At 37.0% G+C, this 140,453-nt stretch overlaps 2 protein-coding genes and 1 pseudogene across 2 annotated transcripts in view; all 3 read right to left on the bottom strand.

Annotated features, from left to right (window-relative positions):
* Positions 1-28,813: 28,813 nt before the first annotated feature.
* SLC30A9 (solute carrier family 30 member 9) lies at positions 28,814-131,739 on the bottom strand. Its single transcript, XM_003940971.3, has 18 exons — positions 131,525-131,739; positions 116,984-117,148; positions 100,167-100,226; positions 97,854-97,953; positions 95,626-95,718; positions 95,183-95,265; positions 83,301-83,359; positions 79,578-79,645; positions 68,326-68,428; positions 54,350-54,405; positions 52,069-52,204; positions 49,725-49,764; positions 48,450-48,521; positions 47,880-47,987; positions 44,708-44,873; positions 39,379-39,508; positions 36,976-37,089; positions 28,814-30,140 (listed from the first exon to the last, which is right to left on the bottom strand). Exons 1-18 carry the CDS (start codon positions 131,634-131,636, stop codon positions 30,096-30,098), a joined length of 1,710 nt encoding a protein of 569 aa, XP_003941020.1. The 5' UTR covers positions 131,637-131,739; the 3' UTR covers positions 28,814-30,095.
* On the bottom strand, positions 87,253-95,176 carry LOC141583986 (sodium/potassium-transporting ATPase subunit beta-1-like; annotated as a pseudogene).
* A 3,533-nt stretch (positions 131,740-135,272) lies between the features above and the next one.
* The window catches only part of DCAF4L1 (DDB1 and CUL4 associated factor 4 like 1), a 7,573-nt gene continuing 2,392 nt past the window's right edge, over positions 135,273-140,453 (bottom strand). The window contains exon 1 of the mRNA XM_074396066.1: positions 135,273-140,453. This exon is cut by the window's right edge and continues 2,392 nt beyond it. Within this exon, the coding sequence (XP_074252167.1) occupies positions 140,083-140,453 (371 nt within the window). The 3' untranslated portion in view covers positions 135,273-140,082.

The raw sequence follows: 140,453 nt of genomic DNA, 5'->3' as shown, positions 1-140,453 counted from the left end.
CCTTCCTGGGCTCAAATGATCCTCCCACCTCAGCCTCCTGAGTAGCTGGGACACAGGTACACACCACCACACTCAGCTAATTTTTGTATTTTTTGCAGAGACAGGGTTTTGCCATGTTGTCTGAGCTGGTTTTGAACTTCTGAGTTCAAGCAATCCTCCCACAGTGTCTTGGGATTACAGGTGTGAGCCACCATACCCAGCCTAGTCAGTAGTTTTGGATGGAAAAGCAATACTTTAGTCCAAATAATTTTTGTTAGAATTGGAACCATCAGTTAAAATTAAATAAGTTATTCTGAAGCATTAAAAGAGGTTTATTAAGTAATACAAGCTGTTGGATATTTTGTAGCAAAGCACACACAGAGTAAACCACCAATGTAGAAGCGTTAGAAACAGGCTGGGCGCAGTGGCTCACACCTGTAATTCCAGCACTTTGGGAGGCTGAGGTGGGCAGATAACTTGAGGCCAGGAGTTTGAGACCAGTCTGGGCAACATGGCGAGACTCTGTCTCCACTAAAAATATTAATACAAAAATTAGCCAGGCATGGTGGTGCATGCCTGTAGTCTCAGCAACTTGGGAGGCTGAGACCACTTGAGCCTGAGCAGTGGAGGTTGCAGTGAGCCACAATGGGGCCACTGAACTCCACCGTGGGGGACAGAGTGAGACCCTGTCTCACACACACAAGGAAAATGATTAGAAACAAGTTCATTTAGGCTGCAGAAAGCAAAATCGGTATGCAAAAATCGATTGTACCTTTATATATTAGCAATACGCAATCATATTAATTACATTACAGGCTCCTGCCTGTAATCTCAACACTTTGGGAGGCTGAGGTTAGGAGATTGAAACCATCCTGGCCAACATGGTGAAACCCTATCTCTACTAAAAATACAAAAATTAGCTGGGTGTGGTGGCTCGTGCCTATAGTCCCAGCTACTCAGGAGGCTGAGGCAGGAGAATCGCTTGAACCAGGGAGTCAGAGGTTGCAGTGAGCTGAGATCACACCATTGCATTCCAGCGTGGTGACAGAGGAGGACTCGTCTCAAAAAAACAAAGAAAATAATTACATTTATAATCACATCAGAAAGAATAAAATAGGAATAAATTTCACAAAATAAGCGCCAAACTTGTATATTGAAAACTACAAAATATCATTGGAAGAAATTTTAAACCTAAATAATGGAAAGACATCCCACGATAATGGAGTGGAAGACAATATTGTTAAGATAGCAGTATTTCCCAAATTGATCTACAGATTCAATGCAATCTTTATCAAAACAGCTGACTTCTTTGCGGAACTTGGCAAGATGATCCTAAAATTTATATGGAAATTCAAGGAACCCAGATAGTCAACAGAAATAAACCCTTACAATTATGATCAGTTGATTTTTATCAAGGGTGCCAGGACAATTCAATGGAGAAAGAATAGTCTTTTCAACAAATGGTGCTGAGACAAGATATGTCCTAAAGAATGAAGTTGGATTCCTACCTCAACCTCAAAAAGTAACTCAAAATGAGTAGTTGTAAATGCTTCTAAGAGCTAAAATTATAAAACTCTTAAAACACAGGAGTAAGTCTTCATCTTGGATCAGGCAAGGTTTCTTTAATGTGACACGAACCACTTCAGTGACCAAAAAAAATAGATAAATTGGATTTTAACAGAAACTTTTGTGCTTCAAAGAACACCATGAAAAATGAAAAAGACAACCCACAGAATGGGAGAAAACACTTACAGATCATATACCTGATAAGAGACCAATGCCAGAATATATAGAACTTATGACTCAACAGTAAGGACAAAAAGCCCCATAAGAAATGGGGAAAGGAGGCTGGGCGCCGTGGCTCACACCTGTAATCCCAGCTACTCAGGAGGCTGAGATGGGAGAATTGCTTGAACTCAGGAGGTGAAGGATGCAGTGAGCCAAGGTCGCACCACTGCACTCCAGCCTGGGCAACAGAGCAAGACTCCATCTCAAAAACAAAAAAAAAAAGAAAAGAGCAAAGGATCTGAGTATGTATGCTCCCAGAAAGATATGCAAATGGCCAACAAGCACAAGACAAGATGCTCAACATTATTAAACATTAGAGATATGTAAATCAAATTGCAATGAGATGCCACTTCACTAGGATGGCTAAAATGAAAAAGACAGTAATAAATGTTGAGGATGTGGAGAGAGTGAAACCCTCAGACATTGCTGGTAGGAATGTAAAGTGGTGCAGTCACTTTGGAGAATACAGTTACCACTGCAGTTCCTTAACAAGTTAATCATAGAGTTAATAGGGGACTCAGCAATTCTTCTCATGGGTACATACTCAAAAGAATTAAAAATATGCCTACATAAATGCTTATAGGAACATTATTTATAATAGTCAAAAAGTGGAAATAACCCAAATGTCCATCAATTGAATGAATAAACAAAATACATATCGAAGCAATGGAATATTATTCAGCCATTAAAAAGGAGTGAGGTGGGCCAGGCGCAGTGGCTCACTCCTGTAATCCCAGCATTTTGGGAGGCCAAGGCAGGCGGATCACAAGGTCAAGACATTGAGACCATCCTGGTCAACATGGTGAAACCCCGTCTCTACTAAAAATACAAAAAATTAGCTGGGCATGGTGGTGCATGCCTGTAATCCCAGCTACTCAGGAGGCTGAGGCAGGAGAATTGCCTGAACCCAGGAGGCGGAGGTTGCGGTGAGCCGAGATCGCGCCATTGCACTCCAGCCTGGGTAATGAGCGAAACTCTGTCTCAAAAAAAAAAAAAAAAGAAAAGAAAAAGGAGTGAGGTATTAATACATGCTACAACATGAATGAACCTTGAAAATGTATGGTAAGTAAAAGAAGCCAGACACAAAAAGCCATGCATTGTATGATTCCATTTATATGAAAAGTCCAGAATAGTCAAAATACTACATAGGCAATTTTAGAGAGTGCTGCTCAGTGCACGGTTTACATAAATGAAGGAATCAAATATAGTATGATGTAATCACTTCTAAATTTATTGTGCATTCATACAATGTGTTTATCAAGAGCTTCATGTGCCTCGCATTGTTATCAGGCACTATGACCTAAGAACAAAAGTAATACATCCAACAGCTTGGCAACTATTTGAAGAAAAATGACAAAAAGCTGTTAATTATGAGAAAATCCCAAGCTTCACTGGACAACTTGTTCCCTCATATAAAGCTGTATTCAGAAAGCTGAATCAGGTCGGGTGTGGTGACTCACACCTTATAATCCCAGTGAGGTTGAGATGGGAGGATTGCTTGAGCCCAAGAGTTTGAATTAGCTTGGACAACACAGTGAGATGCCATCTCTAAAAAAAGCTTTTTTTTAAAGCTGAATCAGACATAAAACAAGAGAGAAGTACGTGCCAGTCAATCTGTGTTTCTTATCAGACAAAGACAGTTAAATGTGGGAATCTCTTGGTTCTGATTTAGTCCTAATGCTTAGAGATAAAGTCTCAGTGTCTGTATTGGTCCTGATGTTTAAGAAACATGCCTGCATTTTATCTGTAAATTAAAAAACAAGTAATAAAATTGATATTTTAAGAAACGAAATATGTTTACAGTTTTAAATTTTAAAAGTGGGGTAGAATAAAATACATCTAAATAGAATATCTTAGTGCTTGTACTTATCAGTTGTATGTTTTTTCACAAATTGGGTTAAACCATGGCTTTGAAATACAGCTTTAGGATAAACATTCATTGTCATTTCATAAACATTTTATAGACCAAATTGATCCCAAATTTTTTTTACCTTGTTTAGTATTAAAAATAAAAATTTCGGCCAGACACAGTGGCTCACACCTGTAATCTCAACACTTTGGGAGGCCGAGATGGGCAGATCATAAGGTCAGGAGTTCGAGACCAGCTTGGCCAGCATGGTGAAACCCTATCTATACTAAAAATACAAAAGAAACTTAGCCAGGTATGGTGGTGTGTGCCTGTAATCCCAGCTACTCAGGAGGCTGAGGCAGAAGAATTTATTGAACCCAGGAGGCGGAGGCTGCAATGAGCTGAGATTGCACCACTGCACTTCAGCAAGGCTCCGTCTCAAAAAAATTTTTTTCTTGAGGCGTAAGAATCCTTAAAAACATTCTCGTTTAAGAATGTTTAAGAACATAATAAAAATGAAATATAGACTGGGCACGGTGGCTCACGCCTGTACTCTCAGCACTTTGTGAGGCTGAGGTGGACAGATCAGTTGAGGCCAGGAGTTCAAAACCAGCCTTGTCAAACCAGAGATAGTGAAACCCCTGTCTCTACAAAAATAAAAATAAAAAAATAACTAGACATGGGGGCACACACCTGTAGACGCATTTATTCTGGAGGCTGAGTGGGAGGATCACATGAGCCCGGGAGGATCACATGAGCCCGGGAGGATCACATGAGCCGAAGAGTTTAAGGTTGCAGTAGAGCATGATCACAGCACTGCACTTCAGCCTGAGCAGTAGAGAGACTCTGCCTCAAAAAAAAAAAAAAAAAAAGAGAAAAGAAATACAGTCATGCATCACATGGTGACATTTTATTCAATGACAGACTGTACATCTGACAGTGGTCCCATAAGATTCTGAGACTATTTTTACTGTGCTTTTGCTTTTCTCAGATACATAAATATACCACCGTGTTACTGTTACAGTTCCCTGTGTTGTTCAGCACAGTCACCTGCAGTACCACAGGGATGTCTAATCCTGTGACTTCTCTGAGCCACATTGGAAGAAAAATAGTTATCTTGGGTCACACATAAAATACACTAATGATAGCTGATGAGCTAAAAAAAAAAAAAATCTCACAGTGTTTTAAGAAAGTTTACAAATTTGTGTTGGGCTGCGCTCAAAGCCATCTTGGATCGCATGTGGCCCACGGGCCACGGGTTGGACGAGCTTGCTGTACAGGTTCACAGCCTAGGAGCAATACGCTTGCTCTGCTGTAGAGTCTGGGTATGCAGTAGGCGATACCATCTGGGTTTGTGTCAGTGCTCTCTATATTTGTACAACTACGGAATCACCTAATGACACATTACTCAGAACCTATCCTCGTCATTGAGCAATGCATGACTGTATAATAAACAGTAGGCTGTGTGCTTGAATAGAGGAGAAGAACCAGCAAATGTAACTGGAGATACAGGCTTAAAAAAAAAAAACCCAGGTTCACTTCCAGACAAAATGAGGGTTTAAACAGTGACTTTTCACTCTCCACCAGATGCTGGGGGAAACGCAGGGCCTGCCAAGAGATGAGGAAAGGGGTATAAACATGTATTCTAGTCTTTTTTTTTTTTTTTTGTACCAGTGACAATGATTCTTTTTCCTTCCTAGCAACACAGAAGCATTTTCAATTCAGCATAAAAATGTAATAATTGTTTGATTGTGGCTTACGTTGTGTTTTCTGTTAACATTTTGTGCTACATAATTACCCGTTCACTCTCTGGTATATATTTGGATAGACTGTGTGTGTGTGTATGTGTTTTGAGACGGTCTTGCTCTGTTGCCCAGGCTGGAGTGCAGTGGTATGATCGTGGCTCACTGCAGCCTTGAGCTTAAGTGATATTCTCACCTCAGCTTCCCGAATAGCTAGAACTATCAATATGTGCCACCATGTCCGGTTAATTTATTTTTCTTTTAGTAGAAACAAGGTCTCACTATGTTACCCAGGCTGGTTTCAACCTCCTGGCTTCAAGTGATCTTCCTGCCTTGGCCTCCTGAAGTACTGGAATTACAGGTATGAGCCACCACACCAAGTGGATAGACTTTTTTTTTTTTTTCTTTTTTTTTGCAGAAGAATGTCTATGATAGCTTAAAAATAGGTAAAGATTGGGCTTTTCCTAATCATTTTGTATTTCTCTTTAAGGATACATATTGAGGAAAATCTTCATCAATCTATGGGGAACTATAAACATTTGTTTAATGAAGAATTAATAATACTGGTGAAAAGTATAATGGAAGCCATTTCTTTTCAATATCAGTAATTGAGAATTATGGATTGGAGGAATTCAGAGATCTTCTAGTTCAGCACGCAATTACTATCACTTAAGAAAGTATGCCAGATATAGGTGAGGCGGGAAGGAAGGCAGCAAATCACACTGCCATGTGTGTACCTATGCAACAATCTTGCATGTTCTTCACATGTACCCCAAAATCTAAAATGCAATTTAAAAAAGAAAGAAAGTATGGCCCAGAGGCTGGGCGTGGTGGCTCTCACCTGTAATCCCAGCACTTTGGGAGGCCAAGGTGGGTGGATCATGAGGTCAAGAGATGGAGACCATCCTGGCCAAAAGGGTGAAACCCTATCTCTACTAAAAAAAAAAAAAAAATTACGAAAAAAAAATTAGCTGGGCATGGTGGCATGCCTGTAGTCCCAGCTACTTGAGAGGCTGAGGCAGGAGAATCGCTTGAACCCAGGAGGTAGAGGTTGCAGTGAGCCGAGATTGTGCCACTTCCCTCCAGCCTGGGTGAGAGAGTGAGACTGTCTCAAAAAAAAAAAAAAAAATTTTTTTTGAGTAATCTGTTCACATTTATGCAGCTGTTAACTAGCAGTGCCTGAATGAATATCAAAATAATATAGTTCCCCAGAACCATAAGGTGTTTACTGCCTCTACCCAAATTTATTCATGTCTCCCTTTTTTCCTTGGCTGCTAGGAAGCCCAATGTTGTTATACAAGTTGATTGTCAACTGCTGCATTCCTTAGCTTAGTTTTTCTGATACGCTTATTCTCTGCCACTGTCAGCCACCTTTTTCTGTTTTTGTCTCTGCATTTATCTTTTGTTTGTTATAACAGTGCTTTGTTATTATAAGCTGCCTGTTTCCTGTTGGAAATCAGCAAAGTATAAAAAATACATATTAGCATGCTTCCTGGGACATAAATTGTAGTAGTCAAATTCCTAACTTCAGAAATAAGACATCTCCCTCCCCTCCCTTCCACCTACTCCTGTCACACACACACTAACAGAAACATTCCAAATTATTTGTTTCCACTTACCTATCTGGAATCATGCTATCTTTTTCCACCTGAGTTCTGGTGCTTCTTTGTAAGGAAGGTAAGAGTCTCGTGGATAAGGAAAAACTAGGAACTTGCTTCGAGGTGAGGTCATGTGAAGTTCAGGGGACCTGATACTTCCCTCCCTGGAGTCTTAGCTTGGAGCCTTTGAGCAGAGCAAAGTCTGAACAAACATCTGTTGACTCACAGAAGCTGGAAGGGGAAGTAACGTAGGGAGTGAGAAAGCACTGTGGCTTTAAGCTGCTGAGGTTTCAGGGTTAATTTGTTACTGCAGCGTAACTTAATTTCTCTTAAGAAATATTACAAGAATGATTCTAACCTTCTGAGTCAAGACCAAAACTAGGGAACCTTTCTCCAGAAGAACATACACTCAGGATTTTCCAGGAAATTCCAAGGGATTCTTGAATGCCCTGATACTTACCCATGGTCTCATGTTAAGAATTCCTAATCTAGAGTTCTCTGCTTAGATTCCCTTTTTCCCCGACGGTTTAATCTTACAGTTCTTTATTTCTTCTTTATTGACTACATAGAAAGGCATTGTGGCAGAATACACTGTTCTCAACTGTTAAAATGAAATGCCTAAATTATTATTCTAGAAAGAAGGTATCGGAAAGACAAATGGAAGAACCTGTTCAAAAAAATAAAAAGTCCGCTGTTAAAAAAGCACTGTGCAAAAGGGAACATTTCTACACTGCTGGTGGGAATGTAAACTGGAACTACGATGAAAAACTGTAGCGATTCCTCAAAGAACTCAGAGTAGAACGACCATTTGATCCAGGAGTCCCACTGCTGAGTATCTACCCAGAGAAAACTCATTATATGAAAAAGATACTTGCACATGCATGTTTATAGCAGCACAATTCGCAACTGCAAAAACGTGGAACCAACCTAAATGCCCATCAATTGAGTGGATAAAGAAACTTTATCACAGTTTCTTTATCCACTCAATTGGTGGGCATTTAGGTTGGCGCATATATATATATATATATATATATATATATACACACACACACACACACACATATATACACACACATATATATCACAGTTATATATATATATATTATAGATATATTATAGATAGATGCACACACCACAGTGGAATACTACTCAGCCATAAAAAGGAATGAATTAATGGCATTTGCAGCGACCTGGATGAGTTTGGAGACCATTACTCTAAATGAAGTAACTCAGGAATGGAAAACCAAACATTGTATGTTCTCACTCATAAGTGGGAGCTAAGCTATGAGGATGCAAAGGCATAAGAATGACATAGTGGACTTTGGGGAATCGGGGAAATGATGGGAAGGGGGTGAGGGATAAAAGACTACAGTGTATACTGCTCGGGTGATGGGTGCACCAAAATCTCATAAATCACCACTAAAGAACTTACTTATGCAACCAAACACCACCTGTACCCCAATAACCTATGGAAGAGAAAAAAGCATTGTTAACATCCTTCTTGAAATAAAGCAGTTTTATCCCCCCGCAAATGCCCTGAAAACATGCGTATACCTTCTCAAAATTATGCCAAGTCTTAATCTGGTAAATTCTTTAATATTAAAAGCAGTAAACTAATATATTTGTAAGGAAACAGTTTCTGAGGACAGATTTTTCATACTGGAAGCAATCCTTTCCCTTTTGTTACCCAGACAGGCTTGCCCATTTACATTGCAAACAGGCACACCCTGCAGGCTCAGCCGCTGCCACATGCCCTGTGTGTTTCTGCCCTCCGCTCCCTCCCTATTGCTATGATCAGAAAAGCAAATGGAATTGGAGGGCCTTTACCCTGTGCGATGCTCTGTTCAATGAGCAGAGGTCTCTATTGCTTAGGTACTAGATGCCTAACCAGGGAAAGGCTTGGTCAGAATATTTAAATCTGCCCACTTAAATTTGTTCCTAAAAGAAAACTATTTTTACAAACAAGTAACCATGTAACAATCCATTGCTTTTGTAAAGTAGCCTTTAAATCATTGTTTCTTGTCTCTTCCTGCTCATCTAACAATGAATAAAAACAAACTTTAGTTCCATCCCCCTTTTAAGCTATCTGAAGCCAGACACTTATTTTATTGTTTTCTTTCCTTCCTTCCCTTCCCTTCCCTTCTTCCCTCCTCCCCCCTTCCTTCCCTTTCTTTCTTCCCTCCTTCCTTTCCCTTCCTTCCCTTCCTTTCCTTCCTTCCCTTCCTTCCCTCTCCCTTCCCTTTCCCCTTCCCCTTTCCTTCCCTTCTTTCCCATCACTGGGAAAAAGATAAACATGAAGGAAAAGTACTGTGATTGTTTCAGAACAACACTGGATCACCTTTCACACCAGGTACAGTTGGGGTTCAGACCAGCAGTCTCTGGTTGGGAAGAATCAGAAACAGCCCCTATAAGATCAGGCCTTGGTGAGACAGGGAAGCGATCCTCTACCTGGTAGAAGACCTGGCTCAGCTTTTCGCAGAACATCTCAGGTTAAATATAAGAGGATCTGAGTGGGCCTTTTACAGGCTGTAGGTTATGTTGGTTTTAGCTTATCTTGGTAAAAAATATAGACACACCCATTGTAAACAGTACCTAAAGTGAAGGTTTTTTTCCCTGAAGTTCTATGGCTAAAGTCAGTGTTATAACAAAAGTTCACAGTAAATCTTCATTCTTAAAAATCATTATTCTTTTAACAGTTTGGAAAGGAAAGGATAAATAACTTTCAAAATAATTGCAGAGGGCAGACCTTCCAGCTCAAGAGATTACACTAAAATAGCTTATAGAAATAAATCACTTGTGGCCGGGTGCAGTAGCTCATATCTGTAATCCCAGCACTTTGGGAGGCCAAGGTGGGCGGGTCACCTGAGGTCAGGAGTTCAAGACCAGCCTGGCTAACATGGTGAAATCCCGTTTCTACTAAAAATACAAAAAATTGGCCAGGCGTGGTGGCATGTGTCTGTAATTCCAGCTATTTGGAAGGCTGAGGCAGGAGAATCGCTTGAACCAAGAGACGGAGGTTGCAGTGAGCTGAGATTGCGCCATTGCACTCCAGCTTGGGCTACAAGAGCAAAACTCCCATCTCAAAATAAACAAACAAATAAATCACTTATACTAGAAATGAACAAGTGGGATTTGAAATTAATAACAATATCACTTCTATTAGCACCCCCAAAATGAAATACTTGGGTATAAGTCAAACAAAATATGTACAAGATCAATATAAGAAAAACTATAAAACTCTGATGAAAGATGTCAAAGAACTAAATCATTGTTCATGAACAGGAAGACTCAGTATTGTCAAGATGTCAGTTCTTCCAAACTTGATCCATTCCAACTAAAATCCCAGCAAGTTATTTTGTAGAAATTGACAAACTGAGTCTAGTTTACACAGAAAGGCAAAATGCCTAAAGTAGCCAACACAATATTGAAGGAGATAAACAAAGTTGGAGGATGACACTTTCTGACTTTAGTTCTTAGTATAAAGCTACAGTAATCATAACAGTGTAGTATTAGTGAAAGAATAGACAAATCAATAGAACAGAATAGAGAACCCAGAAATAGACTCACCTAAATATAGTCAACTGATCCTTGACAAAGGAGCAAAGGCAATACAATGTAAAAAAATAAAAATATTTTCAACAAATGGCACTAGAACAACCAGGCATGCACATAGAAAAAAATGAATCTGGACACGTCTTATATCTTTCATGAAAATTAGCTCAAAGTAGATCACAGGCCTAAACGCAAAACACAAACCTGTTAGACCCCTAGAAGATAATATGTAAGATAACCTAGATGCACTTGAGTTTGGCAATAACACCAAAGACACGATCATTGAAAGAATTAATAAGCTGGATTTCGTTAAAATCAAAATTGTATGCTCTGTGAAACGCACTGTGAAAAGATAAGCCTTAGACTGGGAGAAAATATTTGCAAAAAACATCTGATAAATAATTGCAAGAGTGTTATCCAAAATATATAAAGAACCCTTAAAATAACTGTTAGAAAACAAACCACTCAATTAGAAAATGGACCAAAGACTTCAACAGACACTTCACCAAAGAAGGTATACAGATGGTAAATAGATACATGAAAAGATGCTTCACATAGTATGTCATCAGGAAAATGCAACATGAAAAGATGCTTCACATAGTATGTCATCAGGAAAATGCAAATTGAAACAACAATTATATATCACTACATACCTATTAGAATGGCCATGGTTGGCAAACACCAAGTGCTGGTGAAGATGTGCATTAGTAAGAACTCTCATTTATTGCTGTTGAGAATGAAAAATGGTACAGCCATTTCGGAAGATAGTTTGGTAGTTTCTTACAAAATTCAACTTACCATATGAGCCAGTGATCCTGCTCCTTGGTATTTATGAATCGAAAACTTACATCCACACAAACATCTACACACAAAAGTTTATAATAGTTTTATTCATAATTGCCCAAACTTGGAAGCAACCAGGATGTCCTTCAGTAGGTAAATGGATAAATAAACTGTGGTACATCCAGAAAATGGAGTACTATTCATCATTAAAACAAATGAGCTATCAAACCATAAAAAGACATGGAGGAAACTTAAATGCATACTACATGTGAAAGAAGTCAATTGGAAATGACTCTATTATTCCAACTGTATGACAGTCTGGAAAAGACAGAACTATGGAGATAGGAAAAGGATCAGTGATTGCCAGGGGGTAGGGGATAGGGAGGTATGAAATAGCAGAGCACAGAGGATTTTTCGAGCACTGAAACTACTCTGTATGAAACTATAATGATGCATAAATGTCATTATACATTTGGCTAAACCTATAAAACGTACAACACCAAGAGTGAACCCAATGTAAACTATGGTCTGGGTGATAATGGTACTTCAGTTCTAACAAATGTGTCCTTCTGGTGGGGGATGTTGATGATGGAGGAGGCTATGTCTGTGGTAGGGGGAAGGGGTACCTGGGTAATCTGTATCTTTCTCTCAATTTTGTTGTGAACCAAAAACTGCTCTTAAAAATGAAGGCAATAAATAGCTAACTCTAGTCCAAGGATGCTAAAATTTAAGGGATCTTTAGATTACTAAACCATATTATTTATTGTCAGCTTCTGGCTTGGTGGCTCTGTGATAGTTTCAAAGTCTTCAGTATGCTGTGTGATTATGTGGATAACAGTGAATAGCCACAAGAACATTCTGGAAATTTAAAAGGAAAATAAGCAACATAATTATGATACCAATTATCTTAAGTGTGTGTATGGGGGCAGAGGAGATTTGTATTTATCTTCAAATCATTCCAATAGGTCATCCTGTTTTTTGTTACCTGTCATAGTATTCTGTTTTATTCATAGCACTTATGACAATGTAATTATATATTTGTATGATTCTTTATATTAAGTATGTATCCCCCACGAGGAGTTGTTGTTGTTGTTGTTGTTGTTGTTGTTGTTGTTGTTGTTGAGACAGAGTCTCTCTCTGTCTTCAGGCTGGAGTGCAATTGCCCCATATTGGCTCACTGTAACCTCCGCCTCCTGGGTTCAGGCAATTCTCCTGCCTCAGCCTCCCGAGTAGTTGGGACTACAGGCACGCGCCACCATGCCCAGCTAATTTTTGTATTTTTAGTAGAGACAGGGTTTCACCATGTTGGCCAGGATGGTCTCGATCTCTTGACTCATGATCTGCCTGCCTCAGCCTCCCAAAATGCTGGGATTACAGGCTTGAGCCACCGTGCCCGATCCTCCCATGAGATTTAAGTGGCACGATATCAGGGGACAAAATTAATTTTTTATTTCCTTGTATCTTTTGCCTGGCACAATACCTAGCATATTGCATGGAGCGCCAAAACATTTTTGACATTTTCATAGTATACTGTGCCTATATATGTGTGTGTGCAAAGATTATGAGCACAAGCAAGAAGTGAAAGTTTGAAGAGATCTGTGAAAAATGACTTAGGCTGCCCCAGCTGTGGAAGGACAGTGCTGTACAGCAGTCTTCCTGGATGCTAACACCATCTCATTCTTCTCCCTCATTTGTAGAGAATCACGCATATCCTGGCCTGTGAAGGAGAGTGAAGAGAGATGGGAAAACACTTAAAAAATAATTCCCATGCAGCTCCAATGTAATTTGAAAAGTGCGAATATATTGTAGTTATATCTACACATAGAAATTTAAATGTCAATCATATGCACAATTGATAAAGACATATGTTTTCTAAATGATTTTACACAAGCAGCTAAAATACACATGGGCACATGCGCACACGTGCGTGCGCGCGCACACACACACACACACACACGCACACGCAGTACATTACCTTGACCTTAAATGAAGTTCATAGACTTAGAAGACATATGGAATATGGAACCTGAATTCAATTTCCAGCCCCAGTACCTCCTGGGTGTGTCATCTTGGGAAAGTTATTTAAAGCCCTGTCAGTCTCAATTGCTTCATGTGTAAAATGATTTCTAGATTAATATAAGAAATCTAACACCTTATTTGCCTTTTGTCTCTTTTTTGTTTCCCTCTTCCTTATTTATTTCCTTGCTTTGGATTAATTCAGTATTTATGATGATTCCCTTTTATCTTTACTATTAGCTATTTTTGTGTGTGCATGTGTGTGTGTGCATGTGTGTGTTTTTGTTTGTTTTGAGTTGGAATTTTGCTCTTGTCACTGAGGCTGGAGTGCAATGGTGCAATCTCAGCTCACTGCAGCCTCCACCTCCCAGGTTCAAGCGATTCTCCTGCCTCAGCCTCCTGAGTAGCTGTGATTACAGGCACCCACCACCACACCTAACTAATTTTTGTGTTTTTAGTAAAGATGGGGTTTCACTGTGTTGGCTAGGCTGGTCTCAAACTCCTGACCTCATGATCTGCCCACCTCAGCCTCCCAAAGTGCTGGGATTACAGGCATGAGCCACCACGCCAGGTAGTGAGTGTGTTTTAGTTAGTGGTTGCTCTATGATTTACAGTATACATCTTCAACTTGTTGCAGTCTACTGTGAAATAAAGTTATACCAATTTGTGAATAGTGTAAGAATCTAGCAAAAATGCACAGCAATTTTCTCGCTCCTGTCCTTCATGCTATTGTAGTCATATCTTTTAAATTTCCATGCTATAGGTTTTTAATTAAATTCCATTGTTGTTAAATAACATGTTTGGTAAGACTTAAAGTATTCTAACTTTATGAGACTTGTTTTTTGGCTGAGCAGATGGTCTTTACTAATAAATATTCCAAGGGCCCCTCAAAAGAATATGTGTTTTGATATTTTTGGATGGAAAGTACTATAATTCTCAAAAAGGTCAAGCTGTTTGATCACATCTTATTGTTCACATCTTCTCTATACTTACTGATTTTTCTATTCTATTGATAATTGTGAAGGAGTGTTGTGTTTATCTTTTTTCTTCTTTCAGTTCTGTCAGTTTTTGCTTCATGTATTTTGAAGCTTTTGTTTTTAAATAGACGATACTTAGGTTTATTATGACCTCTTGGAGAATTAAGCACCCCCTGCTTTTTTTTTTTTTTTAGATGGAGTTTCACTCTAGTTGCCCAGGCTGGAGTGCAGTGGTGCAGTCTTAACTGACTGCAACCTCCACATTCTGGATTCAAGTGATTCTCCTGCCTCAGCCTTTTGAGTAGCTGGGATACAGGAACCTACCACCATGACTGGCTAATTTTTGTATTTTTAGTAGAGACAGGGTTTTACCATGTTGGCCAGGCTGGTCTCGAACCCCTGACCTCAAATGATCCACTTGCCTCAGCCTCCCAAAGTGCTGAGATTACAGGTGTGAGCCACTGTACCTGACACCAGCTGTCTTTTAATTGCTGTTGATCTGGCATAACTTATTCCTTCCTGTTACTCCTAAGTTATGTGCATCTTTTTAATTACAATGAATTTCACAGGCATCATATAATTGGGTCTTGCATTTTTAAATCTAATCTGACAATCTCTGCCTTTTAGTTGGAACTGTTTACACCATCTACATTTAATGTGATTATTGATATAGTTCTGTTTAAATCTACCGTATTGCTATTAACTTTCTGTTAGTTCCATCCCTTCTTAGTTTCCTTTTTCCCTCTTTTTTCTGCCTTGTTTTGGTATACTTTTAATGATTCCATTTTATGTTTTTTGTAGACTTATGAGGTATACCTCTTATTTTTTCTTCCTTTTTTTTTTTTTTTTTTTTTTTTTTTTTTACTTAACTGCTTTACAGATTGAAGTACATATCCTTAACTCATCACAGTCTGCCTTCAAGTAATATCATACCACTACAGGCATAATATAAGGATCTTCTAACAATATACTGTTTCTTCTTTTGCTAGGATTCTGCTAGTACGTTTCTTCTCTGCTAGTGCTATTATCATACATGTTATTTTCATAATTGATATATACCACACGATCTAATGTATCATTATGATTTTTGCATTAAATAGTTAACTATCAATTAAGGTAATTTTTAAAATAAGAAAATATTTCATATTTAATCACACATGTTGGTCTTTTAATTCCTTTGTGTAAATGCAGATTTCCATCTGGCTTCATTTTCCATTTTCCTTCTGCCTGAAGGAAAATGAAGTAGTACATTTTTAAAAGTACTTTTAAAAAGCCAGGCGCGGTGGCTCATGCCTGTAATCCTAGCACTTTGGGAGGCTGAGGTGGGTGGATCACCTGAAGTCAGGAATTCGAGACCAGCCTGACCAATATGGTGAAACCCCATCTTTAAAAAAAAAAAGAAAAAAAGTACTTTAAAATTTCTTGTGTAGAGGTTTGCTGGTGATGAATTCTTCCAGCTTTAGGTGTCTGAAAGTTTATTTCACCTTCATTTTTGTAAGATGTTTTCACCTAGTATAAATTCTAGGCTGAGAATTTTCTTCATTCAACATTTTTTAAAGGTGCCATTCTATTTTCTTCTGGCTTGCAGTGTCCTTGCACTTACTGATATGAAGTGTCCTGTATTTTTTATCTAAGTATTTCTTAAGTATCTCTGTCCTTTTTTACTCTGACTACTTTTAAGATTCTCTCTAACACTGCTTTTCAAGTTTGATTATGATCTACTTTGGTGTGGTTTTATCTGAATTTCTTTTACTGGGGTTCATTGAACTCAGAACTGTGCATTTATATTTTTCATCATATTTGGAAAATTTTTCAGTAACTGCTTCTTCAAATATAATTTCTATCTTCCTTCTTCCTCCTTTTTTTCTGGCATTCGAATTACATGTTGTGGAAGGCAGAATAATGACTCATCAAAGATGTCCATATGTTAATTCCCAGAATTTGTGAGTATGTTAGATTACAGGGCAGAAGGGACCTTATAGGAAGATTATCTTGGATTGTCTGGGAGGGCCCAAAGTAATCACAAGGGTATTAGAAAGAGAAGGTTTGAGTGATGCAATGTGAGGACTAGATCCACTCATGCTGGGTTTGAAGATGGAGGAAGGAGGCCACAAGCCACAGAATGCAGACAGTCTCAAAAAGACAGGGAAATAGGTTCTTTCCTAGAGCCTTCTGCAATAAATGCAGCCCTGTTGACACTAGTGAAACCTAGTTGGACTTCTAACGTACAGAAGTATAAAATAAATTTGTGTTATTTTAAGGGAAGAAGATTGTTGTAATTTTTTACAGTAGCCATAGCAAACTAGTACACACATATATTAGACTGATTGATACTGTCCCATAGATCACATGGACTCTGTTTATTTCTTTTCTATCTATGCTTTATTTTGGTAGTGTATATTGCTCACTGATCTTGTCTTTTGCTGTGCCTAATCTGCTATTAATTCCATCCAGTGTATGAGAGAGAGAATGTTTATATCTTTATTTACATTCTTGAGCAAATTTATATTTATATGACTTTGTTAAGGTCATTGTCTAGTCTATCAGAAAAAAATTTTCTCATCTTTAGTAGTTGTTTCATTGGTGATATAAATTATGTTGTCTCTCCATAAGATTAGCAAGAGCTCTGTTCCTCAAATTTTAACGTGCTTACAAATCACCTGCAAATCTTGTTAAATGTAGATTTTCTGATTCAGTAGGTACAGAGTGGGGTCTGAGATCCTATGTTTCTGACAAACTCATTGAGTGTTAAGAACGAAGATTATTTCCAAATGTGTGGATATCCAGCTTGTTGCCTCAGGAAAAGCTCATCTTTTACAATAGATGCATCTTTAAAGATGTAGGGAGGCTGGGTGCAGTGGCTCACACCTGTAATCCCAGCACTTTAGGAGGCCGGGGTGGGTGGATCACGAAGTCAGGAGTTCAAGACCAGCCTGACCAATGTGGTGAAACTTCATCTCTATTAAAAATACAAAAATTAGCTGGACATGATGGTGTGCACCTGTAGTCCCAGCTACTTAGGAGGCTGAGGCAGGAGAATCGCTTGAACCTGGGCGGTGGAGGTTGCAGTGAGCCAAGATCACACTACTGCACTCCAGCCTGGGCAACAGAGCAAGACTCTGTCTCAAAAAACAAAAACAACAACAAAAAACTGAAACAACTTTTTAAAGAAAGATCACTATGAATTCTCTTGTAAAGGAATACATTCTTACATACTTTATTTTTTGGGTGAATCTGTAATCATATCCAAAGTATGATCATGAAATAACATCAGTAGTATTTTTTTTTTCTTTTTTTTTTTTTTGAGACGGAGTTTCGCCCTTGTTGCCCAGGCTGGAGTGCAATGGTGCGATCTCGGCTCACCGCAACCTCCGCCTCCTGGGTTCAGGCAATTCTCCTGCCTCAGCCTCCTGAGTAGCTGGGATGACAGGCACGTGCCACCATGCCCAACTAATTTTTTGTATTTTTAGTAGAGACGGGGTTTCACCATGTTGACCCGGATGGTCTCGATCTCTCGACCTCATGATCCACCCGCCTCGGCCTCCCAAAGTGCTGGGATTACAGGCTTGAGCCACCGCGCCCGGCACATCAGTAGTATTTTTAACAAACATTAAAGAGGAATTAAGTGTTCCTTTAAAAATAATCTCTTATGAGGCTATCATCTTTTTCTAACAATGTCATCATATTTAAGATATGTCTGAAATACTGCTTGGGAGTTACCTGAAGTATGTGGGACCAATTTTTTAAAAAGGCTTGATGGAATAATGAATATCATTATCTTTTGAGGATAAATTTGATTTTTTTGGAAGCAGTCAAAACTAGTTGGATCGATGAGTAATGAATATGGTAGATTGGTAAGCTGGCTATTATTATTTTGGGTTAAAAATAAGGAATACTAAAAATAACAAAATAAATAAATAAATATAAGGAACACCATAATAAAATTTATTTTGTGTTTGTGACTCATCAGTTCATTTTGGAGGAGAAGCTCTAACCATTCTATGAACATTGTTAAGAAAATGTTCTTCAGAATACACTATAAAGCTACTGTAGTAGCCACAACAGCACAGTACTTGCATAAAAACAAAGTCCGGAAATAAATCCACACATCTACAGCCAACTGATTTTCCACAAAGGTGCCAAGAACACAAGGGAAAGGATAGTCTTTCCAATAAATGGTTGCTAGGAAAATTAGACACCTGCATGCAGAAGGATGAAACTAGACCCCCGTATCTCACCATATACAGTAGTCCCCCTTATTCAGTTTTCCTCTCTGAGGTTTCAGTCACTCATGGTCAACCACAGTCTGAAAATATTACATGGAAAATTTCAGAAATAAGTAATTCATAAGTTTTAAATTGCACACCTTTATTTGTTATTATACTTTAAGTTCTGGGATACATGTGCAGAATGTGCAGGTTTGTTAAATAGGTATACATGTGCCATGGTGGTTTGCTGCACCCATTAACCCATCATCTAGGTTTTAAGCCCTGCATACATTAGGTATTTGTCCTAATGCTATCGCTTCCCTTCTCCCCTATTTACTGCCAGGCCCCGGTATAGGTATATGATGTTCCCCTCCCTGTGTCCATGTGTTCTCATTGTTCAACTGTCACTTAGGTGTGAGAACATATGGTGTTTGGTTTTCTGTTCCTGTGTTTGTTGAGAATGATAGTTTCTAACTTCATCCATGTCCCTGCAAGGACATGAACTCATTCCTTCTTATAGCTGCATGGTATTCCATGGTGTATTTATGCTACATTTTCTTTATCAGTCTATTATTGATGGGCATTTGGGTTGGTTCCAAGTCTTTGCTATTATAAATAGGGCTGCAGTAAACATATGTGTGCATTTGTCTTTATAGTAGAATGATTTAAGATCCTTTGGGGATATACCCAGTAATGGGATTGCTGGGTCAAATGGTATTTCCAGTTCTTGATCCTCAAGGAATTGCCACACTGTCTTCCACAATGGTGGAATTAATTTACTCTCCCAGCAACGGGGTAAAAGCATTCCTATTTCTCTACATCCTCTCCAGCATCTGTTGTTTCCCAACTTTTTAATGATCACCATTCTGACTGGCATGAGGTGGTTTCTCATTGTGGTTTTGATTTAATTGCTCATCCTTCTGAGTAGTGTGATGAAATCTCATGTCACCCATCAGGGACAAGAATCATCCCTTTGTCCAGTGTATCCATACTCCATATGTTACCTGCATATTTGTCTTCAACATCGTTGTGCCTTAATGATCCAGGATCACTGAAGCAGATGATCTTCCATCTGACCTATCTTCAGAAGGTCAGTAGTAGCCTAACACTGCAGCACAATGCCTACGTCATTGACTTCACTTCATCTCATCATGTAGGCCCTTTATTATCTTGAAATGGATTAAAGACTTAGCTGTAAGACCTGAAACTATGAAACCAATAGAAGAAAACATAGGAGAAATGTTTCATGACTTTTAGTCTGGGCAAGGACTTTTTCTGACCTCAAAATACAGGCAACAAAAGCAAACTAAAAAGCTTCTGCACCACCAAGGAAACAATCAACAGAGTGAAGAGACAACCTACAGAATGGGAGAAAACATCTATAAACCATACATGTGACAAGATGTTAACATCTAGAATATATAAGGAACTATTGAGTTCAATAGCAAATATTAATAATAGTTCAATTAAAATTCAGCAAAAGACCTGAATAGACATTTCTCAAAAGAAAACACACGAATAGCCAACAAGTATATGAAAAAATACTCAACATCACTAGTCATCGGGGAACTGCAAGTCAAAATCACATGAGACATCACCTCATCCAGCAAGAATGGCTATTATCAAAACGACAAAAAATTTACAAGTGTTGGTGAGGACGTGGAGAAAAAAGAACCCTAACACACTGTTGGTGGGAATGTAAATTATTATAGCAAGTATGGAGAAGAGTTTGGAGCTCCTCAAAAAAATAGAAATATAACTACCACATGACCCAGCAATCCTACCACTGGCTATTTATCCAAAGGTATTAGAATCAGCATGTGAAAGAGACATCTGCATGCTCATGTTTATTCACCACTATTCACATAGCCAAGGTATGGAATCAACTTAAGTACCCATCATCAGATGAGTAGATAAAGAAAATATGATATATATGCACAATGGAATACTATTTCCCCATAACAAAACAGGAAATGCTGTCATTTGCAACAACGTGGATGAAACTACAGGACATTATGTTAAGCGTAGTAAGCCAGACAGAGAAAGACAAATACCACACGGTGTCATTCATATGTGGAATCTAAAAAAGTTGATCTCATACGAGTAGAGAGTAGAACCATGGTTATCAGAGGCTGGGGGAGGATAGGAGGTAGGAGAGGGGAGGAGCTGGGGGGAAATTAACAGTTGCAAAGTTAGGAGGAATAAGTCCTGGTGTCCTATTGCAAATAGGGTAACTATAGTTAGCAATGTATATTTCAAAATTGCTAGAAGAGGATTTTGAATGTTCTCACCACCAAGAAACAATAAATGTTTGAGGTGATGGCTATGCTAATTACCGATTTGATAATTACAGAATTGTATACATATACTGAAACATCATATAGTACCCATAAATGTATACAATTATGAGTTGATTAGAAATAAAATTTAGGCCAGGTGCGGTGGCTCACACCTGTAATCCCAGCACTTTGGGTGGCTGAGGGCAGATCACGAGGTCAGGAGTTCGAGACCAGCCTGACCAACATGGTGAAACCCTGTCTTTACTAAAAGTACAAAAGTTAGCTGGGTGTGGTGGCAGGCGCCTGTAATGCCAGCTACTCAGGAGGCTGAGGCAGGAGAATCAACTGAACCTGGGAGGTGGAGGTGGCAGTGAGCCGAGATTGTGCCACTGTACTCCAGACTGGGCGAGAGAGTGACTCTTGTCTCAAAAAAAAAAAAAAAAAAAAAAAAAAAAAAAAAAAAAAAAAAAAAAAAATTTAAAAATAGTGAGGCTTATCTTTATTAAGGAAAAATTAATTCCAGAATTATGTGTTTAGGAATGTATATCTTCAAAAATATTATAGCTAAGGTTAGTTGGATTGGTGACAGGTAAAAGAAATTAAGTAAAGAAAACTGAATTCTAATCTGAAAACATTGCCAAGCCTTGATGGGAGGTCCCATCACAACACTAGACTTGTCTTTTGGACACAGCGAGTCCTCACAGGAGTGGAGGTAGCTGAAGATTCCTGGAAGAATCCTGCAGGTTTGGGGGCATAAGGGAGTCCCATGGAACAAATCAGATGGAAACAGCTGCAACATAAATTTTTTCCTTTTAGAGATCCAGCCTTTCTTCACTTTAGAATAAACCGAGAAGCTCTATATCAAATATAACTGCCTGTAAAATTTTAAATTGCTTCAATCTGAGTTTAACAGTCACCTTTCCTTTCATCTCTTACCAAATAATCTTAAAGCTGTATCTGAAATTCAGTAAGAAAAATTACAGTAAGAATGGGTTTTGGAATTTTTTAGATTTATTTAATATTTCTGCAGAGAATGAATAAATCACAATTTACAACTCCAGCATGAAACAATATCTTAAAGTCACACTTATGAGGAAACAAGTTAAATATACTGAACTGCCAGAGACTCTATACCGTTTTGAAATAGGCATGAAACTCATTCATTGTGATTCTTCAGATTCGGCAGAAATGTGGCAAAGAGGAATTTATTTCATACTGAAGGCTAGAGACAATTTGTTTTAATACCAGGGAAAGGGTCCTCAGTAATGGACATGCTTACTCTTACCAGAATAAGATGGCAGTCACCTAATTAGACAGTTATCAGCTGAAAATCAGTAGCCATCTATTTGTACATGTCCTCTACCTATTACCTAGCACATGCTTCACCCTCCTTTTTCTCTGTGCCTGGCCTTAAAAAGGGTGCTTACCCAAGGAGGCTTCCCCACCCCAATTGCTTAGGTAGTTATGAGGTAGTATAGTGCCCAGTGACACAGACACTCAAAAAAGTATTTGTTATATGAATGCAATAATGGAAGTCTGTTTTTAAATTTTTTTTCAGTTTTTCATTTTAACAGGACAATTGTCCTACTCTTCTCTGACAATATGTTGTTTTTATGATGACCCATTGTGAGATTTAAGATCATTTCAGATATCAACAAAAAGTTAAGCAAACGACCATATTGAGTTCCAACAGCATATGCCATATTGCTAAGGTTGGAAATTTAGAGTCTAATGGTATCAGACTCAAGTTTTATACTTCAAGGAAACATGCTCATCTTCAGGCTTTTCTCTTTGGTTCTTACCCCCTCTTGAAAGTAGGTATTAAAATTAAAATTCTAATTCAAAGATTCCCACACCTTAGTTTTATGACACTCCAATGTCTTCAACTGTCCCAGGATTGAAGAATTGCTTGTCATTTGTTGTTGCTGGAGACAGAGTCTCGCTCTGTTGCCCAGGCTGGAGTGCAGTGGCCGATCTCAGCTCACTGCAACCTCCACCTCCAGGGTTCAAGTGATTTTCCTGCCTCAGCTTCCTGAGTAGTTGGGATTAGAGGTACCTGCCACTATGCCTGGCTAATTTTTGTATTTTTAGTAGAGACAGGGTTTCACCATGTTGGCCAGGCTGGTCTCAAAGTCCTGACCACAGGTTATCTACCCACCTCAGCTTCCCAAAGTGCTGGGATTACAGGTGTGAGCCACCACATTCAGCCTGAATTGTTTGTCATTTTAAAGTAACTTTTTATTATAAAAGAAAAATTCACTGTAGAAAATCTGTAAATGACAGAAAAGGAGAGAAGATAAAAATTACCTATGTATGAAATTGTTAATATTTAGCTTATTTGCTTTAAATCCTTTTTCTATGTACACAAAATTGAAATTATTCTGAATATAGTTATGTATTCCGTCTTTTCACTAGAAAATGAATCTTAAGCACTTTTTAAAATTTAAAAATCTAATACCTGTTCATAAAAATGTTTTTTATGTCCCACTCCAATCTCAAACCTTATCAGGAACAATTAGAACTGCAAGATGTCTATTCTTTTTTTTTTTTTTTTTTTTTTTTTCCCCAGACAGGATTTTGTTCTGTTGCCCAGGCTGAATGAAGTACAGTGGTGCCGTCTTGGCTCACTGCAACCTCCACCACCTCCCACCTCAAGCGATCCTCCCACCCCAGCCTCCCAGGTAGCTGGGACTACAGGCACGTGCCACCACACCTGGCTAATTTTTGTATTTTTTTGTCTTAGAGGCTGGGTTTCACCATGTTGGCCAGACTGGTCTTGAACTCCCAGGCTTAAGCCATCCATCCACCTGCCTTGGCCTCTCAAAGTTCTGGGATTGCAGGCCACCACGCCCAGCCCAAGACGTGTATTTTCACATTTTTCTCAAGCATTTTGCCATATTAAATATCCTGCAAAAAATGCCTCCAAAGACTGTATATTGTCCTACCTTATAAATATGCCATAATTGTCATAATTTATTTACAATTATCCTAAATGTTTTCCATTTTTTTTCATAGTGAAGCAACTCTTTTATTAGGCTCTATTCCTAAAAGTGGAATAACAAGATCAAAGCAAAGGGTATGACTATTTTCCAGACTTTTTTTTTTTTCTTTTTTTAAGCCACAGTGTGTTGCTATATTGACCAGGCTGGTAACTTCTGGCTTCAAGCAATCCATCCACCTCTGCCTCCCAAAGTGCTAGAATTATAGGTGTGGGTCACCACACCCAACCATATTTTTCCAGACTCTTAATATCTTCAGCTAAAGCACCCTCCACATAGATGGCCCTAATTCATACTCCCATCAACAGCATATTGGAGTCCCTATCTCACAAACCTGGAGATGTCAAGTAGGCAACTGGACATATGAGTCTGGGATTCAAAGTAGAGAATCAGGGTTTCAATAAATATAAATTTTTTTAATCCATTGGACTGAATCACTCAGGGAATGAATATAGATAAAGAAAAGACAGTCCTGGGATATGCCAATGTTTGGAGGTAACGGAAATGAGGAGAAATCTGCAAAAAGAGACAGAAGGCCAGGCATGGTGGCTCACACCTGTAATCTCGACACTTTGGGAGGCCTAGGTGGACCTTGGATCACTTGAGGCCAGGAGTTCAAGACCAGCCTGGCTAATATGGTGAAACCCTGTCTCTACTAAAAATCCAAAAAGTAGCTGGGTGTGGTGGTACACAGCTGTAGTCCCAGCTACCAGGGAGGCTGAGGTGGGAGAATCGCTTGAACTCAGAAGGTGGAGGTTGCAGTGAGCCAAAATTGTGCCACTGTACTGTCAGCAGCCTGGCAACAACAACCAAAAGAAAAGAAAACAAACAAACAAACAAACAAAAAACACTGAAAATAACTGGCCAGAGAGGTAGGTAGAGAACCAGAAATAATCTGGAAGCCAGATTCATTGTGACAAATGCTGCTGACAGGTCAAGTATGGTAAGAACCTAAGACTGACCATGGTATTTAGCAGTATGAAGTCAAGGACAGGGTTAGTGGAGAGAGTGGCAAAAGCCTTACTGGAATGGACTTCAGAGAAAAGGAAAGAGAGGCAGCAAATACAGACAACTCCTTTGAGTTTTGCTATAAAGGGAAGTAAAGAAATGAGAAAGTAAGTGAAGGACTTGTTTTTAAGGCATTTTGTGTGTGGGAAGGGAGAAGCTGTGGTGTTTTAGTCTGTTTTTCTAAGATGGGAGAAACAGCACGTTTTTAAAAATTTAGGAATTCTGTAAAGATCATATATATTATGAAACTTAGGAAGCGTAAGGAAACCTGGGAAAGCAAACACAAATAAATTATGGGCATTTCCCAGGATACCTCGCATTATGTGGACTCAAATTAGGATCCCAGCGTCTTCTATACTTGAAATCACTGGCCCATGATGGATGAACAATTGGTTGGTTCTGATTGAAGCAGGCCTTATTGATCTCAAGAAGGACAGAAGGCCACAGCCATGAGCAATTCTGTCCTGGTTATTGAATGAGGGAATGATCAGGATGGGACATCCTCCAACTTGACCATCAGGAATGATTATCTGGTTGACAGCACTTTCATTATCTTCCTTCTTCTAAGGTAAATAGAGATTATTTAAAGCATACTTGAGGATGTGCTTAGGTCCTATGCAAACATGTCATTTTATATAGGAGATTTAACATCCTTGCATTTTAGTATCCCAGGGATATCCCCACAGGGTATTCCCACAGATACCAAGGGATAACTCTCTCTCTCTCTCTCTCTCTCTCTCTCTCTCCATATATATATATATATATATATATATATATATGTGTGTGTGTGTGTGTGTGTGTGTGTGTGTGTGTGTGTGTCATTAGGGCCATATATATATGGCCCTAATGACACATACAATTCTCTATGTTGCTGTGCAAATCATAAACTGTAGTGGTTCCACTTTCAATAGGTTTTGAATTTGGGGAGGGAATTATACCTTCTCAAAAATATCAAATTACTTTGGTTTAGTTTCTCATGAAAAAGAAAATTCAGTTGGAATTCCTACAGATTAGTATAGAGTTCAATTTAGATCATGGTGCAGGCTGGCCTTATGTTGAGGGTTTTGATGTTTCCATGTTTTGTATTTTTTCTCTAAATATACTCATGTAGACAGATCTCAAACAAAACAGCCTAATTAAAATGTTTAATAATCTAATTGTCAAAATGTACTGATAATATATATCACTAAGGAATGTAACTTTCCAGATTTTGTTTTACCAAAACTGTTATGTTAGTTAATATGTTAATAAACAGCATATTAATAATAGTTCTTTTAAAACAGAAACATTACAAAATAAGTTATTATAGTTTGGTTTTATAAAATTAATAGTTCTCTTTAAACAGAACCAATTATAAAATAATTAAGAGTTATTATAACTAGGTTTTGTACAACCAAAAAAACCTTAAAAACAGGCACACTGAATGAGTAACATTCTATTCAAAACCATAGGCATAATTTTTAGAGTAAAATATATCAGATTATATAGTTTAGTTCTTAGTACATGAGGTAAAGAAGAGTTTACGTTCAACATTTATTTCTGAAGGGAAAAAAACCCCGAACTAATAAAGGAGTTGCCCTTATTTACATGTGACATTTATTAAGGGAAGAAGTATCTTGAGGGATCAGGACCATCTCAATGTGCTAGTGAAATCAGACAGATGAAATAAAATATAACAAATGAAAATTTCCTTTTTGCATAAAAACAAGTCTAAGGATGCAAGTAAACTTACATGCAAATATAAAGGCTGTCAGACCAATCTTCTACATAAACGCCTTCCAAAGTTCCATTTCAGAGACAGGAATGAAGGATTTAGGGGAGATAATCTTTGAATCAACATTTTACCCTCAATTCTTTGCTTCACTGACGTCCGACAGTTTGGCAAATTGGGGGCCATCACATTTAAAAGAAATGCCACGAAAGCTTGACAAATGCAGTCTATGAAGATAATACAAACTCCAAATGCCTATGCAGTTTTCTGTAGTTCTCAGCATTCTTCCTCAAAAAGTTATCAGATTAAAACTTAGGCACTCTTTAGATGGTATCGTTTTAGAAAAAATCATTATCTAAATTATGAGATACGGTTAACAGTGAAAGCTATATATCAAAAACTCAAGCTTTATGACATTTTGTTATTCTATGACATCGTGTTACTCATTTTGCAGTGTGTGTGTGTAGAGGGATATATGCAGGGATTAACTTTGCTTTTGAAAAATTCTGAATATTCTGCTGACTGATCTTATCTCACAGGTTCTTTCATATATGTTCAGGAACCTACCTCTTTGGAGTTGGATACTATAGGCCCCCAGGATAGTCCACTTAAAAACAGATCTCCACCCCTCATTCTCCCACTACCATGATGAAAACTGTGCCACCTTACATAGTTTGGGGCCTGCTGCTTACAGTGAATTGGAGATCCATTCTCAGGCACAACTAAAAGTAGGTACAGATGCTCTTTGACTTCTATGAGGTTATATACCAATAAAGCCATCGTAAACTCAAAAATTCACAAGTGTAACCACTATAAGTCAGGGACCATCTGTGTACCTCACCTTCGATTAAGTCCTAGATTTTAGTTTAGGGCAGGAAGGAATCAATCATAGATCCTTGACTGTCCCTCCTCTCTGTCCAATATTAATTTTGTAATTATTTACCTGCAGAGAGTATTTTCCTTAAAAATGATTTATATGCTTAAATATCCAAATGCCATATGCCAAAGTGAGATATAAAGTAAGAAACATTAATTTGGATAAAATAACAAGAAACCTCATGAATACTTTAGCACCCTCTCCTCTTGGTACTGTATAGTGAGTTCTCATGAGATCTGGTTGTTTACAAGTGTGTGGCACCTACCCACACCCTCCACCCTGCTCTTCCTCTGGCTATGACTGCTTCCCCTTCATCTTCCGCCATGAATGAAGTTTCCTGAGGCCTCCCTAAAAGCAGAAGCTGCTGTGCTTTCTGTTCAGTCTGCAGAACCATGAGCCAATTAAAGCTCTTTTCTTATTTCTTTATAGGAGTGTGAGAATGGACTAATACAGGTGTGTCCCACCACACCCGACTATTTTTTTTTAAGTAGAGATGAAGTCTCGCTGTGTTGCCCAGGGTGGTCTTGAACTCCTGAGCTTAAGCAGTCCTCCTGCCTCGTCCTCCCAAAGTGCTGGGATTACAGGTGTAAGTTTATCAGTGTAGAACAGAATTAGAAAAGATAGTAATATAAGCCTTCAATTATTATTTAAAAATAGTATGACTGTAACCAAAATCAAATTTAAAAAGAAACATCAAAAATTGGCCTTTTTTTAGGGAATCCTAAAAAACACTACCATTTGGAATACCTGTTGCACATTAAGGGCCATCTTGGGAAAAAAAAAATGAGTTAATTATTCTTGTCTGGCTTTGTGAATTTTTTCAGAGTAATATCACTGGGACGAAACTGAATATAATTTGGTACTTTCCCATATGGCAATAACATGAAGTAAAAAATGGCAGGTGGGAAAGAGGAAGGAAGAAAAAAGTATAGAGTAAATCATAACAAATTGAAAAAAAAGATTCTTTTTTTTGTAAAGAAGGGGCAAGGAATTTGAAACTATAAGAATTGAGTATCAAATTATATATACAATTTTCTATCTTAAAAAATAAAACTGGAATGTTATTTCACTTAAAACGTACAGCATGCAAAATGCTCTGTAATAGTAAAAAAAAAAAAAAAAAAAAAAAGTACACCAATGTAAATTCTCACAATTTTCCGGTAAATGACATTTCTAGATTAGAAATCACCATTACAAACCCTTTAACCAAGGATTTTTGTTTCCAGCATTACAATTTGCAGTAATTCATAAACTTCCATTCCAGTAAGGTTTGTCTTTTTTTAAGACAGTCTCACTCTGTCGCCCAGGCTGGAGTGCAGTGGTGTGATCTCAGCTCACTGCAACTTCTTCCTGGGTTCAAGCAATTCTCTGCCTCAGCTTCCCGAGCAGCTGAGATTACAGGCATCCCATTTCAGCATGTTTTAAGACACAGATCTCACACAGGCAATTGGGTCCACATGTTAACAATCATTTATTCAGCAAAGAGATCACCCAGCCGCCATTCTCATATGAACAATGCTCACTGCTACCTGAACATTTTAAAGTGCGTTATAAGTTGTTTTGATGGAGACAGCTGTAGCTTTTCACCACATTTTCAATTACTGAATTGTTTTTTTCACCTTGATAACTTAGGGTCAGTAGAAAGCTATTTACTTACATGTTATAGTCAATATACTATGCTAAATGCCCATTTGTAACTGCAACAAACTGACAGACACACTATGAACTATATCATACAAAATCATGACCATGAGTTTCAGTGAGAGATTCTGTCTCTCTCTTAAAGCAAGAAATATCCCACAGCTCAGATTTACATAAGTAGTGCCTCCTTTTAAATAAATTAAAAATCAAATGCTGTCCTGCCTGTAAAATTATAAATACTGCTAACCCATTTAACAAAATGTTAAAATGTTTATAAATGCATTATGTTCCAGTAAACAAACATGGAACTCAACCTCATTTTTAAAAAAGTCATCACACTGGCCCATGGAAGTATCTAGAATTTATCTCCTAACATTAGAAAAATTAAAGCAAGTAAGAGGAAAAAAGCAAAGAAGAAAAATGAAATTTTACAAAATGGCAACCACTATGACCTAAAAGAGTATACTGAGATGTCTTCCTTCAATTTAGTAACTAGCATTTCTGGAATGAACATTTGTAGATAACTAGGTAAGGAGAGTGATTCTCTTAGCACTGAGGTCAAAATCACAAGGTATGGAGAAATAATTTACACATTCTATAAGGAAAGACAGACTTTGAAACAGTGACTATTTAAAAATCACATACCAAAATTTAGCCAGAAGATCCAAGACTGGCAGATTTTGATGGAGTGAAATCTTCAGTGGCAACAAATTAAAAATCATGATCCTATGGATGCCGCTTATTTTTACCAATGTGAAGAAAGGAAACATGATTGCAAAGTACAGTATACACTGAACGGGTGAAAAACAGACACTATGAACAATTTAAATAACCAAAATGTTCCCTATGGAAGCATAAAAACATGATTTTCAAATTGATTCAACTTGTAGTGTGTCTCTTAGATGTAAGTAGTTCTAGTTCGGTGGCCTACTGAACTGCTCTTTACATAAAATATTTCCTTCATCTTTAAAAAAAAAAGGCTTCTGCACAGCACTGACTCCTTCAGTGTGGGAGAGGAGGAAACTTTGTAGAGTGGGCTGCCAAACTTGTTTCCAAGGGCCCTGCCCAGGTGATTCATTCCATCAAATTCATAGTATCTCCAAATCTACATGTCGAACTTCAGGATTTCGTTTCTGGAAAGAAAAATCACCACCATGTTATTTGTAGCAAAATAGTATCTTGTTTCTTTTTATTCCTTTTCATCATTAGTGGCAATGAAAACATTTGCAAACTACTTCAGTATAGCATACTAATGAGAGAAACAGTTGCGTAAGAAAAAAACCCCAGATCAATAGGTAAATAGACACACTATATACAGTACAATTAAGTAGTCCCACATTCTTAAGTTTGTTCATGTGTTAATACAAAAATGCACTAAGGATCTAGTACATGCCAAGCATTGCAAAACACTGGAAATATGCAATTTTGTGCAGTGAAAAGAAAATCACTGCAAAACAATAATAATCAGAAAGAGTAAATTGACAACCATTCATTTTGTATACTTTAGCAACAATCCATATATTCTTAGGCTGGGCACTGTGTTAGAAAACAGAGCTATGATTATTAAGTAAGACTCTGTTCCTGACCCTGAGGGACTCAGTTTAGCCAGGGAGACAAGCATAGCCGTAACCATCTACAAGATAAAGTATTAGAGCTAATAATAAAAAGTTAACATTTATTGGGTATTCACTCATCTATCAAGTACTGTGTTATGTGTGCACACATGTGTGTTTTAAAAGCCCCATAATAACCTAATTATTATTTCCATTTTATACATGGGAAAACTGAAATATGAAGAAATTAACCTGTCTGAAGTCACACTGCTAGTAACTGATGGGAGCCAGGACTGATTCCAGGCCTGACTCCAGACCCCAAGCTCCTATTACAGTGTACTAAATAATAACACCGGGAACAAAAATGAGATAGCTATTACTTTTGCTCATGAGATCCAGAAAGACTTCACTGAAGATATAATATCTAAGCTAGGTTTGCATATGGTGAGCCTTCCAGGTAGATAATGAAGATTGTCTAGACAGAAAACACAACATCAGCAAAGTCAGAGAGCCTGCAAAGTGTGCACTGGCACTATGGTATAGCTAGCACAGAAGCTGCAAAAAGGGTAGGGTTGGTAATGAGGCTGGAATGACAGGCAGAAATCAGGTTATTAAAAATCTTACATGCTAGCTTAAGGAACTTCAATTCAATAACAACAAATACTATCTATCATTACATGCCTACTCTGTGCCAGGCACTTAAGTGTATATGACAATGAGCTGGAAACACACAGTATTTGCCTTCAGTGGACTTAAGTTTGGCAGTGAGGTGACATAGGTAAATTAAGTAGGCAATTACAATACTTGACTACTACAGAGCAAAGTGAAAGTTCTGGGTTTCCTTCTCCTATGAGTGCACAAAGGAAGGGCACCTAAATCAACTTGAGGGGAATTACAAATGTATTAAACTGTAATATATTACTACTGTGAGAATGGAGGACAGAAAGTAGTGTATAAAAGAACTAAATCTACACCTATCAAAGGGGAAATAATGTTAAATAAAGAGGAATTGTATAAGACTTTTATGTAGAAACATGGCAGTAAATAAAGACATACTAAAAGTATTAAAAATGGTTATCACTGAGAATATAAATAATGAGGAAGGTGAGGCAACGATCGTTATTTATCTTTTCAGTTCTATTTGACTTTATAAACTTTGTGCATTATTTGATAAAAATTACAAAAATAAATCACAAAGGGAGAAAATTTCTTATAAATGATTCAGTTAGGATTAGTAATTCCTAGCTTAAAAAGAAATGTCCTAGGACCATGGGCATATTATTTGTATTAAAGGTATCCAGTTATAAAAACAAACTCTGACATAATACTAGAGTTTTGCTCCAGCAAGAACACCCTACTGAGTGTACACAGGGGTTTTTCTTATAAATAAACTAGTGTCATTCAAGTGTGCCTGGGGGTACTTTCCTCTTCAATCCTAATGTGAGAATAATCAGGGACCTTTCAACAAGGAGGGCACACTTTTGCTCTCAATCTTTTCCTTATTTAAAACTATTCCTTGTCTCTAGAACTCCTTAAACTCAATATGGAATTTAAAAAATATTCCTCCAAACAGAAATGAAACTAAATTTTATCCTCCTACTCCAATCAACCCTTATCTATCCTAATATGACTTGAAAAATTTACCTGTTCATGGAAAGTCTGACATTCTATCTAAAAAGCACAATGTAAATAAATTACTAATAAAAGCTTTATCTCAAAAAACCCTAAAAAGTTAATTTGCTCTGCTTTTTAAAATCATTTTCAGAGTGACTAATCAAATTTGTAAAAATATATGTGCACAATACAAAGCAGACACGTTTGCTGAATGAATGTGTAAATATGATTAATATCCTTAAAATTTAGTATTTACTACCTAACAAGATATTCATGTGCACAGTAGAAACTGGTATTTATTGAATAAAACTGAAAACCAATAATTGGTATCCAACTTAAAATTTTCATTCACTTATTCAACAAATACTTTAAAATCTACTATATTCCTTGCATTGCTCACTACCAATTAGGCTATTTTACATACCATGAGGATTTTATTCCAATACCTGCAGAGAGTTAAAAACCAAATTACATAATTTATTTTGCAATGCTGTGGACTCATTAAAAACAATACTGTAAGAGAAACTGGAGAAACAAAGGCAAAGTAAAGAACAGAGTATTTAATTCAGACATTATTTACAAGGAATTTTTGAATGCTACAGCAGCCTCCCAATGAATTAATTTCCATTACTTCAGCATAAACATAAAACTTAATAGAGGGATAGGAGAAAGGTTTATCCATACTCTGAAATATAGAGGTAGGAAAAAAATGTTTAACAGGTCAAAGAACTTCAAAATAATAACAAGATATACTGTATAATTTTGTATTAGTTTTGTAGTTCCCATCTTGTAATATGGGAATCTATGAATTAGCCTCTATTATTTTTAATACCTTTATATAGAACTACACAGTTCCAGAATTTTAAGCCAAAAATATCTATTTCAACGCTCATGGCATTACTCAACAGAGATGGCTCTACTAATACCGAATTATATTAATGAGTGTGACCTTCCAAAATAATCCAATAATAATTACAATTTAAACTTGGAAGGCAACCCTGAGATACTAAAAATGAAGGAATATGCCAGTGAAGAAAGTTTAGCTCTCAAAAGAAAATCAGCTTATTTTCACGACTAGGAAAAATAATTACATTCATGCATTCCCTTTTGGTTTGGCACGTCAACTATGAAGGTGTCCTTTGACTTAAGATTAATTATGCTTTATTACCTTAGAAAAAGATGTTTCCACCTGAATGTGTGGATTATACTTAGCTTTCTGGTTTGAAAGACTTACATAATTCAAAAACATAATTAATGATTTAATAGCCTCTAGTTAAAGTACAAAGTTAGCTAAACAAAAACAATGAGGTCTGATTGTGGTAAAAGTAAATACAGGTGAGAATGACCAATTTGTTAATTATTCTTAAATCTGGCTTCTGATTTATAATTTCTATTAAAATGTAAAGCAAATAAAGACTTAGTCCATTATTTTCCTTGCCAGGAAATTAAAACAAATGGAATAAAGAGCTAAATTTATTCAATCTTGTATTACCTTACACAAAAATAACCATCATGTCACATTTTATATAGATTAGTTGTTTGCAAAGGGCAGTCAGTCCAAGGACTGCTGGGGTCCTGAGACCTTTTTAGGGGGACTCTAAGGTCAGAACTATTTTCATAGTAACTGTAAGACATTTTTTTGCCTTTTTTGCTATGCTGACATTACCTGATGGCATAAAAACAATGGTGGGTAAAACCGTTGGCAACTTTGCACAATTCAAGGCAAATGGCCTCAAACCGTACCAGTAGTCTTTGTCTTTACTGTCCCACACCTGACATTAGGGGGAAAAAAGCCAGTTTCCTTTTAAAAAGTCTTTCATGAAATAGCAAATGTATCCATTTTATTAAACCTCAACCCTTGAGTTCACTTTTAATAATACTGTGACAAGGCCAGGCACAGTGGCTCACGCCTGTAATCCCAGCACTTTGGGAGGCCACGGTGGGTGGATCACCTGAGGTCAGAAGTTCGAGACCAGCCTGGCCAACATGGTGAAACCCTATCTCTACTAAAAATACAAAAATTAGCCAGGTGTGGTGGCACATGCCTGTAGTCCCAAGTACTCGGGAGGCTGAGGCAGGAGAATCACTTGAACCTGGGAGGCAGAGGTTGCAGTGAGCCGAGATCACGCTAGTACACTCCAGCCTGGGTGACAGAGTGAGACTCCATCTCAACAAAATAAAACAAAACAAAACAAAACAAAAACTGTGACAAAATGGCATGTAAAAGTACTTCTGTAATTGCCTGAGTTGTGAGATGAATAACTGCTTTTTTATCCAAATACATTTTTATTTGAAAGATTAACAAACTCGGTTTATTCAAATTTGAGTATTTGGCAGCCATCTTCTAAAAAATGAACAAAATGAGTCTTATTTCAAGGAAAACAACAGTATTTGTTGCTAATGATAAAATGCAAGCTTTTAACTGAAAATTTAAGTTAAAAAGCATACCCACCCCTATGAGCCTGAAAGCTTACACATATTTAGAAATATATAAACATCTGAAAGATCTATGTACCTCAGTGAATCAATATTTTCCAAAATACTCATTCATAATGTTATGGAATCATGTATGGGTAAAAGATTCACTCAGTGTATAAAGATAGACCAACATATTTTAATATAACAGTGTATAGTAGAGAATTAATCTTACCCAAAGAGAGGTTTGGCTTTTGTTCTCCATAACTGGGAAGGACATTCTAGGCCCTTGACATGTTCTGCCTAAGAGTACCTTTGTTTATCTGGGGCATTAGCCACTAGACAATCTAACAATGTGATGTATGACGGGGGCCTCTGGCCACACAGTATCTACTTTACCTCTAGAGGGGCTAGAGACAAAAGGTCAGCCACTCAGGCAGTCAACCATGGAGCCTCAATAAAATCTCTGGTCATCAAGTCTCAGATGGGCTTCCTGTTTGGCAACATATCATGCTACTGTCGTATTTCACTACCACCAGGGAGAGTAATATTGTACATTATACAGAAAAGACAATTAAAACTTCATGTTTGGAACTTTCCTGACTCTGCCCTATGTACTTCTTCTGTTGGCTGATTTCAGTCAGTATCCTTTCCCTATAATAAGCCATAACCTGTAATAAACCAAACTGTGATGGGTTTAACATCATTCAGTGAGTTGTAAGAGTCCCAGTGAATTATCAAAACTGAAGGTACTCTAGGGAACCTCCTGAACTCACAGTTGGTATCAGAAGGAAGGGCAGTCTTGTAGACTGTGCCACCTACCTTCACAAGTAGCATACAAAAAGTTCTTTCACTGATTTAGGTTCTACCAGCTGTTATAACATCAAAACAGAATATCAAAATTACCTCAAAAAGCTATAGGAACAGTCCTCCCTTTCCTTCATATTCTTCAACCAACCAATCGAATCACTATAGACTGACGGCAGAAGCAGATACAGGCATCTAACTGTCTTCTACTAAGCCAGGCCTAAGAGACTTTTGCAAAAATGTGAAATAATATACTTTTTACTACTTTTTATCATTTTGGAAATATAACTATTTATATAAAAATGTGGCCAGGTGCAGTGGTGTACTCCTATAATCCCAGCACTTTGGAAGGCCAAGGTGGGCAGATCACTTGAGATCAGGAGTTTGAGACCGGCCTGGCCAACATCATGAAACCCCATCTCTGCTAAAGAGGCATGGTGGTGGGCACCTGTAGTCCCAGCTACTCAGAAGGCTGAGGCAGATGAATTGCTTGAACCTGGGAGGTGGAGGCTGCAGTGAGCTGAGATCGTGCCACTGCACTCCAGCCTGGGCAACAGAGCGAGATTCTACCTTAGTAAAACAAACAAACAAATAAAAAGTTGTTTATATTAAATAGGTATATGTTTTTTTAAAAAAATGACAAATATTTTAAAATTTACCTGTTTTCATACATGGTTTGGTAAGTATCAATAACTATAACTCAAACAAAATCTCTTTGGGGTTCACAATAATTGTTAAAAATGAAAGTCTTAAGACCCAAAATATTTGAGAAATGCTCATCTATAAACTTCAAAAATTATGTCAGATAAAGCTCATGATCTATAATATTAACAAAATCTTTTTTGAAGTACTTCTTTTAATCTAATCAGATATCCAGATTCTCAAAGAAAAACTTGTAAGGTAGAGATAGGAGTTTTTTTCTTCAATATTTTACAAAATGAAAAAATAGTATCAACTGAAGAAAAAGCACAACCTTCAACAAACTATATACATTAAAGTTCATTTAGAAGTTTTAATTCATTGCAAACAGAATTCAAATGGCAATGAATTGCAATTTGAGAACACTGAGACATTTTAAAAGACAACTTGATCAGGAGCAGGTATTATTTCTGTAACATAACCAATAAATTACAATAACCTCCAACTGAATAGAAACAAACAAAAACAGAAAATAATGTCAAATGGACTAAAAGCAAGATACACATTCTATTTTTTTCTAACTTTTGACCAGAGTCTAAAGTTTCCTTTTCATCTTTCTCTAGGAACTTCCGAATTGCTTATTTAATGACAAACAACAACAACAACAAAAAACCTTTTGACTATTTTAGAAACAAAGCAGGCAGTATAGAATAGTGGTTAAAAGTAAAGAATCTGGTTCAAATCACAATTTCCCTATTTCCTTGGGTAAATTATTCAATTCTTTAACCCATTTTCTTGCTTATAAATACCTACACATTATGGAGTTACTGAGTAGGTGAAAGCATGCATGTGATGGATGCACTTAAGTGTCTGCTGTAGAGTAAGTACTCAAAAAAAGAGCTGGCATTATTATTACGTTATTTTTATGAATACATCTTACTTTCAGTTCCTTCTCAAGTCTATCTACTTCAGCTCCTAAAGTATCAATAATATTTTCTCCATGTTTAAGCATAAAGATCTCTAGTTCTTCAGGAGTTTTCACTTGTTGAATTTCCTGTAAAGAAAATGAAAACAGGAAAATAATTTTTTTTTTAAAGCATAGTTGGTACACTTATGACTTCTTTAAAAAAGGAAAAAAAAAAAAACCTTATAAAAAACACCATTAAGTTTAATGAACATTTTTAAAACTTGAAGCCACAGACAATGGATCACCTATTTCCAAAATGATTCAGATCAAGGAAACTGTGTACAATCTACACAGAGGTAGCACTACAAAATTACTGGAGAGATAACATAGTCAATAAATAGTTTTAGAATAACTATTTTCCCATAAGAAAAAAAATTTAATCCCTATCTCAGACCATTAAACAAATAGTTCAAAGTGGATGAAAGATATAAGGGTAAAAAACAAACCAAAAAACTACTAGAAGAGAAGATAATATTTTTATGATAATGGGATATGGAAGGATTTTTCATGCAAAAGAATAAAAAGCATAGGGGAAAAGATTACAAATCTGACATTAAAATTAAAAATCATATTAAATCTTTTGTATAACAACAAAAAGAAAAGGAAATTACAAACTGGAAAAAAAGAATTACATTTATACAAAGAATGTAATTTTATAAATTACATTTATACAAATAATTATATTCTTTGTATAATTTACATAATTATTATATAAATATTTTATACAAATATAATATCCATGATATGAAAAATAAAGAGTTTTTCAAATCTGTAAGAATAATACAAATCATGAAAAATCAGGTAGCAACGTAGAGTAAACTCCACTGGTCAATGAACTTCAATGTTTACTAATCTCAATTCTCCAAGAAATAAAATTAGAACAAGATACTATTTCACACCTGACAAACTGGCAAAAATTTTAAAACTCTATCAATACAATCATGTAAGACTATGAACAAAGAACTTTGATATTTAATGATGGAAGTTAAATTGACACACTTTGGAAAATAATTTGGTAAGATCTAGGCAAGTTGAAGATAAGTACATTCAATGTCCCACCTATTTAAAATCTAGCTATCTATATATACACCACACTAAAAAAACTTTCATATATGTGAACAAGGAAATGTGTGAGAATGCAATCACGGCATTATTTCTAATCTTTTTACACTGGAAGTAATATAAATGTCTATAACTAGACACAAAATAAATTACAGCATATTCATAGGATGAAATACTCTCTAACAATGAAAGTAAATTGACTTGAGATATATAAATTAACATGAAGGAATCTAAAAAATGCATTGTTATGTGAATTGTAGCACTGCATACATATACTTTGATACCATTTATATCAATTTTTAAACATCAAAAATGTTTCATATTATACTAAAAATGCTGAAAAGTATAACAATCTGAATGGAAAAGACAGGTACCAAATTCAGCACAATGTTTAATTCTAGAGATAGAAGAAGAATAAGATCTACAAACAGAAAATAGGGGCTTGAACTGTTACTGTAATTGATTTCTTTAAGACCTTAAGCAAACACACTATAGAGCAAGATGTTAAGAGCTGAATAGCAGCAAGTGGTAACCTCTGTGCTGTTCATTATATTCTCTTTTACAAATTCTCTTAAACTATTCTTAATTAAAAAAGGATTCTGGCCGGGCACGGTGGCTCAAGCCTGTAATCCCAGCACTTTGGGAGGCTGAGGCAGGTGGACCACGAGGTCAAGAGATCGAGACCATCCTGGTCAACATGGTGAAACCCCGTCTCTACTAAAAATACAAAAAAAAAAAAAAAAAAAAAAAAATTAGCTGGGCATGGTGGCGCGTGCCTGTAATCCCAGCTACTCAGGAGGCTGAGGCAGGAGAATTGCCTGAACCCAGGAGGTGGAGGTTGCGGTGAGCCGAGATTGCACCATTGCACTCCAGCCTGGGTAACAAGAGCGAAACTCCATCTCAAAAAAAAAAAAAAAAAATGGATTCTGGAGTCAGCCAGATCTAAATTCATATATGACTTCATCTCTATGGCACTGCAACTTCAGGTAAGCGACTTAACCTTTCTGTGTCTCAATTTCCCTATATGTTAAAATAAAAATGTTATTTCATTATTGAAAGAACAAGATTGTTGAGAGTAAATCAGAGTAAAAAGATTAAATGCACATAGCAAGCACTTAATAGTAAGTTTGTTCTTCTGCCGTCTCCTCTGAACACTTCCATAGTAAATAAAAAGGTCTCCGTCAAATTTTGGAACCTAAGAAGTTGAGAGCTCAAGTGTCTTTACGACCTATAAAAAAAATTTCGTTTTGTGTACCTTATAAGTATTTTTCTAACCCTCAGTTATGTAATAAAATGATAAATAAATAAACTTACTTGTAACATTTGGTCAAAATCTTGTTTTTCCAAATAAGATCTTGTAACAACTCGCCCATCAAAATCTACTTCTGCCTTAAATCTTACTTTACCTAATCCCAGATCTGTGGCTTTAACATCATGAATTGCCCTGCAATCAATAACAATGCATATGGATTTATTTATACATACATACACATATATATACTTAAATAGCACAAAGTCTTCAATTTTTGTTTTTTTTCCCCACTAGTGACAAAAATGGACTAAGATGGTTTCAGAATATTCACCATTAAGTACCACTTATCATTTTCCAAGGTCTGCTGTCCATTTAGCTTTTTTTTTTTTGCATAGTATCATAGAAAGGTGCAAATTTAACAAATGTTATTTTATGGTAATTTGTATACATATGAGTTGTAATGCTTGTGTATTAAAAATTCATTAACTCAGGTGCAGTGTCTCACACCTGTAATCCCAGCACTTTGGGAGGCCGAGGCAAGTGGATCACCTGAGATCAGGAGTTCCAGACCAGCCCAACCATCATGGTGAAACCCTGTCTACTAAAACTACAAAAATTAGCCGGGCATGGTGGCGCATGCCTGTAATTCCAGCTACTTGGGAGACTGAGGCAGGAGAATCACTTGAACCCAGGAGGTGGAGGTTGCAGTGATTATGCCGAGATTATGCCACTGCACTCCAGCCTAGGCAGGATGAGATTGTTTAAAAAAAAAAAAATGCATTAACTCTAAATCACTTTTCTAAAATGTCATTTTATTTCATAAGCCTTTGTCTCCATATATCCACTTACCAATTTCCTACATGCCATGTAAAAATTTGTTTTAATTTATAATAGTAATTTATAAGAGTATACTAACCAAGTATATGTTCACTGGCTTCTTTAAAAGTCTTCATACAATGCTGTGACGATCTCTATTAGAATGAGGTTAATAATAAGTGCCACATGGGATTGATGTGAGGAATAATGAGCTATTATATATATATATATATATAAAAAATGTTTAATATAGTATAAACTATAAGGCAGGCATTTAATGAATGGCTTTCATAAAGTGGGTACAGTGACATCTTTATTTTACAGATGACAAAACCATCCCAGAGGGGCATAAGTGACTTGCTCAAGGTAATTCAACTAGTAAACAGCAGACCAGGACTCCCCAGCCCAGCTCTTCAGATACCCAAGCCCAGTGGTCTTTGCATCATACCTTTTTGCCTCCCACACAGGAAAGCAGATACTCAAGCATAACTACTTTTCATCCCTCCTGCCCTAACCTTCAGGAATCAATCTTGCCTAGGAACTGTTGAGAAATTCTCTTCTTTCTACAGTGATCGCCATAAGATCTTTTCTGTACAGCATATATAACTAAACACTCTGAATTCTGAGGACATAGAGATCTACTAGAAAAACAATCCTAAGTAAGACTCCAAGTGTTCTTAAAACATTAGACTTTAATTTCTGAGTGATCCTGAGGAGGTTACTAAACACTGAGTCCTAATTTTTTAATCCGTATAATGAAGCTATATTTTAATCGACCATCAAGGGTGAAACAATAATTAATGTTTTAATATTTATAAAGTTACATGTGCTCCAGTGAAAACAAAATGTGTTCAGATTGGCAAGAGGTTGTATCATTTATTCTTTTTTTTCCTCTCCTGGTAACTCACAGAACTTATTTATTCATTTTTAAAAAGCACTTCTACTTTAGTCTTCACAGAGTATTAATAAATTTCATTATTTGGCTGATATGTAAGTAGCAACTAATAAATATATTTAGACATGCTTTTTCCTTATGTTCTTACACATAACTAACTACAGACAGATAACTGTTTGGGACAGGCAGCTTCTCATATGGCTCCCAATGATCAATCCCTGCCTGGTATACACAAGCCCTTGTGTGAGTCTCCCTGAATGTGGGCTAGACCTACCAAATAAGACAAAGTGATGAGATGTGATTTCCAAGACCAGGTGACTAATCTACGACTTTTATCTTGTTTACACTCACTCTCTATTGTCTTATCAGCTTGTACTCTTTGATGAAGCAAGTTGCCATGTTGAAGATGCCCATGTGGCAAGGAGCTAAATCTTGCCAACAATCATGTGAATAAGGTTAGAAGCAGCCCCTTCCCCAGGAGAGACTATAATCCCAGTCAACACCTTGATTACAGTCTGTAAGAAACCCTGAAATAGAAGACTCAAATAAGCTGTGCCCTGATTCCTGACTCACAGAAACTGTAAGATGATAATACGTTGTTTAAACCACTAAGTTTTGGGCCAATTTGTCACACAGCAGTAGGTAACTAATACACTGTTTAAAAAATTGCATAAATTTTCTGGATTACTAGCATGTATTTTTTCCAATAATTTAACCCATAGGTTTTCACTCTTCCAAAATATGTCGAATTTGCCAGTCTTTCAGTTTGTAGCCCTTTTTTTAGACATTGCTTATTAAACAATATATGCAGAATTATAAACATATATGTACCAACAACAGAGCATCAAAATATGTGATGCCAAAACTGAGAAGAAATGAAGGGAGAAACAGATAATTCAACAAGAATAACTAGAGACTTCAATACTTTCAATTAATGGATAGAGACCGAGCACAGTGCTCATACCCAGCACTTTGGGAAGCCAAGGTGGGTGGATCACCTGAGGTCAGGAGTTTTAGACCAGCCTGGCCAACAAGGTGAACCCTATCTCTACTAAAAATACAAAAATTAGCTGAGCATGGTGGTGAGTGCCTGTAATCCCAGCTACTCTGGAGGGTGAGGCCAGGCGGCGGAGGTTGCAGTGAGCCAAGATCGCACCACTGCACTCCAGCATGGGCAACAAGAGCAAAACTCCATCTTGAAAAGAAAAAAAAAAAAGGATAGAATAAGTGGACAAGAAGATCATTAGGGAAATTGAAATCTTGAACACTATAAACCAATTAGACATAACAAACATCTACAGAAAACTCTACAAAACAACAGCAGAATACATTTTCTTCCAAGTACTCATGAATATTATCCAAGATGGACTATATGTAAGTCCATAAAACAAACCTCAGTAAATTTAAAAGGACAGAAATAATACATATTCTTAGACCATAATAGAACAAAATAATAAATCAATAATGGAAAGGAATCTTTGAAACTTGCAAATACGTAAAAATTAAGTAACATACTCCCCCAAATAACTGAAAAGAAAAAAAGAAATTAGAAAATACTGGTAGATTAATGAACAAGGCACAATACACCAAAATGTATATAGTGCAATACTTAAAGGAAAATTTGTAACTATGATCGTCTATTTTAAAAAAGAAGAAACATCAAATTAAAAGCTTAACCTTAAGACACTGGAAAAAGAGCAAACTAACCTGAAAGCAAGCAGAAGGAATAAAATAATAAAGATTAAAGCAGAAATTCATGAAAAAGAAAAGAGAAAAAAAAATAGAGAAAGTCAATTAAATCATAAGCTGGTTCTTTAGAAAAATCAAGAAAATGAACAAATCTTTAGCCAAACTGACCAAGAGAAGAGAAGATTCAAATTACAGAAATGAAAAGATGAGACATCAGTACCAACACTAAAGAAATAAAATGGATTACAAAAGAATATTATAAATAGCCGTATACCAACAAATTAGGTAATTTAGAAGTAAAAGACAATTCCTAGAATACAAACTACTTAAACTTTAAGGTCAAGAAGAAACAGACCATCTTGAACAGATCTATAACAAGAGATAGAATTACTAATCAAAAAAATACCCACACAGCAAAGCCCACATCCAGCTAGCTGAATTCTACCATTTAAAGAAGTTAACATCAATTATTCACAAACTCTTCCAAAAAATAGGAGAGAACACTTCCTAACTCATTCTCTGAAGCCAGTATTATCTTTTTTTTTTTTTTGAGACGGAGTTTGGCTCTTGTTCCCCAGGCTGGAGTGCAATGGCGCGATCTCGGCTCACTGCAACCTCCGCCTCCTGGGTTCAGGCAATTCTCCTGCCTCAGCCTCCTGAGTAGCTGGGATTACAGGCATGCACCACCATGCCCAGCTAATTTTTTTGTATTTTTAGTAGAGACGCGGTTTCACCATGTTGACCAGAATGGTCTCGATCTCTTGACCTTGTGATCCACCCGCTTCGGCCTCCCAAAGTGCTGGGATTACAGGCTTGAGCCACCGCGCCCGGCCGCCAGTGCCGGTTAGCTCAGCTGGTGAGCCTGGTGCTTCGCTGCCCAACGTCGCGGTATCGAATCCCGGTGAGCCTGGTGCTTCGCCAGTATTATCTTAATACCAAAACCAGACAAAAACATCACATGGGAAGGCTATTAATTTGGATTATCTCACATTATGTTACTAACTCTAATACTGATTTTAAGAATGCTCAGCTGCCCAGGCTATAGTGCTGTGGGTGGTATTCACAGACATGATCATTGAATACTATAAAGAAGACTTAAGTCTCAAACTCCTGGCTTCAAGTGATCCTCCTGCCTCAGCCTCCTGAGTAGCTGGAACTATAGGTGTGTGCCACTGTGCCCATCTCTCAACTTCTAATCTTGTTCCAATGAGATAGTTACTTTTCAAGATTAAACATATAGTGCATAAAATATAAATCTAGTAATCATTAATATATTTTACTAGTTCAGATATACAGGTCATTTTTAAAAGATTTAATTTAAATATTTCAAGTATAACACAAAATATTTTCTTATTTTAAGGTTTGAAAAAAAATAGGGCAAGTTAGTAGAAATTGGGTTTTTAAAGGTTTATGTTCTTTCACTTCATTAAAAAAACCACAATGCTGCTGGAATTTCACTGAAAAGCACTACTAGAATTCTATATTGCTTCTGCTGATTATCTCCTGTCTCCAGTTCCTTAGTTTTAATAATTTAAAAGAGAAAAATTACAAGAAAAATATTTAAAATAAGCTAAAACAAAGAGTCTATTTTCAAAATAAATATAAATTATATTTAATTTGGTAATCATTTCCCAATGAATAAAAATCTTCATGAATTTATTATGTTCAATTTGTAATTGCAATGCAAACATAAGGCAACTCTACAGGTTCCACATTAAGAAGGCAACTACTTTGCAAACTTCTATTCTCATTATATCATCTGACTGTTCCTTATTCTAAAACTCAGAAGTATACAAAATTTAAAAGGGAACTTATAAGGAGTTTCCTAAGTGTATTTTTTCTTCTAAGATTATAATTCTGAAAAGTAAAATATTAAAAAGTTCTGATGACCAGGAATCCAAAACTATCTCTGGAAGTTTTTACAAACCAAGCATTTCTGTTTTTTAATATGTTTTTGTAAGCCTTAACAGGATTACTGGAATAAGGCTGACCTTACTGATGGGTCATTCTCCAGGAGTTCAGTGAGCCGCTGTACTTGTTCTGGCTGGATGGACCGCCCTAAGAGTGCTTCTGTATTAGTGTAGATGAGGAATGCTGAGACCACGCCTAATAAGGTGCCCACACCCAAAGAACCTAGGCTGTCATACAGTGGATTGCCTAAATAAAGCACATTTAAAAAAATCAGTAAATTAACATTTTCTATTATTTCAGTGAAGTTTACAGAGAGCAAAGAACCAGAACTAGTAAATCAAGGCACTTGAAATTTAGTCCTATTTTATTTAATTATTTCTTTTAATAACTACTAATAATTTTAGTATACTACAAAATGAGGATGCTACAACTTGCTCAATATTACATAAGAATATTATGTGACATAATTGTTTAAGATCTCTGACTTGTAATTTGTCATTATATACATGAAATTTCAGAGCACATTCAGATTAGAGATACTATATACCAAAAAATGACATAATCAAGAGTCCATTTCTTTTAGATACATCAACAGCACTTTTCCTATACCATATAGACAAAAATAACAGTGAAATCAAAAGCTGAAAGAAATCATTTTCTGTGTCTTCTTCCTACTAATGTTCTGTAAGAGAATTAAGCCCTACAGAAAATAATATGGGTGACTCTTCTCGGCCAACCAAGGATGATATACAGCTGGCATCATTTTTAGATACAAAGGAGAGAAGTTAATTCATTACATGTCATAGGTGCCTCAAAGTGGTGGTTCTCAAAGTGTGGTTCCTAGACCAGCAGCATCACTTGAAAACTTGGTAGAAAAGCAAATTCTCAGGCCTCATTTCAGGACTTCTGAATCAAAAACTCTGGATGTGGGTTTTCACATTCTGTGTTTCCCTAAGCCCTTCAGGTGATTCTGATGCTAATGTCTGCCTTAAGTTGTTAGGGCTTCTCTCCCAGAACCAATGAGAAAGGCTGGTTTATTATCGATGAATGTATAGGTAGTATTTATATAACAGACACTAATAAATACATTTAAAATTTTAATAATAAATTTTACACATGGCTTTTATGACTAGAAGTCTTTTTATTCCAAAGATGAAATGTCATCAATATTATATTTAACTCTTTAAATGCTTGATAAAACATTTTGCTAAGCTGTCACACTAAAAAGCACACTTGTTTATCTATACTAAGTGCTAAAAATGATACACTTGTAAAACACTATCCATTAGAAGTTTTGTAATTATAGAGCTCAAAATCAAATACTGCTCTTTAGAAATCCAAATTCAAAGAGTTATTTTTATTTAAATATACACATTTATGTGCTCTTACAGAAATCACAGGAGTATTAGCTGAAAGAAAATACCTTTTTTAAGAAAACTTTTATTTCTTGAATTTAATTTGAATAAATTAGCTAATTAAGTAAAATTTAATTCATTAAAATATATTACATATTTTTGTAAGTTTGATTTGATTGGTTTTTATTATTATGTAAAATAAAATAAATTATTCAAAGTTGACTTCTGCATCGAGTCACACTTTTCTTAAGCCTAAAATTTTGCTAATAATTTATGTTTAAAAACAGTCTAAAACTATATGGTCAATCAGAAAAACAACACTTTTACAAATATTTTGGATCACAATAAACAACAGAGAATGCTGGTTTGGTCTTAAAATGCACACTCAAAATGAGAAAGAAGTGTTCATATTTCAGACTATTTGAAGAAACACTGCAGAACTGTGGAAGCCTGTCAGTTAAAATTATTTTAAATATGTAAGGACAAATAGAGAAGAATGGAAGACGTTCCTTTCCACGAGAATTCCAACTTCATAAATTGAGTCTTTTCATGTTAAATGGGTCTTTTGCTTTAGAAAATAAAATTAAATAGATTTTGTCTTCTCATTTACCTATATTGTAGTGCCCTCAAAACACTTAATTCGCTACCAAAATGAAGACAGAACCAACTTAGAGTTAAAGAAATAGGAAGGTAACAGTAGTTATTATTGGCAATAAGGGTGGAAAAAGACAAATGAACAAGAGTCACAATATACAGTGAGTCCTCACTTATGTTGTCAATAGGTTCTCAGAAACTGTGACGTTACAGGAAATAACATATAACAAAACCAATTTTACCATAAGGTAACTGATATAAACAAGTGTTCAGTTCCTATGGTCTATTTCTGGTCACAAAAACATCACTGAACTTCTAAGACCCAAAATGTGTCTAATACTGAACACTGAAATAAATGTGAGCTACATACACATTTTTTAAAATTTAATAAAAACTATGTAAAATAATTATTTACCCAATTTTTGGTAAATCAGTGAGTATTGGCAGTAATGGTGGTGGTGGGTTAAATCAAGGAATAAATGTTTGCAAAGTGAAAATTATAAGGAACACCTCTTACCACCACATAATTCAAAAATAATCACAAACAAGTGGGCTTGCAGAGTGCTTTCATACATCAGTTACTATCCTGCATCTGTCTGATTATCACCTAATTGAGCCTATCCTAACCAGCCCTAGCCAGGATGCCATCCCATGGCAGGGCACGCTTACACACACACCCCTACACTCACTTAGACTGGGACTATTTAGACACCCCATTTTACTGAACATGCACAGCACTGTGATGTGGGAGGAAGTTGGAGTGCCTGAAGAAAACCCATGCAGATAAAGAAAGAATGAGCAAACTTCACAGAGACAGTAGCCCCGGTTAAGAACTGATTTTTTTTTCTCAACAATGTTATAACAAAATCAAGTTGAAGAAAACAACGTTACTTGAGGGCCTACTGTATATTTGTTTAGAATTTTAGAGTTTATTAAAGCTCTCATATTTTCTTAATAAACCTATTAGGTTACCAAGGCAAATATTATCTACACTTTCAATATATAAATAAAAAGTTCAGAGTGATTGCACGATTTTTTAAGTCACAGTTAGACAGACTTACAGTATTACAGAAATCCTCTACTAATAGCCTTCCTTATTTCTAATTTAGAGACATTTTTAATTCAAATAAACCTGAATATTTTTGCTGACCAAATGTCTTATACAAGTCAATGATCAGTATGGAATTAATATTTAACAATTTACTGGTTTAATATTATTCAATGATATAAGAGAAAACTGGCAAATATTAGAGAATTATCTAAGTAAGACAAATAACTCACCTATAATTTAGGAAATATTTACCTGTTATAGAAGTAAGACCCATGCAAGTGGCTGCTATTATAACTCCCAAGACCGCAGCAGTATCCTCCAATAATACAACATTTGTACTAGGATCACGACTTTCCATTACTTAGTCATTGGGGAAGAGACAAGAAAAGAAAATTTCTAAAATCTTAACTTGATACTATCAGGTAACATTTTAATAAGTATCCATTTAAAAAATCAAGATAAAAATTAAGATTTAAAACGTATATGAGAGATCATGATTTTCAAAACCTTGTTCAATGCAAACATAATTTCTTGGTTTAAATGTCAACAATAACTGATACCTAAGGTCAAATTACTTTCTCAAGTTATACAACTATATAAAGAAATAACTTAGTTCACTTATGTCAAATCCCAATACAAGGTATCCATGTTCAAATTTCTACACTACATTTTAATAAGGGATGAAGGATATGTAAGAGCCACACAGGGACAATATGCAGATACATTTTGCACATATCTATTAGGAACAAAGCAGTAATAGTACTAAGTAATTTTAAGCAAATAAAAGAGGTGAAACAAACACCTGATTTCTAAAGTACATACCATATTTGTAAAATGACATTCCTTTGGCCCGAGCACTCCTACGAAGTTCATTTACAGCAACAAGAAGTGTTGCTAAAAGAAAAGCATTCATATCAGCAAGACAGAAACTTCAAGCCTCCAAACTTTAAAGATGGCATCTCAAAAGATAAACAAATAGGCACAACATTCTAAAACTAGGGTTGGCAATAAGGAAAAGTTCTATGTTAACTAGTGATTATTAATTAATCATTATGCTAAAGTGAACCCCATAATTCTAAACCATAATAACTAAATATAATTGCTAGTAACAACAGCCTTAGTTTATTAAAGTTTCTATTTGGCAGCACCACACTAGCCACAATCACTTTTGAGCCTCCCAGTCTTTTGAGGCAGGTGGTGTTACAACCATTTTATAGACTTTCAAAGATGAGGGGCTCCATACACATATATAATTAAGATCTGTCAATTAAAAATAATATTAATTTTACAAAGAGATGAAGGGAACATTATATACAGAAAGTTAAAATGTTTCAGAAGTAAACATGAGTACAGTAGTGAATCAGGCAGTTTTATACTGATATTAGCAGTTCTCTCATCATTCTTCTATAGCTGTATATTTCAAACACTTTGACATATTTGTATGACAAGAGCCAGGATTCTTTTGATTCACACTATTAAACTCTGGTTTTTAAAAGTTCAGTTTAGTTATGTTTTTTATACTCCACTTCAAACGTTTTGAGTATTACGATACTCAAAAATAAAACATACATTCCCTTTTAAGTAAGTAAAATAATTATTTATCCATTATTTATCCAATTTTTAGTGACTCAGTGAGTAACGGCAAGAGTAGTGGTAGTGGGTTCAATCAAGGAATAATGTTTGCAAAGTGAAAATTGCAAGGAACACCTCTTAACACCACAGAGTTCAAAGATAACGACAAATCTGGTGGGCTTGCTGAGCACTTTCATACTACATCAGTTATTGTCCTGCATCTGTCTGATTATCACCTACTTGAGCCTATCCTAGCAGCTCAGGACACAAGAAGAAATGACCCCTGGCCAGGATGACATCCCATGGCAGGGCATACTTATACACAACCCTACAGCTATCCATTAGAGGAACAACCACAGTACTTTATACCAAGACATTTTGAATCCCTAAAAGTAGAGAAAGCTTAGATGCCTATTCCCACACTTACTTTTCTTTAATCAACAGAACTTAGCAAACTATAATAATGGGCAGGTGAATATATATTACTAAATTAAGAATAAAGACATACTTTTTGACAGTACATACCTCCTTCAGATAATAATGATCCTGCTAAAATACAATAGGCCTAGGAAGGAAATATTAAAATAAAGCATACATTAAGTACTTGCAATCACAATTGTTCATATATAAAGTCTGTAATGTCTAAAACAAAAACATAAAGTCAAATCTAAGCCAGACAATAGGGTTACTAATGGGAAACAACTCAGATGAAGACTAGGAGATATCATCTGACATCAGGGGTTGTGGATACCAGATACAGAAGAGCCACACCCAAACTCAAGTAATTTCTGGATTTTACTTAGATGTATAATATCAAGAAAATCCTGATTCAGAAAGGTAAGTAGTTATAAACAGTAACCATTTTTGTTGTTGTTGTTGTTGTTTTTTTTTTTTTGGTAACACCATATTCCCTGCAATCCCAGGACACTCTTGAATTAAAGATAGCAAGAAAAGCTTTAGTCCTGGGTGAAAAAAAAAAAAAAAAAAAAAAAAAAAGAGTTAACCCAGCAACACAATTTTATTTTAATGAACTATGAACCAAACATCTACAGAATTTTCAGCAATGTTTAGAACCCTAGGCTTTCCTAAAATAGATATTTGAAAACTTTGAACCCAGTCCAACACTACTTTAAACAGGGCCATAGTCTAATGGAAACCCATTTCGTTAATGAAACACCCAAGAGCTTTTGCAAGTTTTAAAACTTAGCCACAACTGAAAATTTAACTAATTACCAAATTTCTCTCTCTCTCTTTTTTTTTTTTTTTTTTTTTTTTTTTTAAGGTGGGGTTTTACCATGTTGGCCAGGCTGGTCTAGAACTCCTGACCTCAGGTGATCCGTCCGCCTTGGCCTCCAAAGGGCTTGGATTACAGGTGTGAGCCACCACGCCCGGCCACTAATTATCTAATCTCTAACTCCAGAGACTGCTTTGCCTCTGTAAAGTGATGCTATACAAATTAGAAGAATGCTAGGACAGTGAAGTACCCATAATGTGGCCAAATCTTTTCAGAATGGAAGAAATACATTTGTTTGTTTTAATTACATGAAATGTATTATGGTAAGATACTAGTCAATCAAAACTATAGGAAACTAGAGAATAACAAATAAGCTTAGTTTAATGGGTTTGTTATTAAGCAGATTTGCATGATATATAACAGGATTATTAAAGAACTAGACAGACTGATTCTGTCTAGTTCCGACTACAACCCAAAATACTGAAGAAAACAGGTACAAATATCCCCACATTCCAAAAAAGGTCTTATACCATCTATTCAGGCCTTGCACAGAAGGTAGCCCAAGCCTGGGGCCTCTACCTACTAGACTACATGCTAACTTCACATCCTCTAGACCATATAAGAAGAGGTTGAGGGCCAAAAGTGAAGATTTCTTTGGTGAAAGCTGTTGAGCTGCTAAGATTGCTCAATAAGCTTGATGTGTGCCACCTGGATACTGGATATCACAGCAAACTGATGCATAACTGAGTGATACATCATATGCAAGTCTACTAACTGATACTGGCTATTATCAGCAGAGTAGATCACTGGGCTTGATTAAAAAAACAAAAACCTGCACTCGCATGGAAAGTGTGTTACAGATGTCTGCTTTAACACACAGGTCCCTAGGAGTCTTTTATAAGGATATCAACTACTCAAAGGGCATTCTTTCCAAATGCAAGACAACTTCAGCACTATCTGGAACCACACCATGAGATGCAGAGCTGAGAGGGTAGGCTACGTGACCAATTTGGGCAGACATAGCCAGAGCAGCCAAGCAGGGTAATCTCCAAGAAGTGCCCATGGGGGAAAAAAAGACAGCTTTAAACATCTACAAAGGCCGGAGGAAACCAATGCAAAATAACAGTGTAGTCAGTAAAGTAGTATGATTTTTTTCCTCTATCCCAAATTTCAACACTGCCTAGGGAATAGGAGAGAGGAGCAGAGCCCTAGAGGGGATCATACGGGTGATCATCCTGCCATCCTCCTGTTCCCCTAGTGCAGGCTTCCTATTACATGGGACTAGATATTTTAATTATTGAAATGAGACTATCCTTGGGACCAAAAGTGAACAGAGGGTTTTCTTATTCCTCAATAGTAACTGGAGAAATTAATGCAACTGCCCAAGATTTTAACCCAGGAGGCAGGGTTTGATAATTGGTACCTCCAGAGATCTTATTCAACATCATTGAATCTTATGGATTTAGAGGTTATGTCCAGTCACATTCTAAAAAATAAACTACAGATACATAATCCTATATTACAGAGTCAAGAAGGTGTATGTCATTCTTTAACACCAGTATGACAAAGGCCTTCTATTGTACACAATCACTACGTCATAAGACTTCAAAACTGGAGAGAAAAAAAGAGGATTACCCATAGAAGGGATTCTATTGGTTGAGGATGAAGCAATCCCATGACTCCATGGTACCAAGATAGTCCTGCACCCATCATGAAAATACCAACACCACTAATTAGCGAAGAAATATAGCGCATATTCGAAAATCCGTACCTGAAAAATAGAAAAGAATATAGTTTGCAAGAAATACAAATGGTTTCCTTTAAAAATATAAGCTTAACAGGGCAGAGAAAAAGAAAAAGACTCAGTATATCAAGATGTCATAATTTTACACTAAGAGGTAAGTGCTAAGCTTGAAAAGCAGTATGTAAAGTGGAAAAAAAACTGTAAGATCTTTGAAAATACATAAAAATAAAGTGAATACCATTTAATTCAGGTATTTTTGAATCTCTTTTCCAAATAGCCTATTTTGATTTAAAGAGCTACTTTACTGCTATGTACCACAAATCCTCATAAAATTAATCTTTTAAAAAATGCATTCAGATGTTTAATGAACAGGATAACATTTAAATTTCCTTGTGATGCAGCTTTTAATTGAATATTTTCATCTTTTTGTGCAGCCAGTCTATGATTTATATTACCTATAATTTGATGCTGGCTACAGAAGTTTACAACACATAATTTATTGCTAGTTCCAAACAGGTTAGCACACAGCAACTTTCATCTATTACTAGAAGATCTTCAGTTTTCTGGGTGTTCTCATGGTGTTAAAATCTCAATTATTTTTCAAGCATGCTTCATCAATATGTACATTATTTTGTATTATTGTAAGAACTGACACAATACTTAGTATTAAAGGTGTTCAAAAATATATTAATAACAAACTAGAGGAGGGAAAAAATCATTCATAAAAACATTTCCTGGAAAATTTCGTTCCAAACTCAAATTCAGTGGCACTCTTCTGAGAAATACAAATTTAAACAAGAATCCTTAATCAAACTGCTCTTGGAATTCTTTTTTGCAAAGATGTAATCCTGCCACAGGAAATTCCCAGCTTAGAGATGTGACAATGTGACAGCTCACTCAGAAAAATTTACTTTCTTCTAAAGTTTCCCCCCAAAGTAATACAGAATATATATTTATTTAAGTTAAAGTAAATTAATATCTAAAATAAATGGCATTACTTATACTTTAGGTGATTTTAAGAAACTATTAATTCTTATTGAAAATTTTAATTATGCAGACCTAAACTGTCCGATATGATGAGCCACTAGCCACATGTGGCAATTTAAATTTAAATAAATTAAAACTAAATATAGTTTAAAATTTAGTTCTTCAGTTGCACTAGCCACATTTCAAGTGCTCAATAGCTACATGTAGTTAGCTACTGCCATACTGGACAGATACAGAATATTTCCACAATTGCAGAAAATTCTGTTGGGCAGCATTAAAGTAGACTATAAAAATACCTTGAAAAGAAATCTTCACAACCTAAAATTTAAAATTTTTACCTTTTCTAAAAAAATTTTTCATATATAAAACTGGCCAAGAAAAAAATTTTTTCTTAAGATGGTAGAACACTGTAATGATGTGTAATTAACACACTAGAGGACTATTCTCTATATTAGCTTACTGACAGTTACAGAACATTCAAGTATATCATTTACAGGAAAATAGTAGTATTGCTTTCAAGTAAAGAAAGGCATTTCTAAAGAACAGAGGTAGATGCCTTTACAGAAATAAAACTGCATTTTTTTGGCCTTAAGATTTATCAAATTCTATTACTGAAGCTAGTCTTAAAATGATGCATGTGGAATTCAAAAATTTTAGATGGTTATGTTAATAGAAGCAATATAAAAAAAATCTCTGCATCAAATAACGGCTATGATTCAAAATAATACATTCTAAAAAGTATACTCATTTTACAAATAAATAATTCCGAAATATTCACAAAATACTATTTTGTTAATCACAAACAGGACTCAAATAAGTGTGTATGTAATAGAAGTTACCAAAATTTTAGATTGGGCAGCCTATGAGTCTAAATCTAGAATATATGTTTCCTTGGACCAAAATAAAACAGACCTCTAAGATCGAAATATGTGCTTTATTATCAAATATGAAGAAAACAAGATCTCCATGCTGTGCTACAAAGCATAAAAATAACTCAATTTTCAAATTATACCTTGAATTTACTTTGACACAGTGGTGAGTTCTGCATTTTAGATACTACAGTGGAAAAAATGACCAAATCTTTAACAAACTGCAGGTATATAAATTGCAGGAGATTTCTGAAATTTTTTATTTCAATGACTTGACACCAAAACAAACAAAAACAAAATAACACAATGTCCTTACGGATGAGAAGGATCTGGTGTTTGAACAGACTTACTGATGCCCAATGCTAGTAAACCCTGTGAAGAAGAAGAAAAAAAGGTAAGTAATCATTAGCAAGATGGAGAGTATAATATGGTAAAGCCAACGTGTAGGGTGCAAGCTGATAAAGAAACATTCAACATATGCATGTCCAATGGCCCAGCAATTCTGGTTTCTAGTACTTACCTTAGAAAAATAAAGATGAACTCAAAGGGGTTCAAAACTCCATTGTTTATAAAGATGAGAAATATGAAAGCAACCTAAAACAAATCCATCAATTGGGAATGACAAAATAAATGATAAACCATAAATTACTTCTATAGTAGGTTAAAAAAAAATAGGGTTAGAGTAGAGCTTTCTATACTGACATAGATAAAGCTCCTAGACATACCATTAAGTGGAAGAAGAGAAAAAAGCAAGTTAGGAACAGTATGTAGAGTACAGAATTTATGCTTTGTTGTTTTTATAAACCACATATAATATAAAGCACAGAAAAGGTTAAAAAGAACACGCATGTAACTATGCTTACATCTCTGAAGAGAGGCAGAATTAAGGTAGTCTGTAATACTTGACTTTTTATAGGAAAAATAACTTGTATAGCTGTTCAAATAAAAGATAATGAAAACTTTAAGCCATATATATATTTATATATATATAGTGTATGAGCACGTTTCTAGTAAAACTGCAAAACCATGCACAAGAATTATGTATCACATTCTTTTCTTTCCTTCCTTTCTTACTCCCTTTCTTCTGTCTCACTTGTTTTCATCATTTCTTTCTTGTTTCGTTCACTTCCACTTACATGGTCTTCATTTCCACTTACGTGGTTTTGTCCTTTGTTAAAGAGTTATCCATTAGAACCTCTCAATAGCAGTATGTTTGTCCCTAGTAAGTCCTTTCCATCCTAATTTGATGTGAATCTAGAAATCCCATCATAAGACTACCTTATTAGAACTATTTGATAAAAATACAAAGCCTCTGAGTGAATTCCGTATGTAATTTTATTTGATTAATCTGAGGTTTTTCCTTTTTTCAGCATCATACCAAATAATCAGCTAAGTAAACTTTCTAGATAATGACTTCTTCATAGATAAGGTTTCCCTATAGGTAACATTTAATAGAAACATTTTTTTTCTAATAAAATAGAGATTAAACAACCTTGAAAATAATTAATACAAATATATTTTTAGGTTTTAATATTGGAAACCCTACCCTAAATACACAGAATCTTATAAGCTTTTACCACTAGATTCCATGGGAAAAGGGAGCAAACCACTTAAATCACAGATGATTTTTCAGTGACTTAAACTAAGAGAATGAGAATTAAAAGGAAGCTCTAACTCTCACACCAACATGGTTTGGCTGTGTCCCCACCTAAATCTCATCTTGAATTCTCACATGTTGTGGGAGGGACCCGGGATGCAACCGAATCATGGGCACAGGCCTTTCCTATGCCGTTCTCATACTAGTGAATAAGTCTCACGAGATCTGATGGTTTTAAGCTCTGCACAAGCTCTCTTCTCTTGTCTACCGCTGTGTAAGACATGCCTTTCACCTTCTACCATGATTGTGAGGCTTCCTCAGCCACGTGAATTTGTAAGTCCATTAAGCCTCTTTTTAAAAAAATAAATAAATAAATTGCCCAGTCTTGGGTATGTCTTTATCAGCAGCGTGAAAATGGACTAATACAGTATACTGGTACCCAGTAGGGTCAGGTGCTGCTCTAGATACCCGAAAGTGTGGAAGCAACTTTGGACCTGGGTAACAGGCAGGGGTTGGAACAGTTTGGATGGCTCAGAAGACAGGAAAATGTAACAAAGTTTGGAATTTCCTAGAGACTTGTTGAATGGCTTTGCCTAAAATGTCGACAGCATTATGGATAATAAGGCCCAGGCTGAGGAGTCTCAGATGGAAATGAGGAACTTTGTTGGAAATTGTAGCAAAGGTGACTCCTATCATCATGTTTTAAGCAAAGAGACTGGTAGCATTTTGCCCCTGAGGAACTTTGAACTTGAGAGAGATGATTTAGAGTATCTGGCAGAAATTTATCAGCAGCAAAAGATTCAAGAGATGATTTGGGTGCTGTTAAAGGCATTCAGTTTTTCTCTTTTCTTGAGAGAGAGTTTCACTTTATTGTGGAGCATGTGGTGCAATCTCAGCTCATTGCAACCTCTGCCTCCCCAGTTCAAGTGATTCTCCTGCCTCAGCATCCCGAGCAGCTGGGACTACAGGCATGTGTCATCATGCCCAGCTAATTTTTGTATTTTTAGTAAACAAGAGTTTCACCATGTTGTCCAGAATGGGTTCAATCTCTTGACCTTGTGATTCGCCCACCTCGGTCTCCCAAAGTGCTGGGATTATAGGTGTGAGCCACTGTGCCTGGCCCAGACATTCAGTTTTAAAAGGGAAACAGAGCATAAAAATTTCAAAAATGTGCAGGCTTACAATGTGATAGAAAAGAAAATTCCATTTTCTGAGGAGAAATTCAAGCCAGCTACAGAAATCTGCGTAACTAACAAGAAGCTGAATGTTAATCACCAAGAAAACGGGGAAAACGTCACTAGGGCATGACAGAGACATTTGTGGCAGCTCCTCGCATCACAGGCCCGAGTTTAAGAAGAAAAAATGGTTTCCGGAGCCAGGCCCAGGGTCCCTCCGCTGTGTGCAGTCTAGGAACTTGGTGCCCTGTGTCCCAGCCACTCCAGCTGTGACTAAAAGGGGCCAAGGTACAGCTCCGGCTATCGCTTCAGAAGGTGGAAGCCTTGGCAGCTTCCATGTGGTGTTGGTCCCATGGGTGCACAAAAGTCAAGAACTGAGGTTTGGGAATCTCTGCCTAGATTTCAGAGGATGTATGGGACACACCTGGATGCCCAGGCAGAAGTTTGCTGCAGGGGCTGGGCTCTCATAGGGAACCTCTACTAGGGCAATGTGTAAAGGGAAATGCGGAGTTGGAGGCCCCAAACAGAATCCCTACTGGGCCATTGCCTAGTGGAGTTGTGAGAAGAGGGCCACTGCTGTCCAGACTCCAGAATGATAGATGCACTAAATCTTGCACTGTGCACCTGGAAAGCCGCAGACACTCAACGCCTGCCCCTGAAAGCAGCCAGGAGTGGGGCTATACCCTGCAAAACTATAGAGGTGAAGCTGCCCAAGACTGTGGGAACCCACCTCCTGTATCAGCATGATCTGGAGGTGAGACATGGAGTCAAAGGAGATCATTTTGGAGCTTTAAGATTTGACTGCCCTGCTGGATTTCAGACTTGCATGGGGTCTGTAGCCCCTTTGTTTTGGTCAATGTCTCCCCTTTGGAATGACTGTATTTACCCAATGCCTGTACCCCATTGCATCTAGGAAGTAACTAACCTGCTTTTGATTTTACAGGCTCATAGGCAAAAGGGACTTGCCTTGTCTTGGATGAGACTTTGGACTGTGGACTTTTGAGTTAATGCTGAAATGAGTTAAGACTTTGGGGGATTGTTGGGAAGGCATGACTGGTTTTGAAATGTGAGGACATAAGATTTGGGAGGGGCTCAGGGCAGATGATATGGTTTGGCTGTATCCCACTCAAATCTCATCTTGAATTCCCACATATTGTGGGAAAGACCCAGTGGGAGGTAACTGAATCATGGGGGTAGGTCTTTCTTGTGCTGTTCTCGTGATAGTGAATAAATCTCATGACATCTAATGGTTTTAAAAAGGGAAGTTTCCCTGTACAAGCTCTCTTCTCATCTGCTGCCATGTGAGACGTACCTGTCACCTTCTGCCATGATTGTGAGGCTTCCCTAACCATGTGGAACTGTAAGTCCATTAAAACTCTTTCTTTTGTATATTGCCCAGTCTTGGGTATGTCTTTATCAGCAGCATGAAAACAGACTAATACATACCTGTATATTAAAAGTGACAGTCATTTTTAACTCACATCATGTGTATATATGTATACATAGATACGTATTTGTATTATTTTTAAAATACTCAATAAATATTCAATTATTTTAAAAATCCTTAATATTCAGGTTGGCTGTGCAATAAAGTGTGAGACATGGTCAACTATTTTATAAACTGAATATGGACTATATTTATTAGTTCTAACAAAAATCAGACCATCCAACCTGTTCTCCCTCAGAAATGATAGAATCACAGGTCTGTTTGATATGTATCCTTCTAGATCCTTTTCTACACATTTGCAACATAAATCTTTATCACTTAAGGATATATAACCTACAGAGCATTTGTTTGGTTTGCAGCATAATGAACATTAACATCTAGTGGCTAAGAAGTACTGCAAATGCTCTCTACTCCATGATCACCCTTCACTTTTCTGGTGTCCCTTAAGTATCATACTATCCAGCAGCTGCATAAATGGTACCTTAGAAAATCTTTCTAGTTGTTTTATGTACATATAACCTGTTTATAGAATTCTCATCTTGAATTCCCACATGTGGTGGGAGGGACCCAGTGAGAAGAACAGAGAAAGAACCGTGTCTTCTTCTAAACACTTGCTACATTACAAATTCAGGTGTTCAATAAATTCATGTGAGTTGATATTAAATGACATGAAGTGCATTATTTAACAGGAAAGTTTTCTAAAATGAACTGTAACAAATTGTAAAAACTACATTATCATTAGAGACATCGGTCTAATTTAAAAGTTGAGTCAAGAAGTGAGGAAAAAATATGATGGCATAAAAATATTACAATAAATTAAAACATTTTAAATATTATAGGTCTCAAAAGAAACAACTTTCTGAAATATAATTTCCATCTACTCGGAAAGGTCAGCTGAAATATTTTCCATCAAAGCCTTTTTGAAAACTCTGAGACATACTCTTCATCTAAGAATTTTCAAATCACTTGATATAGTATGGTCTCAAGCTCTCATTTATTTCTTATCCTACTGTTCAATCTTCTACAAAAATTTGCTCTTCCAGTTCCAAAACTAGTACATGCCCATTGTAAAGAAATTCAAGCAGTACAGGGGATATTTCAGGGTGAGATAATCCCAATGTGAATGAGTTGAGTGAAAGAGCTGTATATATGCATACATAGTTGTATATATGTATACATAGATATTTATATTATTTTTTAAATATTCAATAAACATTCAATTATTTTAAAAATCCTTAATATTCAGGTTGGCTGTGCACTGAAGTGTAAGATATGGTCAACTATTTTATAAACTGAATAAATATAAACTATATTTATTAGTCCATATTCAGTTTATAAAACAGTTGACCATATCTCACTAGGAGAGGGAACTATTTAAGAGTCTGGAGTATATTTCAGACTGTCTTTACACATACGTGTCTACAGCTCTTAAAATTTCTTTGTAAACATTTTTGTGCTAGATTTCAAAGAGTTGGTTGTACGTACATAAACATATGACCACAATGTACATAATGTCTTTTTTGCACTTTGTTTTATGAAAATTTTCTAACATGCAGATAGAAATTTTCTAACATGGATAAAGTAACTTTTAAAACCTGACAGAACATTTTTTTTTTTTCTTTGAGACCCAGTCTTACTCTGCTGACCAGGCTGGAATGCAGTGGCACAATCTTGACTTACTGCAACCTCTACCTCCTAGGTCCAAGTGATTCTCCTGCCTCAGCCTACTGAGTAGCTGGGATTACAGGCATGTACCACCACGCCCAGATAATTTTTCTATTTTTAGTAGAGACGGGGTTTCACCATGTTAGTCAAGCTGGTCTTGAACTCCTGACCTCAGGTAATCCATCCACCTTAGCCTCCCAAAGTGCTGGGATTACAGGCATAAGCCACTGTGACCGGCCCTGATAGAACATTTTTAAAAATTCAATTCATCCACCATTAAGTTTTAACAATTATAAATTCGTAACCAAATATGTTTCATTTCATCCATATCTACTACCTCATGAATATTTTGAAGTAAATTCCAAGCATCATACCATTACATCCTTAAATATTTTGGATGATCTCTTGAAAAACTAGGCTTTTCACCTTAAATTTCATATGGAACCAAAAGAGAGGCTGCATAGCCAAGTCAATTCTAAGCAAAAAGAACAAAGCGGGAGGCCTCACACTACCAGACTTCAAACGATACTACAAGGCTACAGTAATCAAAACAGCATGGTACTGGTACCAAAACAGAGATATAGATCAATGGAATAGAACAGAGGCCTCAGAAGCAACACAACACATCTACAACCATCTGATCTTTGACAAACCTGACAAAAACAAGCAATGGGGAAAGGATTCTCTGTTTAATAAATAGCGTTGGGAAAACTGGCTAGCCATGTGAAGAAAGCAGAGACTGGACCCCTTCCTGACACCTTACACTAAAATTAACTCCAGATGGATTAAAGAATTAAACATAGGCCGGGCGCAGTGGCTCAAGCCTGTAATCCCAGCACTTTGGGAGGCCGAAGCGGGTGGATCACGAGGTAGACAGATCGAGACCATCCTGGTCAACATGGTGAAACCCCGTCTCTAATAAAAATACAAAAAATTAGCTGGGCATGGTGGCACATGCTTGTAATCCCAGCACTCAGGAGGCTGAGGCAGGAGAATTGCTTGAACCCAGGAAGCAGAGGTTGCGGTGAGCCGAGATCGCGCCATTGCACTCCATCCTGGGTAACAAGGGTGAAACTCCGTCTCAAAAAAAAAAAAAAAAAAGAATTAAACATAAGACCTGACAACCTAAAAACCCTAGAAGAAAATTTAGGCAAAACCATTCAGAACACAGGTGTAGGCAAAGACTTCATGACCAAAATACCAAAAGCATTGGCAACAAAAGCCAAAATAGACAAATGGGACCTAATCAAACTCCACAGCTTCTGCATAGCAAAAGAGACAGTCATTAGAGTTAATCGGCAACCAACAGAATGGGAAAAAATTTTTGTAGTCTACCCATCGGACAAAAGGCTGATATCCAGAATCTACAAAGAACTAAAAAATTTTACAAGAAAAAAACAAACACGCCCACTCAAAAGTGGGCGAAAGATATGAACAGACACTTTACAAAAGAAGACATACATGAGGCCAACAAACAGGAAAAAATGCTCATCATCACTGGTCATTAGAGAAATGCAAATCAAAACTACATTGAGATACCATCTCACGCCAGTTAGAATGGCCATGATTTAAAAATCTGGAGACAACAGATGCTGGAGAGGTTGGAGAAACAGGAACACTTTTACACTGTTGGTGGGAGTGTAAATTAGTTCAACCATTGTGGAAGACAGTGTGGCGATTCCTCAAGGACCTAGAAATAGAAATTCCATTTGACCCAGCAATCCCATTACTGGGTATATATCCAAAGGATTATCAATCATTCTACTATAAGGACACATGCACATGAATGTTCACTGCAGCACAGTTTACAACAGCAAAGACTTGGAACCAACCCAAATGCCCATCAATGATAGACTGGACAGGGAAAATGTGGCACATATACACCATGGATTATTATGCAGCCATCAAAAACTATGAGTTTGTGTCCTTTGTAGGAACATGGATGAACCTGGAAACCACCATTCTCAGCAAACTGACACAGAACAGAAAATCAAACACCGCATGTTCTCACTCTTAGGTGGGTGTGGAAGAATGAGAACACATGGACACAGGGAGGGGAGCATCACACAATGGGGTCTGTCGGGGGGGAAATAGAGGAGGGATGGCAGGGGGTGGGGAGTTGTGGAGAGATAGTATGGGGGGAAATGCCAGATATAGGTGATGGGAAGGCAGCAAATCACACTTGCCATGTGTGTACCTATGCAACAATCTTGCATGTTCTTCACATGTACCCCAAAACCTAAAATGCAATAAAAAATAAAATAAAAACAAAAAAACAAAACTAGGCTTTTAAGAAAATACAGCCACAAGACTATTATCAGACTTTTAAAAATCAATACTAATTCTTTACTACTATCAAATATCTACTTAGTAATCATATTTCCACATGTGGAGAATTTTTTTGAGGTAAAACTCACATACAATGAAATGTATAACTCCTGAATGTACAGTTTTTGTTTTGAGATGGAGTCTAATTCTGCCACCTACACTGGAGTAACAGTGGTGCCATCTTGACTCACTGCAACCTCTGCCTCCCAGGTTCAAGTGATTCTCCTGTCTCAGCCTCCTGAGTAGTCAGGATTATAGGCATGTGCCACTATGCTCGGCTAATGCTTTTTTATTTTTAGTAGAATGGGGTTTCACCGTATTGGCCAGGCTGGGGTCTTGAACTCCTGTCCTGCAGTGATCCGCCCACTTCAGCCTCCCAAAGTGCTGCAATTACAGGCATGAGCCACTGTACCAGCCCAGAATGTACAGTGCTGGTTGTTAACAGATACACACACTTGTAACATATATTCTTATGAAGATATAGAACCTTTCCATTACACCCCAAAATCTCCCTGTACCTCATTCCTCCCCACATCAGAAGCAACTATTTTTCAATTTTTTTTGAACTATTAAAAATTAAACTAACTGCATACAATAATAACAACAACTTGGGGGTTAAGACCAAGTTTGACCTAAAATACAAACAATTAACATGTAAATTAGGAGACAAAGTTGACAGAGTTTTAAAGTTCTTCTGTTGTTTAGGCAGAGAGTGGAGATATTGATTTTAGATTTTGTTAATAATGAATATTAAAATGCTAAGAATTCAAGTTGGTTGCATAATAGCACTCAGAAAATATAAGTGATTTAAAAATACAACATTTGACCTTACATCCTTACTGAGAAACCCACTAAAAATTGAAAGAATTACAATGAAAAAATTTTTAAATGTTAAGGGTAATCTCTAAATGAATGGAAACAAATTATATGACTTAAATATGGATATAAAAACTTTATGAATTCGGAAGGCAGGAAAAGAGAAAAAATTAAGCAGAGACCTCAAGACAATAGTAATTAACTAAAAAAGTTAGTAATTACAGGAAATTAAATACACCAAACTTACCATTCAAAAGACATATATTTTCAGTTGGGATTAAAAACAACGAAACCCATCTATAAGTTGTTTATAAGAGACACAAAACAAAGACACACAGAGAAGTTGAAAGTATATGAATAGCTAAAAGTGAATTAGGTAAGCAGTTACCAGAAGTCACTGATTCTTGTAGAGCTATATTAATATCAGATAAAATACACTTTTAGGCAAAAAGGATTATAGGGGAAGGAGGTTTGGTCGCTATGTAATAATAAAATGTACAATTCACTGAGAAGATATAATTGCTTTAAGTTTGTATACCTCGAATAACATAGCCTCTAAGTACCTAAGGGAAAATGAGGGCAAATTAAGATGAATTTTATAATGTCATCTCTGAGGATGAAAATAAAAACTGTGAATGTGTTGTGTAACTAACTAGACTATCTATTGTTTTATCTTCCCAGATGTCCTTCTTTTCTGATAAATTTTCCCAGGAATTTATATCAGAAATAAGGTATAACTAATAAATCCTCTAAAATGCGAAAAAAAAAATTAAAGTTCCTTGCTGGAGATACATCTATATTGCCAGTGAGAAAAGTAGTTCATTCTCTTTTATTGCCAGATAATATCCCATTGTATGTGTATACCACAATTTGTTTATCTGCTGTACTACTGATAGACATTTGGGTTGATTCCAATTTTTTCAGCCATTACAAGTAAAGCTGCTATAAACATTCTTTTTTTATTGAGACCAAATCTTGCTCTTGTCACCTAGGCTGGACTGAAGTGGTGGGATCTCGGCTCACTGAAACTTTCACCTCCTGGGTTCAAGTGATTCTCCTGCCTCAGGCTCCGAAGTAGCTGGGACTACAGGTGCGCACCACCACATCCAGCTAATTCTTGTATTTTTAGTAGAGACAGCGTTTCACCATGTTGGCCAGGATGATCTCGATCTCTTGACCTTGTGATCTGCCCACCTCGGCCTCCCAAAGTGCTAGAATTACAGGCATGCACCACTGTGTCCAGCCTAATTTTTGTACTTTTAAAAGAGAGGGGGGTTCGCCATGTTGGCCAGGTTGCTCTTGAACTCCTGACCTCAGGTAATCTGCCCACCTCAGCCTCCTAAAGTGCTAGGATTACAGACGTGAGTCACTGCACCCAGCCAATGTTCTTACAGAGCTTTTGGGACCATTCATTCCCATTTCCCTTGGGTAAATTCTTAGAAGTGGAATTGCTGGGTTACAGGATAAGCATATGTTTATAAGAGACTGCCAAATGTTTTCCAGAGTGGTTGTTCCATTTTATTAATACACTCCACCAGCAATGTCTGGGAGATATGCCTGCTACACATCTTTACCAACATTTGGCTTTCAGAGTTTTTACTTGTAGCTATTATAGTGGATATGCAGAGATGTTTTATGGCATTAATATGCATTTCCTGATAATTAATAGTATTAGCACTTTTTCAGGTGTCCACTGGCTACCATTCATGTACCTTTATTTGTGAAGTACCTGTTCAAATTTTTATCCTTGAGGGGAAAAAACTGGGTTCTCATTTTATTACTGAATCATCTAAGTTTATCCTGGATACCAGACCCTTGTCAGCATGCTTTGTGAATATTGTCTCCTAATCTACGCCTATTTATTTCCTTAAGAATATCTTTCAATGAGCAGTTTTAAATTTTGATGAAGTTTAATTTGGAAATCTTCTTATTTTATGATACTGTTTCTGTGTCCTATTTAAGAAATGTTTGCTTATCGGATCTAAAAGATATTCTCCTAGGTTTTCTTCTAGAATCTTCATAGTTTTACATTTGGGCTATGATACATTTCAAACTTGTATACAATGTGTGAAGTAGGAGTCAAGGTACTTTTTCTCTCCATATGGGTTCAATTTTTCCAACATTATTTGTTTTAAAAAGTTTCACTTCTTCACTCAATTACTTTGATGCCTTTGCCAAAAGTCACGGGCCATGTGAATATTGCTCTGCTGTTAGATCCTCTATTCTGTTCCACTGACTTGTCAATCCTTATGCCAGTACCTCACTATTCTAATTTCTATAGCTTTATAATGTCTTAAAGTTCTCCAAATTTCTTGTTTCAAGATTGCTTTGAATATTCCAGGTTCTTTGCATGTCCATATAAATTTTAGAATTTATTCAGTTTGTCAATTGTATAGAAAAGTCTGTTCATTTTATGATTGGGATTGCATTAAATCTATAAATCAGTTTAGGGAGATTTGACGGATTGATTATCACTATGACATCCAATCTATCAATGTGGTATTATATCTCTCCATTTTTTTAGGTCTTCTCTAATTTCTCTCAACAACATTTTATGGTTTTCAGCGTAAAGGTCTTGTATGTCCTTTGCTAGATTTATCTCTAAGTATTTAATATTTTGTGATACAACTGTATATGAAATTTATTAAAATTTACTTCTCCATTTATCTGCTGATAGTAGAGATGCAATTAATTTCTTCGTATTAACCTTCTATACTTACTTTGTTAAACCAACTTTACACTCCTGAAATCTTAATTATGATGTACATTTTAAAATATATATCATATATATTTTTTTCATATAATTCAATCTGATTATATTTTAAGGAGATTTACATCTGTATTCACGAGGAATAACTGGTCCATAGGGTTTTTTTCCGCTTGTAATGACTTTGTAAAACTTTGGGATCAGGATTATACTGGCCTCATTAGAGCAACAGAAAACATTTCATTCTCGATTTCTGAAGACTGTGTATTCAGTATTGTTTCTTTCCTAAATGCTTGATAGAATACTCTTGATACTGTTCCTTCACTTTTGTCAATCTTTTTTGTCTGTGGCTTTAGTATGAATGTTTTCTATTGTTACATACTCAGGTTCGCTGATGGTTTTCCATGAAGTGTCCAATCAGCTGTTAATGCTATACAATGAAATTTTCACATCAGATATATATTTTTAGCTCTAAAAGTTTCATTTGGTTTATTTTTCATACTTTTGATTTCTCTTCTCACTATACTCAAATTCTCCTTTCAATACATAACTGTACTTGAAATAGCTGTTTAATGTCCTTGTCTGCTAATTCTATCATCTGTTAAGTCTGCTTCTGACTGATTTTTCTGCTGGTTACGAGTCAAATTTTCCTGCTTCTTATACTGGCTATTAGTCTTTTTATTGGATGCTAAACACTGTAAATGTCATACTGAGTGCTTGGATTTTGCTGTCTTTATTAAAGAATGTGAAGCTTTGTTCTGGCAAGTGATTAAATTATTTGAAGATCAGCTTGATCCTTTAGAACTTTTAGGAAGATTTGTTAGGGTGAGTTCTAGAACAGCCTTTATGTTAAGAATAATTTAGCTCTACTCCTAAGGTGAGACTTCTATTGGCCTTGATAATCAATGAGAACTCTCTTATCTCAGCTGGACAGAACTTGAATGCATCCTAGCATTGTATGAGTGCTAGGAATTAGTCAGTTACTGCTCCATGCTGGTTCTCTGCCCAGACTCATGCTCACATCTTACACATGTGTAACTCAACATTCAGCAAACATTCAATTCAAGGAAATCCCTATGTAGACTTCTATAGCTTTTTGTCTTTGTAGCGCCTTCCTCTGTGGAACTCTGGTTGTAGCCACCTCAGACTCCCTGAACACTGATTTCTGTCCTCAACTCAGTGAGACTGTTATTTCCCATCCTGCTCTATTATCCCAAATATGCCTTCAAGAAAAAGCCAGACAAATTATAGAGTTCAAATAATTTGTTTCCTATCTCTCAGGGATCATGGTCTTATGCTGCTATTGTCCAATATGCTGTCTAGTTTTTTAATTGTTTGCGACAAAAGACTAAAATTCAATCCCCATTAGTCTGTCAAGGGTGAAAGCAGAGTTCTAAACATAATATTTTGCAACTTGATTTTTTACTCAATTTATCATGGTTATTATTCCAGGTCAGTACACAGATATCTACCACATTCTTTTAAAAGCCTGAATAGCATAAAGGATGAACACTTAAATATTGTCTTCAATGTTTGAAATAGAAACTGATATTGAAACTAGTAACATCATACGTATCTCCTTGCCATTATTATAAATATTTCTGCATTTCAATTTTCCTCCATAAGATTACAAGAAAATAGAGATTATAAGTCATACATCTCTCTCTACCCCCTCTCCTCCCAACACATGCCACAGCTGAATGGTGAAATTTTACAGAGATGGTATTTATTAAGTAAATATTGAGTATAAAAATTAAGTTAACGGTAAATACTTAGTACTATCGGCACATGCTTGTCTTTATTCCTTACTTTTATGAAGGGTTTTAATCAATTTGATTTGACAGTGAGTGAGACAAGTTCTCAGGCTTAATTTTTAATTATTATTGCTCTCCTTGCTCCTTATCTTCATATTATTTTTAACCTTGTCTTAAATATTTGTATTTTACCTGTATCTTTCATTGTAAGTTCTCCCAAATCTGTTTTTACATAACAGGACTAAAAATAAGTAAATATTGAAAAGGTATCCTCTTAATACGCCACACTCTTTAAAATGTAATATGACACACGATAGAAATTTTTATTATGTTCTTACAAAAGGATTGGGTTTCTAGTTTTCACAATCTGGGTCAAAGGGAGTTTAAAAGATATTTAATTTTATTAATACAAAAATTTTTCTCCATTTGCAAAGCCAAGGAAAGTAATTCAAATTACTAATGTGAAAGCATCTTAACCAGTACATATGATTTTATAACTTTATTCCAAAAGCTTAAATTCATTGACTATTACAGTCATTGAGAACTCATATTCAGAGACCAGATTTCTGCTCAGTGACTGACAATCTTAAACTTCACATTCCATTGTCAGAAATTGTTAAATCATAACAACCTGCTTAAAAACACTGTAATTATATTTCTGTGCATTTCATTGATGAAAAGTAAACTTTTATTTTCTTTCACAAGCCAACTTCTGGAATCAGTTTTAAAATAGATCAACTTCTAGATTAAAGCCTAAAAATTATTACTTTAAAATTAATTTTTAAAAAAGCTTTAGTCCTCACCTGATTACAAGTATCAGATAATGAGTGTATAGCTTCTGAGAACATACTTGCTGAACCAGTGTAAATCCAGGCAAGAAATTTAAAGAAGCAGTTTAATCCATTGCTAGAAGAGAAAGAGAAAACAATTTAGCATAGGACTGGATAAAAACTTAAGCCAAAAGCATATTCAATCACCTAGATATACCTATATACTAGATTCTGTTGAAAGTAAAATTAGGCTGAGCACAGTGGCTCACACCTATAACTCCAAAACTTTGGGAGGCTAAAGTGGAAGGATTGCTTGAGGCCAGAAGTTCAAGGCCAGGCTGGGCAACAAAGTAAGACCCCTTACAAAAAATATTTTAAAAACTTAGTCTGGTGTGGTGGCACATGCCTATAGTCCCAGCTACTTAGGAGGCTGAGGTGTAAAGATCACCTGAGCCAGGAATTCGAGGCTGAAGTGAGCTATGATGGTGCCACTGCACTCCAGCCTAGGCAACAGAGTTAAGATCCTGATTTTACTAAAAAAAAAGTAAAATTAAAAAAATCCCTAGCCTTAAAAAACTTTCTGTTTAGGTAACAAGAGTACAAATTTGAAAAAATATAAATTATGTACTATTAAGAGACATGCTATGTATAAGAAAATTACTTCAGTCTATTTTGAAAACTGACAAGAAAAGAGGGTCTTCTGTATTTTGATAAGTTAAATTAAACAGAAAATTATATGTTTTAGGTAGATAAAAGCAGATCTGCACCTAATACAGTCCAATGGGCCAGTGTCAAAGGCAAGACTTCAGTGGAAGTCTGTTTATTTAAGGAGGCAGATGCCAGAGGTGAGGCTAAATCTAGAATAAGCAGTCTCAAAGTCATACCAGAAGACCCTAAATGCTAAAATAAACACTGTTAACTCTGAGGAAGCTAGCAGCTCAGAAAACAACAGTAATGACTAATACGATTTAGCTTGGATGTTATGCTAGTGACGTAATACCATGTTATGTTACAACTCTGTTATACAAATATTAACACCCCTATTTTATAAATGAGAGAACCGTATATCCCCTTCTAGCTACCCTTGAACCCTCTCCTCCACCTCAGATAACTTATTGAAAACATCACATGTATTCTTGCTGTCACAGTTTTCATCTTATCAATACCACCTACTATTCCTTACTACTAAGTTTCTGGAAACGTTTTAGCATTTCTCTTAACCTCAAAGGAGCATCTGACACTATTTTCTTCTTTTTTTAAACCATTTTTAATTTATTTTTAAATTATACTTTTAAGTTCTGGGGTACATGTACAGAATGCACAGGTTTGTTACACAGGTATACATGTGTCATGTGGCTTGCCACATTCATCAACACATCATCTACATTAGGTATTTCTCCTAATGCTATCCTTCCCCAAGATCCCCACCCCCCCAACAGGCCCCAGTGTGTGATGTTCCCCTCCCTGTGTGTCCATGTTTTCTCACTGTTCAACTCCCACTTATGAGTAAGAACATGCAGTTTGGTTTTCTGTTCCTGTGTTAGTTTGCTGAGAATGATGGTTACCAGCTTCATCCATGTCCCCGCAAAGGATATGAACTCATACTTTTTATAGCTGCATAGTATTCCATGCTGTATATGTGCCACATATTCTTTATCCAGTCTATCACTGATGGGCATTTGAGTTGGTTCCAACTCTTTGCTATTGTGAATAATGCTACAATAAACATAAGTATGTATGTGTCTTTATAGTACAATGATTTATAATCCTTTGCGTATATACCCAGTAATGGGCTTGGGGGGGTCAAATGGTATTTCTGTTTCTAGATCCTTCAGGAATCATCACATTGTATTCCACAACGCCTGAACTAATTTACCCACCAAAAAGTGTAAAGTGTTCCCATTTCTCCACATCCTCTCCAGTGCCTCGTTTCCTGACTTTTTAATGATAAGTCATTCTAACTGGCATGAGATGGTATCTCATTGTGGTCTTGATTTGCATTTCTCTAATGACCAGTACTGATGAGCTTTTATTCACATTTTTTGGCCACATAAAAGTCTTCTTTTGAGAAGTGTCTGTTCAGATCCTTCGCCCAGTTTCTGACAGGGTTGTTTTTTTCTTGTAGATTTAAGTTCCTTGTAGATTCTGGATATTATCCCTTTGTCAGATGCATAGATTACAAAAATTTCTCCCGTTCTACAGGCTGCCAGTTTATTTACTCTGATGATAGTTTCTTTTGCTGTGCAGTAGCTCTTAATTTAATTAGATCCCATTTGTCAATTTTGGCTTTTGTTGCCATAGCTTTTGGTGGTTTAGTCATGAAACACCCATGCCCATGTCCTGAATGACAGGTTTTCTTCTAGGGTTTTTATGGTTTTACATCTTACATTTAAGTCTTTAATCCATCTTGAGTTAATTTTTGTATAAGGTGTAAGGAGAGGGCCCCTTTTCAGTTTTCTGCATATGGGTAGCCAATTTTCCCAACACCATTTATTAAATAGGGAATCCTTTCCCCATTGCTTGTTTTTGTCAGGTTTGTCAAAGATCACATGGTTGTAGATGTGTGGCATTATTTCTGAGGCCTCTGTTCTGTTCCACTGGTCTATATATCTGTTTTGGGACTACTGCCATGCTGTTTTGGTTACTGTACCTTGTAGTATAGTTTGAAGTCAGTTAGTATGATGCCTCTAGCTTTATTCTTTTTGCTTAAGATTGCCTTGGATACAGGGGCTCTTTTTTGGTTCCATATGAAATTTAAAGTAATTTTTTTCTAATTCTGTCAAGAAAGTCAATGATAGCTTGATGGGGATAGCACTGAATCTATAAATTACTTTGGGCAGTATGGCCATTTTCACAATACTGATTCTTCCTGTCCATGAGAATGGAATAGTTTTCCATTTGTTTGTACCCTCTCTTATTTCCTTCAGCAGTGCTTTGTAGTTCTCCTTTAAGAGGTCCTTCACATCCCTTTTAAGTTGTATACCAGGTATTTTACTCTCTTTGTGGCAATTGTGAATAGGAGTTCACTCATGATTTGGCTCTCTGTCTGTTATTGGTATATGGGAATGCTTGTGATTTTTGCACATTGATTTTGTATCCTGAGACTTTGCTGAAGTTGCTTATCACTTTAAGGAGATTTTGTGGATTAGGCAATGGGGTTTTCTAAATACACAATCATGTCATCTGCAAACAGAGATAATTTGACTTCCTGTCTTCCAATTTGAATACCCTTTATTACTTTCTCTTGCTTGATTGCCCTGGCCAGAACTTCCAATAGTATATTGAATAGGACTGGTGAAAGAGGTCATCCTTGTTTTGTGCTAGTTTTCAAAGGGAATACTTCCAGCTTTTGCCCATTCACTATGATATTGGCTATGGGTTTGTCATAAATAGCTCTTATTTATGACATGAGATATGTTCCATCAATATCTAGTTTATTGAGAGTTTTTAGCATGAGTGGGTGTTGAATTTTGTCAAAGGCCTTTTCTGCATCTATTGAGATAATCATGTGGATTTTGCCATTGGTTCTGTTTATGTGATGGACTATGTTTACTGACTTGCATATGTTGAACCAGTCTCGAATCCCAGGGATGAAGCTGACTTGATTGTGGTAGATAAGCTTTTTGATGTGATGCTGGATTCAGTTGCCAGTATTTTGTTGAGGATTTTGCATTGATGTTCGTCAGGGATATTGGCCTGAAATTTTCTTTTCTGTTGTGTCTCTGCCAGGTTTTGGCATCAGGATGATGCTGGCCTCAAAAAATGAGTTAGGGAGGAGTTTCTCTTTTTCTATTGTTTGGAATTGTTTCAGAAGGAATGGTACCAGCTCCTCTTTGTACCTCTGGTAGAATTCGACTGTGAATCCGTCTGGTCCTGGGCTTTTTTTGGTTGGTAGGCTATTAATTCCTGCCTCAATTTCAGAACTTATTTATTGGTCTATTCAGGAATTCAACTTCTTCCTGGTTTAGTCTTGGGAGATTGTATATGTCCAGGAATTTATACTTTTCTTCTAGATTTTCTTTTCTTTCTTTCTTTCTTTTTTTTTTTTTGAGATGGAGTTTCGCTCTTGTTACCCAGGCTGGAGTGCAATGGCGCGATCTCGGCTCATCGCAACCACCGCCTCCTGGGTTCAGGCAATTCTCCTGCCTCAGCCTCCTGAGTAGCTGGGATTACAGGCATGCGCCACCATGCCCAGCTAATTTTCTCTATTTTTAGTAGAGACGGGGTTTCACCTTGTTGACCAGGACAGTCTCGATCTGTTGACCTCGTGATCCACCCACCTTGGCCTCCCAAAATGCTGGGATTACAGGCTTGAGCCACCACGCCCGGCCTTCTTCTAGATTTTCTAGTTGATTTGCATAGAGGTATTTATAGATTCTCTGATGGTAGTCTGTATTTCTGTGGGATCAGTGGTGATATCCCCTTTATCATCTTTTATTGTGTCCATTTGATTCTCTCTCTTTTCTTCTTTATTAGTCTGGTTAGCAGTCTATCTATTTTGTTAATCTTTTTTAAAAAATCCAGCTCCTGGACTCACTGATGTTTTTGAAGGGTTTCTCGTGTCTCTATCTCCTTCAGTTCTGCGGTGATCTTAGTTATTTCCTGTCTCCTGCTAGCTTTTCAATTTGTTTGCTCTTGCTTCTCTAGTTCTTTTAATTGTGATGTTACAGTGTCGATTTTAGATCTTTCCTACTTGCTCCTGTGGGCATTTAGTGCTACAAATTTCTCTCTAAACACTGCTTTAGCTGTGTCCCAGAGATTCTGGTATGTTGTGTCTTTGTTCTCACTGGTTTCAAAGAACTTATTTCTGCCTTAATTTTGTTATTTACCCAGTCGTCATTCAGGAGCAGGTTGTTCAGTTTCCATGTAGTTGTGTAGTTTTGAGTGTGTTTCCTAATCCTGAGTTCTAATTTGATTGTGGAAGAGGGTGAATGCAGTCTGAGAGACTGTTTGTTATGATTTCCATTCTTTTGCATTTGCTGAGGAGTGTTTTACATCCAATTATGTGGTCAATTTTAGAATTAAGTGTGATACGGTGCTGAGAAGAATGTATAGTCTGTTGATTTGGGGTGGAGAGCTCTGTAGATGTCTATTAGGTCCACTTGGTCCAGAACTGAGTTCAAGTCCTGAATATCCTTGTTAACTTTCTGTCTCATTGATCTGTCTAATATTGACAGCAGGGTGTTAAAGTCTCCCATTACTATTGTAGGAGTCTAAATATCTTTGTAGGTCTCTAAGAACTTGCCTTATGAACCTGGGTGCTCCTGTACTGGGTGCATATCTATTTAGAATATTTAGCTCTTCTTGTTGCATTGATCCCTTTACCATTATGTAATGCCCATCTTTGTCTTTTTTGATCTTCGTTGGTTTAAAGTCTGTTTTACCAGAGACTAGGATTGCAACCCCTGCTTTTTTTTTTTTTTAAACTTTCCATTTTCTTGGTAAATATTCCTCCATCCCTTTATTTTGAGTGCATGTGTGTCTTTGCACGTGAGATGGGTCTCCTAAATACAGCACACTGATGCATCTTGACTCTTTATCCATTTTTCCAGTCTATGTCTTTTGATTGAGGCATTTATCCTGTTTACATTTAAGGTTACTATTATTATGTATCAATTTGATGCTGTCATTATTATGCTAGCTGTTATTATACCTGTTAGTTGATGCAGTTTCTTCATAGTGTCAATGGTCTTTACAATTTCGTATGTTTTTCCAGTGGCTGGTACCAGTTTTTCCTTTCCATATTTAGTGATTCCTTCAGGAGCTCTTATAAGGCAGGCCTGGTGGTGACAAAATCTCTCAGCATGTGCTTGTCTTTAAAAGATTTTATTTCTCCTTTGCTTATGAAGCTTAGTTTGGCTGGATATGAAATTTTGGGTTGAAAACTCTTTTCTTTAAGAATGTTGAATATTGGCCCCCACTCTCTTCTGGCTTGCAGGATTTCTGCACAGAGATCCACTGTTAGTCGGATGGGCTTCCCTTTGGGGGTAACTGGACCTTATTCTCTGGCTGCCCTTAATATTTTTTCCTTCACTTCAATCTTGTTGAATCTGATGATTATGTGTCTTGGAGTTGCTCTTATTGAAGAGTATTTTTGTGGTGCTCTGTATTTCCTGAATTTGAACATTAGCCTGTCTTGCTAGGTTGGGGAAGTTCTCCTGGATAATATCTTGAAGTATTTTCTAGCTTGGTTCCATTCTTCCCATCACTTTCAGGTACACCAATCAAATGTAGGTTTGGTCTTTTCACATAGTGCCATATTTCTTGGAGGCTTTGTTCATTCCTTTTCATTCTTTTTTCTCTAACTTGTCTTCATGCTTTATTTCATTAAGTTGATCTTCAATCTCTGATATTCTTTCTTCAGCTTGATCAATTTGGCTATTGATACTTGTGTATGCTTCATGAAGTTCTTATGCTGTGTTTTTCACTCCATTGCAGTGGGTTAGAACATGCTCCTTTAGCTTGGAGGAGTTTGTTATTACTCACCTTCTGAAGCCTACTTCTGTCAATTTGTCAAACTCATTCTCCATCCAGTTTTGTTCCCTTGCTGGTGAGAAGTTGTGATCTTTTAGAGGAGAAGAGCTGTTCTAGATTTTGGAATTTTCAGCCTTTTTGCATTGGTTTTTCCTCATCTTCATGAATTTATCTACTTGGTCTTTCATGTTGGTGAGCTTCGGATGGGGTATTGGTGTGGACATTTTTGCTGTTGATGCTATTCCTTTCTGTTTTTTAGTTTTCCTTCTAACGATCACGTTAGAAGGTATGCTGGAGTTTGCTGGAGGTCCATTCCAGACCCTGTTTGCCTAGGTTTCATCAGCCAAGGCTGCAGAACAGCAAAGATTGCTGCCTGTTCCTTCCTCTGGAAGATTCATCCCTGAGAGGCATATGCCAGACCCAGCCAGACCTCTCTGGTATGAGGTGTCTGTCAACCCCTGCTGGGAGGTGTCTCACCATCAGGAGGCATGGGGGTCAGGGACCCATTTGAGGAGGCAGTCTGTCCCTTAGCAGAGCTCAAGCACTGTGTTGGAAGATCCACTGCTCTCTTCAGAGCCAGTAGGCAGGAACGTTTAAGTTTGCTGAAGCTGTGTCCACAGCTGTCCCCTTCCCCCAGGTGCTCTGTCCTAGGGAGATAAGAGTTTTAGCTACAAGCCCCTGACTGGGACTGTTGCCTTTCTTTCTGTGATGCCTTGCCCAGAGAGGAGGAATCTAGAGAGGCAGTCTGGCTACAACGGCTTTGCCAAGCTGTGGCGGGCTCCACCCAATTCAAACTTCCTGAGGGCTTTGTTTACACTGTGAGAGGGAAACCACCTACTCAAGCCTCAGTAATGACGAATGCCCCTCCCCACACCAAGCTCCAGTGTCCCAGATTGACTTCAGACTGCTGTGCTGGCTGCAAGAATTTCAAGCCAGTGGAGTTTAGCTTGCTGGGCTCCATGTGGATGGGATCCACTGAGCTAGACCACTCGGCTCCCTGGCTTCAGCCCTCTTCCCAGGGGATTGAATGGTTCTGTCTTGCTGCTGTTCCAGGCACCACTGTAGTATGAAGAAAAACTCCTGTACCTAGCTCAGGTGTCTTCCCAAATAGCTGCCCAGTTTTGTGCTTGAAACCCAGGGTTCTGGTGGTGTAGGCACCCGAGAGAATCTCCTGGTCTGTGGGTTTTGAAGACCATGCAAAAAGTGTAGTATTTTGGCAGCAATGCACCATCCCTCATGACTTCCCTTGGCTAGGGGAGGGTGTTCCCAGACCCCTTGCGCTTTCCAGGTGTGGGGACGCCCCACCCTGCTTTGGTTCACCCTCCATTTGCTGCACCCACTGCTTAACCAGTCCCACTGAGATTAGCCAGGTACCTCAGTTGGAAATGCAGAAATTACCCGCCTTCTGTGTTGATCTCGCTGGGAGTTGCAGACTGAAGCTATTCCTAGTTGGCCATCTTGTCAGTCACCCCGCAGCTGGGTATTTATTTTATTATTTAAAGACAGGGTCTTGCTCTTGCCCATGCTGGAGTGCAGTTGTGCAATCACAGCTCACTGTAGCCTTAAACTCCTGGGCTCAAATGATCCTCCTGCCTCGGCTTCCTGAATAGCTAGGTCTACAGGCACACATCACCCACCATGCCCAGCTAATTAAAAAAATTTTTTTTGTAGATACAGGGTCTCACTATGTTGCCCAGGCTGGTCTCAAACTGAGCTGAAGTAATCCTCCTGCCTCAGCCTCCCAAAGCATAGGGATTCCAGGTGTGAGCCTATACCAACCCTGCTATTTTCTTAAAATACTGTCTCCCCTTCACTTTCATGACATTCCTTGATACAGTTGGCTCTGTGTCCCCACCAAAATATCTTGTAGCTCCTATAATTCCCACATGTTGTGGGAGGGACTTGGTGGGAGATGACTGAAGCATGAGGGTGGGTCTTTCCCATGCTGTTCTCGTGATAGTGCATGAGCTCATGACATCTGACAGTTTTTAAAAAAGGGAGTTTCCCTGCACAAGTTCTGTTTGGCTACTGCCATCCATATGACATAACTTGCTCCTCCCTTGCCTTCCATCATGATTGTGAGGCTTTGCCATCCACATGGAACTTTAAGTCCAATTAAACCTCTTTCTTTTGTAAATTGCCCAGTCTCCAGTACATCTTTATCAGCAGCATGAAAACAGAGTAATACACTCCTGATTTTCTTTCTACTTTTCTCCTTACTCCTCCCTCAATCTCCTCTGCAAGACTTCCTCCACTTTTGTCTTTCTTCTTTTTTTTTTTTTTTGAGATAGAGTCTCCCTCTGTCACCAGGCTGGAGTGCAATGGTGTGATCTTGGATCTTGGCTCACCGCAACCTCCGCCTCTCAGATTCAAGCGATTCTCCTGCCTCAGCCTCTGGAGTAGCTGGGATTACAGGTGCCTGCCACCATGCCCAGCTAATTTTTGTATTTTTAGTAGGGACAGAGTTTCACCATGTTGGCCAGGATGGTCTCAATCTCCTGACCTTGTGATCCACCTGCCTCGGCCTCCCAAAGTGCTGGGATTACAGGCATGAGCTACCACAGCCAGCCTTCCTTCAACTTTTTCTTAATGTTAACATTCTTCAAGGAATTTTTCCTGAGGCCTTTTTATTCCTGATACTACATATACATACATTCTCTACGTGATCTTCACTTTTATGGCTTTAATTATCATCAATAAACTAAAAACTATCAACTATAAACCTCTAACTATAAACCTCTAATCCAGATTTCCCTCCTGAGCTTCAGACATATATATATATATTATTTTATTTTATTTTATTTTATTTTATTTTATTTTGAGACAGCGTGTCGCTCTTGTTACCCAGGCTGGAGTGCAATGGCACGATCTCGGCTCACTGCAACCTCCGCCTCCTGGGTTCAAGCAATTCTCCTGCCTCAGCCTCCTGAGTAGCTGGGACTACAGGCACGCACCACCATGCCCAGCTAATTTTTTGTATTTTTAGTAGAGACAGGGTTTCACCACGTTGACCAGGATGGTCTCGATCTCTCGACCTCGTGATCCACCCGCCTCGGCCTCCCAAAGTGCTGGGATTACAGGCTTGAGCCACCACGCCCGGCCTAATTTTTTTTTTTAACTTTTATTTATTTATTTATTTATTTATTTATTTATTTTATATATATATATATTTTTTTTTTGAGACAGAGTCTCACTCCATCACCAGGCACCAGGCTGGGGTGCAGTAGCGTGACCTTGGCTCACTGCAACCTCCTCCCGGGTTCAAGCAATTCTCCTGCCACAGCCTCCCGAGTAGCTGGGACTACAGGCGCGTACCACTGCGCCCAGCTAATTTTTTTTGTATTTTTAGTAGAGACGGGGTTTCACCACGTTGGCCAGTAAGGTCTTGATCTGTTGACCTCATGATCCACCCGCCTCGGCCTCCCAAAGTGCTGGGATTACAGGCGTGAGCCACCGTGCCCGGCCAGACCAATATATATTAATGATAATACTTAAGTGCATATCTTAGAGCAGGTACTATGTTAAGCACTTTTCACACATACATTCTTCCAATGAGAAAAGCTATAATCACTATCCCTGTATTACTGGTGAAAAGAACTAACCCTGTTTAATATCTCCACCTGGGTGCCCTAAACACACCTCCAGCTCAAAAATGAACTCATCATTTTCGCTGCTCCCACCCTGATCCTCCTTCCAGTGGCCCCCTCAAGTGAATGGTGCATTATTTACCCAACTGTACAAGCCAGAAACTTGGTCACTATCCTTGAACATACCTTTTAAGAAACTGAAACTGTCCATGTTTATCTGCACCACCACTATTCTAGTTATGAAATCATCATCCCTTGTCAGTATTAAAAATGCCTTCCTCTAGTTTAGTGTCCCTTCAATCCTTAGAGAATTATGTATTATATCTTTATATTTCCAGATCATATCACACCATCTGATACATATTTTCCATATAAATGTTTAAGAATAAAAAAACTAATGAATTACAGAATGATTTCATACATCCTCAAATAGATTAATTAGAAAAATAGCTAAAAGATGAACAAAACAATAGGAATCAAGAAGATAATGGAAAAAAGGAGGAGACAAGGCTGGGCATGGTGGCTCACACCTGTAATCCTAGCACAATGGAAGGCCAAGGAGGGCAAATTATGAGGTCAGGAGATGGAGACCATCTTGGCCAACATGGTGAAACTCTGTCTCTATAAAAATTAGTTGGGTGTGGTAATGCACATCTGTAATCCCAACTATTCAGGAAGCTGAGGCAGGAGAATCACTTGAACTAGGGAGGTGGAGATTGCAGTGAGCCAAGATTGTACCACTGCACTCCAGCCTGATGACAGAGCAAGACTCTGTCACAAAAAAAAAAAAAAAAAAGGAGGCAAAAATAACAATTATGTTATTCCAAGATAAGTGGGACAAAGATAATAACCATAAAGATATTCTTGAGTAGCAGTAATTCAGGTTGGGTTAGCTACTGTAAAAATACCCTTGGCCAATCTAACTTCTTTAAAAAAGACTTCTATCAACTCCAATAAAAATAAAAAAGGATTTTCAGGTAGCAACTATTCTTAGATCTAACCACATCAAAAATATACAGAGCATGAACATGGGTTACGTGTATGAATTCATGCTCTTTCCCCATCACTTTACTGACAATAACAAAGACTTACTCAATTTCCTCATAAAAGAATATAAACCTCAACCTTTATAGCTACCTATCATATAATAAATTTATATATTCAATGATGTACATATTTTAAAAAATATATTCTATTTCACAAAGCTTATTTTTCAGTACTTACATGCAAATCGCAACCATCACCACTTTTCCTGGTCCCTTAAAAAACACTGATGCCGTTCTGGAGCGTGGCTATAAAAAAAACAAATACTTTTTTTAATGCCTCCAAAATTTTGCAGGGAAGCATTATAACTGGTGGCTTGGACAGATGAGAAAACTTCTCCTCTATTAAAACTTCTGAGCTAGGTTTACTTATTTTTCCTCTAGAAGTTCTTGTTGAGAAAGTAGAAAGATTAAAATTGAAAACATTTCTGGGTCTCTTTCCAGAACCTTGTTTATTTTGTTTCCTTGTAATTCATGTCCTGCCTACTTCCAGAAAGGATCTGAGTTGGCTATATAAAAACTAGTAATAAAGTAGAAAAATGCAGTAAGCTGAAATTCATATGCTCTAAGATTGTATGAAATGAGACACCCCAAATTCTGTATTGACCTGCCTTCAGGGCTAAGAAAAGGAACTACACAGGGACAAACCTTGTCCATATGGTCTTAACTTTTACTTCGATTTGTAAGCTATAAACTCTGACTATCGGTCTAGATTTCTGAATTACACTACTTATTGATAACAAACAATGTATGTTTTATTATAAGAATATATTGTATCCTTTGATTGAATAGAGAAAAAACTCAATGAAATCACTACAGGAACAATAGAAAGCTGCTTAAGGTGATAAATGAAAGATTTCTTTAGAGGAAACATTTGGAAACTTATGGGAGGGGCAAAACAGAGAGGGAAAGGAAATGAGATCTTTAAGATCAGAATAAGAAATAATAAGGAAAATAAGGAAAAAGATTCACTGGGCTCAAACCACTCTAATAAAGAAGGCTATAGAAAAAGGGAAGATGGTCGGGCGCGGTGGCTCGAGCCTGTAATCCCAGCACTTTGGGAGGCTGAGGCGGGTGGATCACGAGGTCAAGAGATTGAGACCATCCCGGTCAACATGGTGAAACCCCGTCTCTACTAAAAATACAAAAACTTAGCTGGGCATGGTGGTGCGTGCCTGTAATCTCCAGCTACTCAGGAGGCTGAGGCAGGAGAATTGCCTAAACCCAAGAGGCGGAGGTTGCGGTGAGCCGAGATTGCGCCATTGCACTCCAGCCTGGGTAACAAGAGCAAAACTCCGTCTAAAAAAAAAAAAAAAAAAAAAAAGAAAGAAAGAAAAAGGGAAGATGTGTTGGTAGTAACTTGAAATAATGATAAGGCCCAAGGAACTCTAACAAGACAATATAAATCTGGAAAAACAAGAGATCACAGGGAGCCAGGATCCACAACCTGCTTGGGAAGCATCCTGTAAAAGCTACTCAAAAATTCCATAATTAGGCCAGGCGCTGTGGCTCATGCCTGTAATCCTAGCACTTTGAGAGGCCAAGATGGATGGATTGCTTGAGCTCAGGAGTTTGAGACCAGCATGGACAATATGGTAAAACCCCATCTCTACTAAAACACAAAAAAATCAGCCAGGTGTGGTGGCTGGTGCCTGTAATCCCAGCTAGTCAGGAGGCTGAGGCACAAGAATTTCTTGAATCTGGGAGGTAGAGGTTGTAGCGAGCCGAGATTGTGGGCAACAGAGCAAGACTGCATCTCTAAATAAATAAATACAATAAAATAAAAAATTAACAAAATTCCATAATCAGAGAACTGCCCCTTTTTAAAGACAAGGACAGCAAAACGTGAGAAATTAATGAAACTGGGTATCTACTATTGATTTTTTCTGTTTTTGTACGTCTTCGAAAACATTCACAAAAAGCAAAGTTGTTTAACATGAGGACAATTACAGAAAATCTGGATACATTTCAAAGAGGACCACCAGGAAAAGGAGCAAAAATTGTTCAAAGCATTATCGGTGCATTTCAAGGTGATACTATTGCACAGCTGAATATATTAAGTAGAGATAAAGGTACTTCCAATTCTCTGAAGTACTATACCAAGAAACTCACGAATCAGAAATATAAAGGAAGACATAGGGAAATTATCATATAAGAAATTAAATATCAGAAGGGCAGACCCAGAACATTGTGATTTCATTCTTCTCAGGAGGCAGGTCTCACCAGTCAAAGTTATCCCACAACAAAGCATATCAAATAAGATTTGAATAAAATTATCATCACTGCCAAGGTCTAAACTTTGCAAAAGGAGTGCAATGTCTCAAATGCCATCAGAGAAAAGAAAATGTGCATAGGTAACCTTTTATCCAAAAATGATTTAATATATCTCACTATTGCAGTTCTCATGAGATAAGAATATAATGGAAAAACAAGAGTCTGAGTCAGAAAAAAAAAGGCATTTAACTTTTGCAAACAGGATGTAGCCCTTTGTTTTAGAGAAGAAAAGCAACCATCTTCAGTAGGAGAACAAAGCATTCCTAAAGGGAATAGGGGTACAGTAGAGGGAAATGAAATACTAGTTTTTTACTAATGCTCCCTGGGCAAAAGGTTGTAATAGAAAAAAAAAAAAAAAATCTATTCAAAATGGAACATTTAAAAGCTGATCAGTATTAATCTTCCAAAGGCCTCAAGTAACAGATTTCATAAGTCAACAGCTACTATTAGAAAATCTGGTGAGAATGATTCTCCAGGTGAAACAGATGTGAAGGTTAGGAGTGAATCTTCTCAGGAGGCAGGTCTCACCAGCCAAAGTTATCCCACAACAAAGCATATCAAATAAGATTTGAATAAAATTATCATCACTGCCAATGTCTAAACTTTGCAAAACGGGTGCAATGTCTCAAATGCCATCAGAGAAAAGAAAATGTGCTTAGGTAGCCTTTTATCCAAAAATGACATTAACTTCTTGATAGGAGATCCCTCCCAGCCAAGTTTAAATGGAAGCCAAACTGGATATAGACTGCTTGGCATCTTAAAGGTGCTGGGGACTTTGGTAAGTCATTTCAGTGGGTGGTGGGGATGAAAGCCTAATTGGATGTGGTTCAGTAGAAAATAAGAGGTAGGACAGTAAAGGCAAACTTTTTATATGTGTCTCAATATTAACTTCCTTCTAGTAGTAAGGAAAGCAGAGTATTTTGGCATATGTGTAAATTTGGTGATGAAAAGGTGAGGTACTTTTATGAAATGACACCTGTTTTTTCAATAAAGTATCAAGCAGGGTCAACAGCTGAAGAGTAAAGAGTGAGACCATAGGAAGTTTGGGAAGAAAAAAAAAGATACACAATCGCTATTTCACAAAGTGAGACGGTGAACATACTCTGGAAGTTTAGTAAGACTGTCAAATAATACTGAGTATCCATTGATTTTGAATAGTCAAATAATGAAGAAACAATCAAACTGGCTGTGTAATTTTCTTCTCCAAAGGCTAAGCTTCTTGGATACAAGCACAGAGTTGGCAATCTGAATGTTGAGCCAGAGTTAGGAGCAGAAAGAGAGATGTTAAAGGAAATTAAGAGTGTGTATAGACAGATATAAATCTCACTAAAACCTAAAAAAATAAAGTCTTCCTCATCCATATCTACATGCTTAAGGTTCATTACATGGTTATGACTTTAAAGAAAACTTATGTATGAATATTTTAAATTTCAAAAAAATCAGACAGCAATGAATACACTGCAATTCAATGAACGACAATGTACTCAAGAAAATCTTAGATTACTGAGAACACAGACTATGGGTTAGAATTACCATGGGATAGAATTACTGCTAGAATTTCAAAATAGACTGATTATTAGAATTTTGCTGTGCAACACATACATACACATTATTAGAAAGATATCCTTACCTTGGTATTTCCCAAGAAATCTCTGTATTCTCTTAATATTTTTTGGTTTTTAAATAGCCCTGTAAGAATTACAAAATAAATTTACATCATAGGTAGTCTTACCAGTCACAGTTTAGAGTAACATGATATTCTCTTTAGGACTATGTTAAATATGCTCTATTAGCTAACAGCAAAAATATTAAGTTATAAAAAATTTGGATTTGAAAGCTTATTTTAAAATGGGCAAAGGATTTCAACAGATATTTCTCCAAAGATGACATAGAAACCACCAACAAGCATATGAAAAGATGCTCAACATCGCTAATCATCAGAGAAATACATATGAAAACCACAGTGAGATATCTCACATCCATTAGGATGGCTACTATTAAAATAAACAAGAAAACAGAAAATAAAAAGTATTGGAAATGATGTATCAAAACTGGAAACTTTGTGCACTGATGGTAGGAATGTAAAATGACGCAATTACTATGGAAAACAATATGGAGTTTCCTAAAAAGAATTTTTAACACAGAATTACCATATAATCCAGCAATCCTACTTCTGGACATATGTCCAAAAGAACAGAAAGCAGGGCCTCCAAGAGCTATTTACACACCTAAGTTCACAGTAGCAATAGTTACAACAGTCAAAAGGTGAAGCAACAATGGCCATGGATGGATGAATGAATGGATAAACAAAATGTGGTATATACATATGATGATGGAATATTATTTAGCCTTTAAAAAGGAAAGAAATCCTGTCACATGCAACAACACGGATAAACCCTGAGGACACCATACTAAGTGAAATGAGCCCATCTTAAAAGGATAAATACTGTATGATTCCACTTATATGAGATATCTAAAGTATTCAAATTCACAGAAACAAAAAGCTGAATGGTGGTTGCCGGGCTGAGGGGTTGGGGTGGGAGAAAGGAAGGTAGTTATTTACTGGGTATAGTGTTTCAGTTTTGCAATATGAAAAACCTCTGAAGATCTGTTTCACAATAATGTGAATATACTTAGACACTTATGAACTATATCCTTAAAAATGGTTAAGAGGGTACATTTTAGGCTCTTGTTTTTTACCACAATAAAAAAGGAGGCAGGAGAATTTGGATTTGCAATGAGATAAAGGCAATTGGGTAAGAGTCTTTCTTCAATATTACCTTTAAAAAGTTAATTAAGCCTGATGTAAAAACAGGTCCTTTATTTTTACCTCAAAGTTTAAAAATATAAGAGAAAGTGTTTTTCTATTACTGTTTTTTCTCAAATTTTTGTATTATAAATATTTCCTTTAACTTTTATTTACAAGGCTACTCAGGGTATCATTTTAATAACAAAAGACTAGAAACATCCCATGGGGGAATAATTGAATAAATTACAGTATATCAAAAAAAATTGAGCATTATAAAATAAATGAAGAAATGCCTTTATTTACTGCTATGGGATAGCCCTCATGACAGATTTAAGTAAAAAAAGCAAGAGCAGAAGGTATGTATAGTATGCCTGATTTATGAAACGTATGGAGTTTAATGCAAATGTGTACGTTTGTCTTCTTTTTAAAAATTATTTTTAAGTTTTTGGTAGGAAAAAGGTCTCGCTAATGTTGCCCAGGCTGGTCTCAAACTCCTGGCCTCAAGTGATCCTCCTACCTCAGCCTCCCAAAATCCTGGGATTATAGGCATAACCCATGAAGCCTGGCTTTATTTTCTTATATTTTAAACATTTTTTTAAAAACCCCAAAACTAATTTTTTAAATAGTTACCTATACAAGAGAAAGGACCTAGAGTGGAAATGACAGAGATGGAAGCTAGAGTTCTCTGAAATATCTGTTCTGTAGATTTGACTTAGAAATCATATAAATTTTTAGGCAATTATAAAATAAAAACAAAATTATTTTTAAAAACCAGAAGCAAAATGAAACAAATGAGCCTGTTTACCTATTGATGGTATATGTATACAGAAAAGTTTCAAGTGACTTTATAACACAGAAATTGAACTACACATCTTTAACAGGATATATACTAAAGATACAAAGAAAAGCAAATAAATCTTAAAGTATACTGTTAGTATTAATAATTTACTTGAAACTATAATTTATTCTCTATGTGTGTAGAGACAGAATAAATCAAGTACGTAATTACTTTAATTGTGTTAATAAATTAGAAAATAAGATTTTCAGTGTAAGAGAAAAGATACAAAACCAAAGGGAAAAAAATAAGTTCATCAGAATAACTTTTAGATTTTCTATTGAAAAAAAGAACCTTTCCTAGCTCTGTCCACTGAGAAACCTAAAAATATGCCAAACTATTAACAATAAATATTCCTAATGCCTAGATTTTATTTTCTAGTAAATAAAAAGTTTATTTTTTAGTAATAAAAAAAACTTGATTTTATTTTCCAGTAAAAGGATTAGAAATAGTTGATTACCAGTCCAAGATAGGAAACATAAAAGATGAGTCTGAAACATATTATTCCTGAAAGTAAGGATGCATGATACTAGAATTATGACAAAGGGAGCCAAATGAGACGCTTCCATTGACCAATAGGACAGTTTCAGCACTGCTGCTTTGTTCTTCTCTCATTTCACTCTTCCTTGATCGTCGTATCCCACTGCTCCCCTCTTGGTAATGAACTCCTGTACGCTCAAGAAACTCTCTCCATTCCTATTCTTCCTGGGTTATTGATCATAACTGTCTCACAATTTCCACTTTGAAATTTTGTCAGCTCATCTTGAGAAGAAAATATTCTCATTTCTAAGTCTGGGTCCTGTGCAGAACTGAGATAGCCAAATAATTTAGAATCCTCCTAAATATTTATACTCCAGCACTTCCAGTTTCGTATCCTTCCAGTTTCATAACTTCTTACCATGTTACCAGTAATAAAAGTAAATAAAATGGAGTGGGATCCTAATAAAACCATTGAAATAGGGTTGGCAAACTTTTTCCAAAGAGGGCTAGTGACATGGTTTAAACCTATGCTCCCACCCAAATCTCATGTTGAATTGAAATCCAATTGTTCGAGGTGGGGCCTGGTAGGGGGTAACTGGATAATGGGGGTGAATTCTCATGAATGATTTAGCAACATCCCTCTTGGTACTGTCCTCAGGACAGGTGAGTTCCTTCTGATGAGATCTGGTCATTTAAAAATGTGCAGCACCTCCTCCATCTCTCTCTTGCTCTTGCTATGTAAGGTACCTGTTCTATCTTTGCCTTATGCCATGACTGGAAGCTTCCTGAGGCTCCCCAGAAGCTTCTTTGCTTCCTGTACAGCCTGCAAAACTGTGAGCTAATTAAACCTCTTTTGTTTATAAATCACCCAGTCTCAGATATTTCTTTATAGCAATGAGAAAACTGACTAATGCAGATACATAGCAAATATTTTATGCTTTGGAGGCCAAGAGGTAACATAAAGGATATGATGAAGGTATAACAAAAAAAAAACCTACAAATTTCCATACTTTTTTTGACAAAATTTAAAATATAATAAAAATATGTGAATATAATTCTTTGTAATACAGGTCTACTAATGAGAAGAATATAATTCTTTTCAGGGGGATACAATAAAATATTTTACTTAATTGGGATTGAGTTAGTATTCCTCATCAAAATTAATTGCAAATGTTCATTTGTTAATGATGATCTGATATTTTACATATTTTATATTTGAAATCTTATCAATAAGTACTGCCAAATACTGATATCACTCTATAAACATGATTTTAAATGACTATATTCATTGCTTATAAGCATTTATAGAATTCTATGAAATTCTTGTTAATATTTGCCTTTTAGCATCTTGTTACATTGAGGACTAATCACTTCCAATTGAAGTTAAGAGAAAGCTGCTCAACTGCACAATTCAATGGATTTTGAAATATGTAAATTTCCTCTGCACTTATATGAAAATCTGAAAAACACTTCTGGAACTATAGGTTGGGCATGGAAAATATATCTGCTATAGATGACTTCTGTTAATTTTTTTTATGTGTTCATTCTTTTATTGTCAATTGTTTTAACCTGACTGAATATACAAAAAAATGAGAGCACTGCACTCTCAGCAGTTATTACATAAGTTAGAACATATATTTTTGTATGGCAGACAGCATTTAACAACAGTCTGTGAGGTATTGCATTGCTTTTTATAAAGTTCAAAATAAATATTTATTTTCAAACAAGTGACTTTGGTTTATTTCACACATTACACTTTTCTTGCAGAAAAAATAAAATTGTACAACTGCATAAATATAAAATTCTTCCACCATGAAAATGGTTAAAACATTTATAAAGACACAGCATCAGCATGTGATGCTTCCAGAAAGGAAACAAGAAAAGTAAAAGAAAATGTACAAAGCAAATTAATTAGGCCTGTCACTAGCCAAGGTGATGGGCAAATCCAGATCTCAGACACAGCTTTAGAAATACTAGAGGACAAGGGAAGAGATGCCAAGATACCATTCAAAGCAAGGACAACACAACTCATCACCTTTTTGTATTTTTCTGTAGTGTCACTTAAAATTTAAAGGGCAGTTCCCCCATGACAAATCCCTGTCCCAGTCCCAGGAAAAAAAATAATAATAAAGTAAGATCTAACACCACAGGAAAAGGCTACAGGGTATGTTAAAAATACTCACTAAGGCCGAGTGCAGTGGCTCATGCCCGTAATCCCAGCACATCGGGAGGCTGAGGTGGGTGGCTCATGAGGTCAGGAGTTCAAGACCAGCCTGACCAACATGGTGAAACCATGTTTCTACTAAAAATACAAAAAAAAATTAGCTGGGCATGGTGGCACATGCCTGTAATCCCAGCTACTGAGGAGGCTGAGGCAGAAGAATCGCTTGAACCTGGGAGGTGAAGGTTGCACTGAGCCAAGATCACGCCACTGCACTCCAGCCTAGGCAATAATAGAGTGAGACTCTATCTTAAAAAAAAAAAAAAAAGCTAATTGATGGGCCATTATCCTTGAAAGAGCCCCCTCCCCCCACAAAAAAAAGGACCATGCCAGTTTTATTTCCATTGAATATTCACACCTTGTACAGCAAACCCTACCAACATAAAGTACAAAACAGATACGAAGATACAATAAAACATGGCTTGAAAAATGACCAGAGTATGCACCTATAGTACTGTACATTAAATAAAATAAACAAGAGGCAATACTTAGGGGCCAGAAACACTGCTACTACAAGTCAGTTATGGAATCATAATTTACAGTAAAAATGAGCACATCCCAAGGCTCAATTTTTCTTTTGTCATTTACAATAGAATATTCGGTTGCTATGACTATACTTTAGTTTACATCAATTACCTTTTAACATATTAAATGCAGAAAGCTAGTGTAAAGCATATAAATTATGCTTTCAGTGTAGGTCTCATATGTATGACAGTCTGTTTAAGACTAGTAGGTTTTTATATCTTTTTTTAAACTTATTAAATGGCTAGTGGGAAAGATTTGTGCTTGTGATCAGCTCTTAACTTCAATTTTTTTTTATCAAAACATCCCTGAAAACCATCTTCTCACTGTACCCGATGTTCTCACCATACACTTTACATTCTATGTGAATTTCAGTGTCCATGGTAAGGTTGGTAAACTGTACAGCCAGCAGGGGCTGCAGGAGTTTGTCACAGTAGGAATAACAGTGCAGAGGAAAACCAGGGTAGTTGCCCAGTCCAAAATACTCCACATTTCCATCTTTAACCTTATCTTCATCTTGCTTGCCAGTGCACTGAACACAAAAGACATATGAGTTACACTTCATAACTGGATAAGTCTTCAAGGACTCATTCTTGGGAGGCTTAGGTTTGAAGCCTAGAACTCATTTGAACTGTATAATAATACACGGCCCTCTTTGTAGCTGTTAAGTTTCATCATTTAATCCAAAGCTATTTCCCAGTCACCCAAGCTTGAATTTGCAAACCTTTCACTCTCTTCAGTCATGATTAGTCTCCTCATTCTTTGGGTACACTGGACAAATTGTCACAATCTTAAATCACCCCATCCTTCAGGGCTGAACCTTTGTACTTTTCCAGGAACCTATCTATGTTCAACACATATGCCTCATAGATCTTGGGATCACTAGGATGAAAGGCAATTTCAGTCTTCTGGATCTGAGAAATCTGTTAATACTGCCGGGGTCACTCGGTCCTGATTTGTGGGCTTAAGTTCACTGATGGTGAGCAGTATCACTTGGATGATTCTAATGAAGAGGCCAGCCAGGCAGCCATAAAATATTATGTAGAATAGAAGGATCTTAAACCAACTGCCACCAGTCCTGCACAGAAACTCCTTCTCTGAGTTTCAGATGAATTTCTTCCAACTGCTCTCCTCCTTGGCTTTCCTGTGGGCCATGGCGACAGCAGGTCAGCAGCTGCCAGAGTCCAGAGGGTGGGTGGCTGTGGGGCACACCCTGGTATCCTCTGAGGCGCTGCTGGTTGTCTCTGGCCAGGCTCTCTGCAGACAGGACACACTGCTGCCGCTGAGGATCTCAGAGTGCTTCTGGTCAACTTTTAACAGCATGGGAAGTACATAAAACTGACTGACATTACTTTGATTCAAACAATTAATCTACTGTTGAAATGACTTTACAGCAGAATAAGTTTTGTATTTAAGCACTGTTTTCCCTCGTGATTTTACACTGAATGCATTAAGAAACATAAGGTCTACAGCAAAAGCTAATTTCCTAAGCCATTCAGTGTTTAAATAATAGTGGTTGATGGGTGCACTTCTTATTCATAAAAATTTCAATTTTGAATTTTTCAATCCTGAGCTCAAAAAATTGCAGTAAAATTGCTAAACCATTGAAATCCAGTGTAGAAGGACAAGTCAGGATAATCAGCTTCTATTTCTTTCAGTGGTTAAGTCCACAAGTTCAAAAGTGATACTACTGTACTACTGGTTCAAAAGCAAACAAGAGATTTAAGTATTTTCCATAAAGTACCTACTCTTGACAAGTATTTTCCTCAGAATATCTATGGATGAAAAGGCCCTAAACATCTAATGTTTTCACAAGCTTTATAAATTTGTCCAACTAAGGCTTTTTCTGCTCCACACATATTTTTAACATCATCATCTGTAAGACATCTTAGTAGATTCCACATTGGGTTTTCTGAATTAGTATTTTCACATCTTCTTCGAAAATATTCCTGCCTGTAGTTGTTCCTTTATCCTATTCATAAAGGATAATTCTTCAGTTTCTTCAAACTCAGCACTAACTCTTCAAACAGTATTGGTACATGGGTCAATTTATCAAGAGCCAAAGAGTATCACTCAAAATCATTTGCCTTGCTTTTTAATTGACTACTGATGTCGTCTGTCTCCAGTGTCCCCAACTCTTGAAGCAACTAGTCTTGTCTAAAGACTACCAGTCCTGGATACAGTTTTTCAGCCACTCAAATTAAACAGGACTTAATTTACTCACCATTAGAAAAACTACTTTCTTTGCTTGCCTAATAATCAAGCCACAGGGAAACCATAACTTTGGTTACAGCCTCATCTCCATTTTTTATTTTTGTGAACAAGTTCTGCTATGATATATTCTATTTTAAATTTTCTACTTTTTCTGATTGTTACGTTCCTATGAGTTAGGAATACTGTGATGACTGATTAATCTGGTAATGTCAACATATATTATATTCTTTTAACTCAGCTATGGTGTCACTGCATAGTACACACAGTGCTTTGCCATCTAATTCAATAACAAAATAATCCATGCTCAATTGTGACTTAAAAGCACTATACTAGATGTCTATTTTTCTTACTGACCAGATAGGTATGCACTCATACTAAAAATATAAAAGGTCATGTACAAGGGATACCTATGACTTTTGAAATACTGTCAAATTATAACTGTTACTGCAATTTGTAGTATACTGAGCAGCAGTGCAAAGTGACAGGAGCATCACACATGGCCTCTGCTGGAGCTACTCAACTCTGCTGTTGATAGTGCAAAGGGAGCCATAGACAGTATGTAAATAAAAGATCATGGCTACGTTACAATAAAATTTTATTTGTGGACTGTGAAATTTAAATTTCATTTCATTTTCATGTGTCACAAAATACAGTTATTCTTTTGCCTTTTTGTCAGCCATTAAAATCATGAAAACTATTCTTGGTTTATAAACTATACAAAATCAGGCAGCGACTAGATTTGTTCAACAGGCCACAGTTTGTCAACTCTGACTACTGAAGACAGATTCCACAACACCAGCAAAAGGTATTTAATAAGAGCCAGGGACACAGGATGCTGTAAGCTATCCAGAAAGTCATCCTCTATTAAAGTTGATTACGCTAAGATCCAAAAGTATAAACAAAAAAACTCACAGAATTAATAGGTAATTTTAGAATTAGACTTGCTAGAAATATACAATATATGGACACTGACCCTGATGTAAAATGCCAAGGGACCCTTTATGCTTTCTTTGGTTAAAGGGCCTTAAATTAAAAATAGGATGATAAGAAAGATTAAAAAAAACTTTAATCTGGCAGTTAGTTCAGTTGGAAAACCTAAATTGCAGTGTACTATCAAGAAACCAAAAGAGAAGATGAAAAAAAAAGGAATAAACTTAGGGCTTTCAACAGTCATACAAGGCAAAATTTATTAACTTCTCAAACCCTAAGCAAGTATAGCACCTTTCTAATACTAATAAAAATCAGAGTCATTGATAAGAAATACCTACATCAAGAAAGAAAATGTTCTGTTTTTTGTTTTTTCTTTTTGAGACAGAGTCTTGTTCTGTCACCCAGGCTATAGTGCAGTGGTGCTATCTCGGCTTACTGCAACTTTCACCTCCTGGGTTCAAGCAATTCTCCTATCTCAGCCTCCTAAGTAGCTGGGATTACACGTGCAAGCCACTATACCCACCTAATTTTTTTGCATTAGTAGAGATGGGGTTTCACCATGTTGGTCAGGCTGGTCTCAAACTCCTGACCTTGTGATCCACCCGCCTCAGCCTCCCAAAGTGCTGGGAGTTCCATTAAACTAAAAAAGGGAATTGCGGTAATGATTCTCTTCTGAGGAATGTCAGGATGCTCAATAAAATCTGTTAGTCATTTAACAGATAAAAATAAAGTAAGCCTGATTATCAAGAAAAAGTATGTATACATTTTTCATATATACTAGCACATCAATCTCTACTTTAATCCTGACACGCTACCATATGTAAGTGCCCAAGGGTAAAAGAACTATAAAACTGCACTGGCAATATCTAATTCCCCAATGGAATATGCCCTGTTAAAATATTTGATTGTATCCTGTATCAGCACCTGTATTACCTATAAAGAAACTCAATGGAAACTATTAACTGAATAGTATATCAAAATTTCCAGGACTATCTGTCCCCGGTATGTATTTCTTCCACTGAAAGTAAATACTTCTCTCCTGTTAATTTAAGTGCAGCTCTCTTTAACATATCTGTGGATAAAGATAGTCAGCTAGGCACGGTGGCACACACCTGTAGTCCCAACTACTTAGGAAGCCAAGGCAGGAGAATAACTTGAGCCCAGGAGTTCAAGGCTATAATTCACTATGATTGCACCTGAGAATAGCCACTGTATTCCTGCCTGGGTACCATAGTGAGATCCCATCTCTTTTTTTTAAAAAAAAAAAAAAAGATAATCAACAACTTTTCCTGAGGCCAAAAATCCTTAGGATTCACTGTCTCCTTCAAACTTTCAAAAATGCCAAACCAATGATTTAAAGAACTTGGATATCACGAGGAAAACTACACTTATTCAACATCTAAATGATTTAATATTATATATTCCCGGCCACAAAAATTTCAAATATACTCCTTATTCCTCCTGACTAGATTAGTTGAAAAGAGACATACACCGTTTTCAAGTTTGTCAAGAAAAGGAATCATCAACAGAAGGTCAATCACTTCCTTTGTCAGAATTAAAGCTATTCGAGAACATCCTAGAACGTCAACCAAAGGGCAAATCAGAGGATTATTAAGACTGACAGCTTACTACAGACAATGGATAGTTAACTTTTCTAAAACAGTTCAACCATTTAGTCAGATCACCTGATCTGACTAAAACAAACACCCTGACCTTTTAATATATGCTGGAATATTTATAAATAAAATGATATAATATCTGGCCCTGGTTTCAAAGTAATCTAGTAGAGTGAGGGTTAGTGAGAGGAATATACATTAAACAAGGTTGGCCATGTGTTGGTAAATGTAAAGCCAGATGACAGGCATTAATATGTTATTATACTTTTCTCTGCACTTCTGAATATGTTTGAAATTTCCCTACTAAAAAGAGGGGAAACCAAATTTCAAGATAGACTGTTAGAAAATATTAGAACATATAAAACTAACTTGGCTAGATTTTGGTTAAAATTCACCAGAAACATACTTAAATCAATTTTAAAAGACCCACAATCTAACAGAAAAGTGAACAAAAGATATAAAACTTATTACAGAAGAACTAAGAAAAACCAATATACAGAGTAGAAGATAATCAACCTCAGTAGCAGTCAGAGATATTAAAAAATAAACAAGGCATCATCTTTGCCCTTCAAATACACGAAAAAGTTAAAATCTTGTTAATATCAGCATGGGCAAGGGTATGAAAAAATGGTCAACCTCATACACTGGGATCGTAAATGTAAATTGGTACCGTATTTCCTTTAGAGAGTAATTCTCTAGGATCTATCAAATTTTTAAATGCCCATGCCATTTGATCTTAAAATTATACTATTAACACTCAATCCTATGTAAATATTCACAATTATCTCACATGTTAAAAAAATATTTATTGATGTATTCTTTGTGATAGTGAAAAACTGAAGAACACATATCTTGCTACATTCATACGATGGAGTACTAAGCAACTGTGAAAAAGAATGAGGTAGATTTCTATATGTAGATATGGAAAACGGTTATGATTGATTACACTACTATTTATAAAGAACAAGATGTACAACAGTGTATACGGATATCATCCCGTTTTTATCTATGTTGTGCCCAGGCTGGTCTCAAACTCCTGGGCTCAAGTAATCCTCCCACCTCAGTCTACTGAGTAGCTGGGATTACAGGCCAGTAGCTGGGACTACAGGGATGTGCCACCACACCTGGCCCCTAAGAGTCTTACCTGCATATAAATTTCAAACACCAAGTACATCTTCTTGTTCATAGCAGTTAATGGATAAATATCTACTGAATTAATTAATGTGGCAGAGTTAATAGATCTTTCTGTAAAAAAGCAATTGATATGATTTGGCTCTGTGTCCCCACCCAAATCTCATCTTGAATTATAATAGCCAGAATCCCCACGTGTCAAGGACAGGACCTGGTGGGAGGTGACTGGATCAGGGGGATGATCTCCCCCATGCTGTTCTTTTAATAGTGAGTTCTTGAGATCTGATAGTTTTATAAGTGTTTTAAAGTTATACCAACATACATGCTGTTTCTTGCCTGCTACCGTGTGAGATGTGCCTGCTTCCCCTTCCACCATGTTGTACGTTTTCTGAGGCCTTTCCAGCCATGAGAAACTGTGAGTCAATTAAACCTCCTTTGTTTATAAACTACCCAGTTTTGGGTAGTATCTTTAAAGCACTGTGAAAGCAGACTAATACAGGAATTACTTCCTATTCTATCATTTTTATAACACGTAAAATCTTGAAATCAGATAATAAGTTTTAATAGTTACATGTCTTATAAAAATGATAAACTGTAGCTTCTCTTCCTCTCATCATCTTCAAAAAGCTACACAAGAGAAAAACACAGTTCCTGTTTTTGTAAAATAATTGAATACCAAAGCAGAAACTAGTATTTGCTGGAAGCAACAGAGCCTAGGTGAACAGGTATGCTAGCACTAAAGAGTTCTTACAGGAACAGTTCTTACCTACAAGTTACTTTTCAATTAACTTCACTTTAAATTGAATATACTTACTTTCTCTGTACTCTATTTCTGCTTCCTTGCGCAATTTTTTCTCTCTGGCAAGAGCTTCCAGGCTTCCCCAAACTTCCAAAGATCTGTGCATACAAACATGGTCACCACAATGAACAACTGTAATGACTTTATTGACATCACATTTACATCTAAATTCTCTAATGAGAATCTTACAACAAAGCATAAGGTACTTTCAGAGAAACATAAAGGACTTAAGGAACTTTTCCAAATTAAATCTAAAAAATTCAACAGCAAATTTTCTTACACATTATGACATATATTTACTTGAGAAATACATACTAGTAACTCACAGATATACAAATTTGCAAATACAAAAATATTGCTTTAAAAAGTCATTTAAAAATTCTGAATCTGTCTAAAATGTATTTTTATTAATCCAAAATTTGGCTTGCACTTTTATTCTGAAAGAATGACATTCTTACTTTGCCTCCACATCCGATCTCAAGTATACAGTAAAAGACTCAGTATCTTCATGGGGACTTCGTCGTCTGATTTTTCGAAGTTGTTCTAGATCACTAGAGAAAGAAATACGTTGTATTTATTCAGACAAGGTACATACAGTTTATATACTTAAAAAGGATTACGAAGGGCAGATAAAAACAACAACATTGATCCCCATCTTAGAGGAATATAGATCTGAATGACTTTTAAAGATCAGTTTAAGATCACATTTTGGATACAAAAATATTCTAGAGACAGTGAAAAAAAATTACTCTTGATGTTCACTGTAGACATCACAATATAATATGTGGAGATTCAATTCCCTCACCAGTGCTTGTATTTTATTTGCTATGGGCACACCACTGCCATCTCTAATGTATGGGGAAACAAAGTCAAAAGTTAGGTAATGTACAGTGGCTCACACCTGTAATCCCAGCACTTTGAGAGGCCGAAGCAGGTGGATCACCCGAGGTCAGGAGTTCAAAACTCCCAAGGTCAACATGGTGAAAAGCCATCTCTACTAAAAAAAATACAAAAATTAGCTGGGTGTGGTGGTGTCCGCCTGTAGTCTCACCTACTCAGGAGGCCAAGGAAGGAGAATCACTTGAACCTAAGAGGCAGACATTACAGTGAGCCAAGATCGCACCACTGTACTTCAGCCTGGGAGACAAAGTGAGACTCCATCTTAAAAAAAAAAGTGAAAAATAGGCAAGGTGTGGTGGCTCGCACCTGTAATTCCAGCACTGTGGGAGGCCAAGGTGGGTGAATCACTGGAGGTCAAGAGTTCGAGACTGTTCTGTGCAACATGGCAAAACCCCGTCTCTGCAATAAATGTAAAAATTAGCCAAGTGTGGTGGTACACAGCCGCAGTCCCAGCTACTTGGGAGGCTGAGGTGGGAGAATCACTGGAGCCTAGGGAGATAGAGGCTGCAGTGAGCCATGATTGTGCACTATACTCCAGCCTGGACAACAGAGTGAGACCCTGTCTCAAAAAAACAAAACAAAAAAAAAAAAGAAAAGAAAATATCATCCCTCTACTTAAGACTTTAAGTTAAAAATTTACAGTCATTATTTGTTTATATGTAGATTAATACTAAGTGATATCCATTCAAAGGTATCAAATCATAACGAGTATATGTCAATTACATGCTATTTGTTTTCCTTTCTCTTAAATTCTGAAAGGCTTATATATTCATCAAGTCACTGCTAAATAGTCATTCTATATTTAATCATGAATCTTCCTATGGAAATTTTGTAAAAGCAATCAAACAACCTATAAATTAAAAGTTGGTGACTATGGAATGTTATCAAGTTCTAGAAATTAAACCTAGATTTAAAAAAAATCAGTAGCCATCACATGCTAGCAAAAATGTATGGATCAGCTTTCAAAAGATATATATTCTAGCTCCCCTTGTCACTGACTCACTTAAATTAGGTGGGTCAATCACTAACATCTTGTATTATGTCCATCCTGGCCTATTGAAGTGGAGACAACAATGCCTAATCCACTTAATTCACTATTTTTGTGAGAACTAAATCAATATTATAATTAGTTGTTGATTTAATAGTTATAAAAGTTAAAATTGTAGGAATATCTATTTCTTGATATATACCAAAGAGACTGTGACAATGAGAAAGAGTGAAAAAAAGATAGATCATCTGATTTCTCTAACTGGCACTCAAAGGAGGGAGAAAAGTTTAAATCTGTGACTAATATAATTTCAATAAATCTCTATAAATATAAGAAAATTAATAATAACAGATATTGGAAAGTAGTAAAAATAATTTATACTCAAAAGAAACCACATTTGGGAACATGAACATAAATTTAACTCACTAAATTAAGTATTCAACTCCGCTGGCCAAAAAAACAAAAAAGCAAACATACAAATATGCAAATAATCTTATTGAAAATTCTGTCACATACCAATGACTTAACAATTTAACTCCTAAGATTCTTGTGTGATGGAGAGGTTTTGAAGAACTTCACTTTGTGGGTTTAAGAAACTAAAAAAGACTAGAAGTGCTAATGCTAGGGCAGGATTCAGTTTAGTTAGCTAATAATTTTTAACATTTTTGATGGAATATTCTTCATTTTAAGGAGCCAATAGAAAATTTTCAACATATGGATGGTAGCAGGTAATATACTCTAAGAAAGGAATAGTTATTTAGATTAGATATGACATACTGCTACTTTTTTTTTAATTACCTGGATTTAAGGCAGAACTCATTTATTGCTCTGACTCCGGTGATGAAATTATTCTGAGTGTACTTTGATCCATACTCCCTTTTCTTAAGGACTGCTTTAACTAAACCGAAAACATAGGAAAACATAATAAATATGCACATTGAAAGTCACATGTGAAGATGAATATAGGCTGATACTTAAGAGGCTTCACTAATGAATTTCACAGAAAACTGATCTTTTTCACTGAATAACATCAGAAAAAAAATTATCCATGTGCAGAATAGAATGAAATTGCATTTGTAACCATCTAGCTTTTGTCTCCACAGCTCATCTATAACTGATGCTAAAATGTCAACCTTCTTCTAATGAACACCTTTAATAGGTATTAATGGTCTGTCTAAATCAAATTAATACAATTTAAATTGCTTATGATCTAAATGAAAATGAACTGAAGTTTTGATAAAAAATTACAGAGTATTGGAAGGTCGAGGTAGGTGGATGACTTGAGGTCAGGAGTTCAAGACTAGCCTGGCCAACATGGTAAAACCCATCTCTATTAAAAAAATACAAAAATTGGCCAGGTGTGGTGGTGGGTCCCAGCTTCTCTGGAGGCTGAGGCATGAGAATCACTTGAACCTGAGAAGCAGAGGTTGCAATGAAAGAGGATAATGCCACTGCACTCCAGCCTGTGCCACAAAGTCAGACTCTGTGCAAAAAAAAAAAAAAAAAAAAAATTAGAGTAGTTCAGGGTTTTTCAAACTGTGAGGTGAAATCAGCATTTCGTACAAAGTAGAAATAGAAAGTAATCAAAGACTACTACATATAATTAAGAATAAGTGTGTGAAAACCTTTTTTTCAGTTACATATACTAACCTATATGTATACTAGGTTGATAATTAGTATGTCTTATGTGGGTTGCAGTCAAAAAAGTTTAAAGCCACTAGACTATTTCACATAATGTAATAAAACTGAAGGAATAATTTCATCAGTTAAAAATACCAAAAAAATACATTATAAATTACAGGTTAAATACTGCCTTCTAATAAACTGTTTTTCTACTGTCAAGTATCAAACTGCTCACAAAAAAGCCAGCAACACCAATACCGACACCAGTTTGGCATCAATTATAGCCCGTGAGTTAAAAATTACAGAACATTGATCTATAATAAAGCAGTATAAGGTGAGGATTTTGTTCATATGACAGAGAAAAATAACTTAAGCAAATATATGAAGAGCAAGAGCAAAATAACAAACTCATGCTCTGTTTCAAACTGTCACCCATTCACTTGATGTTCCATTCTCATATTTATTATTTCACAATTTTCTGTTCTACTTGCAAGTTGAAAGAGCAAATTCAACCTAAGATTCCTAAAATAACATAATATACTTACACTAAATACACAAATATTACTTAGTAAGAATATTTCAAAAATAAAGCTCAATATAAAAATCAAAACCTTATCTGAAAAAACTATATAAAGACATTCAGATTTCTTTTTGCATGAGTTTCAGGCCTCTAAACTGCCTTACTCCCAAAATACTAAAATTCAAAATTCAGATGAGTTCCTCTGGAGCAGAAAGAATTACATCTCTCTTTAAAAACATTACTTTAAAAAATATATAATTAGTTTTACAAAATTTCTTCCAAATAGCAGAAAAATCCTGATCCACGTTACCAATGATGACAATGATGGCTACTATAACAACATTAATTATTATTAATTGACTGTCTACCAAGTGTTAATCAAAGTTACCCTAAAAAAGAGGTCTCATTTTCAGCACCATGTTAAAGGAGAGAAAACTAAGTCTCAGAGAAGTCAAGTAAATTGCCCAGGGTCAGCCAGCTAGTAAGCAGTAGAGCCACAATTTTAACCCAGTTTCTGTCTTATGCCAAAGCCACATTGCTCTTAATCACAGATTTGCTGCCTCCATGAAACAGCTGCTTTGAAAATGGGAACCACAGCCTGCTATACAAAGAGAGCTACAAACAGGAATTCCTTCAGTTTCTCCTGGAAAAGAAAGTCGAACAAGAACGGCCAAACTTTACCTGGATTTGAACAAGCAGTAGCTGAAAGGTGTTGGTCTCTTGTTCTTTAATTGCATTACTCGTCTAAAAATGATAATGCAATTGATGATTCTTAATTGCCATTATTCTTTTCTTTGGACTTTTGAAATAATGTGTGATAAAAATGTAAAATAAATTTTAGTAGAAAATTAGTTTCTACATAAAAGAATAAATCCTTATGGTTAATCTATTTAAATAAAAGTAAATATAAACTATACTGTTAGAATAATATAAAGAGCTCTACATAAACCAATGTTAAATATATTTACCTCTTACTTGGAGAGGGTCTGGCTTAAGTGGAGCTTTGAGTTCTGCGCCTATATCTTCTGCTGTAAAGTTCATTAAAAGAAGTTTACATTAAACAACTGCTTTCATACAACTCTATAAACTTAATTAATATTAGCCAACTTACTACAGCAATGCGTAAAAAAGACAATATATCCTAGACCATGTTTGGATTCATCTTAAGAACGTAAGAGTAGTTAAACATTAAACAAAAGCTATTTATCTCTTTAACAGACTAAAGAAGAGAGAGTACGGAATCATTTCAGAAGCTAAAGAAAAAGTATTTTTACAATTCAACATCATGCAAATCTCAAACCCTTTTAGAAGATTAGAACAAAAAGAAATTTCTTTAAAGGTTAAAACAATCCTATAACAAACACTGTCTTTAATGGTGAACATCTAAATACATTCCTTTAAATTAAGGAACAAAGAATGCATAGTTTTTCCATTTAAAACTGTACCAGAGATACCATTCATGAATAAAGAATGATTACTAAGTGGAACTGGAACAACTGTACAACCCTCCTGTCAAAAAAAACTTTAAATAAAAGAATATTTGAATCTACCTCCCACCATAAAGAAAAAACAATTATAGGTAGATTAATTAATTACTTAAATGTTAAGGTATTTACATGCCTCACAACAGACAATATGGAATTCTTTTATGTAGACAATATAGAATACTTTTATGGTACAGAAAGATTTCTTAAACAAGATATAAACAGTACAAGAAAAACTTAATAAATTTCTGCTAAATTAAACTCAGAAACGGTTCATCAAAGAATTCCATAAAAAAGGAGAGAAAAAAGAAAGGCCTCAAACTGAGAGAAGATATTTCCAACAAATAGAAGCAACACAGGTAATCAAGAATATTTAAATAAGTCCTCGAGATCAAGAAAATGACACTTCATTAGAAAAAAATAGGAAGAACAAACTTGCACAGAAAAGGATATATATAAATAACCAATAAACACTTGAAAAAAATGACTGCCTCATTATTAATAGAATCCAAATGAAATTACAAGATGCTATTTTATAACCATCAGATCAAGAAAAAGGAAAATATGACAATACCTAATGTTGGCAAGGGTATGGGACAACAAAAATGCATACACTGCTGGTGGAAATATAAACAGGCACAATACCTTGGTAAACAAGTTGGCACTATCTACCATATTTGAACGCAAGTATAATTTATGACCCAGTAATTCTTCTATGTCAATATATTTGGCTTCAAGAAACTCTTGCACAAGGGCACAAGGACAGAGGGACATGAGTGTTCAGAGCAGCACTCTGTTCTGTTGTTATAAACTGGAAACAATCCAAATGCCCATTAGCAAGAGAATAGATAAACCACATCATATTCATACAACATTTCATATAGCAATGAATAATAACAAACATAATAATGGCCATCTTTCTTTGAGCTTTTATTGTGTTCTAAGCACTACTCTAAGCATGTATCAACTCATTTAACTCACACAATGTCCCTGAACAGTATGTGCTATAATTATCTCCAAGAAAACTAATGAACTAGACACATGCCAATCAATAGTTAGGATAAATCTTAGCAACTAAATTTAATGAAAAAAGTAAATTACAAAAGAATACATACAATAAGCTATCACAACAAAGTTTATATACAAGCAAAAATAAACAATCAGGCTATGCACAAATGTATAAAGCTATTTTCTTTTTTTAATCACATGGATACATAGGACAAATGGAGATGTGAGAATGTGATCAAGATGGTGAAGTTCTTAGCTTGAGCAGTAAATTCCAAAGTTTGATTCTATTATGTTTTTTAACTTACACATATATTATAACATTCTTTTGTATGTATCAAATATCATTAAAATCTCACCCTTAAAACATTTTCCATTATATTTATATCCTCATTATATAATATTTCAGAGTTTATGAAGAATGGCTACATTTACTAAGCATTTAACATGTGCCATGTACTGTCCTATGCACTTTACAAATTATTTCATTTAACTGTCACAAAATTGTTCTGAGGAAAATACTATTATCTTCATCTTACGAGGAAACTGAAGCACAGAGATCATAACTTCCCCCCAAAGTCACAAAGCCAGTTTTTCCTCATTATGAGGAAACTGAGGCATAAAAGGTTTTGCAAATTCTCCCAGTCACATAGTAGTATTTTAAACACGGAGGCCCAGTCATTTTGTTTCACTGTTTTACTCTATACTCTTAACCACTTTCCTGTATTGCCTATGTTTAGAATAATATTTAATTTTATGTGTAGGTTTTTGTGTATTTTTCTAAGGGAGAAAAAAGATGTAGATACTGGATTACCAATACTTGATACACTGATTTTCTTTCTTCTTTTTTTTTTTGAGACAGAGTCTCACTCTGTCACCAGGCTGGAGTACAGTGGTGCAATCTCGGCTCACTGGAACCTCTGCCTCCCAGGTTTAAGCAATTCTCCTGCCTCAGCTTCCTGAGTAGCTGGGACTACAGACGCATGCCACCACACCCAGATAATTTTTTTTGTATGGCTGACTTCCTTTGGGGAATATATCTAGCAATGGGATTGCTGGTAGCTCTATTTTTGGTTTTTTGAGGAGCCTCTAAATCAGGGGTCCCCAAACTACAGCCCGTGGGCCACATGCAGCCCCCTGAGACCATTTATCCGGCCCCTGCCGCACTTCAGGAAGGGGCACCTCTTTCATTGGTCAGTGAGAGGAGCACAGTATGTGGCGGCGCTGCAAACCACGGCGTTGCTCACATACAGTACTACTTCCGGTGACACTGGATGCACAAGTCACGGCTCCGGAAGCGTGTCATATGACGCACATCTGGTCTGCGGCTGCGGCACCCCACATCACCGGAAGCAGTGTGGAATAACAGCAGAAGTAGGAAGAAAGGCAAAGCACTATAACCATTACTACACAGTACAATGGCCCCCATACTCCCCCAAATGTACAAGAACATAATGGCCCCTATAACCTCCCTTTGCCCAAAAGTCGCCCCCCACATTACTACACACCATGTTTCCCCTATTATAAGACCCTGTCTTATATTAATTTTACCCCCAAAAGACGGGGGCTGTCTTATGTTTAGAAGGTGTCTTATAATAGGGGAAACATGCAGCAGTGGGCTTCCCACAGAAGAAGCCCACTGCTGCTGCAGATGTCCAGGACGCTGTATACACAGTGTCACAGGCTGATCACCGCCATCCCTGTATACAGCACTGGAGGCGGTGCTGGGCTTGTGACACTGTATACCGCTGTCTGGGATAGTGGAGGCAGCAGCGCTGGTTGTGAAGGGTGTCACATCTTGCATAATCCAGCCCTCCAACGGTCTGAGGGACAGTGAACTGGCCCCCTGTGTAAAAAGTTTGGGGACCTCTGCTCTGAATTGTTCTTCACAGTAGCTGTACTAACTTACATTACCGCCAACAGTGTACAAGGGTTCCTTTTTCTCCACATCCTCACTAGCATTTGTTACTGCCTGTCTTTTGGATAAAAGGCCTTTGAACTGGAGTGAGATATATCTCATTATAGTTTTGATTTGCATTTTTCTGATGATGAATGATGTTGAGCACTTTTTCATATACCTATTTGCTACTTGCATGCCTTCTTTTGAAAATGTCTATTGAGATTTTTTGCCCACATTTTAATCAGATTATTAGATTTTTTTCCCCACAGAGTTATTTAAGCTCCTTATGTATTCTAGTCAGATTGATAGTTTGTTAAGTATTTTCTCCCATTTTGCGGGTTGTCTCTTCATTTTGTTGACTGTTTCCTTTGCTATGCGGAAGCCTTTTAACTTGATGTGATCCCATTTGTCCATTTTTGCTCTGGTGGCCTGGGCTTGTGCAGACTAACTCAAGAAATCTTTGCCCAGTCCAACGTCCTCGAGAGTTTCCACAATGTTTTCTTTAAGTAGTTTCATTATTTGAGGTCTTAGATTTCAGTCTTTAATCCATTTTGGTTTGATTTTTTTTATGTGGCAAGAGAAGGGGTCTAGTTTCACGTTTCTGCATATGGACAAGCAGTTTTTCCCCAGCATCATTTATTGAATAGACAGTCCTTTCCCCAGTGTATGCTTTTGGCACATCTGTTAAAAATGAGCTTATCGTAGATCTATGGATTCACTTCTGGGCTCTGTATTCTGTTCCATTGGTCTATGTGTCTGTTTTTATGCCAGTAAAACAATATAAAGGATTTAGGTTTAGTAACCTAAATCTATGCTGTTTAGGTTAAAAAAGCTCTGTAGTGTAATCTCAAGTCAAGTAATATAATTCCTCCACAGTTTTTTTCTTGTTGCCCAGAAAGCAAAGGTGGGTGGGTGGGGGGGGTGACTTGGAATAACAACCAGGAAAGAGAAAGAGGAAAAATAAATGTTATTCTAGAATTTCACAGTGATCTAAATTTCTTCCATCATACTATTTTTTTTAAGAGACAGGATCTTGCTATGTCACCCAGGCTGTAGTGCAATGGCGAGATCATAGCTCCCTGCCACCTCCAACTCCTGGGCTCAGTAATCCTACCTTAGCTTCTCTAGTAGCTGGGACCAGAAGTGCACACTGTCACACCCAGCTAATTTTTAAAATTTTTTTGTAGAGATGAGGTGTCCCTATCTTGCCCAGACTTGTCTCAACTCCTGGGCTTAAGTGATCCTCCCTCCTTGGCTTCTCAAAGGGCTGGGAGTACAGGTCTGAGCCACTGAGCCTGGCCTCATACTACTACACTTGATTATAATTTTAGCATTTAATATTAAAAGAAAACTTACTGTTTTATTATCAGTAGTTTTACCAGGACACTTTATCCATTTGTTCTTCATTGTCTCTTAAATATCTCATCACTTCTGTAACTCTGGGTTTCTTCTGCGTCTTGTAGGAGGTACATGCTTTAATAGTTTTTTTGTTTGTTTTTTAATGTGATTAGCAAAATGACACTCATTTTTTGGGAAATGACGATGGGTAATATGTACAAAAACAATAGCATAAGACCTACTATTTGACAGCACAATAGGGTGACTACAGTTAGTAATAACTTAATTGTATATTTTAAAATTACATTAGACGTTTTTAAATTATATATTATTTACAGAATGTAAGTGGATTGTTTGTAAATCAAAGCGCTTATTTCACACTGCATGTCTGTATCAAAACATCTCATGTACTCCATATATACACCTATTATGTACCTCTCAAAATTTTAGAAAATAAATTTTTTTAAATGGCATTCATCTTTATATGTATAATGTTCCTATTTTTACCTTCACTCCTCAATGATTATTTAGATCACCATAAAATTCTAGAGTAGCCCTTATTTTTCCTCTTGCTCCTTTCCTGGATATTACCCCAAATCATTCCCCCACCTTTGCTTTCTGCATATTTTTGCAGGTAAAAATTCTACTTCAGTAGAGCAACAATTAGGCTGATAGTACTCTAATTTTTCTCTTTGTCAGCTTTTAAATTGCATTGTTTCTTGTTTTGGTTTTTAAATTTGTGGTTTCTCTACAAAGTGTCAGGAGTGGATTTCTTTTTATTTATCCTGCTTGGTACTCAAAACATATTTTTGATCTGAGAATTCCTGTTTTTCTCAAATTCTGGAAAATTCTCATCTACTGTCTCTTTATATGTTGATTCCTCACCATTTCCCTAAAGGCTAGAGCTGCATGCCTCTTAAATGCTTTCAATTTTTAGAAATCTTTTTGCCTTCCTATGTGCCTTTAGACTGAATTTCAATTTACTAACTCTCCTTCTAACTGTGACTATTTAATCTACAAAATTTTTACTATAGTGGCTATACTTTCATTTCTAAGATATCTGATTGTCTCCTTTTCATAATTACTTGCTCTGGTTTTATTTCTGCAAGTTAGTGTTTCAAAACTCCCTGTGATTTTTAATGAATATGAGTCCTTCATTTAACCATTCGAGAACATTAAACTTATTTTAAAGCAATTGAAACTGTTATTTTAACTTCATCTAAAATTAATTCATATTTGTTGATTCTGTTAGCTTTCTTAGCATTAGTATTCTTCATGTACTTTGAAATTTTAGAATTTGCAATCTTATCCTAAATAGGGTATATCCTTTCATTCTCCTTTTCACATTCTTCTGTTCAGAGTTCAATCTAATACCTCTATGCAGAACTCATACTGCCAGTTTAATTTCATATTGTCAGTTTGAAATTTCTTCCCCTCAATCCAGTCTTTAAGCCAGGAAACATCAGGTTTCAATTCCTGGTTGATATGTTTTGGCTCTGTGTCTCCATCCAAATCTCACCTTGAATTATAAATCCCTTAATCCTCACGTGTCAAGGGGAGGACCGGGTAGAGGTAATCAGATCACAGGGAAGTTTCCCCCATGCTGTTCTCATGATAGTTCCAAGATCTGATGGTTTTTTAAGTGTCTTGCATTTCCCCTGCCTGCATTCATTTTCTCTGCTGCCACCCTGTGAAGAGGTGCCTTCTGCCATGACTGTAAGTTTCCTGAGGCCTCCCCAGTCATGTGGAACTGTGAGTCAATTAAACCACTTCATAAATTACCCAGTCTCCTAGCTGCCACTCCCAGGTTACAGACCCAGAGCCCAGATACTAGTTTCCCATTTCTTTGATATAACATGTCTTTTGTTAGTCCAATTATGTCTTCAATTTTCTCTTTTTATACTTTATTATTCCAATGAATGGTTAGAACAGGTGCCTCAAAGCATGTATTCATGATACCTCTGTGATCAGAAGTTCTGCCTATCCATTGAGTTACCTTTTTCAAAGCTTATATGAAGCAATTAAATGCCAATATATTAAGCATTAACAAAAGCAAAGACCTATTTGAAGTAAAAGCAAAATATTTTACATTTAATTTTTAGTATATTTTCTGGCAATTGTTTTTCAGTGAAAAACACTGGTGGGGGGGAGGGAAGGAGAGAGAGAGAAAGAGAGAGAGAGAGAGAGAGAGAGAGAGAATGTTTATTTATTTATTTTTGTTTTTATTTTTTGACATGGGGTCTTGCTGTGTCACCCAGGCTGGATTGTGGTGGCACAATCAGGGCTCACTGCAACCTCGACCTCATGGGCTCAAGTGATCCTCCCATCTCAGTCTCCTGAGTAGCTGGGACTACAAGCACATGCCACCACACCTAGCTAATCATTTTATTTTTTTGTACAGATGGGGGTCTCCCTATGTTACCTAGGCTGGTCTCAAACTCCTGACCTCAAGAGATGCTTAAACCTGGACTCCAAAAGTGCTAGATTACAGGTGTGAGCCACTGCACTTGGCCAACATACAGTGTGTTTTGATACCTAAAGCATGTACAGAAAACCTAAAAAGCCTTTAAATATTTGCCAAATCCTAAATAGGTTATGATGTCATACTGGTAAACTGAAGACAAGCTTAAAAACACTTCTATTTAATAACTACATTTGACCTTGAAAAGTTAAATTTACTATAATTTTATTTTTGTCTAGCTAAACAGCAAGCAAATTCTAAAGCATCTTTAGGTATAGAATCTATATATTAATTTTTTACAATTTAGCTTTGGGAAATAGAAAGCAGGGAAGAGAAAAGAGAAGGGAAAAGGGTGGAATAATATATTTTCAAAACTTACCTAATGCCCAAACAACTGGTATCTACTGTCAAAAGTTTCAGAAACAAACCTAGTTTCTACAATGCTCAAAATCATTCAACTAAATCACATTAAATGAGTTGCTCTAAGTTGTATACTTCTGGATAGTCTTCTCACCACAAACTGTCTAGATGTTACTAAATATATGTTATAAAGCACAAACAAGAATGCAAGTAAACGGCTTAAACACATGTATGACTACTTATTTTGCATGACACCAACTTAATAAACTCCCACTGCATCACTGGAGTAGAATCTTTATGATTTCAATGAGTAACCAAACATTCTATCCATGAATATCTCTAGACATTTGTTTTAAGCTCAAATCCTGGCTGTTTGCCACACATCTGCTGTCATTATCAAAATTAAAACTAATTTTACTAAAATTTAACACATCTGAATGCTACTTAAAAACTTAAGGATTCCTTAGCAAGTCTCTGCTTCTTAATGAGCTGTTCCTGACTTTATCATATGATTTGAATTATTCAAAACTCAACCTCAAATCCTTAAATATACAAATTATCTTTCAATCAAGCAATCATTTTGCTATCTATCTGATGGCTAACAAGGTCTAATGTGGCCTAAGCAAATCCTGAAAAATTGAGCCCAAAATAAAACTGTCAATAAATAATGTATTTCTAATATAAGAAAATAAACTAACATTTTAATTCCAGTCAGCAAAGAAATAATAATAATAAAAAAAAACAAATAGGCCGGGCGCGGTGGCTCAAGCTTGTAATCCCAGAACTTTGGGAGGCCGAGGCGGGTGGATCATGAGGTCGAGAGATCGAGACCATCCTGGTCAACATGGTGAAACCCCGTCTCTACTAAAAATACAAAAAATTAGCTGGGCATGGTGGCATGTGTCTGTAATCCCAGCTACTCAGGAGGCTGAGGCAGGAGAATTGCCTGAACCCAGGAGGCGGAGGTTGCAGTGAGCCGAGATCGTGCCATTGCACTCCAGCCTGGGTAACAATAGCGAAACTCCGTCTCAAAAAAAAAAAAAAAAAACAAATAAACTTCTATTTCTATTTGAAAGATTCTGAATGGGAAAACTATATTAAATATTTTCCTCTGAGTCTATGTTCACCTCAGCAGAGCATTATAACATATTTTACCTTTAATTTTATTATTTCATCACTATTTATTTTCCCTTAACTATGTCCTAATAAACATGCTTTTTTCTGGAACTTAGGGACTCATTACACTCTGCATTCTTTCATTGCATAAAATCAAACTCTCAATCAATATTTACCCAAGCAGTTCTCCATCACCACAAAAGAAAGGGAAGAAATTACACAGGTAAACCCAAAGGGAGGATGACGCTTAGGAAAAAATAATGAAAACAAGGAACCATTAAAATGTATACAGGTTTCTCAAGGAATCTGTAAAATCTTCCCTGTGAAACACATCTATCTAAAGGAAAAATAGTCTTGAAATGTTTATTATTCTTCATACACTATTCGAAGAGGACATTGTTCTCCTGACACAATATAGTCTGGTTTTTCTCCAACCACTCCTTTTAAAGTCTTTGTTGCAGGCTCCCCTTCTACCTGTCCCTTACCCATGTGGGGAATTTTGTACTAGAAGATCTTTCCTCACTCTAAACACTCTCCCTGCACTGTCTCAAACAGACCCATGACTTCAGTTACCATATGTGTACAGCTAAAAACTCCTAAATCTTTAGCTCTACATTAGAACTCTATGCATTCACTCACTTATAAATATTATGTCCCTACTATCAGCAAGACACTGAAGTTCATGCTGTCACAGAGCTTGCAAGCACGTAGTTGATGAGGAAATATATAAAATATTGAAAACATCAATCAGGAGTAAGTACTACCTACACAGAAAATTAAATTAGGTGTATTTAAAGACTTACTGGGTGGCTACTTTAGATTGAGTGATTTAAAAATGGTTCTATGCAGAGCTGACATTTAAACTGAGATATGAATGACTCAAAGAGGTTGAGCCACGTGAAGAAGGGCACCTTGGAAAGAGCAACCAGAGCAAAGGACCTGTAACAACAAGCTTGCCATTTTTTCAGAACGAAAAGAAGACTGCTTTGGCTGAAACATAATGAGCAAGCAAGAGAGTAGAGAAGAAAATAAAGAGGAATATGGAAGACAGATCAGGTAGAGAGAACTCTGAGAGTCAGAATAATAAATTTTAATTTTATTGTAGCAGTCTCAGCTTTGTTCTATGGGTAACTGGAAGCTAATGGAGAGTTTTAATTAAAAAAGTGACATGATCTGTTTTTAAAAAGACCTAACTTGTTATGTGAAAAATGAATTACAGAAGGACAAGAATGGAAGCAGAGATCCCAGGGAGAAGACTGGGATCAGACAAGAGATAATCATATGTTGAAGTAGGATGGTAGTTGTGTTAAGATGTGTGACATCTTTTTTTTTTTTTTGAGATGGAGTCTTGGTCTTTCCCAGGCTGGAGTGCAGCGGCAGGATCACTACAACCTCCACTTCCTGGGTTCAAGCTATTCTCCTGCCTCAGTCTTCCTAGTAGCTGGGGTTATAGACATGCACCACCATGCCTGGCTAATTTTTTTATTTTTAGTAGAGATGGGGTTTCACCACATTGGCCAGGCTGGTCTTGAACTCCTGACCTCATGATCCACCTGTCTTGGTTTCCCAAAGTGCTGGGATTACATGCGTGAGCCACCATGCCCAGTCATTTTTTTTTTTTTTTTTTCTTAGAGACAGAGTCTCACTCTGTTGCCCAGGCTGCAGTGCAGTGGAGTGATCTCGGCTCACTGCAACCTCACGAGTGCAAGCTATTCTCTGCCTCAACCTCCCGAGTAGCTGGGATTACAGGCCCCCGTCACCATGGCTGGCTAATTTTTGTATTTTTAGTAGAGATGGGGTTTCATCATGTCAGCCGGATGATCTCGATCTCTTGACCTCGAGAGCCACCCACTTCGGCCTCCCAAAGTGCTTGGATTACAGGTGTGCCTGGCCTGATGTGTGACATCTTAAAAGATAATACAGTGACCAGCAGACTCACTGGATACCCAACTGCCTACTGGTCACTGCATTATCTGTTAAGATCTTTCATAGGCACTTATAATTCAGATGTCTAAAACCAAGCCATCATCATCATCTCATTAAAATATCCTCCAGCTCTAGTACTCCTAATTTTAGAAATAATCTACACAGTTGGCCAAACAGTAACCAAGCACTGCTCTTTACTTGACCCTCTCCTTCATCCCCCAAATTCAATTACTAAGTCCTATTCAGTTCCTAGATCTCTTAAGGTCATCTACTCCTTTAAAAAAAAAAAAGCATTATCAATACCCTAGTTCAGACCTTCATTTGTACTACTTTCAATCTCCCTCCTTTGCAATCTGTTTGCCATTCTGCAGCTAGCTGTCTTTCTAAAACCTTAAATCTGATTAAGTACCTCCCCTACTTGTATTAATAATACTCTGTTATTCCCACTACCTACAAAACAAAGTCCAAACTCCTGAACAAGAGCTTGATCTGACTACTGCTTAACTCTTCCCATTTTCTCATTACATGGCTGAGTAAAAGGGAGACTGCTTTGGCTGAAACATAATGAAGAAGCAAGAGAGTAGTAGAAAAAAATAAAAAGGAATATAGAAACTAGATCAGCATCTCTTCTACTTTCAACATTACCAAACTTACCACCAAATCCTCTACCACGAATTTTACCTCCTTTCTCCAACATTCACCATACCAACACCTACCTTTTTGTTTTTTACCTTTTTTTTTTTTTTTTTTTTTGAGCCACGGTCTCACTCTGTTGCCCAGGCTGGAGTGCAGTGGCACTATCATGGCTCACTGCAACCTTGACCTCTCAGGCTCAGATGATCCTCCTACCTCAACCTTCCAAGTAGCTGGGACTATAGGCACAAGCCACTATGCCCAGCTGATTTTTGTATTTTTTGTAGAGAGACAGAGTTTCACCATGTTGCTAAGGCTGGTCTCGAACTCCTGGGCTCAAGTGATCCGCCCACTTAGGCCTCCCAAAGTTCTAGGATTTTAGACGTGAGCTACCACATCTGGGCAATACATGCTTTTCTTTCAAGTCCCCAAGTAGGTATCACTTCCTATGGAAATCTTTCCTAACCACTCAAGACTCACTTAAGTGCCTCTCCTACGTGCCCCTGCAGCACAATGAATCCCCTCTATCACAGAACAGTCATCCCTCAGTATTTGTCAAGGACTGGTTCCAGGACTTCCCTACAGATACCACAATCCATGGATGCTCAAGTCCACCTTATAAAATGGTGCAGTATTTGCATATAACCTACGCACATCCTCCCACGTACTTTAAATAATCTCTAAATTACTTATAATACCTAATTCAATGCAAATGCTAAGTAAATCACTGTTATACTGCATTGTTTAGGAAATACTGACAAGAAAAAATGTCTATATATGTTCAGTACAGATGCAGTCATCCATTTTCCCCCTAAATCTTTTGATCCTTGGTTGGTTGAATCCAAAGATGCAGAACCCATAAGTACTGGGCCAAATGTTAAAATACAATTATCTGTTTGCTTAATTTTCTGCTTTAGTAATCAACTCTGAGTCACTCATTTGCTGCCATATAAAAAGTGCTCAATAAATACTTCTTGAGTAAATTAACAAATAAATGAATAAATAAAAGACTTGCTTTAATGCTTCTTTTTATTGAACCCCAAGCAAAATCTTTTTAAATGCATTGTTAGTCCAGCAAAAAATGATATGAAAAGGGCAAAAATGAAGTGAAAGCAGGACCTCTACAAACAAATGAACACACCAAAGCCAGCTTTCCCCTGATTTCTACTGAAGCTTGGATTCTTTGAGCTTATTTCTCCTTTACAGCTACAAGGTGCATGGGAGATCAAAGAATAAGACTAGGTTCTGCCCAAGATAAAGAGTCTAACAGGGGACACTGAGGTAAAATGCCACAGCCATGGCATCACTATGAACTGGAAATAAATAATACGCACAGAAGGGAACAGCAAGGAAACAGGCCTGTCTGTACTTTGGTGCTAAGTAGTGGGAAGAAAAAAAAACATTCTGAAAATCATACAGACAAGAGAACCCTAACACAAGTATACAATCTGAATTCACAATGTAAATCTAAAGCAGGTAACTGAATTTAATGTCGTCTCAACTGTATACCCAGTAGCTTACAGAAGCAAAAACAAACCCTCCCCGTAGGCAGAAAGGCATTTTCAATCCAGATAAACGTCAAATACTTTCAAGATACAAAATCATGGAAAATGAACAACTCACAGTTATAAAATACAGGTATGACATCATTAACAAGAGCAAAAAAGGGAAGAAAAGAATATAGTGAGAAACAGAAAGATTTTCTATAGCAGAATTTTCAGTAATAAATATAAAATAGCTAAGTTTAATGTATCTAATGTAATAAAAGGTAAGTCTGAAAATACAACCAAGGAATTAAAGACCAACCAAGCAAGGTAAAAAACAATTTCTAGAAATGAAAAATATGGCTAGGTATGGTGGCTCACACCTGTAATCCCAGCACTTTGGAAGGCTGAGGCAGGAAGACTGCTTGAGCCCAGGAGTTCGAGACCAGCCTGGGCAACACAGGGAGACCTTGTCTCTACAAAATATAAAAATAAATTAGCTGGGGATGTGGCACACAGTTGTTTTCTCAGCTACTTAGGAGGCTGAGGTAGGTTGAGCACAGGAGGTTAAGGCTGCAGTGAGCCATGATCTTACCACTGCACTCCAGCCTCGGCAACGATGAGACTTGGTCTCAAAAAAATAAATAAATAAATAAAATCATTTAAGTTAAAAACCCAAAATATCTAATCAACCAGCATATTAGAGGCAACTAATGATAGTGATCTTGGTAGACCTAAGGAAATAATACAGAATGCAGGGCAGAAAGGTAAAGAAATAGAAAATATGATGAGAGGTTCAGAGACATGAAAAGCAACATAAGATGATGTAACATATTTCTAATAGAAGTTCCAGAAGGAGATAATACAGAAATGAGAAGATGTAATATCTGAAAAGATAATAAAAGAGAACTGCAGAATTCCAGAACTGTAGTAAAATACTAATCCTCAGATCCAAGAAGCCCAACAAATTTCAGGTAGAATAAAGACAAAGAAATATATACGTAATCACTTCAGAATAAAACTGCCATTTATACCAAAGAAAAATGCTTTCAAAATAATCAAATTTTAAAATGCAGTCAAACAGAAAATATATACAAACAAAGACATAATATCTGACTTCTCAACAATTAGTGGAAGCCAAAAGACAATGGAGTAACATCTTAAATGTGCCTTTCCCACAAAAGATCCTTACCTAAAGGAACTTTTATAGGATGCACATCAGACAGAAAGATCACACATAACGAGAGGTGATTAACAGGACTCTGAATAAATCTTAAGCAAGCAACAATATATATTTTATAGCAGAGAAACAGCAGAATAGAGAGAAAATATTAGCCAACAAATAGCATGTATGCTGAAGGAGGTGATCAGAATTAAAGCATTCTAAAGCTTTTGTATTTTTCAGAAGGAAAGTAAATTTATCAATTACCTTTAGGCTTTGAAGTACAGACACAGTCTAAAACTTCAAATGAGAGAAAGGGAGAGAACAGGGGTGAGGAGATGATGGAATGAGAAAAAAAATTTAAGGTAAAAAAAGGAATTTAAGAAAACATGATAAAATGGTAGAAATATGTTTAACTCTATCAGTGATTACAGTAAATGTAAACTGCCTAAATTTCCAGTTAAAAGATATAGATGACTGTATTGAGACAAAAAAGTTAAAATCAAAGGATGGAAAAAATTATAATGGGAAAACAGTAACCAAAAGAAATGTAGTAGAGATGTCACTAAAGAAAAAGAGTAGCTGGACAGTGATAAAGGGTATTATTCATCAGTGTTATGGAACAATTCAAAATATGTGTATGTATCTAATGACAGCTTCAAATTATAAAAAGCAAAAATTCACAGAACTGTGAAAAAAGAACACTGAATCTACCATCAGAGTGTGATACCCCAATATCTCCCTTGGTAATGATGAATTTTAAAAACAGGACAAAGATCTGTATTGAACAACTAAAAATCAGAACTGATGTGTATAAACACCACACCAGCAACCAAAAATATACATTCTTTTCCTTTTTTTTTTTTTGAGATAGAGTTTCACTCTTGTTACCCAGGCTGGAGTGCAACGGTGCGATCTCGGCTTACCGCAACCTCCGCCTCCTGGGTTCAGGCAATTCTCCTGCCTCAGCCTCCTGAGTAGCTGGGATTACAGGCACGCGTCACCATGCCCAGCTAATGTTTTGTATTTTTAGTAGAGATGGGGTTTCACCATGTTGACCAGGATGGTCTTGATCTCTTGACCTCGTGACCCACCCACCTCAGCCTCCCAAAGTGCTGGGATTACGGGCTTGAGCCACTGCACCTGGCCGCAATACACATTCTTTTCAAGCACAGGAAAACCATTTAGAAAAACTGACCAACTGCTAAACCAAAATGTTACACTCAACAAATTTCAGTTTCAAGACTGAATTAATACAGACCATATTTTGTGAAATACATTTAACACAAAAAGATAAAAATTCCATCTATCTGTAAACTGAAAATGATACTTTAATAACTAAAAAGTCAAAGAAGAATCACAATAGAAATAAGAATACATTTAGAATTACAAATAATAAAAATATTACATATCAAAACTGTGGGATGTGTTATCATGGCTTAAATGCCTACTTTAGAAAGGAAGGAAGGGTTAACATTAATAAGCTAAGTATCTACAGAATGACAGGCCAGGTGCGGTGGCTCACACCTGTAATCCCAGCACTTTGAGAGGCTGAGGCAGGTGGATCACCTGAGATCGGGAGTTCAAGACCAGCCTGACCAACACGGAGAAATCCCATCTGTACTAAAAATACATTAGCTGGGTATAGTGGTGCATGCCTGTAATGCCAGCTACTTGGGAGGCTAAGGCAGGAGAACTGCTTGAACCCGGGAGTTGGAGACTGTGGTGAGCTGGGATGGTGCCATTCACTGACTCAAGCCTGGGCAACAAGAGCAAAACTCTGTTTCTAAATAAATAAATAAATAAAAACAGAATTACCGAACCAAAAAACAAGAGATGCTAGTGAGGCTACAGAGAAAAGGCAATACTTATATACTACTGGTAGGAATGTAAATTAGTTCAACCACTGTGGAAAGCAGTTTGGGGATTTCTCAAAGAACTCCAGCAATCCCATTCGTGACTATATATTAAAAATAAATTATTCTACCAAAAAGACACATGTACTCGTATGTTCACTGCAGCGCTCCTCACAATAGTAAAGACATGAAATCAACCTAGGTGTACATTAATAGTATATTGGATTAAGAAAATATGGTACATATACACCATGGAATACCATGCAGCCACAAAAAGGGATCAATCACGTCCTTTGCAGCAACATGGATGTAACCACATAGGCCATTGTCCTAATTAATTTAACACAAAAACAGAAAACCGAGTACCACATGTTCTCAATTATAATTAGGAGTTAAACACTGGGTATAAATGAACGTAAAGATAGCAAAAATAGGCACTGGAGTCTTCTAGATGAGGGAGACAGAGGGAACAGCAATGGTTGAAAAACTATTTGGTACTGCTCACTGTCTGGGTGACAAGATCAAGAATACCCACACCTCATCAACACACAAAATAAAAGTTGAAATTATAAAACAACAAAACAAAGAAAAAATAATGACAGAAGAAACACCAAAAAAAGGCAGAAAGGAGGCTATATTTAAAAAGCAAAAATTGATGAAATAGGAAACAAACATATAATGGTTCAAAGTAAAAAAAGTTAATACTTGGAAAAATAATAAAAGACAAACCTCAGTAAGACTAGTCAAGAAAATAAAACAAATATTAGGAACGAAAAAAGGACATAACTACATATGCTTCTGAGAGTAAACAATATTGTTACACATTTTATACCAATAAATTAAAAATTTAGTTTAAGTAGATAGTTTTTCGTAGAAAACTGAGTCAAAAAGAAATAGAATAAATAAAGAAATTAAATTAGTGGTTTAATAGTTCCCCTAAAGAAACCATCAGTCCAGATACCATTACAAGTAAATTCTATCAAACATTCAGGGAAGAAATAATTTTACACAAACTATTCCAGTATACAGAACAAAATACATTTAAAAAAATTATACCTACCTGTTTCAAACGATGGTACTTTTTCCACTCTGAGAGTTTGTGATCCCTGTCCTTCTTTCTGAACATCTGTGGAGTACAACTTGACTTGACTCAGTGTACAAACATATGGATGACTATAGGGAACCAAGTTTGAAAAGCTTCCAAATGTCACTAAATTCTGCCACTCTAAAAGAAAAAATATATACATTTTAATTTCAAACCTACTCCCAGCTGCACAATTGCCAAGCCACCCTCTCCAGAAGAGGTGTTTCACTGCTCCTAGGTACACAGGAAATACATTTTGTAAAGAAAAATTAGTGACAATATTCCATTTTTCTCTAACTTGTAAATTTATTTATTTGGAAATTTAAAAAATATTTTAAAAATCAAATAAAACATTTTACTATTCAGCTATTTTGAAAGCTATATAGTCCATAATAGATACTCTTTATTTTGCATGGTGGTTGCAAGCTAAAAAAATGTTGTCATAATTACTTTTCAGAATAAAGGACTCTGAGAGGGAAAGTCAGGAAGACTTCCTACATAAAATTATCCTGTGTCCTTCCACTAGCTAAAGATTTATTCCTCTTTCATTTCACAATCAATAAGTTAATTATATTAATCAGTCATTCATACTGTCACCGATTTTTTAATCAGATAATTAGATCAACATTTGGAGACATGCCTCAGTATACGGGGAATTTTAATTGAGTGAAGAATAGAAGACTAATTACAAAGCACTTCAGCTGCTTCATCTGTGAGCTTTGAAGGGCTCAAATACAGAAGGAAAATATATTTCAAAATTTAGCCAAGTAGCAGAAAACCACATGTCTCTATTTTCTTTTGACTCTCCTTCCCTTTTATTTTTTAACGAGTCCTGAGAATTCGTCTTTTTGAAAGAATCCAAAAACTCTATCTAGATATCATTCATATATTTTGTAAAGTTTTAGGTGAAATCAAATTACATTATAGATAATCAAGTTTTTCCAAGGATGGAGGGTTGAGCATTCAAGAGTTGAAACTTTTCTAACCTGCTTAATAATGATCTTCCAAATATGTTAACTCATTTATGTTTTATGTGCAGATATACGCATTCTGAAACAAAATGCTATTTCTTAAAGGCTCAGAATTCATCAGGAACATCAATTACTGTGAATGTTGAAGATAATTTGAAGAACACAAAGGGCATAAGGGAACATAAGTATTCACTCAAGTTTCAGGCCTAGAACTTACTTTCTTGAAAAAGTTCCTGATATCAACTGATTCTTTTACTTATTTGGGAAACTGTTGAAGGCCTAGAATGTTTTTGGTCATTGTGTCTATTTTTTAAAGGGTCAGTAAAGCATACATAAGAGAAGATTATTCCTACACATTAAAATATGCTGCCTACTAGCAAAAATAATTAGTAAAATATGGGCTAAAGAAGATTTTCCTAGGAAAGATACTCCAGGAAAGCATCTTCATCCTGGCCACTGGTGTTCTGACTGTTCAGCCCAATTCAAAATATCTTCTGTAATAATAGCCTGACAAAGACAATATGCCACTTTTTTTTACACACTGATGAAATACTTTCATAGAATCCGTGCTAAGACGTTTAAAGAGGGATTATTCCACAGTCTAAAAGTCCTTCCTCTGAAGATGACCTGTTTCTATGACTTGATGCTAAATTTTTTTTCAATGTTCTCTTTGTTTTTAAAATGTTATAGAAAATCTCAAACGTATGCAAAGATAGAAAAACCACCACAATAAACTGCCACGTACTCACGGCCTACTTTCAACAATGATCAACTCAGGGTCAATTTCATCTCATCTCTATCTGCACCAATATTAACTGGAAGCAAATCTCAGACAAAATTCATTCATGAAATATTTTGGTACGTATTTCTAAGAGACAAAAACTTTAACATAACCATAACACCATTACCAGAAGTTAAAGAAAAAAATTCCTTAATATCATCAAATATTCTCAATCTCAAATTTCCAGTTGTTACAAATGTTATTAATTTTTTTTCCAGTTTCTATGTGAATAGATCCAAATAAAGTCCACATATTGGGACTGATTGAGATGTCTTTTAAGTCTCTTTTATGCTGCACGATTTTTTTTTAACTGCAATTTTTATGTTGAAAAAGCCAGGTTGTTTGTCCTGAATTTTTGTCCTGGTAGTTTCCCATGTTGAATTTTGCTGACTAAATTCCCATGGTATTGTTTAGCCCATCCTTAAAAATGTTCTATAAATCAATGGCTGTAAAGGCTTTGTCTAACTTCAGGCCCTTTTAATGATGTCAACACTACTTTAAGCGGTGATGAGTTCTTTATCAGGAACCACAGAGTAACTGGTTGTCAATTTATTTGTGATGATAGTGTCTTCTGTTGTTCAATGCCTAGAATCATTTATTCATTAGGTGGTTACAAAATGATATTTCAATTTTATTACTCCTTCAATTACTAGTCAGAATACTTCTACAAAGAGAAAATATCCCTCACTTATTTGGTTATTCAGAAATATAGTTCATATAGGAAAGTCAGACTAAAAGCTTCTTCCCCTTTATCAGTTCTCAAAATAATAAGCTAATTACCTATGGTACTGCAACAGTGACACATTTTTAATTTGTGTGTATATCATTACAACTTCATACATTTAAACATTACTTGACATTTTTCAATCTAGTTAATCATTATCTGGACTAATGCTCAAACTATTCTATGGTCTCTTTTCTTTTTTTTTTTTTTTTTTCCTTTTAAACAGATCTTTAATTATTTTCTGAGCTTCACAGCATGGTCAAGGGGAAGCACAAAAGTCAAGAGAAAATAGGTTTATGACCTTGGCTTAGATGAATAGTTCTTACCCTTATCTGGATCACAAATTCTTTGAAGAATCAGATTTTTCAGAATTTTTTTTGGAAAGAGAAAAAGAATAATAAGAAAAAGAATAAAGAAGAGGAAGAAAGAGAAAGAGGAAGAGGGAGAGAGAATAGGGGTATTGCTTTGTTGCCCGGGATAGAATGCAGTCTAAATATGGGTATGCCTACAATTGTCCTTAATAATGGAGACATGAAAGAAAATGAGGGAAGAGAGTAACAAACAAGGAGCCAACCAACATTTCGTTTAAACTTCTAAGTTGATATGATGTGGTACTGACAAGAGTGTATATTTTGTGTAAAGTGGAGAGTTCTATAAATGTTATTTACGTTTACTTGTTCCAGATCTGAGTTCAAGTCCTGGATATCGTTGTTAATTTTCTGTCTCATTGATCTGTCTAATATTAATGTTGAAGTCTCCCACTATTATTATGTGGGAGTCTAAGTCTCTTTATAAGTCTTGTATGTCTGGGTATTCCTGTATTGGGTGCGTATATATTTAGGACCTTTAACTCTTCTTGTTGTTGCATTGATTCTTTTATTGCTATATAATGTCCTTCTTTGTTTCTTTTGATCTTTGTTACTTTAAATACTATTTTATCAGAGGCAAAAATTGTAACTTCTGCTTTTTATTTATTTATTTTTGCTCTCTGGTTAGTTGGTAAGTCTCTCTCCATCCTTTGTTTTGAGTCTTTGTGTATCCTTGAATGTGAGATGGGTCTGGATGCAGCATACAGTTTTAGTTTTTTGTCCAAATTGGCTGTCTGTCTTTGAATTGGGGAATTTAGTCAATTTAAATTTAGAATTAATAATGATATATGTGAGTTTAATACTGCCATTTGCCCATTAGTTGATATAAATTCTTCATTATATTAATGTTCTTTACTTTTTGGTATTTTTTAGAAAGGCTGATACTGTTTGTTCCTTTCTATGTGTAGTGGTTCTTTCAGAAGCTCTTGTAAAGCAGGCCTGGTGGTGATAAATTCTCTGAGTGCTTGCTTGTTCACAAAAAACTTTATTTTTCCTTCACTTATGAAGCTTAGTTTGGCTGGATGTGAAATTCTTGGTTGAAAATTCTTTTCTTTAAGGATGTTGAATATTGGTCCCCACTCTCTTCTGGCTTGTAAGGTTTCTGCTGAGAGATCTGCTGTAAGTCTGATAGGCTTCCTTTTGTGGGTAACCTGACCTTTCTCTCTGGCTGCCCTTAGTATTTTCTCCTTCATTTCAACCCTGGTGAATCTGACAACTATGTGCCTTGGAGTTGCTCTTGAGGAATATCTTTGTGGTGTTCTCTGTATTACCTGGAGTTGAATATTATCCTGCCTTACTAAGTTGGGAAAATTTTCCTGAATAATATCCTGAAGCATATTTTCCAGCTTGGATTCATTCTCTTCATCACATTCAGGTACACCTATCAAGCGTAGATTAGGTCTTTTCACATAGTCCCATATTTCTTGGAGACTTTGCTCATTCCTTTTTATCCTTTTTTCTCTAATCTTGTCTTCTAGTTTTATTTCATTAAGTTGATCTTCGACCTCTGATATACTTTCTTCTGCTTGATCAATTTGGCTGTTAAAACTTGTGCATACTTCACGTAGTTCTCGTATTGTGTTTTTCAGCTCCATCAATTCACTTATTTTCCTCTCTAAATTTTGTATTCTTGTTGACATTTCGTCAAACCTTTTTTCAAAGTTCTTAGTTCCTTTAGATTGTGTTAGAACAAGTTCTTTTAATTCACAGAAGTTTCTTATTATCCACGTTTTGAAGCCTGCTTCTGTAATTGGAACACACTCATTCTCCATCAAGCCTTGTTTCGTTGCTGATGAGGAACTGGGATCCTCTGCTGAGGGAGAGGCGTTCTGATCTTGGGTATTCTCAGCCTTTTTTGACCGTTTTCTTCCCTTCGTTGTAGATTTATCCATCTGTGGTCTTTATAATTACCGTCTTTGTAATTGGGTTTCTGAGTGGACGTCCAACTTATTGATTCTCAGCGCCGAAATCTGAGCAACCCACTGCACCGACCAAATCAGCGGCGTTAAGATTGGTGGTGCTTTTCTGACTCTGCACCGAGAACCGACGCTCTGAGGCACCGGCAAAACCACCTCGCGGGTCACAAGAGTCGCGCTGGCGACCCGTGGGGCTCCTCCGCTGGGAATCTCCTGGTGCGTGAGCAACAGGAATTCATGTGAAAGTGTGGCGTCCTCTCGTTCTTTGCGTTTTCACTGGGAGCTACAATCCCGAGCTGCTAGTGATCAGCCATCTTGGATCTCTCTCCCTCTATGGTCTCTTAAAACTGACTTTTAAGTGCTTTTGACACTATCCTAGTAACCTTTGATAGCTTTCTGGCTGTTTTGAAAAGTCCTTAACTTTTAACAACAGTAGAAATTAAGGTATCAGCAACGTTAAAAGTACACATTTGGCATTAATAAAAGACAGAAAATGACAGATACATTTACCATCTTTAACACTGTATATTCTAAAATCTATACTGGGCCGGGTGCGGTGGCTCAAGCCTGTAATCCCAGCACTTTGGGAGGCCCAGCTGGGTGGATCACGAGGTCAAGAGATCAAGACCATCTTGGTCAACATGGTGAAACCCGTCTCTACTAAAAATACAAAAAAAAAAAAATTAGCTGGGCATGGTGGCGCATGCCTGTAATCCCAGCGACTCAGGAGGCTGAGGCAGGAGAATTGCCTGAACCCAGGAGGCAGAGGCTGTGGTGAGCCGAGATCACGCCATTGCACTCCAGCCTGGGTAATGAGAGCGAAACTCCATCTCAAAAAAAAAAAACCAAAACTATACTGGAGCACATTTAACTCAATAAAACAATGATAATACCTAACACATAGCAATAAAAACACAAGCACTGGTTAAAGAACTACTGAATTCATTAATTCTAACAAGCAAAGAGACAGTGAAAAATATTACCCATCATTAATACTCTTTCTTCAAGGTGACTTCTAAACAAGATACATATCGAAGTCTACTCTGGCATTTAACTGTTCTACCAGCCTGGACAAGAACATTCCTATGGCTCTGTATATAAGGGCTGTGTCTTCAAGATGCAGAGCTACTTGTATCCTATCATCAGTCTACTCAGAACAGCTACACTTCTCTGTGTTTATTTTACTCTCATGGCATCTGTAGCTAACAACCTAATGCCCACTGCCAGTGGTCACTTTGTCCTCTCTCTCCAATCTGATTTGTCACCTACCACATCTGGCTTTCAGAGAAAATCTGGCCACCATTTTGAGGCTACGAATAACAACAAAAAGAAACCTTTTCTCTCATACAAACTAACAATTCAATCTACTGTTTATGTTACTTCTGCAACAACTGAAAATAAACAAAAAGATTTCTTGCAAACTGAGTTTATTTCTGCTAATTTCAGGGTCAGAGTCAAGCTTGCAGCCTGTCTTCTAGATTTCAGTCTCGTTACTTTAGAGACTATTTCAGTAATTCTGTCCCAAAATTTCTAAGACAGTGATATATGAAAGCTAAATAACTGTTAAAGAGGTTTCTAAGTGGTTATATAACCTTTTAAAGAGGTTATTAAGTGTGAATTTTAAATACATAATATAGAATGCAAAGATATTCCTCATAGTATTATTTATCACAGGAAAAAACAGAAACAACTCAAATGTTCCCTAATAGAAGAATGATTAAGTTATGGCAGGTCTGTATATATTTATTATGCACTAATTAAAAACTTTTAATATCAAGGAAAAACACTCATGTTATAATGATGAATAAAAAAAGCAGGAGACTTACACAGTATGATTTCAACTGCAAAAAATGTGGTGAAATATTTGGATTATGCATAATTTTTACTTTATACCTTATGCTTTCCCTGTATTAAAAAAAATACCCGTAAAAACAAACAAACAAACAAACAAAGGATATATCCATTGCTAAATTATCTGGAACTTCATCAAGGTCTTATTAATCATCACCACAATTTATAACACAGTCTACCAATAACAGATTGACTATCTCTGGTTTACTTCGATCATTTTACCTACCCAAAGCAGCAGAAAAATCCTTTTTATACTTAATCATCTAGGAAGTAAAAGTGTGACCGAAATGGAGTAGCTCAGTCTAGAAGACCACTGCTGATGTAACTTTTCTCCAGAGTTCAGTAAGAAACAGAAAATCTTTTTTTTTTTTCTTTTTTCCTTTTTTTTTTTTTTTGGTTAGGAAACAATAGGTGATGCTGACAACTTCCTGGACTGCATCTTGACATACATCTCTACCACCTTGCTTAATTCTATTTATTTATTTATTTTGAGGTGGAGTCTCTCTGTCATCCAGGTTGGAGTGTATCTCACTGCAACCTCTACCTCCCAGGTCCCAGTGATTCTCCTGCCTCAGCCTCCTGAGTAGCTGGGATTATAGGCACATGCCACCATGCCTGACTAATATTTGTATTTTTAGTAGAGATGGGGTTTCAGCATGCTGACCAGGCTGGTCTTGAACTCCTAAACCCAGCTGATCCTCCTTCCTTGGCCTCCCAAAGCGTTGGGATTACAGGCGTGAGCCACTGCACTCAGCTGTGATTTTGTGTTTTTCTGAAACAGGGTGTCACTGTCACCCAGGCTGGAGCAGTGGCACAATCACGGTTCACTGAAATCTTGACCGCCCCCCCCCACCCCGGCCTCAGGTGGTCCTCACACCTCAGCCTCCTGAGTAGCTGGGACCACAGGAGTGTGCCACCCTATCTGAGTTGTTTCTGTTTTTTCCTGTGATAAATAATTCTTTTTTTTTTTTTTTTTTTTTTTTTTTTTTTTGTAAAGATGGAATTTTGCCATGTTGCCCAGGCTGGTCACAAACTCCTAGACTCAAGTGATCTGCCCACCTTGGCCTCCCAAATTGCTGGGATTACAGGCATAAGCCACCACTCCTGGCCAAGAGTGATATTTTTAAAACATTCTTCTTTTTCAAAGCCTTTGGCTTAAAATACTCAAATTTCGGCCAGGCACAGTGGCTCATGCCTGTAATCCCAGCACTTTGGGAGGCCAAGACAGGCAGATCATCTGAGGTCAGGAGTTCAAGACCAGGCTGACCAACATGGTAAAACCCTGTCACTACTAAAAATACAAGAATCAGCTGGGCATATTGCCTAATGACTGTAATTCCAGCTACTCAGGAGGCTGAGGCAGGAGAATCGCTTGAATCCAGGAGGCAGAGGTTGCAGTGAGCCAAGATGGCACCATTACACTTCAGCCTGGGCAAAAGAGCAAAACTCCGTCTCAAAAAAACAAAAAACAAAAACAAATTTCCTTTCTTCCCCACCATACCCTAGACACAACAGGTTTCTTTATGCTCCTTGAAACTATTTGGGCCAGGTGCAGCAGCTCACACCTGTAATCCCAGCACTTTGAGAGGCCAAGAAGGGTGGACTCCTTGACATCAGGAGTTTGAGATCAGTCTGGGTAACATGGTAAAACCAAGTCTCTAACAAAAATATCAAAATTAGCTGGGCATGATGGCACTAGCTACTGTGGTCCTAGCTACTCAGAAGGCTGAAGTGGGAGGATCTCTGGAGCCCGGGAAGTCAAGACTGCAATGAGCTGTGATCGTGCCAGTGCACTCTAGCCTGGGTAACAGAGCAAGATCCTGTATCAAAAATACATACATATATACATACTACTTGTTTGATCTTTACAGTTCCTCTTTCCTCTTCCCAAATTGCTCTTTCTCCCAGATCTTCACTTGGCTTGCTCATTTTCATCTTTCTTGCCTAAGCTCAGTTATCACCTCAGAAAAGCTGGAGTCCCAGGCCATCAGATCTAATGAAACAGACCCTCCTGGCTACTTTCTAGCCCATTGTCCTGCTTGTTATCTCTTCTATGGCACTTTAAATATATTCTATTTTTGGAGGAATAAAGGTGGAAACCATCTATCTTTCTTGTTCAGCACTACACTAACAGCAACTACAATGCCTAGTATCTAATGCTTAAGGATCCTCAGTCACAAAAACTCTACGAGGCACATGCCATAGTTAGCTTCATTTTACAGTTAAGTACAAGAAATCATATCATTAATTTGATCTGCATAGAATCTTGCTATCGGCCTGCCTAAATGGTCTTTCTTTTGTTTTTTGAGATGGAGTTTTGCTCTTGTTGCCCAGGCTGGAGTGCAATGGTGCAATCTCGGCTCACTGCAGCCTCCCCTTCCTAGGTTCAAGTGATTCTCCTGCCTCAGCCTCCCAAGTAGCTGAGATTACAGGCGCCCACCACCATACCCAGCTAATTTGTTGTGTTTTTAGTAGAGACAGGTTTTTGCCAGGCTGGTCTCAAACTCCTGGCATCAGGTGATCTGCCCACCTCAGCCTTCTAAAGTGCTGGGATTACAGGTGTGAGCCACTGAATCCAGCCCTAAATGTTGTTTATAACTGTCAATGGTCTTAGACTGAGAATTTAACTTTTTATCCCCATCAGAGGTCCTTCTTCCTCCCCAACCTCCTTAAACAACTAAGAGCATTGAGTCTAAATGGGTTGGTTTTTTGTGGGGTTTTTTTTGTTTGTTTTTTATTTTTGAAAGAGTGGGTCTCACTCTATTGCCCAGGCTGGCGTACAGTGGCAGTGTCTCCACTCACTGCAACCTCCACCTCCTAGGTTCAAGTGATTCTCCTGCCTCAGCCTCCCAAGTAGCTGGCATTAAAGGCACCTGCCACCACGCCCAGCTAGTTTTTGTATTTTTAGTAGAGACAGGGTTTCACCATGTTGGCCAGGCTGGTCTTTTATAACAGCCAATGCTCTTAGTTATTTAAAGAGGTTAGGGAGGAGGAAGGACCTCTGCTGGATATAAAAGTTAAATTCTCAGTCTACTTTTCTTATGGCCATAAATACTAGCAGATTAGAGACAATAATAATATATAGAGTATGTTTGATTTATATTTTCTATATAAAAATTACTTTTATTAATCTCAGATTTAAGAAAAGCATGTATCCATTCATCTAGTATATTTAAGTGTCTTCCTATCTCAAATTTTTGGCAAATTAGGCAAGGTATAAACACATGAAAAAATATATATATGCTCTATCCTAATCCAAAGGAACTTTTTATAAAAAAGGATATACTTACTATGGAAGATAAGTAACATTTTTATTCTTTAAAAGTATATGTCTACTGTAGATCATTTGTAAAACACAAATTTAGAGAAACTCACTGTTAATATCACAGTATATATTTTTTACTGTATTTTCTACAGTTTTTACCTAATAATATAAGAGTATTCTACATGTCACTATTCTTCTGAATTATAATTTATATATATTTTTTGAGACGGAGTTTTGCACTTGTCAACCAGGCTAGAGTACAATGCCGCGATCTCTGCTCATTGCAACCTCTGCTCCTGGGTCAATTGATTCTCCTGCCTCACCCTCCCAAGTAGCTGGGATTACAGGCACCCAACACCATGCCCAGCTAATTTTTGTATTTTTGGTAGAGACAGGCTTTTCACCATGTTGACCAGGCTGATCTCAAACTTCTGACCTCAGCTGATCCACCTTCCTTGGCCTCCCAAAGTGCTGGGATTACAGGCGTGAGCCACCACACTTACCCCTGAATTATAATTTTTTTAAAAACTGGTTGTATATATCACCAGCCCATAATAAATAAATCATAATATGTTTCAGTTTCCAACTCTTCATAACTGTAAACTACCAACTTATTACTATAATGAACTTCTGCACACATTTTAATATGTATCTGATTATTTCTTTAAAGTAAATCCTTTTGAATAAAAACTGTTAGGTCAGAGGGCATAAATCTTTTATGTTTTCAATCAGTAGTTAAGAGAGTTCCTGTTTTCTCGCCCTCTTAATATGGGGTATCATCATTATGAAAAATTCAGCCAAAACCAGATAGGCAATGAGAAGTAAAATTTTTTAAAGTCTCTGTTTTTTAGTAAGTATGGAACAGTTTTGCATTTTTATTGGCCACCTGAACAACTTTATGAACTTTGTATTCAATTCCTTTGTCCATTTTCCTACTGGAATGTACACTGGTTTGTGAAACTTTTTTTTTTTTTGAGACGGAGTTTTTGCTCTTGTTACCCAGGCTGGAGTGCAATGGCGCAATCTCGGCTCACCGCAACCTCCGCCTCCTGGGTTCAGGCAATTCTCCTGTCTCAGCCTCCTGAGTAGCTGGGATTACAGGCATGTGCCACCATGCCCAGCTAATTTTTTGTATTTTTAGCAGAGACGGGGTTTCACCATGTTGACCAGGATGGTCTCGATCTCTTGACCTCGTGATCCACCCGCCTCGGCCTCCCAAAGTGCTGGGATTACAGGCTTGAGCCACCGCGCCCGGCCTGTGAAACTTCTTTATAGCTTAAAGATACTAACTCTAACTACACTATCTAGTTGAGCAGTCACCATTTACTGAGCACTTAAAATGTCGTTAATCTGAACTGTGACGTGCTGTATTCACTGGGTTTTAAGGATAGTGCAAAAAGACTATGCAAAATATTTCAATAATTTTGATATTGATTACATGTTGAAATATTTTGAATATACTCAATAAAATACTATTGATATATATTATTTATTTATTTATTTTTGAGACGGAGTTTCGCTCTTGTTACCCAGGCTGGAGTGCAATGGCGCGATCTCGGCTCACCGCAACCTCCGCCTCCTGGGTTCAGGCAATTCTCCTGCCTCAGCCTCCTGAGTAGCTGGGATTACAGGCACGTGCCACCATGCCCAGCTAATTTTTTGTATTTTTAGTAGAGACGGGGTTTCACCATGTTGACCAGGATGGTCTTGATTTCTCGACCTCGTGATCCACCCGCCTCGGCCTCCCAAAGTGCTGGGATTACAGGCTTGAGCCACCGCGCCCGGCCGATATATTTTATTATTAAAATATATTAATTTTGTTATTAAAATTAATTCACCTTGAATTAATTTTACATTTTTTAATATGGCTACCAGACAACTCAAAATTACAAACATGGCTCTCATATTTCTTTTAGACAGTTTCTTTTTTGCCTTTAAAGGCATTTCTCTTTTTCAATTTTTATTTTTTGAGATAGAGTCTCACTCTGTCACCCAGGCTGGAGTGCAGTGGAGCAATCTCTGCTCATCACAACCTCCGCCTCCTAGGTTCAAGCAATTCTCCTGCCTCAGCCTCCTGAGTAGGTGGGATTACAGGTGCTAGCCACCACACCTGGCTAATTTTTGTACTTTTAGTAGAGACAAGGTTTCCCCATGTTGGCCAGGCTGGTCTCAAACTCCTGCCCTCAGGTGATCCACCCTCCTTGGCCTCCCAAAGTGCTGGGATTACAGGCATGAGTCACTGCGCCCAGTTGGCATTTCTCATTTTTAAGTACACAAGCAATCCCAAGGATCCCTCCTCTCTTTATGCTTTATAAGCTTTTCCCAGCCACACAGGCATTTTAGAAGTATAAACTAAACCTTACTTCTAGACAAATAAAAACATGTTTTTAGATTTTCTTTCTCCAAAAGTTCTTCAAATAGTCTTCTCACACGCATCCGATTTAAATAGTACTCTTTTTCTAAATGAATTTTAAATTTTGCTGTAATCATGGCTGCCCTTAGGTGGCTCACGCCTGCAATCCTAACACTTTGAGAGGCCAAGGTGGCTAGATCACCTGAGGTCAGGAGTTCAAGACCAGCCTGGCCATCATGGTGAAACCCCATCTAAAAAATAAAAATAATGGCTGCCCTTTTAAGAAATCCTTCATTACTGAAACTAAATTTTCACAAGCAAGGTTATTTTTAAAAACCTACTAAGCATTTTTAAGTGTGAAAAGGCATTTTAATTTTTTGTAGTAGCAAACATTCCAAAGAAATTTGCAAAGTCATTTTGACCACAAAGATAGGTAATAATTATCTGTGTTTCACAGACAGATGAAACAAAGAATACATAATTTTCAACACGATGATAGCTACACAGAAGAGGGATTACAAGTATTACGCTGTTTCAACTCATTTTTACCAACACTTAAAGGGCAGTTTAGACTACATTTAACAGCCACTGTAATTTAAGTGTAAAATGCCAAAATTGCTTGGTCAATAGAAGCAACTGCGTTAGAAACTTATTTGGTGATTCTGGAATACAGTATAAACAGATGATTCATTTTTCTTTTTTTTTTTTTTTTTTATTTCTTTTTGAGACAGGGTCGGTCTCTGTCACCCAGGCTGGAGTGCACTGGCATGCTCAAAGCTCACTGCAGCCTCGACCTCCTGGGTTCACGCAATCCTCCCACCTCATCCTCCTGAGTACAGGCTAGGATTACAGGCGTGTGTCACCACGCCAGGCTAATTTTTTGTACAGAGGCAATCTGCCATGTTGCCCAAGCTGGTCTGGAACTCCTGGGCTCAAGGGATCCACCTACCTCAGTCTCCTAAGGTTTACAATCCTCCTGAGGATTACAAGCATGAGCCACTGCACCCACCCGATGATTCATTTTTGTTCGTAAGAGAACCTGGCAATACACTGCCAATATGAAAAATTCAACAGTTTTCTATCACTACCAAAAAGTCCCGGTAATAGTGCTGTTAAAATGCATCCGTATGAAATTTTAAGAGTCAACTTTAACATTTATTGCAAATAAAATATATTCTAATTTATATGCACAACATAGTTACCACAGCTTATACTACATACAATCTCAAATGACTGCAACTTCTGACTTCTTTCAGGAGGTCATGAACATGCTACAAGTTTTTTCAAACATCATTATTTTTTAAGAAATGGGTCTCACTACGTTGCCCATGCTAGTCTAGAATTCCTGTGCTCAATCCGCCTGCCTCAGCCACCCGAGTAGCTGGACTACAGGAATGCACCACCGCACCTGGCTTCAAACATGAATTTCTGAGAAATGTTTCTGTAAATACTCTTTGCACCCCAAGAATGGAGGGATTAGATTAAGGATAGACTTAGTTCTGCCTTCTCCCTCAGAGTTCCTATTAATTCTCAGGGTCAAGCAATGTGTGCCAAGCTACGGCAAAAATTAAGGTAAGCCTGATTAGAAGTTCAATGTTATTTTTGGAAACTCTCAAACCATTTAAATTTGAGTCAGAAAATGTTGAGAGAGATGAAAATTCTCTTCAACCATATTTCTTTCTGGGTTACAGTTATAGCTGACCCTTTTTCACCAAAAAAACTGCTCAACCGAACTGAAGAGTTTTTCGGCCCCAAACTGGGTTCATTCAATGATTGTGGGATATTTTCGTACTTCTTCAGAAAGATCCGTATTGAGTAGCACCCCTCCTTCCTTTCAGAAAATTTAAGAAAACAAGTTGGGAGAATGAGAAAAAGGACAGGCCAAGAAAATCTCGACCAAGTGTTAAATAAGGGTGTGCTGGAGAGCAACAAAGACCCTCGAACTTTGCGGAGTCCGCAATTTCCACTCGCGGAGGTGAGTCACCGCAGGACACCGCGATGCGCACGTAACATTTAGTTTAGTACAAAGCAGTACGCTTCAGAGGTGCAATCCGGCCCGCGAGGTGCCCACAAGTTCCCGCGGGGGCCGCGCGAGGTACCAGAGTCAGGGAGACCTGTCAAGACCCCCGCGGGCTGCGCAGGGTGAACTGGAAAGGCGAAGGCAGGAAAGGAAGGTTCTGAGGTTGGCGAAAGGCAAGCGGGCGAACTGCCCCAGGCGAGGCGCCGAGCAAAGCCTAACCATCCAGTTCGGCTTTTACGGAGCCAGCGGGTCAGCGCGGGCCACTCACCCTGGCGGTTGCTGGGGCCACGGGTCACCGCCCTGCATCGCAGACGGAGCCGGCACAGAGAGGACCAGCTACATCTGTGGGCCGCGGCGGCGGCGGCCAAGCCCGGAAACATCCTGGCGGGGCAGAGGCCCCTACTCGGACACCGCCTCCTGCCTCCGCGCCTCCACCGGTACCAACTGACTCCATAGACTGAGCATCCGCAAACACTGACGCCTTCGCCGCCAGAGGCGGCCTCAGCGACCCGGAAACGACGTCATTTAGCGACGCCTGCCGTGGAGGCAGCGGAAGTGACGTAGCACGTTGAGCACCAATAGAGAGGCTTTCCCTCCCAGGAACCCAGACCCCGACGTGGGGAGGGCGTGGCTGCAGGTGAAGTTTGGTGTCCGCCGTCTTCGGCTTTCGTGCTTTTGCGCGTCCTTGGAAATCAGCACGTAAACAGTTTATATCCCGGTCAGCCAGGAAAGCTGTGCTTTGTGAGTTCTGTCTACTTCCTTTTTTTCTCGAAGCCGGGGCCATGGTTTCGGAAATGGGAGGAGAGATGGGAAGGACGGACGCAGGTTTTCTGAGCTTCTCTACCTAGAGCCTGCCAGGATAAACCCAACTTGGGGCCAACCTGTCCAGAACCTCTGCCTTAACACCAGTGTGTAGCCAGTATCATAAAGGCAAGTACACACTTCGGAATTGGTTACTTGCCCTACTGATCTGTGAAGCTCAGATTTTTGTCTGTACTGTAATAAAATAAGAGGTTTTATATGTTCGTGACATGTTAGGGTAAACGGAGGTGTGGAGACTTCGAAGCAGTCTGGTCCCGGGAGAAAGAAACCTGAACAGTGTTCACGTTAACTGTTCCTCTCTCCCATGCTCATTCAGCTCTTAACTCAAACCGAAGAGATGCCTTCCTTGACCACCCTAGCTATCATAGGCCTGGTTATTCTCTACCCCGCTGTCCTATATACGTTTCTTCAAAATGCTTATCACTATTTGAGATTATGGTGGGTATTTTTTTTTTTCCTATTTTCTGTCCTGGAATAGAAAATAAGCATCATGATGCTGGAATCTTGTCTGTTTCGAACATGGCTGTATGAAGAGGCTAAAACAATGCCTGACACAAAAAAATTGAATGGAAACTATAGTGGTTTGCTTTCAAGTTAATCTGAGTCGCTTGTTTGTGTTACCGCAAAATAACTATCTCAGGAAAATTTAGTATGTCCTTAATTTTTTAGAATTATTTTTATATTTATACTAATATACGTATTTTATACTAATTAGGTATAACCAAATAAATTATCCTAAGAATGGTAAGCAAATTTAACTTCCTATAACAAACATAACTTAAAACATTCAGTGGACAAACATTAAAAAATGATACCCCATAAATCACAGGCTCAGTATTACTAAAAAATTCGAGTATTACTGGAATGTTATTTTCCCTTTCTTGAAATGTTTTAATAGAAATTCAACTTGATGAAGTAAAAATATATAAAAGCTTACCTCTTAATTTATGGTAACTATGCAAACATCCATTAACTTTTACAGATAATTCTTTTTGAACAAAACTAATCTCATATTTTGGATTCTTAAAATGGCTCTGGTTTCAACTGTCATTTTAGGCAAGCCTGATCACAACTTCTGTTTTAATTTGTGATAGGATTATTTTTGTTTATCTGTATTTTCTAATCATTTTTAGAAGAAAATGTCCCTTTTGTGAAAGAAACTTTAAAAAAAAATACATTTTGTGCAGAGTTCTCAATGTCTGTAACAGCCTGCGTGATGTGTAAAATACAAATGTTGTTTGCATAGTAAAATTTAACCGTGTGTATTTTCCTACTCTTTTTCCTGGTATAGTTGGAGTGTAACTTGACTTAGATACCACTAATTTTTATAAACCTCCAGTACCCTTGATTTGCCAAATAAGTTTGAAGAACAAAATAAATTATCATTCTGTGTGTTAATGTTGTTTAACGCTCACAATGCTGTATCACCTAATAAAGCCTCAACAGACTTGAATTAAAATAACTCTGAAGCTGTCTTGGTATTTATACCTACAGATCATGATATACTTATCCTTTTGGAAAATCTTTAAAACTTCCCCAAGTGCTAAAGCTTAAGGTAATGTCAGTTTTAATTTCCATAGGGAAATTTCCTTTGACTCTCAATCCCATCCTTACCAAGAGACTTTGCCTAATTGCCAGGCCCTCTATGTGCATTATCTCATTCATAATACCTTTAATAAGTTATATAGATGAAGAAACCAAGGCACAAGCTCTTAAGCACCAGTCTAAGTCAGTGGGTACTTGCCTTTGGAGAAAAAATGTGAGGTCTTCTCAAAAGACTAGAATGAGAGTGAGGTTTTTTTTTTATCTTTTATTTTTTCTGGAATATAGGTTAAGAATTTCCCCAATTTTTTTTTGTATCATTTTGTGTGTGATCAACATGGTGTAAAATTGTCTGACTTTCATGAGGATTCATGATATAAATAGATACCTAAATATAGGGAACTATTAGGTCAGATAGATAGAAATAGAAGTAGGAAAAGAGTGAAGTATCATTTGATTATTACCATAAACCACAGTGCCTACAAGGTTTTCCATTAACTCTGAAGAAGTCCCAACATCTTTCAGAAATTTGCTTGTGCAACTGGGCTGACTACTATTCCTTGGTTTCATCCTGTCTATAGCTTTGGGAAAATAATTCTGATCATGAGACAAACTTGGCTGGTTATCTGGAAAACTGACTTAGATAATCCATTACAAAATAAAGTGGCTCTACCATGAGGCTTACCAAGAACACAAATTTAATTTTGAACACCTGTTGTCCTGACATTTAGGAGATTTTTTTCCCTTGCCTCTAAGAGTGGGGGAGGAGAGAGCTTGCCCACCTGAACACTTCAGTAAGAAAATGGCCCAGCCCGGCCAATGTGGCAAAACTTTGTCTCTTCTAAAAATACAAAAATTAGCTGAGTGTGGTACACACCTGAAATCCCAGCTACTCAGGAGGCTGAGGCACAAGAATCAATTGAACCTGGAGGGCAGGGGTTGCAGTCAACCAAGATTATACCACTGCACTCCAACCTGGGCAATGAAGAGAGACTGTCTTGAAAAAAAGAGGAAAGAAGGAAAGGGAAGGGAAGGGAAAAGGGGAGGGAAAAGGAAAAGGGGAAGGAAAGGGAAAAGGTGGGGGGAAAAGGGAAGGGAAGGGAAAAGGGGAGGGGAAGGAAAAGGAGAGGAAAAGGGAAGGGGAAGGAAAAAGGGGAGGAGAAGGGGAAAGGGGAAGGGGGAAGTGAAAGGAAAGGGAAGGAGAAGGGAAGAGGGAGAGAGAGGAAGAGAGAGAGAGAAAGAAAGAGAAAAAATGGCTTATAGCCAGGTGGCTTGTGCCTGCAATGCCAGCACTTTGGGAGACTAAGGCAAGAGCCCATAAGTTCAAGAGCTGCCTGGGCAACAGGCAACACAGTGAGATCCCATCTGTACAAAAAAAAAAAAAAAAAAAGAAAGAAAAGAAAAAAACAAAAGTGGCTTATACATGGGTAAGAATTATCTGGTCACACCATCTCTCCTGTACAACAATGGTCAGAAGCAACAAGGGTCTGCACAGACACATTTTCCTGTACAGGCAAACATGCAAAAGATACAGTTTCTGACCAGGTTGCTAATCCTCATCTCCATTTTTCAGAGAGGTCAAAGGTTTTTCCACAGTTCACTTAACAAGAATGTCATAGAACATGGACTCGGACTCAGGTCCTCTAACTCCAAATCAATTTATGTGCTTGAGTGAGCATTGTAGAGAAAAGGAAAGAGTATCTTGTTCTTACAGGTTTTCCCCCTGACATCATCCTATGAAATTACTTATGAGATTTTTCTTTTGGTCACAATTATCTTGTCAAATGACCATTTAGTATTCCACTATCATTAAACTTAGGTTCACTCTTTGCCACTTCCATCCAAGAAAAGGAGAATGTTTCTCCAGTCATAACCGTATACCTGGATCATAGCTCTCTTATTCAACTCTTCTTAGCTTCTCCAGTAGCTCTTTTTGCAATTCAGCAGGTATGGTGGAGAAAAAATTACACACACACACACACACACACACTTTTCCTCACAGGGTAGTGAACAATATTCAAATTACAGCTGGAATAATTGAGTTATTAAATATTCCTGGAGGCAAGAGACTGACCTGTTTGATAACCTTTATCCCTGAGAGGAATTAAGCTGGGACAGAGCATGGAAATGTAATACTTTTAGAGAGGGTAGCATTTGTAAAGAGTGGATTCTCTCCCCAAAGCCACAGGTGGGGGCAGCAAGAGAAAGTCTTAAGTTTTTAAATATTTAACTTTTTATTTAAGTATAACACACAAGACGACACATATATTAAGGGCACAGCTCTAAGAATTATCACTAGTGAACAAAAACTGTGTAACCAGTATTTCGGGATATAGCAGATGTACCTGACAGCAATAACAAGCATACTCTGAGCATGACCCTGTCATCTAAAATGAATGTGTGTTCAGAGTCCCAAACTAAGGACTCATGGGGTGACCAACCCTGAGTTTCACTCAACTGTGATGAACATCTGAACCCCTAGCCCATCCCTTACAACACAGGCAATACAGGGGGATCAAGGTCCTTTGCTACAGGTTAAATGGAGGTTGCTAGGTGGAGTGTGCTAAATGAAAATGATGTATAGACTGCATGATTTTTACAAACAGTAGTAGTTCTTCTGTCCAGCCTGCTACCACTGAACCATCCCGATATGTAAGTTCCCCCAATAAACCCAAGTCTTATTCACTGTCTCCACATGTCTTCTTTGGCCTCTTGGACACAGTGTCATTCCTATTGGAGTCACTAGGGGTCTGGCATGACCCCGGCATTGCTAACTTCCCAGAATCCTCTCTTCTGGTCACTACTCTTCTACCCTACAAGTATACCATTAATCCTGCTTCTAAGTACATAGATTTATTTTGCCTGTTTAGGGACTTTACATGCATTAATTGTAAAATATGTGCTCTTTTGTGTTTGGAATGTTTATTTCAACATTAGGTTTACAGGATTCATCCGTACTGCTAATGTTCATTCTCATTGCTATATAGGATTCTATTGTGTGAATATCCCACAATTTATCCATTCTACTGTTGATGAACAGTTAAGTAGGTTCCAGCAGGGTTATTAACAAATTATGGTGGACACAGGTATGCGTTTCTTATGAATACAATCCTAACTGAAATTACTGGGTTATAGAGTATGCAAACTTCTACCTTTAGCAATTACGAAGTTTTCCAAGTGCCTGTACCAGTATACATTCTAAACAGTATATGAAAGTTCTATTTGCTCACAACTGCACCAACATTTGCTTCTTTTTTTAATTCCTAAGATCACTCTACCTAAGCTATTTTATTTTACCATTATAGTGAAAGTGGTGTGACACTGTGATTTTAATTTGCATTTCCTTGACAATAAATGAAGTTGGATGCCTTTTCAGATGTTTATCAGCCATTTGGATCTCTTTTCCTCCTATTCAAGACTATTGCCTACCTATCTTTTAGGTGTCTGTGTTTTTCTGATTAGTTTTTTCTTTTTTCTTTTTTTTCCCTCTTTTGCATTTGCTTGCATTTGTTTTCTTTGCAAGCGAGGATAAACAGCTGATCAAGTTATGCCGTCATTTTTTTCTTTCGTCAATTGCCAAAGCTGCTTTTGGACTTGCCATATATATGTATGCATATATATTTTATATATATATATACACACACACACACACACACACACACACACACATTTATATATATATGTGTGTGTGTGTGTGTGTCTGCAACTAGTTCTTACTGAATGCTTACAATGTATTTTTTTCATTTTTAAAATTAAAAAAAATTTTTTTTAGAGACGGGGTTTCTCCATGTTGGTCAGGCTGGTCTCAACTCCCAACCTCAGGTGATCCGCCCATCTCAGCCTCCCAAAGTGCTGGGATTACAGGTGTGAGGCACCGCACCCAGCCCATTTTAAATTTTTTTTTTATTTTGAATGCTTACAATGTAAAAAAGACAACGTATATATCCTTTAATACTATATCTACTTTACGATTTAGTTTTATTATCTAAGACATTTTACACTGAAGAAACAGCAAGTAAAGCTTACACAATTTCTCATGTCACATATCAAGTTAGTATCAAAAACTAACTTAAAGGATTCCAAAAATCTGTGCCTAACCACACTCCCATACCTTCTCTGTTGATCTACTTATCTTCTATCAATATGTAGTTATTACAATATTAACCCCATCTATATCATATAAAGTACATCTATCCCATCTATTTTAATTATATTTATTGAAGTCACCAAATTTGTATTACCAGTCATGTCATGACCCCTGATTTACAGAATACTTTCTCTCTCCAATTGGAGGTTAGTAGATTCCTAAAACTCAGCATCATTCCTTTCACCTTAAGTTTTTTCTCCTCATCCTCATGTCAGTAAAGGACACCATCATCTACCAGTTCTGAAATTAACAAAAAAGCTGCCATGCTATATTTTCACTTTCTAGATTACTCTCATCAGCAAGTCTAATAATACTACCTTCAAATGCTCTTCCAATGCAATCATTTCTACTTCTCACATGCAGGTCAGAGCCATCATTGTCCCTTAACTGACTAACTACAATAGTGTCCTAATTGCTTTCTTATTTTTATTTTTGAGGAATAACATATACACAGTAAACTATAAAAGTGTGAAGCATATAGATATATGAATTATGTATCAAGTTATCAAGATAAAGAAACTCAGCATACCTAAAGTTTCCCCATGTCATTTCTCAAACATCCTAAAAAGAAAAAGAAAAATCCTTTCTTCCTTCTACAGAGGTAGCTACTATTCTACCTTTCATCACCACAGACAAGTTTTTACTGCTTTTGAACTTTAGAACTGAATCATACAGTTTGTACTCATTTCTACCTAATTTCAATCATCATGTTGCGAGTGATCCATACTGTTTCGCATAGCAATTGTGCCTTATTTTCTATTATTATGCAGTATCCAATTGCATGATTATAGTACAAATTTTAGCATTTTGGAAATTCACATCATTTCCAGGCTTTGGCTATTAAGAAGTAGCAACTAACATTATTACGCGTTTTGTTTTTTTCTTCCTTGCTTGGTAGAAAAACAAGCTCTTTAACTTTTGTTTTTTTTTTTTGAGACGGAGTTTCGCTCTTGTTGCCCAGGCTGGAGTGCAATGGCGCGATCTTGGCTCACCGCAACCTCCGCCTCCTGGGTTCAGGCAATTCTCCTGCCTCAGCCTCCTGAGTAGCTGGGATTACAGGCACGTGCCACCATGCCCAGCTAATTTTTTTGTATTTTTAGTAGAGACGGGGTTTCACCATGTTGACCAGGATGGTCTCAATCTCTTGACCTCGTGATCCACCCGCCTCAGCCTCCCAAAGTGCTGGGATTACAGGCTTGAGCCACCGAGCCCGGCCAAGCTCTTTAACATTTTTAATAAACCTATCACAAACTGCTGCTCCTAGATTACAAAACGTCAAAGCCCTTTTGATAGTGGGGTCCTTAAATCTGAAATTCACGTCACCATAATAGAAACTAGAGCTGCTGTACCTTACATTCTGAAAAGTGCCTCAACAAAAGCACATGAAGGACTGTTTAGTATTTAAAAAGATCCATCTTTCCTTCCAATGCCTATAGGTAATAAAAGGAGAATTCTGGAGATGTGCTATTGAGTTTGAGAAAGCCAAATTTAATGATTCCAAACTCCAGCCTTAACTATTTCTGTAAGGACTCAAAGAAATGACCTGTCATTTGTCTCTTCTCCCACTGGCTTCCTCAAGCACAGATGCTTCGGACCCCAGTATGACTAATCAAAAAGTCTTACCAGTTCCATCATTATGCTTCTCTAAAGAGTTACTAGTGAAAGCAGCAGCTTTAATTTAGTTTTTTGCCAATCTTCAGTCCTCAGAGAAGTCTTTTATTATTAAAAAAAGGGGGGGAGGGGCAACTATTCTAAGGTATTCAACAAGAAGCAATAGGTACCTTTTTTATGGGAAGGACTTTTTTTTTTTTTTTTTTTTTTTTGAGACGGAGTTTCGCTCTTGTTACCCAGGCTGGAGTGCAATGGCGCGATCTCGGCTCGCCACAACCTCTGCCTCCTGGGTTCAGGCAATTCTCCTGCCTCAGCCTCCTGAGTAGCTGGGATTACAGGCACGTGCCACCATGCCCAGCCAACTTTTTGTATTTTTAGTAGAGACGGGGTTTCACCATGTTGGCCAGGATGGTCTTGATCTCTTGACCTCGTGATCCACCCGCCTCGGCCTCCCAAAGTGCTGGGATTACAGGCGTGAGCCACCGCGCCCGGCCCGGGAAGGACTTTCAAGCTAAATCCAGAGCTTAACTGAAATAACTTTATAGAAATGTCACCATATAAAACTCTTAAAACCTTACCCCTGGCAGCTGGATGGATGGGATCTACACACACCACGTCTCTTAAAATGCTCTCACAAAAATGGTAATAAGATAATCAACTTCCTTAGGTCAAATTCACATTCGGCCACGCTGCCACCTGCAAAATTAGCTGAAGGGGAAACAATAAAGGTCCTGCCGGACAGCCATGAGCAGCCCTGGTGCTGCTCCCCGGATGCCCCCAAGCCGAGATGCGAAGGCCACGCTGGGAATGTCGTCCTCGGAGGCGGGGTATGGGGAGGGGATGGTTCTGAGCAGGTGGGCATCATGAAGGCTCCAGATTCTTGTGTAGCAGTCCTGACCTACTGCCACCACGATTCCCTCTTCCTCATGCACATGCAGGGGCAGATAGGCGGACTCATTCACATGACCTTCATATTCCCTTATACATTTAGTGGCCCTCAGGTCCCACAGCTTGATCTTTCCAGTCATGTCCGACGCCATTAGGCATTGCTCTTCTTGGAGGATTTGCATAGAGG

Source organism: Saimiri boliviensis, chromosome 3 (genome assembly GCF_048565385.1).
Source record: "Saimiri boliviensis isolate mSaiBol1 chromosome 3, mSaiBol1.pri, whole genome shotgun sequence".
Lineage (NCBI taxonomy): Eukaryota > Metazoa > Chordata > Mammalia > Primates > Cebidae > Saimiri > Saimiri boliviensis.
The sequence above is the reverse complement of the archived record's forward strand: the minus strand, read 5'-3'. Positions and strand labels throughout refer to the sequence as shown.

What these genes read in the sequence shown, in the direction of transcription:
- SLC30A9 (XM_003940971.3), bottom strand. Translation starts at nt 131,636, where the DNA reads ATGTTTCCGGGCTTGGCCGCCGCCGCCGCGGCCCACAGATGTAGCTGG. An exon ending in AGAAATAGAGTACAGAGAAA is followed by an intron (nt 83,360 to 95,182) that starts GTAAGTATATTC and finishes TAATTCTTACAG; the next exon opens with GGCTATTTAAAAACCAAAAA. An exon ending in CAATAGAATCCCTTCTATGG is followed by an intron (nt 49,765 to 52,068) that starts GTAATCCTCTTT and finishes TTTCCTTCCTAG; the next exon opens with GCCTATTGTATTTTAGCAGG.